At 42.0% G+C, this 134,775-nt stretch overlaps 4 protein-coding genes across 16 annotated transcripts in view; 2 read left to right on the forward strand and 2 right to left on the reverse strand.

The window, feature by feature from the left end:
- Positions 1-7,239, reverse strand: part of SFMBT2 (Scm like with four mbt domains 2) — an 85,288-nt gene extending 78,049 nt beyond the window's left edge. For 3 of the 8 annotated variants that reach the window (XM_042468048.1, XM_042468047.1, XM_042468049.1), the window contains exon 1: positions 7,116-7,224. The gene's annotated coding sequence lies outside the window, so the exon portion shown is untranslated. Of the gene's footprint in view, positions 1-7,115 lie in introns of all 8 variants that reach the window. The other 5 variants (XM_042468044.1, XM_042468042.1, XR_006104047.1 and 2 more) reach the window with 4 other exon arrangements.
- A 9,108-nt stretch (positions 7,240-16,347) lies between these two features.
- Positions 16,348-59,516, forward strand: LOC121931536 (store-operated calcium entry regulator STIMATE-like). The gene is made up of 8 exons (XM_042469405.1): positions 16,348-16,612; positions 31,408-31,456; positions 34,180-34,275; positions 34,572-34,693; positions 48,310-48,422; positions 49,072-49,155; positions 50,319-50,435; positions 58,827-59,516. Exons 1-8 carry the CDS (start codon positions 16,426-16,428, stop codon positions 58,944-58,946), a joined length of 888 nt encoding a protein of 295 aa, XP_042325339.1. The 5' UTR covers positions 16,348-16,425; the 3' UTR covers positions 58,947-59,516.
- Positions 59,517-62,683: 3,167 nt separating this feature from the next.
- On the reverse strand, positions 62,684-117,447 carry ITIH5 (inter-alpha-trypsin inhibitor heavy chain 5). 3 transcript variants are annotated; one of them, XM_042466513.1, is made up of 15 exons: positions 117,326-117,447; positions 114,786-115,015; positions 102,232-102,276; positions 100,196-100,359; positions 99,121-99,222; positions 97,128-97,378; positions 91,452-91,624; positions 89,612-89,728; positions 78,419-78,590; positions 74,928-75,237; positions 72,691-73,244; positions 70,568-70,627; positions 69,577-69,693; positions 65,022-65,399; positions 62,684-63,763 (listed from the first exon to the last, which is right to left on the reverse strand). In XM_042466513.1, the coding sequence occupies exons 2-15, from the start codon at positions 114,906-114,908 to the stop codon at positions 63,462-63,464; spliced, it is 2,868 nt and encodes a 955-aa protein (XP_042322447.1). In that variant the 5' UTR covers positions 114,909-115,015; positions 117,326-117,447; the 3' UTR covers positions 62,684-63,461. The 3 variants fall into 3 exon arrangements, with proteins under 3 accessions (XP_042322447.1, XP_042322448.1, XP_042322446.1); XM_042466514.1 differs by lacking the exon at positions 117,326-117,447 and having other exon boundaries at positions 91,452-91,621; positions 114,786-115,206; XM_042466512.1 differs by lacking the exon at positions 117,326-117,447 and having other exon boundaries at positions 114,786-115,206.
- A 7,952-nt stretch (positions 117,448-125,399) lies between these two features.
- ITIH2 (inter-alpha-trypsin inhibitor heavy chain 2) overlaps positions 125,400-134,775 on the forward strand; it is a 40,709-nt gene continuing 31,333 nt past the window's right edge. For 2 of the 4 annotated variants that reach the window (XM_042468691.1, XM_042468693.1), the window contains exons 1-5: positions 125,400-125,569; positions 128,898-128,972; positions 131,342-131,377; positions 132,299-132,471; positions 134,496-134,600. In XM_042468691.1, the coding sequence (XP_042324625.1) occupies positions 125,480-125,569; positions 128,898-128,972; positions 131,342-131,377; positions 132,299-132,471; positions 134,496-134,600 (479 nt within the window). In that variant the 5' untranslated portion in view covers positions 125,400-125,479. The remainder of the gene's footprint in view (positions 125,570-128,897; positions 128,973-131,341; positions 131,378-132,298; positions 132,472-134,495; positions 134,601-134,775) is intronic. The other 2 variants (XM_042468690.1, XM_042468694.1) reach the window with 1 other exon arrangement.

Genomic DNA, 134,775 nt, shown 5'->3' on the forward strand with positions numbered 1-134,775 from the left:
GAATTAAAAAGACCTCAGTCAGATTTGGACAGAATTGTCTTTGGAGGTTTTTAAGCAGAGGCTGGATGGCCATCTGTTGGGAGTACTTTGACTGTGTATTCCTGCATGGCAAGGGGTTTGGATAGAGCCTAGAAAAGATACTTTTTTGGACAACAACTCCCAGAATCCCCCAGCAAACATGCAGAAATTCTGACTGGGGGTTCTGGAAACTGATAAAATAACTTTTCCAAGCACAGGATTTGAAGAAGAAAAATCCAGTGAAAAGCACCTCCCTGTTTCAGATTAAGTAATCCCAGAGAATTAGGATTGCCCCATCTCTAGCCCTCTCTTCTACTGGTGGGTTTTCTGTTCCCTCACCCCTTGACTCCTTTGCCAATTCCATGGGATCAGACAGATCTTCTACAAGTTACATTTCTCAATGTCATCTTCCCAGAATCCCCCAATGAGGTATTAACATTTTGCGAGCTGGTTCTGAAGCAAATAAAGCCTGAACACTCCTTAGAAGCCAAAATCACCAAACTAAGGCTATCGTACTTTAGATATATCATGAGGCAAGATGAATAGCCTTGGAGAGAAAACTGTAAAAATGGGCATCACAAGATGGAGTCTGGTGGAGTCTCCTTTTTTGGAAAGGCTGGAACTGGAGGCTAGGTGACCATCTGTTGGGAGTGCTTGGATTGTGTCTTTGTGCATGGCAGGGGCTTGAATTGGATGGCCTTTAGTGTCTCTTCCAATTTTATGATTCTACTGTTCTGGGTATCATCTTTGCATAGTTTTATGCAATCTCCAAAGATTTTGTTTTACCGCTTATACTTGACTATAAATCGACCTCATGTATAAGTCGAGGGCAAGTTTTGGGGCCAAAATTATGGATTTTGCTATGACTTGTGGATAGGTCGAGGGCAAAACTTAGGGGCATATAGCAAAGGATCTAAAAGATGAAGCAAAGCAAAACAATGTCAAAGAACTTACAAAATTCCAGCAGACATACCTCTTTGTGCTTACTCTTAAGGCTGGCTGGATGAAAGAATAATAAGGGTCAGTGCTTCCAGGGCAGATTATGCTCTTGCTTTTAACCAGGGGATGGTTTCTTCTTTTAAGTAAAAGTTAAGGTATAGTACTTACATTGACCCATGGACAAGTCAACTCAGATTTTTTGGCCTAAACTTCTAGACTCATACATGATTATATAGAGTGAATTAAAGCAATTATGGAGTCTTTTGGAGGCTGGGGTAGACCTGGGATGCAAAAATTGGTTGAGGCCACTGAGAACTCATGGTGTATTCTTTCCCCAATCTTGCTTTAAACTTCTGGGCCACACTGGCTGGGGAGAATGAGAATTGTAATCCCACACAACTGCAGGGCACTAGGTTAGGGGAGTCGACTTCACAGAGTCCTTCTGCCCACCCTACTAACTCTGGCCTGTCTCTCATGTTTAGTTTAAAGACATGTAAGTGTTAGAGGACCAGGACGATGTATTGGTGAAAGCATTGGGCTAGTGTTGGGAGACAAGAATTCAAATCTCCACTTAGTTATGGAAACCGACTGACATGGGGCATCATCCCACCCTAAGGCCTTGCCATTCAACAACAGAACAATACACAGATTAATATGTAAATCACTCCTCCAACCCTAGAGTTGCACAATACACACACACACACACACCCCTCTCACTTCCATGCCAGCATTCTCTAAAGATGCCAGCCACAGATGTTGGCAAAACATCAAGAATAAACTCTTCTTGAACAAAGTCGCATAACCAAAAAAGCCCACAAAAAAACTATGGAGGCCGACCATGAAAGCCTTCAACTTCACATTGACATTGGGCAGTTCAAACTTTTTCAACCTTAGAGGGAGACCACCACAAATTTCCTCTGAAGAATCTTTCCAAGAAAACCTTATGAGAGGGTTGCCCTACATTTGGGCCTGCTTCAATGTCCATCATAATAAGAAAGTGTGGAAGGCAACCAAATGCATATTTGGCAAAAAGAAAAAAGAAAGAAAGAGAGAGAGAGAGAGAGAGAAAGAAAGAAAGAGTAGGTAGTTTTCCCAAGAAATTGAAAGGCTCCCTGAGAAATCCATTGTCCTCTATCTACAAAGAGGCATGTAGCCTCACAAGAATGGAGACATATTGGATTGCAAGAGAGGCGTCTTTGTTCAGATGCAAATGGACTTTAAATTTCCTGGACTTTGAAAATCTCCCAATTGCCACATGGCCAGAGGAAAGAGGAGAATGCCTGCAAAATATCCTCGGCATACCATCTTAACCAAGGACTGAAGCAACAGAATGCAGGCATCTTACTAACATCTCTCATTTTTCTCCTGTTTGGTTTGTAACATCTTTCCTGGTGAAGAAGCCTGTGGAATTTTGAAAGCTTGCAACAAGTATATTGTGCATTTCAGTTGGCCAATAAAGGTATCACTGTTTGGTGGATTTTTGATGAAAGGGAATAGAACCCCCCTCCCCAAATGACCACTCAGAATTGAACACAGATACACACGGAGAAAACATCAGCACACACAAATGTTCAAACAGCAGTCTTCAAGAACACATCAAAATTCTAAGGAAAACTAAGGACTAAATCCTATTGTTGGTTCTGCTTAGAGTAGACCCATTGGAACAACTGGATTTTTCCAATATTTTACCTCACGGCTCAACAAGGGATTCAATGGTTCTGCTCTAGTTAATATGAACCAATGGGATTCCAGCTGCAAACTGACATCCTAAACTGGTTCTAATCTTAAGACTAGTGGCATAATGTCCACCTAAGAGGTGAGATGCTCCAAGACCTGCCCACTTGCCTGGAAAATCATCATTCTGAGATGATGATGATGGTCATCATCATCGTCATCATCATCTCAGAAACAATTTTGAGGGCCCAGGAAGAGTCCAGACATCAACAGGACAATACTTGGCACCTTTCCTATGACAAGCCAACTTTCCACCTTCCTTGGATCATATCCCCACTTCACCCATCTGCTGAAACAGCCACTATTGTTCCTTTAAATCAGTGATTCCCAATTCTCTGGTCTTCCAGGTGTTTTCGACTTCAATTCCCACAATCCCAGACTACTGGACAAGTTGGCTGAGGTTTGTGGGAGCTGAAGTCCAAAATACCTGGAAGACCAGAGAATTGGGAATCACTGCTTTAAATGGCTGCTCTCTCAGGGGGTCCATCTACACTGCAGAAATAATGCAGTTTGGCCCCACTTTAAGCACTGTAGCTCTATCCTATGGAATCCTGGGATTGGTAGTTTTACAAGGCCTTTCGCCTTCTCTGCCAAAGCATACTAGTACTGAAACAACTACAAATCCCAGGATTCTGTAGGATGAAGCCATGGCTATTCAAGTGGTATCAAACTGCATTCTTTCTACAGTGTAGTGAAGGGATGTCATATTGAGGAGGGAGCAAGCTTGTTTTCTGCTGCTCCAGAGACTAGGACCTGGAGCAATGGATGCAAGCTATAGGAAAAGAGATTCCACCTCAACATTAGGAGGAACTTCCTGACAGTAGGGGCTGTTCGACAGTGGAACACACTCCTTCCTCGGAGTGTAGTGGAGTCTCCTTCCTTGGAGGTCTTTAAAAAGAGGCTGGATGGCCATCTGTCAAGGATGCTTTGATTGAGATTTCCTGCATGGCAGAATGGGGTTGGACTGGATGGCCCTTGTGGTCTCTTCCAACTCTATGATTCTATGATTCTATGTGTAGATGCATCCATGAACATGGTGATGGTTGTGTGCCTTCAAGCCATTTCTGACTTCAGGACAGCCTAAGAGTCTTCTTGGCAGGAGTGGTTCAGAGGAGGTTTGCCGTTGCCTTCCTCTGAGGCTGAGAGAGTGTGACTTGCCCAAGGCCACTCAGTGGGTTGATATGGCTGAGTGGGGATTGAAACCACTTCACCACATTGGCTCTCTATATAACGGGTCTTATTTGGAAGGAAATGAGGGAGGGAGGGAGAAAAGAAAGAAGTAAGCAAGGAAGGAAGGAAGGGAAAAAGGAAGGAAAGGAGAGAGGAACAAAATAAAGAAAGAAAGAGGGAGGGAGGGAGGGAGGGAGGGAGGGAGGGAGGGGGGGAGCAGAAAGAAGGAAGAGAGAGAGAAAAGGGGGAGGGAAGAAGGGAGGGGGAGAGAGAGGAAAGAAAGGAAGAAAGGAAGAAAGGAAGGAGGAGAGGGAGGAGGGGAGGGAGGAAAGAAGGGAGGAAGGAAGGGAGAAAGAGGGGGAGAGAAAGAAAGAAGGAGGGAAGAGGAAGGAAGCGAGGGTAGGACGAAGGAAAGAAATAAGGAAGGAAGGAACAGATTAATAGATGAATCGGATTATCGATCATTTTGGGTGCCTTTATCTTTACTTGGCGCGCAAGTCTCCTCTTCCCTAAACTCAGGGAAACCCAGATGAAGTCTCTCTCTCGGTTTTAACCTCCTTCAGACCAGTCCGTTGCTGGGTTTAGGCCCACCGCTTGCCTCCTCCTCGGGGTGTATCCACACTGCAGCAGTAAAGCAGTTTGAGCCCACTTTAACCGTCAGGGCGCCATCCTTTGCAATCTGGGGATTTGTAGTTTGGTGAGATCTTTAGCCTGGCCTGTCAGAGAGCTCTGGGGCCACAACAAACTACAGTTCCTAGAATCCCACAGCACTGTGCCATGGCAGTGAAAGCGGTGTCAAACCGGGCTGTTTCTGCAGTGTGGATGCAGCCAGAGAAGGCTAAATTTTTCACAGGACGACAGTTCCAACCGTTTCACAGCACTGAGCAATGGCAGTTAAAGCGGTGTCAAGCTGAATCATTGCTGCGGTGCGGATGCATCCCCAGTTAGAGAAAAGGAACTAAAGCCATGAAAAGGAACGAGGAGGGGGAGGGGGGAGGGAACTCGTTCACTTGAAAGTTTGGGAAAGTCAACAGATGAATCAATGAACTTCTCGTTAGAGCTATATTAGAATGTCTTCTGGAATTCATAGAATCATAGAGTTGGAAGAGACTTGCAAGGGCCATCCAGTCCAACCCCATTCTGCCATGCAGGAAATCACAATCAAAGAATCCCCAACAGATGGCCATCCAGCCTCTGTTTAAAGACCTCCAAGGAAGGAGACTCCACTACACTCCGAGGAAGGAGTGTGTTCCACTGTCGAACAGCCCTTACTGTCAGGAAGGTCCTCCTAATGTTCAGGTGGAATCTCTTTTCCTGAAGCTTGCATCCATTGTTCCTGGTCCTGTTCTCTGGAGCAGCAGAAAAAAAGCTTGCTCTCTCCTCAATATGACATCCCTTCAAATATTTAAACAGGGCTATCATATCACCTCTTAACCTTCTCTTCTCCAGGCTAAACATCCCCAGCTCCCTAAGTCGTTCCTCATAGGACATGGCTTCCAGACCCTTCACCATTTTCGTCGCTCTCCTTTAGACACATAGTTCCAGTTTGTCAACATCCTTTTTAAATTGTGGTGCCCAGAACTGGACACAGTATTTCAGGTGGGGGCTGACCAGACCAGAACAGAGTGGGACTAATACTTCCCTTGATGTAGACACTATACTTCTGTTGATGCAGCCTAGAATCGCATTGGCCTTTTTAGCCGCCGCATCGCACTGTTGACTCATGTTCAACTTGTGGTCTACTTGGACTCCCAGATCGCTTTCACATGTTGTCTCATTCAGCCAGGTGTCCCCCATCCTATATCTGTGCAGTTCATTTTTTCCGCCCTAAGTGCAGTACCTTACACTTCTCCCTGTCGAAGTCTTTGTCTCAAAAGACCCAGTTAATTCTTATTCTCATAAGGTCATGGCAGAGGATGGGACCATCATCTCAAAGGGACTGACTCTTTTTTGGAAAAGTAACAGAGAAAACCGTCCGTTTATTGATCTGGCTCGAAAAACCAAGACATGTGAATAGCAGACTCTTGACTCGCGTGTGCCGACTCGGAAAAGAGGGAACTGACGCACCCGTGTCAGCCTGCAACAGCAAAGAGGGGTGCATCTACACTGCAGAAATGATACGGTTTGACCCCACTTTCAGGGCTGTAACGCCGTCCTGTGGCATCCTGGGATCTGTAGTTTTCACAAGGGCTTTAGTCTTCTCTGCCAAAGAGGGCTGGCGCCTCAACCAAACCCCAGACCCCAAGCTCCTGTCGGAGGGAGCCATGGGAGTTCAAGTGGTGTCAAACTGCATTATTTCGACAGTGTAGATGCGATTCTGAGAGACATGCAGTGGATTGCAATCCAAAACTGCCCTGAAAAGCTGAGATCCGAAGGGAAAACTTGCTCCAGAGGAAACGCACACAAAAGCAGGATCAAATGGATCCACACTGAACTACTCCGGTTTGACAGCGCTTTAACTGCCATGGCTCTATGCTCTGGAATTCTGTAGCTGTAGAACTACAGTTCCCAGGATTCCAGAGCATAGAGCCATGGCAATTAAAGCGCTGCAAACCGGATTAGCTCTGCAGTGTGGATGCAGTTGCTGGGCAGAGCCCAGAAAACAAAAACAACCTAAAGCCACTTTGCAACAACTTGCTACAGAGCCTCCTTTTAGCCTGGATTGCAAAGAAATCCTCCAAAAGTGGCTGAGAGAGTGTGACCCCTGGGCTTTCCGAGGCTCCCAGGGAAACACCGTTTGCCCCATGCACCAAAACCATATATATATATATATATATATATATTTACGTATGTAATACATATGTGTGTGTCTGTGTGTATAATAAAATCATTATATATATATATATATATATATATATATATATATATATAATTGTTCCTAGCTGCAGAGAAAACCAGAAAGCCATGCCAGCAGCCTTCAAACTGGGTTCCCAAGTGATCGCACGATACAGAGTTGCAAATGTTTCCAAATCCGGAAATACATCTATACATATGTATCCCCAGCATTTCAGAAAAGAGAATGTCAGCAATTCTCCCGGTTTGGGGGGTGTCTTCTTTCCCCTTCTGTGCAATGGATTCCTTGCAAGAGACCCGGTCAGTTCACTGCCAAACGAAACATTGCACAAAAATCCCCCCAAATCTTGGCAGAGGATGCCTTTTTCCTTTGCCTCCCTCTGCAAGAAAGCACAAAATGGATTTAAAATCCCCGATAAAGGTGCATTTCTGCCCAAAGGGCTGGATGTGGAAGGTCTTACCTGCCTGAAGTTTTCCCCCTCTGCCTCCCTTTGCCACCCTTCTTCTCCTCTTCCGAACCAGAACCGCTTTCGTCCCTCTTCTCCGCTGCCTCCTTTACTCCTCACATTCCAATATGGCATCCGCTCACTGCGCATGCCTCCCACTTTTTAAGTCACTTTTTTGGGTGGCCTCTAGGATGTGTGTGTGTGTGTGTGTGTGTGTGAATTGCCTCTTGCAACCCTTTATTATTACTTTAGTATGTTACTATTTTATTCTTTATTATTATTATTTACTATTTCCTCCCCCCAAAAATTCCTCCTCTGCTTTTGCAAAAATAAAATAAAATTGCAACTCTTCCCAGCAAAGATCTGGATGTTTTTACTTGGAAATCAGCCTCAGGACTGTGATCCAAAACACACTGCAGAAACAATCCAGTTTGAGAACACTTAAACTGGCTCAAGGCTAGGGGATCCTGGGAGCTGTAGTTTTATGGTGGCACCAGAACTCTTTGCACAAAGAAGGCTCAATGTCTCCCAAAACTACAGTTCCTGGGATTCCCTAGTCTTGAGCCAGGGCAGTTAAAAGTGGTCTCAAACTGGATTGTTTCTGCAGTGTAGATTAGACCCTTGAGTGCTCTGGTAACGCAACAGTGGTTTTAAATTAGATATGTAGTTTAATAACTTTTTAAGGGGGGAGGGAAATATATTGTTTTTATGCTGTATGTTATTTTAATGTTGTAAACCACCCGGATTGGTTCGCCACAGGGCGGTATATAAATAAAAATTTATTATTATTATTATTATTATTATTATTATTATTATTATTAACAAACTACACATCCCAGAGTCCCATAGCATGGAGCCATGATAGTCAAAGTGATCTCAAATTGGATTGTTTCTGCAGTGTGCTTTGGACCCAAGAAGCATGAATTTGCATTGAGACATTGAGCCTTCTCTGATAGCTCTGGGGGCACATGAAACTACAATTCCCAGGGGTTTCCTAACACTGGATTATTTCTGCAGTGTGTATTGGGCCAGTGTGTTAAAACTGGGGTTTGTGTGTGTTGTTGTGCCTTCCAGGCCTTTCTGACTTAGGGAAACCCTAAGGCAAACCTATGGCAGGATTCTCTTGGCCAGATTTGTTCAGAGGAGGTTTGCCTCTGAGGCTGAGAGAGTGTGACTTGCCCAAAGTCACCCAGTGGGTTTCCATGGCTGAGCCGGGATTCGAACCCTGCTCTCCAGAGTCCTGGGCTACATCTACAGAAATAATGCACTTTGACGCCACTTTCAGTGCTGTGGTTCAAAGGAATGGACTGGTGGGATTTGTAGTTTTGGGAGATACTGGTCAGAGAGGTCTGGTGCCACAACAAACTACAAATCCCAAGAGCCCATAGGATGGAGCCATGGCAGTTAAAGCAGTGCCAGACTGCATTATTTCTGCAGTGCAGATGCAGCCATAGCCCAGCGCTCAAACCACAGAAAATGGTTTTGGGGCCATGAAAGCTCGGGAGGAGGGTTTCTCCAGAGCTCCCCACTTAGGCTGCATCTGCACTGTAGAAATAATGCAGTTTGACACCGCTTGAACTGCCACAGCTCCATTCTCCAGAATCCTGGGATTTGCAGTTTGGTGAGGGACCACCAGTGTGGCATAGTGGTTTGAGCACCAGACTACGACTCTGGAGACCAGGGTTTGAATCCTTGCTCTGCCATGGAAACCATTGGGTGACCATGGGCAAATCACACTCTCTCAGCCTCAGTGGCAAACCTCCTCTGAACAAATCTGGCCAAGAAAAACACATGAAAGATTTGTCTTAGGGTCACCCAGGGTGACCAAGTGCCCTCTTTTTCCAGGACATGTCCTACATTTCAACCTTCTGTCCAGGGGGATGTTTAGGAGGACAAGGAATTGCAAAATGTTGGACCTGCAAGAAAAATGTAGGGCGTTTTAAAAAGAAAAGCTAAATACACTTGTATAAATGTAAACCCATCATTCTTACTCCTGCTCAGAATGGAGGACATTTTGAGCAGGACTAAGAAGCATGGATTTACATTTATATGAGTGTTTTCAACTTTTATGTCCTACATTTTCTTGAATGTCCTACATTTTGGGGGCCTTGTCTTCTTTTGCAGTTAGGACATCAGGTCACCCTGGGGTTGCCATAAGTCAGAAATGACTTGAAGGCACACAACAACAACAAAAACAAAAACAACAACAGACCTGCTGAGCTAAAATTGGGATTTACTCAATGGCACTGAGTAAATTGCAATTTTGGGGCCATGATGCCTTGGTAGCAGGGTTTCCCTCCATATTCCCCACTGTGCATCTGCACTGCAGAAATAATCCAGTTTGACTGCACTTGAACTGCCGCAGATCCACTTCACAGAACTCTGGGATCTGTAGTTTGATGAAGCACTAGCACTCTTTGGCAGAGATGGCTAAAGCCCTTGTAGGCCTACCAATCCCAAGATTCCATAGGGGATGCCGCTACAACACTTGAAGTGGTGTCAAACTGCTTCATCTCTATAGTGTAGAGGCTGCATCTGCAGGGCAGAATTAATGCGGCTTGACACTGCTTTAACTGCCATGGCTCAATGCTGTGGAATTCTGGGATTCGTGGTTTTGTTTTGTGGCAAGTTCTGGTGCCACTGGAAACCCAAGCATCCATGAAAAGACTACTTGTTTGTCCCCACACAGAGTGAACCTTCCTTTCTCTATTTTCTTTTCTAAATCTTGTCTTTTTCAGATTGTAAGCCCGCAGGCAGGAACAGATTTTTTTCCCTGGTTTTCTATGTACTGTACGCAGGTCCAATGTGTCACTACGAGGCCGGAGGAAAATGCTATAAATAACACGAATCAATATTACACTAAATTGTGTAACATCTGTAAAGCAACAGCCACATTTTTATTCAAAGGGAAGGCTTTACACTCACTGGAAATCCTTCCCAGCCAGTCAGTACACTAAGAGTGAACATAAGGGCCAGAATGGGGTAGTGGTCTGAACGTTGACTTGGACAATGGGAGAACCGGATTCGAATCCTGGCACAACCATGGAAACCTACTAGGTGAGCTTGGGAAAGTCATACTCTCTCAGCCTCAGAGGATGGCTCTGGCAAACCCCCTCTGAAGAAAGCCTACCAAGAAAACTCTATGATACGTTCACCTTAGATTTCCATAAGTTGGAAATGACTTGGACGCACATAGCAACAACAACAGCAAACATATCAAGCACATGTCTCTATGACATTTCTGAGTGTCCATCATGCATGGAGCCTGGGAGAAGCAGAGCTTGGATGATTTACTTTTTGGCTATGCTAGCTAACTTGGTCACAGAAGAAGGAAGAGTAAAAATAGGAGGAAGGAATATTAACAATATTAGATACACAGAGGACACCATAATACTAGCCGAAAACCTCAAAGGACTGGAACACTACTGCTAAGGTGTTTATCACACGAAGGAGATTGAGAATTTATCCCATGAATATCCTAGAAAAATCGCATAATTGCGTGAAACAATTTAACACAACATCGCACAAAGCCCGCCATTAAAGTGGTAACAAAGAAGCATTAACACACATCTTTTTACTTTCGGGATTTCAGCAACAATGCATTTCCGACATCACTTTATTTGCGCAATTGCATGTGATCATCATTTGAGCAATTACTCACCATTTATTTATTTATTTATTTATGTTTGTTTGTTTTATTTGTGGGATGCTTTAAATGTGCTTTAATCTCTCTTTAATGCCGAAATTAGACCCAGTGTGATAAACTCCTAAGATCAAGGAAGAAAATGCAAAGGCAGGCCTACTGTTGAACATAAAGAAAACAAAACTTATGACCATGGAGAACCTACACAAATTCAAGCTAGACTATGAAGGCATTGAAATAGTAGAAGAGTTCTCATGTCTGGGATCAAATATTGATAGAGACAGGGACTGCAACCAGGAAATTAGAAGAAGGTTAAGAATGGGGAGGGCAGCTATAAAAGAGCTAGAAAAAATCCTAAAATGCAAAGATACACAACTCAGGACAAAAGTTAGAATCATACAAGCTATTGGTTTCCCTATTACCACGTTGGACGTGTGAGTTGGACAATTAAGAAAGAAGATAGAAATAAAATCAATTTATTGGAGATATGGTGCTGGAGAAGAGTGCTGAAGATCCCATGGATGGCCAAGAAGACAAACCAAGGGATCCTGGAGCAGATCAAGCTAGAAATCTCTTTGGAAGCCAAGATAACAAAACGTAAACTGGCATACTTTGGACACATCATGAGAAGGTAAGACTCACTGGAAAAACAATGCTAGGAAAGATGGAGGGAAGTAGAAAGGGAGGAGGGCCGCATGCTAGATGGATGGACTATTAGGGAGGTCATGGGTATTAGTTTGCAGGAACTGAGCAGAGCAGTGAAGGACAGGGAGTCTTGGAGATGTCTCATCCACAGGGTCGCCATGGGTCGAGATCAACTCAAGGGCAGTTAACAACAACATCAATTGCAAAGGGGATTCTGCGAACTGTAGTGTAAGAAAATAACTTGCCCATGCTCTGCGTTGCATCCCAGGCATGTGTTCTCTGTTCCTCCTGGGTTCTCTGGCCAGTGGCTAAGAAGCAAGAGCAGCCAGGTGCTTGTTCATTCATGGGAAGAAAATGAGTTGAACTGGTTTTTATTGCTAGGTCTTTTTAACTTTCCAAGAGAGGAATGCCTTGGGAGCTTTTAACCTTTTTTCCACTGGCGCCTTGGACTATGACAGATGATATGGCTGAAATAAACTTGTAAATCTTCTGGAACATTTCCCGAACACCGGCACGTGGTCATTGACCTCCCACAACTCTCTCTCTCTATCACACGCGTGCACACATGCACACGCACATGCACATGCACAGAAAATGAGAGAAAGAGAGATAAAAAGAGAAAGAGCAGATCTTGCTGTTCAGTGTCTCCTAAGGTTGGCAGTGAGAGCCAGCATGGTATAGTGCTATGAGCATTGGACTCTGATTCTGGAGACCAAGGTCTGAATCCAGGCTCTACCACAGAAACCCACTGGGAGACCCTAGGCCAGTCATACTCTCTCAGCCTCAGAGGATGGCCATGGCAAACCCCCTCTGATGAAACATGTCAAGAAAACCCTTTGTTAAGGTTGTCATAAGTCGGAAATAACTTGAAGACATACAACAACAATAACAACAACAAGGGTGGTAGCAGTAGGCAAAGAGTATAGTCGGCATTCCATAAGGATTCACTGTACTTTCAGGTTGTGCCTCATTCCAAATTTCAGCCAGAGCACACCAGTGACATTTCAGAATTTGGTAACAGCTGATTTTTGGACTGTTGGTGGGGGGATTCTGGGAGTTGTAGTGCAAAAGCAACTTTCTCCAAGTTTGCAACTCCTCTCTATTCATTCTGCAAATGCTCAAGCTGTATGATAGTGACAAATGGGATGCACTTTTGATATGTTGACATCACAGCACCACCTGCTGGGCAGAAAGGTCTGCCTTTAAAGCAGAAGAAGTGAGACAAGCAGCACAAGGTTGCTACTGAAGACTGCATCTGCAGTGCAGAATTAATGCCCCTTGACACAGTTTTAACTACCGTGGCCCAATGCTATGGAATCCTCGGATTTGTGGTTTGTTGTGGCACCACATTTAGCCTTCAGGCAGAGAAGGCTAAATATCTCACAAAACTACAAATCGTGGGATTCCATAGCACTGAGCCCTGGCAGTTAAAGCGGTGTCAAAGTGCATTAATTCTGCACTGCAGATGCAGCTATGGGAAGCTCCACTATGCCAGCCAGCCAGCCATGCCCTCCTCCACAATGCTCCATTCCAATTAGGCTCTGAAAGAGTTTTCCATCTCCCGCACATTGGAGTTTATCAGACAAGGAAAATTGGAAGTATAATCCAATGGCAATCTGAACACAATCATGGGGTTTAATGTTATTGCGTGATAACCCACTACACGTAAATGCAGGCAATGGGAAGTCAGTCTGAGCACAATCATGGGGTTTCAGGTTATTGTGTGATAGACTGCCACACGCAAATTCAGGCAATGGCATGCTATTTTTGGGCAATGGGAAGCCAGTTTGAATGCAATGAGCATTAACGTAATTTTGCTAAACTAGCGAATTCACGTGAATTTGTTCTGGCCCCACTTTCTTTTCATTCAAAATTAAGAGAAATTCCTCACGTGTGATTAACTCCATTGTTGAAAAAGAGATATGTATTCTGTAGCCACATATTATATATATATTAAAAAAGAAACGTGGTCCCTTTGATCTCACCCCCTGCATTATCCACTCGGGAGAGTTCTGAAAATGCACTTGAATATAGAATCATCTTCACCAAGTTGTGAAGTTTCAATCTGCTATCCCTATTTCATAAAAGTGGTCTTAGGATCATCGCCCTTTGAGTTATAAATCTGAGCAGAATGGTGGGAAGCCATCTTCCTATTCTTGGCTTGCCCTGCCTCTGAAGCAACTGAATCACGCTGTTGTTTCTAAGCAACCTAAGGCCCATTTTTCATTCATTTGATTTCATATTTAAGTTGCAAATGCAGCTTGTCCCTTTGTATTGTTGTTGTGTGCCTTCAAGTTGTTTCTAACTAAATGGTGATCCTGAAGCAAACCTATCACAGAGTTTCTTGGCAAGTTGCTTCAGAGGGGGTTTGCCATTGTTATCCTCTGAAGCTGAGAGAGTGTGACTTGCCCAAGATCATCCAATGGGTTTACATAGCCGAAATGGGATGTGAACCCAGGTCTCCAAAGCAGGGTTGGTGTCACCCAGTGCGGTCACTCCTGGTGACCCTCCCATTGATCTCTTTCTCCCATTTCCCACCATACAGAATCCTTAGTCACGCTTTTTGCATGAATGTCACTCGTCACTCGTAATCCCCATATACCACTGAATGTCATGCTAACCGTTTGTGACATAAGCAAATAGCACAATTAAAACAATGCCTTCCAATTACGACATCATGTGCAAAAACCTAAATGTATTTACGTGCACGTAGTGAAGATTTGGTTAAAATAAAATGTTTTTAAAGAAAATTTATATAAATATATATATTTTAAAAAATCAATTTTTTAAAAAATTAAATTTCAAATTTTAATTTTAAAAAATTGGGGGGGGGGGGCTCTCCTTTCTTCTCCTACTGAGCTTCACCTCACTCCTACCATCTCTTAAAGCATTTCAAAGAGATACAGGCAAATGCCACAATGCTTCTGCCAAAATACAGGTGTTTGGGCAGCAGTGGTGTCACCCTCCTCTGTCAGTGTCACCAAGTGCGGTCCTCACCCCCCGCACTAATGATGCCACCGCTCCAGAGTCATAGTCCAATGCTCAAACCATGACACCACATTGTCTCTTTAGCAACCTTTAAAACACTATCCAGTTTCACAGGATTTGTGGCCACAGCTGGCCCAGTCCAAGAGATTTTGCCGTCTGAGTCAGAAGGGCATAATAGCACCCTTCCCTTCAGAATCAGTGTTCAAAGCAACCAACCTATTTTGGCATCCAAGGTAGTAAATCCCATAAGTACCCCAACCTATAGTCCTTTGCTTTTTCTTGATATTACAAATCGGCTGCTTGAAGCAGCTGCTTCGCTCTGCCTAATGGTAGGGCAGACCCTCCGACTCTCCCAATGTAATCTGTCTTTGGCTGCATCCACACTGCCAAAATATTCCAAACTGACACCACTTTAATTACCATTGCGCTATGCTATGGAATTCGGCAACTTGTAGTTTGTTGTGGCACCAGAGCTCTCTGACAGAGAAGGCTAAATGTCCCACAAAACTACACTTCCCAGAATTCCTTAGTATTGAGCCAAGGCAGTTAAAGTGACATCAAAGTGGATTATTTCTGTAGTGCAGATGCAGCCTTGGTACTCATTGTGCTGCTTTTGAAATGTCCCCGGTTTCCCTCTCCTCCCTTCTTCCGCCTTAATTCTCAGCTTCATATTTAAAATTGCTGCCAACCCAGACCCAAAACACACCTCATACTACTGTGACATTTTAATAATGTTTTTATCTTGTGAGCCGCCTTGGGTCCCTTTTTAGGAGAAAAGCGGTATAGAAGTGAATTAAAATAAAATAAAATAAATGGTCCCATGTTGGTCACTCAAAACTAACAAGATGTCACCATCTCCATGGGGTGCTTGTTACTTTTTAACACCTTCCCTGGGTGCACCTATACTGGAGAAATCATACTTCAATTCTGCTTTAAGTGCTGTTGCTCCATCCTATATGATCCTGGGATTAGTAGTTTTACAAGGTCCTTTGCCTTCTCTGCCTCTTTGTCCTGCCTTCAAGGCCTTTCCGACTTCTGGCAACCCTAAGGCAAACCGAATCACAGGCCGAAAGTCACCCAGTGGGTTTGCATGGGGATTGTGGTGCCTCACCAAACTACAAATCCCAGGATTCTGTAGGATGGGGTCAGGGTAGTTCAAACAGTGTCCAAGGGCATTGTTTCAATGGTGTAGATGTACCTTTGGCTCCCAAAGAGAGAGCAGCCTGGTGTAGTGGTTTGAGCATTGGACTGTGGCTCTGGAGACCAGGGTTCGAGTCGTGCCTCGGCCATGTAAATTCACTGGGGGGGGGGAGTTAGGTGAGTCACAGTATCTCAGCCTCAGGGGATGTCCAAGGCAAAGAAGATAGGTCTGCCAAGAAAACCTCATGAACCCCCGGAGAGCCAGCATGGAGTAGTGGTTTGAGCACTGGACTACAACTGGTCTGGAGACCAGGGTTCGAATCCTGAGGGGTGGTGAGTGACCTTGGATAAGTTGCACTCTCTCAGCCATAAAGGATGTCCAGGGCACAAAAGATAAAAACTCCTCTGAAGAGACTTGGCCCTGAAAGTTGGTGGCGTTAGGGGCCAACTTGGAAACTGGGGCAGCATCCCCACTGGTGGAATAACCCGTTTTGGCATCGTTTTAACTTGTTGTCTGGCTGGAGGCTATGGAATTCTGGGAACTGGAGTATGTTGTGGGCCTCCGCTCTGGATCCCACAACATACGCCAACTCCCAGAATTCCATAGCCTCCAGCAAGACAACAAGTTAAAACGATGCCAAACCGGGTTATTTCACTTATTCCACCAGTGCGGATGCAACCCGGGAAACGTCCTGAAGGCTCCTAAACCAAGACCAACTGTGGAGACCCCTCCCCAATCCCCCTCCCTCCTGGCAAGGGGGCGTGGCCACCCCAACCTGGCCCCGCCCCTCCGGGGAGCCTATATTAACCCCTTCCTGAGGGGCGCAGACTACTAGGCATTGCTGGCTTCGGTGCCTTTGGTCCAGGAGCGAAGCCGCCAGGCTCTTGGAGGGCGAGGGTCTCGCAGCCATGGCCCTCCTGGCCGCTTCCCCTCCGCTTTGGGACCCCAGCCAGGCCCCCTCCCAGAAGCTCCCGGCCCCGGCTTTGAGCCAAAGGAAGAGCCGCCCTCAGGGCTGCCACAACGGGGCGCTCCTCGACCGCTTCGGGGTCCTGGTCCAGGCCCTGCTGGCCCTGGGGGCCTTCAGCACCCTCATGCGTAAGAAGAGACCCTCTCCCCAGAGCCCCTTCTTCCCCTTCCCCTTTTGGGCTCTCGCTTCCCTCGGCGAACCTGCCTCCGCACTGCCCAAATAAGCCGGGTTGAGACCGCTTTAGCCGCCACGGCTCAAGGCGGGGGGATTCTGGGGAGTGGGGTTTGTGGAGGCACCAGAGGGCTTTCGTGGATGTACCTTCACGTCTCCCGTTGACTTATGGTGACCCCCATGGGTTTCCTCGGCTTTTCTAGGATGGGTCTTCATGTCTCCTCTTGACTTCTGGTGATCCCCGTGAGGTTTAGAGGTTTCCTTGGCTGTGCCTTCAAGTCTCCCGTTGACTTATGGTGACCCCATGAATTATAGGTCCAAAAGAAACTTCAGAAATGATCTAGTCTGAGACCGCTTTATTTGCCCTGGCTCAATGTAGGGAATTCTGGGAACTGTAGTTTTGTGAGACATTGAGCCTTATCTGTCAGAGAGCTACAATTCCCAGGGTTACATAGCACTGAGCAATTACAGCGGCCTCAAACTGGGTTATTTGTGAAGTGTATTTTGGACCTTAAGAGAGTTTTCTTGGCTGTGCCTTCAAGCTGCCTGTGGATTTATGGCATCCCATGCATTTCATAGGGTTTTGTAGTCTGAGTGTCCAGGTCTCCTGTTGACTTGTGGCAACCCCATGAATTTCATAGGTTTTCTTTTATGTCTCTTCAAGCCTCCTGTTGACTTATAGAGACCCCATAAATTGCATAGGGTTTTCCGGAATGTGTCTCCAGGTCACCTGCTGATTTATGGTAGATACACACATCTCATAAGGTTTTCTTTTATGTGCCTTCAGGTTGCCAGTTGACTTATGGAGACCCCATGAATTTTAGAGGGTTTTCTTAGGCAAAGAATACTCAGAGGTGGTTTTTCCAGTTCCTTCCTCTGAAATATAGCCTACAGCACCTGATATTTGTTGATGGTCTCCCATCCAAGTACTAACCAGGGCTGATCATACAGGATCTGGGCCTTTAAGGTATTTAGGCATTGCCTAAATGGTGAGAAAAACTGTTCTCCCCTTTCTCTGTGTTTTGCTGCTCTTGCAGCGCAGTAAGGGATGCTGGAGGCAGGTGCTCTAGGCCATGCCTGTTGTAGGCAAGCACACAGGTGTGACGGAAGTGGCTAGAGCAGAATACCACTCTTTCTCAACTCAAGTTTTATTGCCTTGTTTACTGCAAACACTGTTGCAGTCCAACATTGAAAGTTGGTATTCTTCTTTCCCCATTCCCCAGGGCTGATGCTACTAAAACCTTCCCACTAAGCAAAGGACAAGGAGCAACGGGGAGGTGGTTGAGCATAAAAATGAGCTTTTTGTCCGAGGCTTTGTTAACTGAGGTATGCATGTGTTCTTCTTTCTGTTTATTTTTCTTACAGAAATGCCAAATTGAATGCAAAACTATTTGGCCTCTGTGGTCTTGGCATTGCCTGACTCCCAACCGCTGTATACACAACTTTGTTCAGCAGACTGGAAGGGGCCCCTTTAGATGTAGGAGACTGAGCATAAGGATGGCAGATGGAACAGTCTATTTGACACATGCTTTAAAACAAGAGTGGGCAGAGAGTGGCTTGGCTCCAAACTCCTTTGGAGAGGCCATGTCCCACCAGGATAACCCCAAAGCCCCAGACTCCAACAATACTGGTAAATAATGGAAGAAAAAGTGTCCTCTTGTGGTATCAACCACTGGCAGAACTTGACAGAATCATCCCCTCTGGTTTAAAGTTTGAAAGCACAATGGTTAATGCAAAATTGGAAACAAAAACAACTTTCTGATTGATGCAGATCCTTAATATTTTCTTGAAAGTTCACCCACTATATGGCAATAGAGCCTTTCTATTTCTTAGCAGAGATTTCTAACTCCCAGCCCTTTCCATCTCTCCTCTGATGTCTCATCTCCAATTTCCAATCTCCCACCCTACAAGAAACTCTTTCGTATGCTCTCCTCCCATCTTGATTTTCCCCAGATCCTTAGTTACTAAGGTTAATTGTTTCATATAACTGACTAATACCCTAAACTTTACTCATTAATCAGTTAGACTCTAAATGTTAGAGGAAGCAATTAACAACCTTTACATTCATTAAAAGGGGTCCTTGATTAATCAAGATATTTTATGATTTTAAAAAAAAATATTGTTTTAAATCTGAACTGCAGGAGAGTGTCTGCTTGCAATGTATGATTGTATCATCTGAAAATGATGTACCTCTTTCCCAAAGCAATTGTTTAATATGCACATTTAGTGCTGATTAAATCTGTCAGTGGAATGCTGATTGAGTCAATCAGTATGTTGAGCAATTAACCTCTCTCTGTAATCAACTAGAAAACAGCTCATGATAACAAAGCAAAAACCCAAATCTACAGGTGAACAATAGTTTTATTGAGGCCAGCTGGGATTCCACAATTGTATGCCAGCTTTCAAGTCCTTCAGAACTGTTCATCAAGCTAGTTCGTTGGAAGAAAGAGTGTGAATGGAGGGACAGGAAACACGAGCGTCCAAAAATGTGAATAAATGGTTTAAGAAGTCACGGGGACAGCAATTAGATTGCATTCCTTGTGTTTAAAAAGAGGGAAGAGGGAAGGAAAAAAATTGGTTCTCTTCATCAGGTTACAACATACTGCGATTTGGAGGCTGGCTTCATAAAAGTACAGGCATATCTCATTTGGGAGCCAGTGTGATGTAGTGATCTGAGTGTTGGACTAGGACTCCGGAGACCAGGGTTTGATTCCCAGCTCAGCCATGAAACCCACTGGGTGACTTTGGGCATGTCACACTCTCTCACCCTCAGTGAAGACAATGGCAAACCTTCTCTGAACAAATCTTGCTAAGAAAATCCCAGGATAAGTTTGCTGTATGGTTGTTGTAAGTCAGAAATAACTTGAAGGCACACAACAACAATAACAACAACAACAAATAGCTCAGTTAATAAAGTGGGTGTATTGGTGAACATTAACAGAAATTTTTCTGTTTCTGCTTTTCTTCTGCATTTCATTTTAGTGGACAGACTTATAAATCTATACTTCTTTCATACTTTGGGGACAGCTGCTGTTTACTTTGCCTGTTATAGGTATGCACACACAGCATGAATCAGAGTAAAGTCTTGCTCTTTCCCAGCTCAAGCTTTATTGCATTGTTTACTGCATCCACACTGCTGCAACTCAGTATCAAAAGTCAGTGCTTTTACAGTTGTCCTCCACAATCCTTGAAAGATGCTTAAAAACTTTCATCTGGGCAGAGCAAAAGTAGGCAGTTGGGTTGTTATAAGTCTTGTAAAAGGAAGCTTCTTTGTTAGAGGCTTTGTTAACTGTGATATGGCTGTAATGTTGCTGAATTGCTTGGCTGCTAAGTAGTGTGTGGGGCACATAGGATTACAGCCTTGCAGCACAAGATTAAGTTAGATTGTTTCGATACAGGTTCTGGCAAGTTCTGAGGGACCTCGTCTAAAGAAGGCTGCAGTCTTGTGGTCTGCTTGGTAATACAGTGCTCCCTCGGGTTACGAAATTAATTCGTTCCGCGGCTAATTTCGTAACCCGAAAAACCTTCGTAACCCGAATTGCCATAGGCGCTAATGGGAAAAAAAGCCGCGGCTCTGCCGCGGCTCCATTTAAACAGCGCCAGGGTTTTTTCGTAACCCGAAAAAACCTTCGTAACCCGAAACAATAAATCCCTATGGGATTTATTCGTATCCCGAAAAATTCGTAACCTGGGTAATTCGTATCCCGGGGTACCAATCTTGTGCCCTTTTTCAAGATAATAGCTCTGTGTGCTTTGGAATTCAAAAACAGGAAGAAAAAAAAGAAACTTGTGGCACTTTTAAAACTAAGTTAATTTCATCATAAGATTCTGTGGACTATAGCCTTGCTTTCTTCAGATGAAAGTTGGTTATTGTCCATGAAAATTTATTTGGAAATATTTATTTCTATTTATTTATTGTTTGATTTGTGAGAGTGTATGTCTACTTTGCCTTCCTCTGACATGACTGCTGTGAAGGCAGTATTTTAGTGCTCTTTCACATTAGACAAATTATAGCACCATGGTTCCACTTTATCTGCCATGGCAAAATCCTATGGAATCCTAGGATTTGTAGTTTGATGAAGCAGTGAATGTCAGGATTTCATAGGATGTTGTGGTATTAAAGTGGAATCATAGTTCTGTAACTATACGCAGTCAGCTCTCTGTGTCCATGGATTCTTTATACAAAGATTCAACTGTTCATGGCTTGAAAATATTTAAATATACATATAGAGATAAATTCCAAAAAGCAATCTTTTATGTTGCCATTTAATATGGAACACAATTTTACTATGTCATTGTCTTTAATGGGACTTGAGCATTCAAGGATTTTGGTATCCACAGGATGGTGGTGGTCCTGAAACCAAACCTCAATGGATACCAAGGGCCTATGGTAGTGTCAAAGACCCCTTCTTAGATCAGTGATTCCCAAATTTGTTCCTCCAGGTGTTATGGACTTCAGCTCCCAGAATCCTCAGCCAGCTTGGCCAACAATAAGGAATTCTGGGAGCTGAAGTTCAAAACCTCTGCAGGACCAATGTTTGGCAACCACTGCCTTAGATTAAATCACAGCTTTCCTCTTATCCTAGTGTCTCTTCTTCTAGCAAGGGAGAGGTGACAACCATATTAGTCTGTTGCAAAAAGTTAAAAACAAGATGTCTCTTAACTCTTACAGATTAACTAGCTTTGTTTGGCATAAACCTTCATCTCCCTGAGCTCACTTTTTCTCTTACAGTTTCTCCTTCCCTGTTACCTCACACAGACCCCCATCCAGCACCTCTGCAATTATTCTTCACTCTACTCTTGCCAGGTGTCTCAGCATGGCTTGGGAAGGGGCTGCCCTTTATCTTGGCAAAGCTGTTCCTCTTTGGACTTCGATAACACAGCTGTTCAGTTATCCCCCTCCCATTGTTTCCAAATCAAGCCATCTGGATAAGCAGCGTTGGTGAAGCTAAGAATGAAAGCAGGCACAGACGGGGACTCTGTATGTATATGTGTGTGTGTGTGTTTGTTTTTGGTCATGGGTTGTGCTGGCTGGGGCCTTCCATACAAGCAAAGTCTGTTTTTGGGGATGCCTTAATACTTTCTGTTCCCGATGGATGGTGAAGTTGATTAACACTAGGGATGTAAAGAGTACTTGCACATTTTCTTGTCTTCGGTGATACATTGAGACATCCATTTTTAAAAAGGGCCCAAATGCCAGCATTTCTTTGCTAAGCACACAGTGCTTTTTGTGCAGAATCCATGTTATTTATGCAGAACTTGTTTTTGCATGAAAACATCATTTTTTTGCACATTTTAATACCCACTTGTGAAAAAAATAATTAAAAATTCATTATCACTATGCAGGGAGTTTGTTGTTCTTAACTGCTGTCAAATCAACTTTGACATATGGCTACCCTATGAATGAGACACTTACTAGTCAACCTATCAGCTGCAGCTGCACTACCTTATGAAGCATTATTCTCTTTTCTAGTGAGTCATGTCTTCTCATAATATGGCTAAAATATAGCAGTCTCAGTTTACTGTAGTCCTCTTGGCTTCTAGAGATGGTCCAGGCTTGATTTGCCCTAGGACCCATTTATTTGTCGTTTTAGCAGTCCATGGTATCCGTAGAAATCTTTCCCAGAACCTCATTTCAAATGAGTTGATCCTCTTCCTATCAGCAGGAAGTAAACTTTTGTAATTCTTCATCTTTCTATGTGTGAATGAAATAAGTGAAGATTTACATCAGCGGTAAATGCACAGACTATCTGTTCCTTTTATACTTAAGATAAGAACAACCTTGCTGGATCAGACAAAAGATTTCTCTAGTCCTTTATCTTGTTTCCCACAGTGGCCAACTAGTTCTTTGTAGGAACCCCACTAGAAGGACAGGTGTACAGCTGTGAATTCTACAGTTGGAAGAGACCATGAGGGCCATCCAGCCCAACGCTTTGCCATGCAGGAACACAGAGTCAAAGCACCCCCGACAAATGGCCATCCAGCCTCTGTTTAAAAATCTCCAAAGGAGGAGACTCCACCATACTCCAAGGTAGCATTTTCAGCTGTCAGCATTTTCAGATCCTTTTGTATACTGACTAACACAGCTATGTCTTTGAACACTTCGTTAAAAATGCATCTCCAGACACTCCTTAATCTGCTTATCTGGACTAGAATGTCCTTGCTACCTCCCAACTATTTATTGTTCATTTGTTTTATTTATCTTAACTCCTGTTAAAACAGTTCTGTTAGGTGTTTGTACCTTTTGCATTTTCCCCCTCTTCACACTCCTTTCTTACATCACACTTGTGTCTACATGTCTGCTAGCTGACCCACCACTTTGTGGATTGACTGATTAAGCTTTAGGCCAAATAAAATTTGTTGGTCTTTCAAGTGCCACTGGACTAGTTAGATGCTGCTCATTGTGACTTGCATTGGATGACCTTGGGCCAGCCACTCCCTTTTTCTCAGTCTGATCTACCTTACAGGGTTGTTGTGAGGATAAACTCAGGGAGAGTAAAGCCATGTGCTCTGGCTTGAGTTCACTGGAGGAAAGGTGGAATAGAAATCTAACATAATAGGTTATCAAGGGTTTAAAGGCAGAAAGTAATACCAGGGGTAATGAGTCCCTTTCAATAATCTTCTTCCTTTTTTTTTTTTTTTTTTTTTTTGCATTGAGCAAAGGTGGGGATCAAATGCACTATTCAGCATTTTGCTAGCAAACATGTGCAGAGGTTTGACAGGGGAAAATGAGATTTTTACATTGAGTGTAGGTTTTATCTTGTTTACTTCAATTTTGTAAAGCATATAATAGAATTATTGTTCCTGTTTTTCTTCCTCCTTTTTTTCTTGACATGTAAGTTTATTTCATGTCAACTTTCTCCAATGAACAACTTGCCATTGCTGTATCATGGCGGCTGATAAATTTCTGGCTTTGCCAGCTGCTAAGTCACTAAACAAAGGCTTTCTTATTAGTGAGTGAAAATGCCACTCCGTCCTTTGATCCCTTTCTTCTTCCTTAGCAGGCTAGAGACAGATTTTTCTCACAAGAGAGGCTTCCCTTTCTCTTCAAAAGTCATTTTAACCCCCAAAGAACCTCTCTGTAGAAAAATCTTTAGATAGATCTGGTGTTTTGAATAATTGACATCCATTTTTTTGGTTCATTATGGTTGCTCTGAGGTTTCCTCAGTCCAGAGGGTTTTTTGGACCCACAAGGACAAATAATCAGAGCTGACGACTAGACCTGATTTAAGGCTGCTCCTGATAGTCCTGCGAGAAGGTAGCATTGAAAGGTAAAACTGAAATCTGCCTCCTTTATTTTAAAATTATTGGCTTTTTTGCTTTCAGTGGAAGGGGTGAACTTCTCCCTTTTTGTTGCAGCTATTTTTTGTCAGAGCAAAAGTAGGCAGTTGGGTTGAACTTCACATTCTGGCAACCCTCAGTCATCTACAGCCCTCCTCAGATCTTACAAACTCAGGGCTGTGGCTTCCATGATGGACTCAGTTCACCTGTAGTACGATCTTCCTCTTTTCCTACTGCCCTCCACTTTGTTGCTGTTGTGTGCCTTCAAGTCATTTTTGACTTATGGCAACCCTGAGGATAACCTGTCATGGGGTTTTCTTGGGAAGTTTCTTCAGAGAAGGTTTGCCATTGCCATCTCCTGAGACCTCCAGTGGGTTTACATGGCCAAACTTGGATTCGAACTCTGGTCTCCATAGTCATAGTCCAATGCTCAGATCACTACACCACGCTGGCTCTATCTGGCCCTCCACTTTACCAAACATTATTTTCTTTTTCTGGTGAGTCACACTGGAAATTCACAGACTGAATGGAAAAGGCACAAGTCTGGCAATTTGTGAGAGCTGAGGCTTGATTTGCATTAAGACCTTTTTATTTGCCATTATTAGGAGTCCGTGGTATCCTTCAAATTAGTTGTTCTCTTTATGTCAGCTTTCACACCCATATTCTCCGATTTATTTGAAAACAGCTGGTAACATCTATATACAAGGTTGTTATGTTGGCCATATAGCAAAATAAAACAAAATACAAAAACCACAGAAGAGTTTCGTAAAAAAAAAGGCATAAATGTTGTTGCTGTTGTTGTTGTTCCGAAATGCACAAAACACATTGTGCGAGCTTTAGAAGCTCCACTAGTTTCTTCATCAGGCAAAAAATGTTTTTAAAAAATCATAAAAGGAGAGAAAGTAAAAGTGACAGTGTTGCAGTCATTGGGCTTCATTTTGTGTCAGATGTTGTTTCTGCTGTTGTTCAGTTGGCTTGCAGGAATCTCAGTTCAGGCAATGGTCATGTGGGGACTTTAGACATAAGACCATAACATTTAAACTCCATTAGCAGCAGTAACTCTCTTGGGATCCAAGGTGTCTCTGGTTTTTTGTGAAGGAACAGGCCCTTTCCTTTTGGAGGCAGAGAATATTGAATTTCTCAAGACGTCTCTGTACTGCTACATCTGGAAAAGCTTTTAGGTGGTTTATAGGTAAAATTCAGCCAGTTATAGTCCAAAAGAAAATGTATTATTATTATTATTAACCTTTATTTATAAATCGCTGTAAGTTTACACAGCGCTGTACATAAATTTATTTATTTTTTAGTCAGACGGTTCCCTGCCCTCAGGCTTACAATCTAAAAGACACAACACAAAAGGAGAAGGGAGTGGTGGTGGGGAATAGGATCAGGTCCAGCAGATCTTTTCCACCTCCGAGGCCTGGACCAAGGCAGATGGACTGGAGGAAGGGCTTGGCTTCTTGATGGATGATTAGAAGGAGGCTTCCTGGGTTGGAGAGGGGCTCACCTCTGGGAATGCTTCTCTAAACAATATAGTCTTTAATTCAGTTTTGAAACTGGGCAGAGAAGTGATGAGGTGTGCATGTGGGGGAAGAAGGTTCCAGGAGTAAGGGGCAGCAAGCGAGAAGGGACAAATTCGGGAGGGGGCAGTGGTAGTCCTACATTGTGATAGGAGACCCTGACTACCAGAGCGGAGGGTGCGAGTAGGAATGTAAGGAGAAAGAAGGTCAGATAAGTAAGGAGGGGCCAACCCATGGAGGGCTTTGAAAGTCAGTAACAAAAGCTTGTACCGGATGCGAAAGGGGAAGGGGAGCCAATGAAGGGAGGATAAAAGAGGAGAAACATGGTCAAAGCGGCGAGCGGATGTGACAATACGGGCAGCTGAATACAGAACAGATATTAAAGGATGGAGGTGTGAAAGAGGAAGCCCTGTTAGAAGGAGGTTACAATAATCTAGTCGCGAAACCACTAGGGCATGGACTAGAGTCTTGGCAGTAGAGATTGAGAGGAATGGACGGATCTTGGCAATGTTGTGGAGAAAGAATCTACAGGTCTTGGCGGTGGCCTGGATCTGGGGAATAAATGACAGAGAAGAGTCAAAAATGAAGCCAAGACTGCGGGCTTGATGAACCGGTTGAATAGAAGTGTTGTCGACAGAAACAGAAAAGGAATAATGAAGGGTGGGTTTAGGTGGAAAGACGAGAAGCTCAGTCTTAGACATGTTGAGCTTCAAGCGCCGAAGCCGCATCCACTGAGAGATGGCAGTCAGACAAGAAGAAACTTGCTGTTCAAGCCCTGTCGAAAGGTCAGGGGTGGAGAGATACAGCTGAGTGTCGTCGGCATACAAATGATAGGAGATTATTATTATTATTATTATTATTATTATTATTATTATTATTAAATGTATTACCTTTGTTGGAGGCAGAAATCTTGAAAAATTTAGGGAGTTCCTTTTAGGGAGAGCAAGGTTTAATTGACATTCTATTGAAGTGCATTTGTGTCCATTTTGTAAGGTCCAGTTAAGAGGGTACAGTTAAAAAGTATTATGAAATAATACGGTATAAAAATGCATGACAGACCATCCCCCAACCACTACTTGGTCCTTTTAACTGGAGATGCTGGGGATTGAATACTGGAGCCTCCTGCAGGCCAAGCAAGTTTTTGTTGCTGAGCTGTGCCCATCCGCTAAAACAGTAGTTATGTTAGTCTGCAGTTTGTGCCAACACTGTTCATCGCAAAATTAAAAACAAACAAACAAAAAATCCACATCTTTAATAGTTGTTATTTGCTATTGTCTTTGACTTATGCCTTAATGCTTTGTGCTACTATTTTACTACAGTAAATTTAATATTACCAATTAATATACATTTACCATTTATGAAGAAATCAGTCAGACAGCTGAAGTTGAAGGTTTTGTGTACTAATGCTGCTGCCCAGCTGGCAAATGAATGAAAGTCTACTTGTTGTATTATAGATTTTGGCTATCTAACAGCTCAGTTTTAGTATAATTAATGTTATGATTGTATTTAAGTTGGGGGGCAAACAGCAGAACCATGTTTCTGCAGCGTTCAGAGCCTTTCAGTGATATTAGGTTCAACATCAGCTATCGGTAATTTGCTTCCTCTTTTGCATGTTTCTGTGATGGCAGCTTCCACCATTAGCAATTTTATTCATTCATTAAAATGTTTAGATCCTTCTTTGTATCCAGAGATCTCAAGGTGTGCTACAGAAAACAAAACAGCATTAAACAGTCTTAAGACAATAAAAAAAAACTTAACAAAAGAAGACCAGAGGAGTGGACAACCCAGTAGGTGAGAGTCATTCTGTGCTGACTAGTCAGAAATTGTGCATTGTGTGCTTATACATTGGAAAGTTGCTTGCCAGTTGACTGCAACTTGCATCAAACCAGTTTGTTACGTCCTTTAAATTAATTAAGTGAAGTGTACAATTTGACATGGGGCAAAACAGACCCTTGTTGTTGTTAACTGTCTTCAAGTCAATCCCAGCTCATGGCGATCCTGTGGATGAGACATAGCTTGTCTCCCTTATGCCCCACTGTTCTACTGAGATTCTGCAAATTCAGGCCCGTTAACTCCCTGATTGAGTCTAGCCATCTGGCATGTTGTCTTCCTCTTTTTCTACTAACTTCCATCTTCCCTAGCATTATTGTCTTTTATAATGAATGAGTCATGCCTTCTTGTGATGTGGCCAAAATACAACAGCCTCAGTTTTGTTGACTTGGCTTCCAGGGAGAATTCAGCCTTAATCTAGGGTCCATATGTTTGTCTTTTTGGCCATCCAGCATTCTTCTTCAGCTGCCAGCAACACTTCACAAACAAGTTAATTTTCTTTTTGTCTGCTTTCTTCACTGTCCAGTTCTCACATTCATACATGGTGATGGGGAATATAATGGCTTGAATGATCATAACTTTGGTGCTCAGTTGTATATCTTTACACTTTAGGATCTTGTCTAGTTCTTTCATAGCTGCCCTTTCTATTCCCTAGTCTTCAGATTTCTTGACTGCAATCTCCATTCTTATCAATATTTGATCCAAGGTATGGGAAATCTTTATTTTGATTTCCTCGTTATCTAGGTTGAATTTGTATCTTCCATGTTCATTATTTTTGTTTCCTTTGTGTTCAGTGATGGGCCGGCCTTTGCACCTGCTTTCACAGACACTTATAAACCCCTTACTATTGAAACATGACAAGACTCAAGATTTTTGCAACAGACTTGATGCCAGGGGAGGCTTCCATGGAAATGGTGCAATGCAATATGTTCTGGATTTATTCCAGACTTTAAAGGACCTATGTTAAGTGCTAAAGCAGTCTCAGCAACCCTAGAGACTGGATTTAAAGCCTTAGTAGATTTACCACACGAAAGACTTGGAAACCATCAGCATGCCAGCAAGATAGACAGCAGTTATTCCTGTAATTGCCACTCCTTTTACAGTCTTCCATAGAACTAAAGCAGAATCACTCACTCTTACCAGAGAGCCTGAATGGACTGTCCAACGTTTTGCTAAGAAAATCAAGGGGGTTTATGAGTTTGGAAGAGTGGAACCTGATGCTTAGTTTAGCTGGAGATCTGAGGATATCCCCCCTCCCCCAAACTTCACTTTAATCAGAAATGACACACTGTGGAACCAGAACTGCCAAAGCTCAAAACACAGTTGTTGAGTATGATAAGAATGACAACTTATAAAGGAAGCGAGTTAATGATGTGATGCCTTGTTGAGCAGGTCTTGTCAAGCCTCATTAGATTTAAGAGAGTTATCAGAGACAGTGTAATTATCACAGGCACTAAAATGGCTGTATTAAAAGATAAAAGTGAGCATGATAGAAAAATAATTAAATGCTTAATAGGGCATTAATTCAGAGATGGCTCTTGCATTGGTGAGCTTCAGCCAGGATTACGGGGGCTTAAAACAACCATGGGATCCATTTCAATTGGGGTGACCCAAAAAGTGGAATTAGGGGACGTTAGATTCACATCAAAGGGAATTGTGAGTGTAGAATCAGCATCCTACAGTAATAAGGGCACTGTGAGGACACTGCACACATTGGTTTGAAATTTGAGAAATTTGAGCATTCTAAAATTTGAGCTGGTTTCAGTTTTTTCCAACCAGAAGATTCATTCTGCCAATAAGATATGAGCTATGCAGGCCAGAATAATAGTATTTTTTCCAGACTCTGCATAATATTTGATGTGAAGAGAGATTGGAGTTACAGTAACTAGGAGGAACTGCTTAATTTCAGAACCAGCAATAGTTTGGGCTTACTTTATGGACATATTTGAAGAAGGGTGACTTACAGAATTGCTTTGCTAGCAAGTGGACTCTTCTGGAGGCAATTAGAAATAGTCTGTGTTCATCCCCATAGAAATAGACTGAGTGATGCATCATTGCTATACTTGTATTGGCACGTTTGTTTAAAACTGAGCTTGGTATTCCACTTTCAACTTCCAAAATCAAATATACAGAGTCTTTAAAATAGCATAGCTAGTAGGGAGAGATCATGGGTCTATGACTTCCATGATTCTTTCCCATTGACTAGGGCTGATAGGAAATGAAGTCCAGCATCATCTGGAGGGCCATACATTCCCCATTCCTGGTCTGTAGCCATAGAGAATCATGAACAATGGTCATGACCATTCCAGTAACCAAATCAATTTTTATTACTATTTTATGCTGGGATATTTTGACTTCAATAATTCACAGAATCAGAGTTGGAAGGTGTCTTAGAGATAATTTAGTTGAACCCAACTGCTCAGTTCATGTGATGTGGAATGTAGGATGGAACAAGAGAATCCCTAATTGATGCTTGGTTTTTGCTTGTGCTTCATTGGTTGATTAGAGGGAGGCTTATTGGGTCATAGGGTTGATTATAATGGGTGAAATGGGGAAGAAGTTGTAGTTCAGTGGTGGAGGATATATGGTTTGTATGCATAAGGTTCTAAGATCAATTCCTAACACCTCTAGGGTACTTAGGGAAGTCCTGGAGCAGGGACGTAGCCGGTGGGGGTGTCCGTGGGTCCGGACCCCCCTTCCGTTAGATACAATGAATGGTGTGTGCTGCTGCACCACCACACCCAGGGCCAATTATAATGGTGGCACTTAGGCTGGAGCCCCCCTTCCCAAAATCCTGGCTACGTCCCTGCCTGGAGACTTTTGCACACTCCTGCGAGCCACTGGCAACACCGCATATGTTTTTGTCCTACCATAATTTAGTAATGGGCTATGTAGTAGTGATAGTATGTTTTAAGAATATCTTAGAGCTGTGCTATAGAACTATGAACTCCATCCAGTTGCTGAGATAAGCTTGGAAAGGAGGCAAACATACCCAAGGAACATGCCCATGGTCATTTGATAGAAAGAGTGTCTGGCTAAAACAATAGAGGAAGAGGCAGTGTGGGAAACAGCAGGAGAAATGACTTGAAGATGCACAACAACAATAATCCTGGTTTTACTTTGAGATTCTTCAGTAGTATCAGGAGCTGAATCCCTCACCTTGCCTGTCATGGTTAAGAGAGATGGATTTGTTCATCATAGCTTGGCTATACAGTGGTGCCTCGGGTTACGAAAATAATTCGTTCCGCGGCCGCTTTCGTAACCTGAAAACCCATAGGCGCTAATGGGGAAAAAAGCCGCGGCTCTGCCGCGGCTCCATTTAAAATAGCGCCGGAGTTTTTTCGTAACCCGAAAAAACTTTCGTAACCCGAAACAATAAATCCCTATGGGATTTTTTCGTATCCTGAAAAATTCGTAACCTGGGTATTTCGTATCCCGAGGTACCACTGTACTCTATACTACAATGTAGTATAGAGTACTGCTGCTAAATGATGGGACATGTAGTTGGGTGTTAATTGGTAAGACACATTCCTCTGTAGTTAATGAGGCGGTGGGAAGGGAAGCTGTGCCTGGAGATCCATGGTCATTTTCATAAGAAGAAATGGTGTAAGAGTAGAAGGAGGAGTGTCTATGAGAAAAGGGGGGAAAGGAGGGTGTTTTGGTTTAGTGACAAAGAGTGTATCCTGCTAAAAATTAAATTTGTGTGTTTTAACTGTGTGGGCCAACTTGGTGTAGTGGTTTAAGCATTGGACTATGACTCTGGATACCAGGGTTCAAATCCTAACTCTGCCATGGAACCACATTGGGTGACCTTGGGCAAATCACACTCTCTCAGCCTGAGGATGGCAATAGCAAACTCTCTCTGAAGAAACTTATCAAGCAAACCCTGTGAAAAAGTCATCTTAGGGTCACCATAAGGAGCAACTTTAAGGCACACAACAACAAAATGCTTTAATTATGCATTGCTAAACTGGCTCTTTAGACCTGCCAACATATGTCTGTGGTGGATTTTTATAGTTCTAAATAAAGCTTTTCTGTTTTATTGCTGAAAGCTTGGACTACAGGATCCCTGTACATGACAAGCAGCCTTTCTATAACAGTCTTTTCTTGTCTTTTTACAGTAAAAAGATTTAAGGAACCTAAAGAAGAAAGACGACCCTGGAGGATATGGTAAGATATTTGAATTTCTTTTCTTTTTTGAAATCATGACTGAAACAAATCTATCTGTGCTTCATAGATTTTGATTTCATACTGTGAAACAAATTACTCATCTTCTTGAGGCTGAAGTTGCACAAGCTACAGGATGAGAAGGAAGAGTTATGAGATGATGGAGAAGACCATGCCTTTTTAGACTGTACTATTTTACTGCAGGCTGGAATTACCACTTCTCCATGCTTCTCATAGGAATAATGTCCTGCAAATAAATGCAGGTTGAGAGGACTAGCAAACTAAAGCAGATTAAATCCTAGCCTTCTTTTGTCTGCCTGGCTAGTTGCCTATTTGCTGGGAGAGTTTAATGTGGGAAAGAAATGTAAAGAATAATATCACTACCAGCCTGAAGTGATGCAGTCCAATCTGTTGCCTAATGCTGTTGCACAAGTGCTTCATATCTAGATCTGGAGGATTGCACAGTCATTTCCATATCATATGGTACCAACATCTGGAGGGCTGCACAATCATTTTCCATATCATGATTGCAAAAGCTAGATGGCTGCACAGTCATTTCCATATCCATCCATCTTTTTTTCCATGGGTTAAAAACTATTATTTATTTATTTATTTATTTATTTATTTATTTATTTATTTATTTCGTTTGCACGCCACCTTTCTCCCAGAAGGGACCCAAAGCAGCTCACAGGTTACAATAATTTGAAACAATAAGTTGAGCATGTCTGGGGTCTTCCTCACCATCAAGAACATTGAACGGTTCACTGTCCCAATCATACAAATAGGTGATGTGAGGATGCTACATTTTTGTTATTTGGCTTCCATAATTTCTCAGCCATCATGGTTACTGGGGGATTTTGGGAGTTTTATTTATTAATTTATCCCAGGGGTCGGCAACCTACGGCCCGTGGGCTGGATCCAGCCCGGCGAGGCCTTGGGACCGGCCCCAGCCCGGTCCTGCTGCCGATTGCTGCCCCCGCCGCAGCTTCCGCGCCGTTCCAGGCACCATTTTGAGTTCGGCCCCCCAGTTGTCTGAGGGATAGCAACCTGGCCCCCGGCTCAAAAAGGTTGTCTACCCCTGATTTATCCCGTCTTTCTCCCCGAATAGGACCCAAGGTGGCTCACAAATAAAAATTCTAGAAACACATTACAATAAACAATTAAAAATATCATCTAAAACAATTTAAAATTACAGTAATTAAAACCACACTAAAACCATGATACCCATTCTATATAACAAACATCCAAGCCACCTCATTTCATTTCATTTCCTAAACTCTGGTGTTAGTTTGCATTAGACTCATTGAATGAGTGAGATTTACCAGTCAACAGTTAGGCTAACCATTCATCACTTGATTCAATTGATCTACTCTAGTTGGGACTAAGCAACAGGATTCTAGCTTTTATGTGTAAAGGCTCTTTTGGGATATCCCACTGAATGTATGGATGTTAGAGATATGGGGCTCTAGAAGGCACAATCCTGATCACTCTCTGCACATGTTCAGTTTACACATGAAGGGACAAATCTGAAATAGACAGTTTCATAAGAGGTGCCACAGCAGGTACTTGAGCATCAATGAGTGGGGAAAGCAGTACATAAATTATAATATAAGAAAGTGAAAACAATGACAGGAAGGTCATGGGGAAGCAGGTGCATTGGGGAGGCAGCATAGCTTGTCTCAGGGCTGTGCAATTTGTTCCTGGCAGAGATTCTTATCTCTCTGTCAAGCGGTACTGTTCCCCCTGCCCTTGTCTTGTTTAGTAAGAAAAAGAATGCTGAGAATTTAAATTGGGCTTGTTGTTGTGTGTCTTCAAGTCATTTCTGACTTTTGACAACTCTAAGGTGATGGTTCTACAGGGTTTTCCTGGTAAGAGCTGTTTAGGGAGGGTTGCCTTTGCCTTCCTCTGAGGCTGAGAGAGTGTGACTTACCCAAGGTCACTCAGTGGCTTTTTATGGCGGAGCTGGGATTTGAACCCTGTTCTCCAGAGTTGTGGTCCAGCGCTCAAAGCACTATACCCGTGATGGCGAACCTATGGCAGACATGCCAGAGATGACTGAAGTTGCACAAGCTACAGGATGAGAAGAGCCAGTGAGGACACGTGAGGACATTTCCCCTGGCACACGGTGGAGAGGAGGAGGAAGAGGTGTACCTGTTCCTCCTCTTTCCCGGCCCTCCCTGACCTCAGATGGCGCGGGGGAGGAGGAGGAACAGGTGTGCCATGGACTGGACAAGGACTGGAGCGCAGCTTTGATGCGGCTTCTGGCCTCTTAAGATGTGTGTGTCATTTAAACAGCATACCTCCAAAGTGGCTTGAAGCAGCTTTATTTTGGCCTATCTGTTCAGGCCCTTCCTTCCTTCCTTCCTTCCTTCCTTCCTTCCTATCCACTAATAAAAGAAACCATATTTTCAGCATCTTGAGACATGTCCCCAGTTTTCACTGTGGGAAATAAACCTTTATAACAGTGGTCTGCAAACTGTGTCCTTTAAGAGATTTTGGACTTCAGCACCCAAAATCCCAGACTATTGGCCAACATGGCTGAGGCTTCTGGGAGCTGAAGTCCAAAATCTCTTTAAGGGCACAGTTTGGGGACCACTGCTTTATAACAACTTGGGAAAGGCAGAAGTCCAAATCAGTAATGTTTTCACAAGCTCTACCTGTGATTATTTGATCCAGTTCTTGGTCCTGTTGATTTTTCTGAATTACTCATGTCAAACTCTTTCAAGGTTTTATGATACTTCAAAGCAAGCCATAGGAGCACTGTTCATCCACTTTGCCAATGTCTTCCTGTCAGACCTTACGGAAGAAGATCCCTGCTCTCTGTGAGTTTGGTTTTGCATGGGAATTTGTGGGTGTGGTTGGGCACAATTTATGGGGTAGCGTCCACTGAACTAGGGAGTTGGTGTTGAATGGTGAGCTGTGAACATGACAACTGTAATAAACTCTCAGCTCAAGGCATGAACTCATTGTGCATTACCCTGGGGAGCCTGGTGGATCAAAAGGTAATAAATAAATGCCAGAAGGCAGTCAGCCATTTAGCATAAGATGTCTTTCAGCCCAAGAACCAACATCAGCATTCTAGGCTGTTAGTGTAAATTTGTATTCTTATTTGCCATAGCTACCTAATGAATTTCATTTTGGATGCCACTTTGGGAATGCTGCTGATCTGGCTTGGCGTGAAGGTGGTGTCCTGGATTGTGGAGTGGGGAAACTACACACATCTTGTTTTTGGAGAGTATGGTAAGTCGAGACCAGTTCTCTTGTTGCATGTTAGCCCTGAAAAGTAGGTTCCTAGAGCCACCTCCACTCAATAATACAGGATACATTCACTTAAAAAAGTATAAATGACCTGGCAACTGTGCTGAGACCAAACCCTCTGATAAGAATAATAGGATGCTGCCCCATGGTACATTCAGTTCAGTCTTGTCAAAGCTGAGTAGCAGGATTCAGACAGGATCCTTCTCTCACCCTACTTGGAAATCCCTAGTTCTTCTAGGTGATTTCCCATCCAAGAACTAGCTGGAATAGACCCTGCCTAGCCAAAGCAGACAAGATTGGGTGTATTCCATCTGGTAAAAATCCTCTGCATTGAGCAAACTGGCATTATTATGACTTAGTTCTGCAGCTTCGAAGAGGTTGACTTATACCAGGCCAAGCATGCTTCATCTAGTCTAGCACTGGTCCATCTAGTTAAATTTTGTCTCTTCTGAGTAGCTGGATGGAGCTGATCCACCTAGTCCAGTATTGTCATAGAATCATAGAACTGTAGTTAGAAGGTACACCAAGACTTATTATCCACCACCAGTACAGGGATCCACAGCTAAAGTGTCCCTGACATATGCCATTGAACCTGAGTTTAAAAATAATTTTCTTCAAGCAGGTCCAGATGCAGATATTGGGTTGTACCTAGAGCCAAAGACGTGCCAAAAATATAAAACCTCATTTCAGTTCAGAGGAGGAAGGTTCTGCATTGAGTTTGTAGACTACACAATCATTTGCACTACAGTTGGTGACTTTAAATTTTCCAGGTGCCTGGTTTTGGACTTCAGTGCCCAGAAGGCCTAGCCAGCATGGCCAGTGCTCAGGGATTCTGGGAGTTGGAGAACATCTAAACAGCCAATGGTTGATAACCACAGCTCCAGAGGGAGTAGAATTCAGAAGCAAAGGTGTATTAGTCAGGAATATCAGTATGCAAAGGGATCTTATAGCATCGTTGAGAGTAACTGTGTGAAATAAGTTGTAGCATAAACTTCATAGACCCTGGTGGCGCAGTGGTTAAATGCCTGTACTGCAGCCATTCACTCAAGACCACAAGGTTGCGAGTTCAAGACCAGCAAAAGGGCCCAAGCTCGACATCCTTCCGAGCTATGATCTTTGGAATAGCGGTATATAAATAAAACAAATTATTATTATTATTATTATTATCTGAGGAAGCATACCAAGTCTACGAAAGCTTATGCCTCAACTTTTTGTCAGTTATTCTCAAAGGTGCTACAAGATCCCTTTACACCTCCAGATATTCTTGCATTATAAAGAACTAGGACTAGCTAACATAGCTGATGGTAATGGATGATGGGATTTGTTGTTCAAAACCAAGTGGAGGTCACAGTGTCCTTATTGTCACTATACTCTAACTACTTGGCGTGCTTTTTCAGTGACTTGTCCAAAGAATGACTTTATTGCATCACCTGCTCCCTGACTTTATTTTAAAGTGAAAACGCAAGGACTTGAACATGAGGCTTTCTGCACACAAAGCAGGGGGTCCACCACTGGTCTGTGGATTTTTACATCATAAATTTGTTCTATTCTTTCTAGTTGTAGAGAAAGACAACAAGTTATAATGCGTCCTGAAGCCCTTTTTAACTTGTGTTAACTTGTTCAGCTGCTTTAACATGCTTTTAGTCTGTTCAAATGATTTTATTGTTTTAAATATTGCAGTGTTTTAAACTGTTTTAAATGGTTTTGTGTATGTGCCACTCAGGTCTCATGAGCTAGGGCAGGGTGTAAAAAATTTAATAAAATAAATAAATAATCTGAAACTATAAAGAAATACTTCATTTTAAGTTCACACAGAAAGCTAGCTCTGAATAGTTCCAATAAATAATTTAAAACTAACAAAATAATTCAGTATAGACTAATATGGAAAGCTACCTCCAAATACTTCCAATATTTAACAGATTTTATTAGACAACTAAGAGGATAACTTGCATCTGTTTTCCCTTTTCAGATGTATTTTCAGTGTCTTTTCTCCATTTGTTCCACTGGGTGGCAGTGGTTGCCATAAAATGTGAACTTGCATTTTCCTGACACTAAGATCCAATCTGCACCGAGTCATACAATTATCATCACTTTAACTGCCATGGCTCCATGCTATTTAATTCATAGAGTTGTGGTTTTCTGAGATATTTGGCCTTCTCTTGTCAGAGAGCTCTGGTGCCCCAACAATCTACAAACCCAAGAGTTCTGTAGCATTGAGCCATAGCAGTTAAAGCAGTGTCAAACTTCATCTTTTCTGCAGTGCAAATTAGACCTGTGTTTTTCTGTATGTTTAATCACTAATGATTCCAAAGACGTAGTGATAAGGACGGGTAACAAAAGCACCAAAGTGAGCTCATGTACACTATAGAAATAATGCAGTTTTACATTACTTTTAAGTGCAACAACTACTTCCTATGGAATCCTGGAATTAATAGTTTTACAGGGTCTTTAGTCTTCTCTGCCAAAGTGTGCTGGTGCCTCACAAAACTACAAACCCTGGGATTCTGTAGGATGGAGCCATGGCAGTTAAAGTGGTGTCAAACTGCTTTATTTCTAAAGTATAGATGCACCCAGAATAAGGCATGTTTGCTCGGGATCTTTCTTGTCTGAGCAGCATTTGGAGATATTGTCCCAAATATCCAAAGACAGTTGCAGCCATAATTATACTTTGTATGTGGGAACAGGAATTGTTTGAGAATGCAGGTTAGTAGGGTTTGACATCCAGAAAGTCTTGGAATGTGTTATAAACAATGCCTTGAAAAGGAAATTTGAAGACTGCAAAGGGAGGCGTAATTGGAAATGTTCAGATACTGCATAATAAAACTGCAGAGGGATGAGAAGCTTAAGGATGGGGAGGAAAACTGGGTCTTTTGGCTCTTTCCCTGTCTGCTGTTCAGTCCATGCCAAGGAGAGTCAAAAGAGAATTCTCAAAATCTTTTCATAGTACAGGGATGCCTCAATTAATAAAGTAGAGGTGTTCCTGAGCATTACTACCTCAACAGAAGGTTTGGTATCAGAGGCAAAAATGACATGGAAAGTATAGGGAGCAGTTCATATTTCATCAAACGTTTTATCCAAAGCTAACAATATGCATGTGTGAAATGAAACAACCAGGTCAGGTAAATCTCACATTACGAAGAAAAATTGCACCTTCTAGTGACCACTGGAAAAAGCTTCTTACAAATGCATCCAGGAATAATTTCCATATTGATGACTAAACTTGCAGATATATATATATATATTTAAAAAAAAAAACCTAAGCAAATCAAGCCTGAACTCTCCTTAAAAAACAAGATGGCTAAATTGTTGTACTTCAGCCACATCATGAGAATGCAAGACTCATTAAGAAAGACAATAATGCTTGGCAAGGTAGAAGACAGCAGGAAAGAGGAAGACCACATTAAAGGTGAAAGAGTCAATCAAGGAAGCCATGGCTCTGAGTCTGCAAGATCTGAGCAGGGCTGTTGAGGAAAGGGTGACTTGGAGGTCTCTCATTCATGGGGTCACCAAAAATCAATGTCATTTTGACGGCAGTTAACAACAACAACATGGAATTTGAGACAAGCTAATCTGCTCTTCTCTTTCCCCTTTTGTTTTACTGTTCATATATGCTCAGTTAAGGGTTGAGCTGTTTATCTTGTCTGTTGTAGGCAGAGACACACAGTTGGGATTGGACTGATTAAAGTAGAATCCTATTCTTTCTCAGCTCAAGCATTATTACATTGCTCACACTGTTGCACACTGTTTTATTCCAGCCCTCTTTCACTACTCTTCCAGTGATAATGCTGCTAAAAAGCTTTCAGCTAGACAGAGGATGAGAAGGAAAAGGGCTGGATGGGTGTAAAAAAGAGCTTTTTTGTCAGAGGCTTTGATAACTGAGATATGATTGTATTGGCTTCTTTCACATAATGTATGCAAAATTTGGCTTTTCTGGGTACAGAATTTGGATTGCTCTGTAGTGAAAGCATGCATTTTAACTACAGCACTGTCTTACTATAATATTTGGTTGGGATGGGGCTAGAGAAGGGATGGGGAAAGTGGCCCATTGGCTGCATGCAGTCCCAACACTTTTTGCGGTCCTTCAAGTTTCATACTTGAGCAGGGCTTGAATCTAGATCTCTCCATACAACACTCTCACTACTTCACCACACTGACTTTCACAATCTTGTGTGTGTGTGTGTGTGTGTGTGTGTCAGAACTGTATTCTGCCTACTTGCCATTGTAGGTATTTATGGACAGTGATGATAGTAATAAAGTTAAATAAAGAAGCATACAGGTTGAGTCTTCCTTATCCAGAATTCCAAAATATTCCCAAAACCAAACCTTTTTTTCATGGATGGCTGAGAGAGTGACACCTTTGCTTTCTGACAGTTCAGTGTACACACACACTTTGTTTCATTCACATTTAAAAATAATACTGTACAAAATGGCCTTCAAGCTATGTGTATAAGGTGTACGTGGAGCATAAAATGAATTTGGTTTTAGGCTTTGGTCTCCTCTCCAAGATATCTCATTATGTACCTATATGTGAATACAGGTATTTTAAAAAACCCAAAATTCCCAAATCCAAAACACTTCTGGTCCCAAGCATTTCAGATAAGGAAGACTCAACCTGTATTTGTATGGAAAATTAAGTAATTATAAAAAGGAGCTATTGAAGCCCCCCCTAAAAGCAACTGCCAGCTGGGTGTGGGGGGTCCCAGTGCTGGTGATAAGTCCCTCCAGCTGAGCCAGAACTAAGCAAGACTTTGAGAATGTTCTGTTACTTTCCCTGCATGTGGGCAGTTGAAACGTAGTTGTGGGAAACATGAGCTCTTTGTTTTAGTTGCTGAAATTTTAAGCAAGAACCCTTGTGTGGGCTGGTTCTGGGCTGTTGTCATGGTGCTGATAAAACATTTCCATTACAGTTCCTTCCAGTTTCTCAGAGTAGCCAGCCAAATGAACTCCCACTTTTATTTTGTTTTGAAGATAAGTAATTATCCCTATCCCACCTTCCTTTTCAATGCAAACTTTTTGGAGCATGAACAGATTTGATAAGGAAGTGCCTGCCTTTCTTCAAAATCCGACAGGCCTTCCCTGAGTAACTCACCTGGTCACCCAGTGATTTGGTCTGTCTCTCCCAGGATGCCCATCTCTCTATCGTTTGATTGCTGTTTTAATTAATTTAGATGCTATTTTAGTATTGTTTTTGTAAATTATAGGTTATGGTTGGAGGAAGGGATAACGGGTTTTGTATTGCTGCATTTATGGTATTTTATTTCATTGTTGTAGTTTAATGTTTATTGTCTATTTTACTGTGTTGTAAGCCGCCTTGATCCGGCAGGAGAGGTGGGGTAAAAATAAAATTTCTATTCTAGTCTAAAATAATAATAGTAATAGTAGTGACAATAACAATACTAGTAAATCAGGCTAGATTACATATGAATTGTACCTTGGAGTTTGGTCCAGCTTTGTGAGTTTGCTAGGTTAGGAAGTGTTCCAATTTTAAATCCTGGTAAGATTCTGGGTGAATCCACACTACATAGTCATAATAGTTTTATACTGCTTCAGTGGTTAAGAATCCACTTTGTGGAATCCTGGAGTTTGTATTTTGTCAAAGTGTTCCGAATTCTCTGCAAGAGAAAGATCTAGGCCACTCTCCTGAACTATAGCAGAGAAGTCTAAGGGCCACATGAAACACCAATATCCTGTAGGATGAAGCCATGACAATATAAGTGGTGTGGAAGCACTTCACACTTCATCCCCAGAAAGCCAAGATTAGAATAAATTCTGTGGGATTTAGCAACAATCAGGGAGGTCGCACATGAAGGTGGGACCGAATCTACTTTAATACTTGTAAGTAAGTGTTTTGTTTAAAAAAAATAATTATCTAGTTGCTTTTGGGAAACAGATTAGTACAAAAACAACAACCCAAAACCTATGACTAAATAGCACTTCAATCTGGGTGCTTGGTGCTACAATTGTAGCTAATTACTTTTTTTAAAAGTAACTTCCCAGGCTCTGGGTGCTGCCTTGTTTGATGTTTCTCCCCCATCATTTTTCCTCAGATGAAATCACGCACTTCTCCTGGGAGACCCTGGAATCTGACTTCCTTGTAAGGGAGTGCTGCTATTGCTCCAAACTTTTCTCGTGTGCACTGGGATTATTTTTAATCCATGTTGATTCCAAGGCACGGAGAAGACTGCAACTCTCATACATTGCTGTCCACATTATTCAGTCTTTGTGGAACTATCTGCATGCATATACAGGAGGCTGGGAAGCCTGGAGAATGCCACTTTCCCTACGGCACTGCTGAAATCATAAATGCCAGGCTAAAAGTTTATTTCCATTTAAAGAGAAATTTTAGTCCCAAAGTGAAGGGGGGATTAGGAATAAATCATGTCCTTCCCTCAGAACGCAAACAGGCTCATGCATTAGACCAACTCTAGAGCCCTTTTTAGCCCTCCCAAGGCTATTTTTTAGACATGCCACCCTTCCAGATTCCCCAAATCAGCCTGTTTCTGTCCAAACAAAAGCCGAATTGTTGCTTGCGGGGTGTAACCACAGTAGAGACTTATAGCACTTTGGTACCACTTAATTGTCATGGCTTCAACACATACAGTCCTGAGATTTGTCATTTTTGAGGGACTTAGGGAGCCATTGTGGTAAAGTGGTTTGAGTGCTGTACTAGAACTCTGGAAGACCAGGGTTGAAATCCCTGTGCAGCCTTCGAAATCCAATGAGTGACCATAACCAAGTCACATACTCTCAGACTCAATGGAAGTTAATGACAAATTGAACAAATCTTGCCAAGATAAGGTGGGAACACCAATCAGATGTTCCCCAATCGACAGGGGAACAGACCCCACCACATTAATCACTACTGCCTAGAAAATTGCCATTGAGGGGTCAGGACAGGAATCACTGTGTAGTTACATAACTACAATAGTTATGCATTCATAAAAGGATTCCAGCCTTGCAGTCCAGAACACAAGTCTAGAAAACCATTTTTTCGTCCCCTGGGATCTACCACAAACCATACCAGCTTATGAGTTTACTGATTTTCCTAAGGGTTTTTTTTTTTTTTTTTTTTTTTTACAAAATCAAAATAGCCTTTTCATAAACCACTTCAGGCTCTATGTCAGGAAGAAGGTGGGATATAAATGAAAACTGCAGGCAAGTATGCACCTTGTTTCAAAGGACACTTGCGCTTCCTGGAGCCTCAACTTAAAATTGTAGTAGTATTGCTTCCCGATGTTTGGGGCTACAAAACACAGGTGGCTTCATGCAAGCAAGTGTATCCCAGGGCGCTAACATAGAACATAGGGGCCTTGACTTTTTGAGCCCTTTCTGTATCAGGCCTGATCCAAACTGGGTTTCATGGAGGCATGGGACCACCATTTCATATCGGCACCATAGCAAAGGGCCTAAATACTCTGAAGGTAGCAGATCCCAGCTGATCTTGCTGAAGCTAAGCAAGGTCAACCCTGGTTAGTATTTGAGAGTCCAACAATGAATACCAGGTATTGTAGGCTGTATTTTAGAGGAAAGAACTGGCAAAACCATCTCTGAGTATTCCTTGCCTATGAAAACCATTTGAAATTCATTGGATCACAGTAAGATGACAGGCAACATGAAGGCATATATACACACTACTGATAGTATCTGTGATCAGTTGTATCCTGTGCTTGCTCCAGAGTAAGAAAAAAGAGGAAGGTCTACAAAGAAGATTATTCAAGGTATTTTTTAGCACTTCTCTTACAAATGCAATTGGACTTCACTTCTTTGTCCTTGGTTGCGCAGCCTTGATTTCCTATTAGGGGCTGAATGTAAGCAAGCTCTTTTGTCTGTCTCTGGCCCATAACCTTCTCAGTCACCACACGTGCAGCCATTGGGGAGAGATGAACTTTTCTGGCTTGCTTAGGCTGTTGAATGTGAAAAACATGTTTTATTTCAGCTTCCTTTTCAGCCTTGGCCAGATACTGTCAAGTCTGCTTCCTCTCAGCATAACAGAATGAAAAGGAAGGGGTTGCATTCTGACACTTTCAAGAGGCATTTGGCACCAAAATAACCACATGTATAATATACATAATACGCAAGCGGCCTTGCTAAAATCCTTGAAATGTTTCGCTGAATCAAATCCATTTTTCCTAATTGCAGGACTGGCTGAAGAACTGCTTAGAGGAAAAATGGCTTCAACATTTCTTGATTTATACATGAGTATATACAGTAATTAATAAACCTCACTAGTGTCAGGTATTCTGGAGTTGTGTGTCCCCCCCCCCCCCCCCAAGAGCTTGGAAGAATGACCATTTTGGATTGCAGTTCCCAGAATCTCTCAACCAGGATGGCCAGTGACTAGGGAATTCTGACAGTTGTCCAAAAAAGGTGACTTTTCCAAGCTGCTGTTTTTGCATGGAGTGTACACCTAACCCTAATTTTCTCCAAGATGGTCTAGGCTCAAATTATACATGTCGTTAGAGGCAGTTTTTGTTTTCCTCCAGAGGAATGTGAAGGGTCAACGTGATTCATGTCCTGTACACTTTAAGCTCCCTTTTAAGGCAGATCCCAAGATACTTACACCCATGGGGATTTTCTGTGCTTGCAATAGATTCCTCTGTCAAACCACAGGCTGTTTAGAGGAACCCCACAGATCAAAATATTGCTGGTATTGAAGTTGGAGGTTGCTTCTGAGAAAATGCAAGCCAAAAGCCTCCTGAGCACATGGACATATTTGTTTATTTATTGATTTTAAAGTTCATAGTTGCTTAGTTGTTTTGGATGTTGTCCTCTGTCTTGCCCTATAAACATTGCCTTTGTAACACTTCTCCCTTGCAAGCCAGAAAGATCTTTTCAAGATGTCTTAGCTAGTGCCTCTAATCTGTCTGTTCCTTGCTGTCTTGTTTAGATCCTCAGAGCCATCTGCTCTTTACACTGAAGCTATAATTAATTCTTGCCTCCTAAGTTCTTGGCTTCTTTTTGTGGGGTGCAAAGCAACCATTTTGTTTGTGTTTGATACAGTTATAGACAGTGAGAGAGAACTTGGCTGTGTGTGCAGTGTCTGTCCATATCCTAGCAGTGCTCAGAAATTAGAGAATAGATTGGCAGTAGCAAGTGGGTGGTTACAGTTTTTAAAGCAGCATATCATTTACATCCAGACTTGGGGCTACATCTGGAAATACTTATTGGAGTTTGAGCAGCTGGGGACCTTTAAAGGCTGTTGTGGTTCTGTTGTGGGCTTTTTATTCTCCCTGTTTGCTAACCTCCCCCCCCCCTCGCTTCAGGGGTCATTGCACACCAGCTGAGAGTAGATTATGAGCACAAGAGGAAAGCAAAGTTCAAGTGCAGAGAGGAAACAATCCATTTGTTCCATCTCCCTGCCTCATGTAGAGATGGTAGACAGTCTTTTCCGCAAAAGCCTAAAAATGCCGTAGAGATGCTTGCTCTAATTTTTTTGAGTTTGTGATTTTTAATGGCCTGATTGGAAACATTTAGCATAAGATCTCTGGCTCATTTAGAATTACCGTATATACTCGACTATAAGTCGACCTCATGTATAAGTCGAGGGCAGGTTTTGGGGCCCAGATTATGAGTTTTGATATGACCTGTGGATAAATTGAGGGTAAAACTTAGAGGCATGCAACAGAGGCTCTAAAGTAAAACAAATTATTATTATTAAAGAAGGACGCAAAGGAAAACTATGCTAAAGAACTTATGAAATTCCAGCACATAACTGTTTATGCTCAGACTAAAGGCTGGATGGATGAGCAAACAGAAGGAGATCAGTGCTTCCAAGACAGATGGCACTCTTGCCTTTCACCAGGGGATAGTTCCTGTTTTTTAAATAAGAGTTCAAGTACAATATTTACATTGACCCATAGATAAGTTGAGTCAGGTTTTTTAGGTCAATTTTTTGACTTAAATTTCTAAACATATACATGAGTATATACAGTAAGCTGTGACCTCCAGGTTTCATCATCATCATCATCCTCTTCTTTTCCCAAAACTGGGACCCAGAGCTGCTCACAATATTAAAAGAGCAGTACAATTAAAAACATAGAAAAGTGGTACATTAAAATTATTACAATATTAAAATAGACTGCTTGTTAAAATAATAAAATACAGTTTTAAAAAAGATAAAACTGTTTTAAACACCTTAAAACAATACAGCATTCAAGCATTCTTTATCCCTCTGCTCCTGGCTATATCCTTCTGTTGTTGTCAACACTGAATGATGGGCTTGGAAAGGTGCTGGTGTCCAGAGGCTTTTGAAGAAACCATCATGAACCCATCACTGATTGCGTCCCGCTTGTACCAGAGCATAGAAACTGTTGGGATATAGAGTCCTGAGAAAATGCACAATGTGGTATTAAATAGTGACTGGACAACAAAGGGTCACTGTCAGCCATGATGACAAGGCATTTCCACCAGTGCTGAGTCATGGGAAGTGACATTAGAGATGTTGGTCACCAAGTGCAGTAGTAAAGTGCTGCAAAAGCGCAAAGTCACCCTGGACAGGAGACAGAGATCATTGTGACACAGGAGGAAGAGGCAGGGCCAAAAAGGCCACATGGAGCCTTGGCTATAAAAAGGGTGTGCCTGAAGTCATAGCGTGGGTCGTTGTGGTTGTTGTGATGGTGGATGGTGGACGATGTTGGAGGTATATGATAGCATTGTATATAGTGGAACTTCTGAAGAATAAAAGCCTCTTAGTGAGATGTCTACAGTATCTCTTCACTGACACTGAAGGGGAGAGGTGTTTCTGCAGCTTGCAAGCAGCTGCCTGCATCGCAGAAGATGGAGACTCTGGTGCCAGATGCTGACGTGGTATCTCATGGACTGCACAAACCACGCTAACAGAAACCTCCAACCAACATGATCAATGAACATAAGACCAATGAACAGCCAATGAACAAAAGAAGGTCCATGTTGGATAAGACCAAAGGCATTCTGGTCAGGCATTCTCTTGCAATTGCCTCAAAGCCCACACGCAGCATATAAATGCAACTACTGTATACCTTTCATCCCACACTTCCTAATAACTGATGCAATGAGGCCTACTGCCTTTTATATTGAAGATGGCATATAGACACCCTAAATAAACCTGACTTTAAAGTTTCTGTCTGTCTATCAATTTATTTATACTCCCCTTTTTCACCAGCCTGGGACTCAGAGCAACACAAGTTGGCAGCCATAGCTACCTTTTGTCGTAATGAGTTCCACAGTTTAACTATTTTCAGTGTGGAGGAAGAGGAGAAGGAGAGGGAAAAGATGATAATGGATGATTATGATGGCTGATGAGGGGAATTTTAGTCCCCGCAAGATGATAATGGATGATTATGATGGATGATGAGGGGGATTGTAGACCTCGCAAACAGAATATTTTCATTCTGGAACTATGCTTTTCCATGGGGATTGCCTGCAGGAATCTTTAGGGGGCAACCTATAACTACTGATTTCATATAAAGTATTTTTGAAAAGTTCTCAGACACAGTTGAATGGAGGGAGGAAGGTCTGCTGATGGAATTTTAGAACCCCACAAACACCTAAAATGATTTTCAACCCAGGCCTCCCAAGTACATCTGTACTACCCCTGCCCAGATATTCTTCCGAATTTTCTCCTTGGCCAAGAGGCTGGTCCAAATGGGCTGCTGAGATACTTCTAAATCTGCTTATGTAATTTTTGGAAGTGTAGTAACCATTGTTGTATGACCCAGGAGAGAACATCTGGATGTTGATGAGTTTTTTAAATACATGACTGATGCTGAAAGTTCTGTTGAAAAGATGAGTTCAGACTCTATTGTCAACCAATATAATAAATAATGCTTTCTTACTAATTGCTCTCTTGCTAGTCATGCATTCTGTTTCATATTTAATGGTGCAATGGTGTTTCAGCTCTGGTTACACAGCAGCATGGAATAACAGCCCTGCTATCACGCTTCTAGCGTTTCATATCCTCAGACATGTGGCGCTCTTCAGCTACTTAACAGATATTGAATAGGTTTATAGAGAGGAAGATGACATCTACCTTTAGTGCAAGCCAGTGGTCATATGTCCTTGGATGACTGCATTCAGCAGCCTAGTATAACTGTCCTGAATCTTCCCTTGAGGTTGGTAAAGGTCATTGCTGTCAAAGCTGGAATTGGTCTGTCTTAGAACTAATCTACACTTAAGTGTACTATGCAAATTGGTGCACATTTTCACATGTTTGCATTGATGGTTAATTTTCTTCACTTTCTTGTGAAAATTTGCATCTACTCACATTTGTTCACCCCTCGTCTGCCAAAAATCCTCAGCCATTTGAATATATGCAAAGCAGATGGATTCTTAGTTTTTTGTGGGTTTTTCGGGCTATGTGGACATGTTCTAGAAGAGTTTCTTCCTGACATTTCGCCAGCATCTCTGGCTGGCATCTTCAGAGAAATGCCAGGAAAAAACTCTTCTAGAACATGGCCACATAGCCCAAAAACCCCACAAACACTATGGATGCCGGCCATGAAAGCCTTCGACTTCACAGATGGATTCTACTTCAGTGGATACTCTGGTAAAAACTATGAAGCCTTTTGCTGCAAAGTTTAAAGAGGGAGGGAAGCACAAAAAGCCCAAACTCCTGCGAATTGCCGGATCACATTCTATTTGAATGGCAAGTCAGCTTGGGTTGCAGTCTAGCACATCTGGAGGGTGTTAGGTTATAGGATCTTGGTTTAGATAGTTGTTAGCTCTTATTTCCAAAAAAGTTCCAGGTTTCTTGGAACATTTTATGTGTTTATGAGGAACTTATTTTATTTTATTTTGAGTATTTATACCCCATTCTCTAAAAAGACATGACACAAAAGGAGAAGGGAATGTCATTGGGGAAGGGGATCAAGTCCTGAAGATAATGCCAGTTCTTCTCTCCCTCCAAGGCCAGGGTGCTAGCAGTTAAGATGGAAGGAGGGCCTTTCAACTTCTTCTGGGACTAGCATGGTGAAGTTGTGTCTGCCTCTTTTTCTAATGCAAATTCTAAGGCTAATTCTAATGCAAGAAATAGTTGGAGGCAATTTGTATGGTTTTGTCCTGTTCTGGTTTTTCTTGTTTTATTTTGTATTTTTGATACAGTGGCATCCAAGTGCCTCCTCCTTGCTAGCTTTCACTCACTCTTTTAAAAATACACCAGAACTTGAAACATTATTTCTAAAAAAATAATTTGTTAGTGCTAAAGGCCTTCTTTTTTAAAAGCAGCATTATTTTCCAAGTAATGTGTAACTTTTTTGTGTCTTTCAACAATTCCTTTAAAAAAAGACACTTTAGGAACAGAGAAATGGTTCCAATCCTTCAATTGAACCACTTTAAAACCAGTTGCTCGGCGATCGTGAGTAAATATTACTTGCTACACTAACATAATATTATGATGCCTTTACTGTCACCTAAAATATTGTGTTGCAGGTAATGCCATTCTTTCCACATTTTGCAATAGACCCATAAATGCTGGGTTTACTTCTATTGTTTATTTACTTATTTTACAGTATTTATAGTCTGCTGTTCTGCCAAAAGTGCTCATAGAGTGTCTCACAAATCATTAATTTGATAGTTCCCTCCACTCAGGTTTACAACCTAAATAAATCCTTGTTTTCTTCCAGGTGATCCTCCACAGGCAGCTGCTTGGATCGGCCAGTGCATTATCTATCTGCTAATAATGGTATTTGAGAAGACTACAGTTGGCCTTGTCCTGCTCATTCCTGGTTGGACAAAGGTAAGGATGATGCAAGTAAATATACCATTTTCTCATCTAGGAGTTTGCTGTGAATTCCAAATAAGAGAGACTCCTTGAAACTTGGCATTCAGTTATGGATGTTTTTTAATCCACTGTGTTTGTGGAAAAAGTGTCAGGGAGAAGGCCATGCTAGAAACATTATATGTGGCCAGCTTCTGTTCACAAAGATGAGAATGAAGACTAGCAAATCTTAAGTGGGTTTCATACTTCTTGTTCAGTGGCACAGAACAGAAAACGTATTTGGACATTGTCAGAAATTGAAAAAAATAGTGAGATGCAACAGTGATTCAGAGGTTATACCAACAATGTGAACTCTGGCATCCCTTTGCAGAGAAAGTCACCAGTGCTAAAGTTAAATACTCCTCCCACCGTCTCCCAGCAGAGACAGCATACACCTTCCACTATGCAGCCTATTTTAAAGAGATGTTGCATTAGGTGACAAGGGAGAAATGGGCCTGCCTACTTGGCCTTATTCAGAATTAAACATTTCCTTGCTTATGTCTCAAGCCAGAAGATGTCCAACCCAGTGCAACAGTAGCAACTTGATATGCATTTGGTGAGGATTCCTCTAGTTTTTGTCTGATGGATTTGTTCTTTGTAAAATAGGTATGGGTTTTGCTTTTTTTAGCTTCAAGAAATCCTTCTGGACTACATCCCTGACCCTCAGCTGGAGCTGGTGTTGGTGATGCTTGTGGTACCTTTTGTTGTCAATGTGAGTAAACACCTTGGAAGGAAGTGAACGTTCTGACCATTTTATTCTGGAATTGAGAAGGGTTTCTAAGAACTTATAGGCTTTCCACTCAATAAACAACCATTGTTGAGGAAGTGATCATCTCTTAGTTATTTGGTGACAGAGAAGTCTGAGGAAGGAGCAGAGCTTGGGAAAAGTTCTGTTTTGGACTGCAGTTCTTTTACCTATACTTTTACATAGACTGAACAAGATGCCGCAAATAAAATCCTGTATTTTGGAATGTGGGCTCCTCATAAAGGCAGAAATGTGTCTGTTGTGTAATTTATGTGGAGATTGGGTTAATTTTACAGAGAAATGCATGGTAAGTTAACTGAAATCATTACCTTCATCTGGCTACTTCCTAGTTAGCAACTCTGCAAGTTTGGAATTTTGACTGCCCCTTTTTGCTACTTGAAAATCTGGCAGCACTATGTAACTGTTAAATAATATCTTCTGAAGCATCTGAGATTTGTGCCTCCTCTATGGCTTTCTTTTAAAAGATGGAAAGAGTGCCACAGGAAAAAGCTCTATAAAATATAGATCTTAGTAGTGCCTTCTGAATCTTTGCCAGAGCAAGGATAGCAACCTACCTTCTCTTCTGTATTAAGACTTGGAGGGGATGGGGACACAGTCTAGTTGAAAGGCCACAAAATGTTCAAACATCAAGTAGTTCTTAGCAAGGATGCAAGAGAATTTGAGAACTGTCCCTTGATTTTTTTTTACAGCCCAATGATATGTTTCTCATGTCACAAGTCCCCAGGCAGTACATTTATGTTTACATGCTTACCAGGAAACACAGCATGTCTTTGTTTCTGATGAAGTAGTCTTAAACTTTATTGAAGATGCACTCATTGAGGAGTTGCCAGGAAAGCAAAAATAAAATCTCTTCCCATCCCCCATCCTGGCTTTTGCATAACAGTTCTGGGTTGGTCTCTTTTACTTATGTGGGAAAGAATTTGAATGAAAAGAATTTTACTGAGCTCTGAGATACTCCAGATTATCTGATTAATGTTGTGTGAATCAATATCTACCAGGCCTTTTGCTTAGAGTCTTGCCTTAAAGGTAAATAGCAAAAGTCTGTTCATCTTGCTTTAAGGATGGGTATCTCTTTCTCCCCTCTCACCCACTTTTCTTTACCTTTTCAGGCTGTTATGTTCTGGGTGGTGGACAACTTGATCATGAAAAAATACAAGCAGAAGGAAATCCTTGAAGTCAGTGGCATAATGGAAAACCCTCAAATAATGAAGGATGAGGATTACCAGGTAGGAGCCGAAAGATTTCTGATGTTACTATGATAGGTAGCCAGTGTAAGTAGTCAGTTTTAAAAATTGATGGAAATACATTTTTTGTGTGCCAGAGACAAGGCTTGTTAAAGGAGGTTTGGCATTGCCTTTTTGTGAGGCTGAAAACATGTGACATCCGCAAGGTCACTAAAGGGTTTCATGGCCAAGCCAGGAATGGAACCCTGGTCTCCAGAGTCGTCGTCCAACACTCAAACCACCACAGCACAGTGGCTCTCAATAGATGGATAGGTATTTTTTATTTTTGCATCCCTGTACTATGTAACCAATTCATCGCTTCCTGTATGTTAATGTTACTATTACAAGCAGAGATGTAGCAGGTGGGTGGAAATAAAATGAGGGCATTATCCTCCTTCCTGCATAGGAATTCTGCTCCCCAGTTAGATTTTCTCTCAAACCCCTACTTTCTAGAATTGCAGAGTGTGAGACACTGAAAATCCTGTTCACCTAGCACTCCTGTATTCGCTTTGTTCACATTCCATAGGTAACTTTGCTGTCCCCTTTTCTTTGGACTAAATTTCTAAGTACTGAATTTCTAAGTTTAACTCTCTGCAATGCTAGACATTTGGAGACTGAAGCAGAATGTAGCTGGGGTGAGGATTCTTATTGGGGTGACAATGTCCCCATCCCCCCTGCCCCCCCCCCGCATATACCCCTTGTCAGCAACTCAATTTTTAACAGGCCTGTATACTGACTTAAAGAAAAGGTGGGAAACTTAGTAGTCGATGGGCCACGGGGGGCTCTTAGAGGGCCCTGTGGATTTGTATCAACACCCTCATACATACCCCACCTGAAATCCTAAGTTAATTGTTGTTGTTTTTAAAGGCTCCAGAATGCTGTTTTAAGCTGAAAAATTATTCCAGGCTGTGAATTTTGGGTGGGATACCAAGAATTAAAAAGGTCCCTAAATTCCTCAGAAGTGTCATCTGTTTTCTGGAACATCACTTCTGGGTTTGTTTGTTTTTTTTTTTTTTTTTGTGGTAAGGATGGCAGTATGTCCTTCCAAGGGTGAAAAGAGTTTAAAATGGTCCTTCAGCTGTGCCCACTCCAGATTGAAAACTAATGCTAAGCTAAAATTTACACACACACAGCAAACAATTCAAAGTAGTGACAGGGCTATTGATTTAATACAGGGATGGGATTAGAACAACTCAGAAGATTCACATAGCTCCTGGACTCCACCAGTCTCCCAAAGCCAGACCCCCATTTTAAAATTTTAGGGGAATTCTGAGCACTTTTTATTCCAAAATCACACACAAAGCTTCCCAAATGTTTGGATGCATACCCATCACCACAGTCACTCAATAATCCTATACTACTCCCCAAATACCTCCAATTCGCTTTGCATACCTTCTCCAAATGAGCAGAGAAAGTTACTTCTTAATATCATTTTGAGAGGAACTGCAGAGGAAAATGGGGGAATAGACCACTAGAATTCTGAAAGTTTTGACTTCTTTGTCATCTTTAGTAGAAACTGTGGTCCTGCCTTTTTGTTTGTCATATGGATGTCCCTGGAACAATGCTCTCATAATGTAGCATCATTCTGTCTTCAGTTTTGGATAGAAATGGAAACTGTCTGTCAGAGACTGTTTTTTTCTCTCCTCCTGAAGCCCCTCAAAATTATCTTGCTGTAATACCAGGTTATTCCAGGGCAGTTTTGAAAGTAAAGAAATGGCAGCTAGAGCCTCCAGCAGCTGAGAACAACTTCCCTTTTAATTTCATTTACTGCCTTATATTTAATTAATTTTACCAATTGCATTAACATCACAGGGTTTTATTTCCATAAGCTTAATGTAGTTAACATTGAAATACAGTGTAGTTGATTTGTGCCACCAGGGCAGAGTTCCCAAAGCACATATAATGCAGTTTTGAATGATATTGCCGCAAAATCTGAAGGTTTCCTTGAAAATTAATTTCGCATTGTTTGCATTTCAGGAGAAAAGAAAGATTTTGCAAACTGTTTAATTTTAGTTAGCCCAAAGTGCTGTGCACTGTGTATGAGTGTATTTAGGCACCAAAATATGCTTGAACTTTGTTCTTCCCCTGCAATAAACCCCTGGAAACCGTTAATTGCACATTTGAAAGTGTCTAATATGATCAAGTTTGTCTCTATTGGTTACATTACTTATTGTGTCTGTGAAACAATTCATTTTAAGAAATGGGAAGATTTCTACATCAGTCCACTTCATTCCAGGCAATGGCAAATAACCAGGAAAGCCTGAAGCCCATCAAAATAAAATCTTGCTCCCTTTGCCAGAAGTTCACTGGGAGATGGCTCCTTTCAGCTCAGGACATCCTCTCGGCATCTTCCATAACTTACATTGAAAGTTCAGAGGAAAAGGTCCATAATACTGTTTCCCGACATATCTTTGTTCTTGGCTAACAAAGTAGGCCTCCAGGGTTTGTGTGTCCAACGTCCCACATGTCTATTTGCAGATGTATTTCGGTCAAAGGGCAGAACCAGGGTGGCAGATACTTCTGTCATTTCCTTTCACTCCCTCCTGTTGCTTTTGTATATTTTCAGTTACATTTTTAGAATTAGAACTCTTGTGCAAAAATAGTACCATTCTCAAGCTCTCCTTATAATCATGTCTTGTGTAACAGAATTCAGGGTTGACCTGAGAAGCATGTGAAGGATTTCATTCCAAGTGTTTTTGAAAAAGTGTCCCATGCCAATCAAACCTGAAAGTCCCCTCAGCTCAAACTGTCAGTCATTTTTACCTCCTGTGTGTAAAAGTCAGTCTATCTCTTTCTCAGTCATCTGGTTTTATATTTGCTGCTACCCTTTGGGATGTGGTTTTCTGCTTTGTGTGAGGGCATTTCTGTTTTCATCTTGGCAGGGAAATGCCTTGAGATATGGGCAGGGTGTCAAACATTCACAGGGGAAGTCAGATAGCCTTAAAATTTACGCACTGAAGTGTTATCTTCCAGCTTCCATTCAGGAAGCTATTATTACAGGAGTGCTTGAAAATGTGCCATTTTTGGCAGTGGAAGTTATTTCCTCTTTCAGCAGCACTTGAAACAGTGCAAAAAAAATGTTTCATGGATCTTATTAGATCGACTTTGTAGAAAGGTGGGCAATGTAACCATTACTAGAAAGTTCTTTCAGATGGTTCCCTGTTGAGCCATATGGCTGGCCCCAGGGTTTCGTTCACATGATTCTTTCAGAGGTGGTTTGCCAGTGCCTCCTTTTGAGGCTGAGAGAGTGTGACTTGGTCAAGGTCACCCAGTAGGTTCCCATGACTGAGTGGGGATTTGAACCCTAGCCTACAGAGTCCAACACTCAGACTACAGCACCTCTGGCTGTAGTTTAAACATTAAACTGTAACAATTAAAAAGAAATGATTAAAAAATCTGTGCAAAATTAGGCAAAGGCATTAGACTTCAATGACCTAAATAAGCAAAGTGTGGCACACTAGGCACCTGTGGCCCCCAGGGGGGCAATTTCTTTTGCCAAACATTACTGTTCCAAAATGCTCTTCTACACTATCTATGGTGTGGTGGGGATTTTTGGCATAGTTTTGGACCCTCCTAGGGCCAGGAGTAGCCATTTCTTAAAACAAGCAGTGATTTCTGGTCATCTCCTCTTGTTAAAAAGGTCTCTCCTGGCCCTGGCCCAGGGGACCACTAAACCTAGCAAAAAATGCACCCCACACATCCAGTGGGCATGGGGGCAATTGGGGGCAAAAATGTATTATGTTTTGCAGAGGTATGTGGTGAGGGTGTTCAGATTCCAAGATCTCCTGAAGAGCTAAAGTGCTTCCTTAGCTTCTCACAGTTGCTCATCCAAGGACCAAGGAGTAGCACACCCAACTCCCCATATGTTGGGGTCCTTCATAAGAACTATGGTAAAGCTGTGAGCTGTTTCACTATATCAAAACCGAGAAAAGGTTTTGAAGTGAGCAACAAGAAGTGAAACTGTTTAGGAGAGTAATATGTGTATTGCTTGTTGGTGAGGAGGGCTTCTTGGGAGTGTCCCAAAATATTTTTGGCCTCGGGCAAAGAGAAGTCTCACTTAGGGTGCTGCTTGAAGAGACAGTCTGAATTTCATCCTTTTAGGACCACTGCCCTTCCCCAACATTTGGTGTCTGAGGCAGGTGCATCACTGCCTGATCATAGAGGGCCAGAGATCGTGTTCTCCATCACTTCCTGAGATATCTCTAAAAAAAAACAGTTGTTTTTGTTTTTGTATGCAATTTATGACTCGAACCTGTCATGGGGCTTTCTTGGCAAGGTTTGCTCAGAGGGGGTTTGCCATTGCCATTTTCTGAGGCTGAGAGAGTGTGACTTGCACAAGGGCACCCAACAGGTTTGCATAGTGCAGTGGGGATTTGAACCCTGGTCTCAAATCATAACATCTAAATTGGCTAAAAGGACCAAGTGCCTCAAAAATGTAATGAAATTCCCTCTCTGTGCTCTGAAACAACAACAACAACAACATTTATTTATTTATATTCCGCTTTGTTACAAAAACCACCTGATTTAAACTGTGACAAACTAGAAAACAATGTTTGGTTTTTTTAATAGCTGGATTTTTACATGCCTAGTGAGAGGCAGCTTAGACGTATTGGAACCATTGTGGTGCCTCTTAAACATATTTCCCCTCTTTGTTCAGTCAGCTGAAATTATTTAGCAAGCGTTTCCTCTTAGTTTCTCCTCCTGTCCATCAAGAGATATGGAGACTTTTTTTTGCTTAATTCTTTTCTCCTGGGATCACTTGTGGTCAAGTACCTCAGGAGTTTATCAGTGTTGATCAGGTCTGTCTAGAATTAGGCGCCAACAGCTATCTGTCCTGCTTGAATTTCAGGCCTGTCTCAGAAATAAAGCCCTCTATTCTTTTCAGCCCCAGAGTAAAGTCGAGTCGGAGGGGAGAATGTAATTCTGAAAGGCTGTGTGTGCTGAATTGGCACGTCCCAAATGCTTGTGCCACCTCACATGACTGCTGCAAACACTGTCCTTTTTTAATTAAAAAGGCAATTGAGACAAATATATGATTTCAGTTAACCTCAGCAATGAAATTGAAACAGGGAAATCAGAGCTGGCAGTGCTGGCTGGGGGATTTTGGGATTTGTAATCCAAAAAGGTACTCAATGAAATAAATGCCAGGGAAGTCACTAATTCTAAAAGAAGCAATGCCTAGAACATGTAATTTTAGGAAATATGTTTTTCATACTGGTTAAGAAAATGTGCTATGAGGCAAGGTGTCTTTGGCTCATATAGCTCAACTCGAGGTTTATTAAACAGTCCGTAATGTTGTTTGGATTTAGGAGAGGGGGCAGTTTTAAATCCAGAGTTAGGAATAGTTACTTTTGGGCAACAGCTCTCAGAATCTCTAGACATCCTGACCAAGATTCTGGGAATTATGATCCAAAAAAGTAACACTTTTTGAGTTTTGTTTAAATCTCCGCACAGCTATGGGGTGTCCCAACAGCCATTTAACTCAACAAGCTGCCACTCACAGGTTTGTTGTTGTGAGAATAAAATGAAAAGACATGTAGACATCTTCCCTTTGCTTTTTGAAGGACAGGGTGGGATATACATAATTCACTAACCTGCAGTATTGATTTACCTTACACATAATCACCTGCTGTATCACAAATCCATACAACTTTATCTTGCACTTAGTTATTGTGGTGAAAGAATGTGTTTGAAATGATCTGAATGCCTGAAGAAGATACAGAGCCTTCTGTAACCTGGTGGGCCACGACATCCATCAGACCTAAGTGATGATGGATGTGAATGATAGATGTGTAATTGCAACAGATCTGAAGGGTCATGTAGGGCTGGAACAGACTGGCATAAAAGGCTGGCTTCCAGCCAACTTGGGTGTGGAGCACACACAATGCCCCCAAGATGCCCAGAAGCCAACTTCACACCACCTGGCTACCCACACGTGGGATAGATTCTGGGTGCTCCAGCAGCACGGCGTTTGGATGCCGCATGCCACTGGGGCACTTAAAGCCAGCTTCCAGGGCCAAAAAGCCAGCATTTTGCTGGCACAAAAAGGAGTGGCTATTTGCTGCTTCTTTTTTGGCCAGCAAAAGGCAGATTGGGGCCACGGTCCCAGTCCAGGTTTGTCAGGGGTAGTCTGTTTCGCCCAATAGTGGGAAAGTTGATTAAAATATGTCTATCCAGAAATTGGTCCCCACCCACAGTGTATAGGAGATAATACAGCGCTATATAAATAAAGGTTAATAATAATAATAATAATAATAATAATAATAATAATAATAATAATAATAATACAAGTGAGCAGGCAGACTGCATATCCTCAGAACTTATGTGATTGGGATTGTCTATTGAGCACCAGTTCATTTTAAGCTTATTTTGCCCTTATATTTAGAACAGATACAAAACTTCTTATCATGAAGTTGGTTGTGGGTTTGTTCCTCCTTTCAAAGGAAGGATGTTGGCTGTGTTTGAATTTCCTGTTTAGCTTTCTGTTCACCATGGGGATAGTTACACACACAGAGAGAGGCTTACACACAGACACAGGCCTGGACAATAACCAATACAAGAGCAGGTTCTATTGTTCCATTTTTTTACATCGAGACGTGCAAGTTTGGGAGTGGAGAAGGAAAGAACAGCCGGTGGTGTTGGGGCCAGAAAATGGAGAAACTGTTGACATATTATTAACAGTCGGATTTTTGAGAAGTAGACTTTTAAGGCAGTCCTACTGAATATGACCTACGTGCACTTCCTCTCCATTCTGCATTTAATGTATGTGTGCCTTCTCTTCTTGGAGAAAAACTGCAACCAGCAGACTACATAGCTGGTATGCAGATACTTTATTAAAGGCCATGCTGCTTGTGTTCAGTTCAGGGTAGCCCCTTCAGGTTCACCAAAAGTGGGGAAATACATCACAGAAAAAGAGTATACAGATTTGCAAAACAATCTGTAATTTCTGTCTATAGGTGCACATTGAGAAAGACTTTCACTAATGTCAATTCAAATGTGCATTTCACCATAGTAGGAAAGACTGTGGCCAAGTGATCTGTGTGCCTTTCCAGTCTGCCGTCCTCCTGGACTTGGAGCAGATAGCCATTCAAACTAGAATTGCCAGGTTTTCTGGAGGTCAGTGTGAGATGCATGAGGCAGGTTTATATAAGGCTGCTTCAGGTCTTGTTAAAGGACACTCATGCAAGATTTCTGAACTTCCAGGAAATTTCAGAGCTCATGGGAACCCAAAAATGCTGCATATATGAGAGTTGGTCTGGTATAGAGCAAGTATCAACTGGTGTGCATTCTCAAATACAGGATTTGGGGCATAGGATGAAACTTTAGCCTAGGATGATATCTATGCAAGTGATAGTGGTTAATGGGGGAGAATCACATGTGGTTTGAATTCCTTGGTGGTAAGGTAGGATTAAAAAATATTAGTAAAATGAGACTGTGCCTAGTCAAGGATCCCTTTGAAAGGTATGGCAGGCATCTTTGCCAGTTGCTCCTTTCTAGACCACAACTGTGAAAATTAGGTCTGGAAACCATGCCCTATGAGCAGCAATTTAGGGAGATGGGTATGTTTAGCCTGGATAAGAAGGTTAAGGGTGACATGATAGCCATGTTCAAGTATTTGAAAGGGAATCCTATTAAGGATGGAGCAAGCTTGATTTCTGCTGCTCCACAGACTAAGCAACAGAGCAGTGGATTCAAGCTACAGGAAAAGAGATTCCACCTAAAGATTAGGAAGGTCCCCTCCTTATGGTAAGAGCTGTTCAACAGTGGAACACACTACCTCAGGATATGGTGGAGTTTCCTTTGGGGGGGTTTTAAACAGAGGATGCATGACCATCTGGCAGGGATGCTTTGATTGTGTATTCTTGCATGGCAGAAGAGATTGGGCTGAATGGTCCTCAGAGCCTGTTCCATTCCAACTCTGTGATTCTACTTTTGGGGGTTGTGGTTTCTACCAGCTAGTGGTGGGCCACAACAGTCCTCCCCCGTACCATCTAGGATTGCAGCCAAAGGGGCTTGGTAAACAAGCAGGCACTGAATCCCTCCTTCTGCACCAAAGCATGTATGCTGGTGTAGACTATTATGCTAGATTATGCCACCAACAGTATTCTAGGTTGGTTGTCTCATCAAAGATATGAATTGAAAAATCTGTATTTTAACAAAAAAATAAGATTAGACATAAAAGTATGCATGCTGAATGTACCTGTATTTACCTAATTTAAATTCCAAAATTCAAATTCTTAATCCAGTTTTCTTGTAAAGTGGCTGGAGATACTGGGAATTGTGGTCTCAAGACCTGACATTTTCTCTCTGTGTTCTAGGTTGGAGAGTGGTATAAAAATGTAGGATAATTTTGAAAAAGAATTGCTAGTGTAAATTCTCCACTTTATTTTGCAGGTACTGCTTTCACCTGCCTTGGATTTTGACCAGTCCGGAAGCAACCCAGACCTGTCAGGATCTCTCTTCCAAGGGAGGAGTCCAGAGCTGAGACCGCCGGGCCATTGGGTGGCAGTTTAATGAGGATTTACAGTCAGAGACAAAAAGAGAAGAACATGCCAGTTGAGAGAATGGCTGGAAGGACATTTCTTGGATTCTTCTTACAGAATTGTGGCTTGTCTTTGGAGTTCCAAGTGAGAAGTACATGCGAGTGAAGGAAGTTGAGACAACAACACGATGAAGGATCACTAGGTGGCACCAAACTACAAAAATGTTTCCACAAGTCTATGTTGTTTGTCTGTATTCTTTGGAGTAAGGTCTGTAGATTTTGATGGACAGAACGTTGCATTTGGGGATTGTAATTTGTTCTGCTGAACTCATTCACACAGATGTTGGAATCAGGCTAAATAATATATTCTCTCTGGTTAGCCGGTTATGGCTTTCTTTGGGTCTCTGGACTCCAACATGATTAAAAATCCTACATCTTTTTTTATATGAATTGAGATGGATTGATCTGCAAACTTGTCTAAAATTTATATAAATGCACAGATTGCTCATAAACAAGATTACAAAAATGTATTTAAAAAGCTAACCTAATGTCTCACTTTTTTACTCCTTTTTATAAGAAGTATAATAAATATTTGATATTTAAACATGTTTGCAGACTTCTGGTCTGAATAAGAATCTGGAAAGGATCTGTTCTGAGCTTTGATTTCTGTTGTATAGCTTCTGTATCTGGGAGGGGAAACTATTCAGTAGTATGGTGTCAGGGCTTTTCAGCCCCTGCTCCCTATTGCTGATGTTTGTTTACAAGGCTCCCAAACTTTGGTCCTCCAGGTGTTTTGGACTTCATCTCTCAGAATTCTTGGCTTTTGACCACAGTAACTGGGGCTTCTGGGGGTTGAAGACCAAAGTTTGGGAACCACTGGTTTAGAGCTTTATACCCTGCCCTTAGCCAAAATGCCACCAAAGGAGATTAGATTGTTAATTTGATAGTTCCCTGCCCTCAGGTTTACAATCTAAATAAGTCAAGTAATGTAAGGAAACGAGGAGGGCAGTGTGGCAAGGGATTAAATCCAGAAGATGCTGGCTATTCTTCTCTCCCTCATTGACCAGAGCAATGGTAGCTGGGATAAATGGAGGGCCTCTTACCAGCTCCTGGGACCAAAACATGATGGAGCTGAGCCTGTCTGCTTTTCTCTTCTTCAGAGGCCACAGCAACATCAGGTGAACACCAGCTTCCTCAATCCTGCTGGTATTATGAAGAAAAACCTTTTTATCAGTATTTTTACACTGTGTGTGTGTATCATCCAAATTTCCATCAGCAAGGATACTTCATTTTTCTGGAACAGATTATAGCAGCACCTCATTCTATATACCTAGGCCAAGATCCTTTATAATCACTGGCAAAGTGTAAATCTCCATCAGTGCTCTTCTGTCATCTGCCACCAGCTGCAGCTGAAGTGCTGAGGTGCATTACCATGGCCGGTTAGGATGGAGGAATCCTGATCACCCAACTATCAGGGTTTTGCCACTGGGAAAAAGAAAGAGCTATCAACCTCCAGTGAATACCTAGGAAATCTAGGAAGGTAATGGCAGTGAATTCCACAGATGAACTACACTCTCTCTGCAGAAGTACATTACATGTTTTAACTCGCACTTTTCACCTTCAGCTCATGACCCCAGGTTCAAGAATTATGAGACAGGGAGAGCCACTTCTCCCTATGTATTTTCTGCACACCATATATCATTTAATGCACTTCAGTTATGTCTCCCTTCCTTGCCCTTTCCCCTCCTTGCTAAGTTAAACAGCCATTTCTCCTAGTTACTTCAGCACCTGGATTATTTCAACTGCCATTTTGTGCTCCAAGGTGAGATGAACAGGCTAACCTGCTACAAAACTCAAGTTCTGTGTCTCTTCTTAAATCCAACTACATTAAATGGAAAAGGAATATGTAAGCTACTATATATACTCATGTGAAAGTCTAGAAATTTTAGTTAAAATGACACAAAAAGTTAAATTGGATTATTTCTGCAGTCTGGATGCAGCCATAATCCAACAACCTCTGTGGAGGGCCAGAGAAGTTCACTCCTGCCACAGAACAGAGTGAAGTCAGAATCTGAGTCCTGCTCAGGAGCAGTGAATTATCAATAATATTATCTTTTTACATGGCAGGTGGAGCAGAGAAAATTATCATGGCTTTGGGCACCTGGAATTCTAGGAAGGAACTCCTAACTGAGAAAATCATAAAACTTCCCCCACTGCTTTGCTATTTATAAATTGTGCTTTCCTTTGCAGAAATTTGTGTTTGTGATTTATAAGGCGTAAATCTTGTCTCCAAGGAAGGGAGAAGGAATAGCATATTACATGGATGGGGAAACACCCCAACATTGGGCTTATGGCTGGAAGATGCCTGATAATCAAATGCCCCTCTAATTTGTCCTATATATATCCAAACCAATGAGTGCAATTAAAATGTTAGCAGATTATTCAGGTGTGCCTTTTCCTTCCAGGGCAATGAGCCAGTTATATGTACTTGGCAGAGCTCTAGCCAGTTCTGTTAAAGCATTTTATGGCTGCCTCTTTAATGACTAAATTCAGGGAGGTGGACAGGTTTGAGGCTTAAGAAAAGCAGGGGCTGACCATCCAAAGTAGATAACATTATCAGATAACTGTTTTCCATACATTAATAGGATCAATATGGTTTAATGACTAGACTAGAGGATTTAATTGGGACAATTTTTAATTGGGACTGGATGCATCTACACTGTTGAAATAGTGCAGTTTAACACCACTTGAACTGCCATGGCTCCATCCTACAGAATCTTGGGATTTTTAGTATTGTTAGGTTCCAGCACTCTTTGGCAGAGAAAGCCAAAGACCTTGTAAAACTACAAATCCCAGGATTCTATAGGATGGAGCCAAGGCAGTTAAAGTGGTATCAAACTGCATTATTTTAACAGTGTATATGCACCTAGCTCAAATTAAAAAAAAGTCCCAATTAAATCCTCTAGTCATTAACAGTGTAGATGCACCTGTAGACGTGTGTTCTTTATATAAAAAAAATAAAAGAAACAAAAGGGACAATGACAAGGGTCTAGCAACATTTTTAAAGCTAACCAACAAGTGTTAATGGCTGAAAATCTACTTCTTCAGAGATGTTGATGGAGGGCAACGTTCTGCTTCCAATGTAAATGTAGTTTATACTACTGCATTCATTTCTGAGGCTGAAGAGGGTACTCCATCTGTATTTGTACCTAAGGTGGAATAATGTACTCCATCAGGGGTTGGACTGGATGGTTGGACTGGATGGCCCTTGTGGTCTCTTGCAACTCTAGATTCTGATTCTACAATCAGTGCATCTGAGAAAATGGATTTTCTTCCACAGATGCTCATGCAAAACCGAATAAGCCAGTGGGTCTTATTGGTGCTATTTAGAACTTGCCACCTCCTTGCTTTTTTTATTTTTTCTTGATCTGTTTTATAAGTAGCACTTGTGTTGCTTTCAAGCATGGTGGAGGCACTGTGCATGTTTCTCTGTTTACATGCATATCCCTCCCCAGAGAAAGAGCATGTCTGTTAGTAGTTGTGAAAGGGGCTTGATTCAACCAAAGTGAAGTACATTTAAATCCCATTGATGCTAAGGCAGATTTTAAAGAATACCTTAACAATCCCCCATTGAGACCTGTGGGATTTACTAAAAGTCCTTCACTTTGGTTGTGTGTGAGTGTGTGTGGCCCTTTTGTTTTCAAATAGCACCCCTGTTTGCCATGACTTTTACACACACGTACGCACACACAGAACACCAAAACCCACATGGGGCAGCAACAGGTATCTTTTCCATCTCTTATTCCAAGAGCATGTTCCAATACCCAACTATCCTATATTATTAACATCATGAATCACATTCACAAGTAACAGGTTTTTTTAAAAGAGAGAACCATGTTTATCTGTCTCAGTATTTTAAAAAAGAAAAGGGGGTGGAATGTAGTGACACCTTCAAGAGTAACTGATTTATGTTTGGATGTGCTTTTGGGGACATCAATCCACTCCTTCAAATGCAGTGGTGGAGTAAAGAATTAATGCCACAAGTATTTAAGCAGTTATATAGTTGAGGAGGTAAGATGAGAGTGTACATGTTACAAGAAAGATGCAAATTGTCAACATAGATCTGTACACTTTCCACAATTCTTTGAAGGTTTATGATCAGCACTGCAATTTGCATCTTTTTGTATCCCGTTACAGTCTGATCCCACCTCCATATGTGTAACTGTGGCTTTGTGCTCCATGCACACATCTGAAGAACTGGACTGAAACCCATGAAAGCTCATGCTACAATAAACCAGTTATTAACAGATGTGTGTGTCTGTGCCCATGTGTTTTAACCCATCAGTAGACAGATGTTATTGGAGTCACTTGCAAAACTGTCCATTACTAGCACCCACAGAACAGATGGATGTCTTCTGAATTCTGTTTTTGTTTTTTAAAAAAAGAAAGAATCTTGGTTTCTTTGGTGTTAAAAGTCCAAGCGCAAGAGTCTTTCTGAGAGTGGCTGGTTTTGTATGTGTTAAAAACCAGTGGGACATTCTCTCTCCTCAGAGTCTGCTATCCATCAAGTTGCTAGTCCCTGTGTCAAAAGGGTGAGAGGCCAAGTAATCCCTATAAGGTCCATCAATCAGTTTCTCGGCATTGTTCTTGGCAAACCAGCAGTCCACTTCTTGTTCACCATTGTAGATCTTCCTCTGTTTCCATACAACAGGAACCAAACGCCCTTTCAGCTTTAATAATACATTCCCAGAGTTCACATCTATCCCTTTGGTTTGGTTCCAGCTGCCCATGGGATGACTCTGTCTCAATGGCTCTTGGATAAGTTTAACATCTTGGTGTAAGAACTGACCTGTATAGGAGGAAAAACAGAAAACTTATTGGTTGGAGATTGAAGTACAGTTGGCCTTCCGTTTTTGCTGGGGATCTGTTCCGGACCCCCTGTGAAAATGGAGACTCGCCAATATTCAAGCCCCATAGGTGTGTGCCTGGGAACGTGTGTAGGGCATGCACCGTGGGGGCTCAAGACTATGAAACGCAAGTCTGCGAGAACAGAGGGGCAACTGTATAGCTAAAATTTCAACAGGTACAAAGACAGAAATTAGTGGATAACCTTATCTTTTTAAAAGGATGTTGTGCAGGTGAGAGGGAATGTAGATCAGCCTACAACCAATGTGGTGCCCTCCAGATTTTATGGATTATAAATCCTATCAGCCACAGGCTGCATGAACTTTAGGTCCAGAAAATTAAGAAGACACCAAGTTGGTGAGGCCATTGTCCATAAAGTAGGGCAGACTGTGACTCATTAATAGTTACTTCAATCGGTTCACTCTAGTTCGGTTCACTCTAGTTCCAACTAACCAAGTGGATTTTGGCCACTGTATTTGTTAGAAGATTTTTTTGCATCCTCTCTTCCCCTCCTTAGATAGATTTTCCTGCATGCCAATCCTGCTATCTCTCCCTCTTTCAAACACCTCTTTTGCGCCTATTGAACCACATGGCAATAACTTTGAAAATTGGTAAACAAACCATGTGATTCAGGTCACTCCTCCTTTTGGAAAGTATTCACACGCAAAGAGTTTTCTCTTTTTTCTTGTTGGGTTTTCCATCTTCGTCCTCTCTCAACCTTTCTTTGAAAAGATGGTGAGATAAAGATTTCTTCTTCACCTGAACTATTAATTAGCTAGGTTAGTATATAGCCTCTATGAATAAGTCAATTAAAGCCATTAGTAAATTTTGGTTTAAACTGGAAGCTACTTGTGTTGTTTTTGAGTCAGTCTCGGTTCTTAGAGAAGCATAGTTAGACAAGGACATGTTTGCTGCTACTCTGCTGATTTAAAGCTAGACCCTGACAGGCTTGGCTTTGATGTTTTTGATATTTAAATATTTTTGTTTTCTTACCAAGGCTGAAGCCTTAGGAAACTTAAATTGCCTTGCACCAGCACTCTGTGCAGATAATGCTAGAGATCATGTAAAACTACAAATTCCAAGATTTCATAGGATGGAGCTACAGCACTTAAAGTACTGTCAAACTGCATTATTTCTACAGCGTAGAAGCACCCTAAAGCTCCTTCACACATTCCTAGAAACCAAAAGCATCTCCTCCTTACCTAGTAGGCCGTGAGAATGTGCAGAAAGGCCTTTGCTGTTGGAGATGTAGAATCCCAAATGATCCTTCTGGTATGGAGCGGGGTTCTTGTAATGGTGGATCAGAATGACAAAGCCAATAGTGCCCCGGAGGACCACAGTGACATTGGAACGGGCAAATATGGAGACCTCTAGGTTCTTGCTTGCCAACATAGCAGTGCGGTCACAAGGCAAGATAAGTCTCTTTCCATCGTCCAAAATAACCTTTGTGGGTGTAACCTCCAGATATGATCTCTCTGGTTTGTTACTGAGAATAGTGATGCTTCTAAAGTAGGTCCTCTGTTTCTTATGGCCGTGGCGTGGAGCAGGAGCACCTATTAGCTGGCCATTCACAGTCACCCCTTAAAGGGAAAGGAAGAATAAGCAAGAAATGAAACGTTTAGGTTTAGATCTTGTGCTGAGAAGTACCTTGCATGATATTTGTTTGATAAATTTTGCATGGAATCTAGGATAAAGTTTTGGGATAAAGAGAATCACATTATTTTATTTTAAGAGACAATAGTTAGTCCCCATGACTGTGGAGCCAAAACCTGAAGAATATTCACCACGATGCCCAGAGTTCATGGGCAGAGCTTCTGACATGGTTTGCTAACATGCTTTGCTACTAGAATTCTGAGTATTACATGATTATTGTCTCTCTGGAAAAAACATGGCTGGGGTTTTATAAATACATAAACTCAACTTGCTTGGTAGTCCCAACCTAGTGTTCTTTTATTATGCATATTACCACTTCTCATCCGCCAGTACCTCAGTTTGTTTCCCATCAGTCCCAGCAAGCACGATCAATGGTAATCTATTATGGTAACTGTAGTCTAAAACATCTAGAATGCCAAAGGTTGCTCAGTCCTGCTTCAAAACAATCTTGTCAGGTAGATCAGACTCAAGTATCTCCATATTACAACTGAAGGAGGGAGCAAGGGTCTGGAACTACCAGAGCTGTGGAGGACAAAAGCATCTGGAAATCTTGGCTGTATGAAAGGTACAGGGAAAGCAGTGGCAGGCAGGTGTAAAGGTTTACGTTTCCTTTTTCTTAACTTCTATGCATCCTCTTTATATCTTGGCTTCCAAGGCTCCTTTTGCATTCCCTAATTTGCTTTGCTGCCAAAAGGTTTTATTTACTTCTGAAAGAGAGCAGTACATTAAGGCCATAAGGATACTAGAACTTGGGAATATTACATTTTTGACTCCTATTTCCAGAATCCTCAATCAACGGGGGAATATTAACTCCCAAAAGTATATTTTCCAAGTTACATTCCAGTCAGACCTATGCGGAAATAATGCAGTTTGACACCACTTTAATTGCCATGACTCCATCCTATGAAATCCTGGAATTTGTCATTTTGTGAGGCACCAGCAGTCTTTGGCAGAGAAGGCTGAAGACTTTGTAAAGCTACAGCTCCCAGGATTCCATAGGATGGAATCTACAGTGTTTCTACAGTGCAGATGCACCCCTAGTGCTATCAGTTGAAAGGCACTGGGCAGCATTTTCTCTCCTGGCTCTAAAAAAATCTTTAAATTATATGGGAATGTGTAAGCTGCCAGTGGCATCTATTATTATTGCTTTTGCTATTTACCATCACGTTGACACTGATTTTTGGCCACCCTATGAATAAGAGACCTCCAAGATCCCAAGATCAACTGCCCTCCCCAGGTCTTACAAACTCAGGGCTATAAGTGGTGTTCCTATTTTTCCACTACCTTCCACTTTTCACAGGGATATACATTTTCCCCAGCATTATTACACCCAGACTCCTTTTAAAATTCTGTGAATGAAGCAAAGCTGTTGTACAATATGAGCATCATTAGAAACAGTTCTAAATCAATATATTTTGGAGGTAAAATATAAACTCAGCACTTCCAGACTCCACAGGTATGTCTCTTTACCTCTGCACCCATTCTTGTTGTGTGAATTTGCATTATTTTTTAATATTTCATATAAACGATTCTTAAAACCAGAAAATGCCAGTCAAAAGCGGGTTGCAGTTTAAAAGTAGCAATGTTGGCTACGTGCCCAAAGGCCTATTAGAAACATCTAAAACTGGAATTACACATTTTTATTACACACCCTGTCAGCAATCTTTTTCTAGAGATAAAGCATCAGAAGGCTGTGTGGATAATTTCAGCTGGACTGGAGCCAGTCCCAAAGGAGGTGGAGAAAAGCCAAGAAAAACCAATTTCTTTTGCATATAGTTTGGCTTTTACTGAGCCTTGAACTGTGGACTTTAAAACACCAGCCTGCTATCCTGCCACAATCTCACTAGTTTAAGAATGGAAGAACTGATGGCAAAGTGTATGCTTCCATTCTTAAACTAGTGCGATTGTAGCAGGACAGCAGGCGGTCACTGCGAGGGAGAACAGATCTGAATCATGCCTAATCACACTTTTCTCTTTCAGGTCCCAGCTAAAAACTTATTTTTACAAGCTTTCAGATTAACCTAGTGTTGGTTTGTCTTTCACTGCATCTTGTTTGCATTAGTTGTATCGCATTTTAGCAAACATACATAATGCATTTAGTTGTTTGTAATTTGGGGTTTTAACTATGTGGTTTTATGCGGCTCAGAGGTGGGGATCATGTAGCTCTTCAGAAGTAATGGAATTCCCAGCATTTTTCACCTTGGGGTATACTGGCTAGCACTGCTGGGGGTTGCAATCCAACAACATCTAAAGAACCCTGAAACAAATTTTTAACTTCCCTGGGTATAAATAATACTAATACATACTACTTATTTGTACAATGGGTATAAACTGAAGTAAGAACAAGAAAAGTAGAAGAGAAATAATAATAGAGCAGAAACACTAGAAGAGGTCCATATTATATAATACTCTCTTTAACAAATATGTTTTCCTTCTTCTTTACAAAACTATTGCATAGTCTTGATGCTTTCCATGGTTTTTCTCTTCCCAGTCAGTTGGGAGCTTTACTGTCTCAGGAGTAATCTTCTTACAAATCACAGCTGCTTAGGAATTCCAGGAGAGATCAGAAAGTCTAGAAACCCCTACCCACGAGGATGGAAACTTTTTTAATCCAATACCTCCCGTGATCCATTTAATTTAATTTGATTCTGGAGGCAAACTATACCATGTCAGATATTACTAGGTTTATAAGTGGAACTTCTCATCATTTTCATCTGCAAAAAGCAACTGCTGGGGGGGGGGGACTGGGTCAGGACCGTGCCATTCAGTGTGTGTGTGTGTGTGTGTCCCTTCAAATCCCCTGTTGACTTATGGCAGTCCCATGCATTTCATAGGGTTTTCTTGAGCAAGGATGCTTGGAGGTGGTTTTGCCAGTGCCTTTCTCTGAAATATAGTCTACAGTACCTGGAATTTGCTGGCAGTCTCCCATCCAAGTACTAACCAGAGGTAACCCTACTTATCTTGCAAGATCAGATGGGATCTGGTGCCTTTAGAGTATTTAGGCCCTTTGCAGAAGCCCTATCAAAATGACAGCCTCTCCAATGGACCTATAGATAGTATAGTGGGGATTTAGAAGCATCAATTCATGCCCAAATATCTTCTCTTCCATGGTTAATGGTAAATGGGAATGGGGTAGAAGCTGAAGAGGCTGGTGTTTGGCTGTTTGCACAGGGGACAAATCCGCTTCTCTTGTTTTGCTTCAGCCCTTTGCTTCAAATCCTTTTGAGAGTCATCATCTGTGTGGCTGTTGTACCATCAGGTTGACTCCATCTCATGGTGACCCTATCGTGGGGTTTTCTTGGCCAGATTTCTTCAAAGGAGGTTTGCTCTGAGGCTGAGGGAGTGTAACTTTCCCCTGATCACCCAGTGATTTTCTGTGGCTGGGAGGGGATTTGAACCCTGGTCTCCTGGAGCCTTCGTCCAACACTCAAATGACTATGTACCATGCTACCATACTCTAAGATAGCTTCACATTTACCTTCCATAGAATAATAGAATCATAGAGTTGGAAGAGACCCCCAGTGCTTCTGGTCTTTTTTGGAGGGGCAAACTCAGAAGGGCCAGTTATAGGGAACATGTAACTCCCTTGTTGAAATGGCATCACTGGCTACTGGTTCATTTCCACAATTCAACTTAGGTCCAGACTATCTGAAAGACCGTATCTCCCTATATGAACCAGCAAGAACCCACCACCATCACAGCCCCACTTGGCGGGGACATGAGAGACAGGACCTTCTCAGTGGCTGCTCCCAACCTTTGGAACTCCCCTCTGCAGGAGACTAGGCTGGCACCCTCCCTACTTTCCTTTCAACAGAAAGCAAAAACCTTTTCATTTCAGTAGGCTTTTAATTTCAGGGCAGCTTCTTATTGGGATGCTTTCTTTTTCTTTTCTTAAAACCTTTCTTTGTTTTTAAAATGATTTTATATTGTTTTATGTGGTGATTTTAATTGTTATTAACATTTTATTGGGAAGGTTTTTTAAATTGATTCTTTCTGGGAGCCAGCTTGGGTCTCAACCTGAAAGAAAGGCAGCATAAAGATGAAATAAATAAATACATATAAATAAACGAACAAACACCCCCAACCCACAGTTCCTCATCATACCAGAGTTCTTATGATCAGAAACCAGTCTGAGGATATCGCCTGGCTCCCCATCAATGTTGAAGCAGACCGTCAGCTTGCTCAAGGGGAAGTCAACAACAAAATGGGGATCGCCATCCGCTGAAGAGACATTTGAAAAAAGAATGAGAAAAATATTAATGCTGCCACAGCTTAACAGACATAATATTAGCCACTCAATCAATCTATAGAGATTCTTCTCAGGCTCCCTCCTCCATCAAAAACTTTTTAAAAATCAATTCTTGAGGTTAGATTTCCTGGAATGCAAAACAGCAATAATAAGATAGGTGAAAACTTTAACAAAATTTTGCAGTGCACAGCACTTCCATTCAACGTTCCTGCAATCTACAATACTGCTAATCTTTTCTAAGATAGTCTATCCCATCATCATCCCCAATTTTATAACCACCTTGAGCCTTGAGGAGAAGCGGGAAAGAAATTATTATTATTATTATTATTATTATTATTATTATTATTAGCAGGGTAGGAAGTGATGAATCACTGTGTGAGAGGAGAAAAGGCAGGCATGGGTTATATGTCTAATTTACCACATTATACTGTACAGTACAGTTTATTCGTGACAACCATATATGGGTTATAACTATCAAATTACAGTTTTACAGAAATTATTAAAACCTTTTAAAACTTTTAGAATCACAGTTGGCTCTATAATATATAAAACAATAAATGTTTAAACAAAAATTTCAAAAATATTTAATATTAAACACACCACAATGGAACTGACTAACAAGACACCAGCCAAAGTCTTTAAGCCACCTCTAGGCAGGTTTTCTGTTTCTCTTTTTAAGTTTAAAAACCCTCAGCAACCCTTTCCCTCCACTAATGGGATCCTGTTTGACCATCTTAAGTTTGTGTTTTGGAGGGAAAAGCTAAAAGTGGACCATTTTAATCTCAGAACACTAGGAAGAAAACCCAGCAGCTACTGCTGCTGTTTGTGGTGGTGTAGATCACTTACCTGATGTTTTTGTGACTTTAGTTCTTTGTTTCTCTGGCCTTCCAGGAACAGAATCTAATACTAGGAAAAACAGGAAGGGGAAAATAAGATGCTACATATAAGCGACATCATAGTTATTTAATCCCACCATCTTATTGTTTTGCCTTTCCTAAACAACTGCAGTCACTCATGTACTGTTGAAGTAGTAGCTTTCCTACACATGACATTGCATTTCAGTTAAGGGTTCATCTTTTTCCAACTACTAAGTAACACTATCAGTTTGGCTTCCATTGTGTTTCCCCATCAACTAGTCAAACAGCTGAATTTAATCTCCAGCTTTGTTGATGTCAGTTGTGGGGTGGGAGTCATGTGGCCCTCAAGAAATAGTTATCAGACTGCAAGTTTCATAACCACTGGCTATGCGGTTGGGATATGCAGACCAACATCTGGAAGCCTGCATGATTTTGGCTCCTGTTATAAGGATTGCCATTTAACTCTGAGCTTCTGCTTTAAGACAATTCAAAGGTCAGATTTATGCAGAGGAGGTTTGCCATTGCCCCCCTCTCAGGTGGAAAGGGTGTGACTTGTCCAACATTAACCAAGACTGAGTGATGATTTGAACCCTAGACAGAGTCCTATTCCAACACTCAAACCACTACATCATTCTGGCTCTCCCCAACTCCTCTGTCCTAATTAGAATCAATGGCCTATGTGTATTCCCTTCAGAAATGGAGTCAATGGGTTTAGCCTGGTTGAGACTAACCGATAAAATCAAGGGTGGTTTTTTTTTTGCTTGTTTATATACAAATATTGGCTTAAATCGGGGTGGTAATTGTGTTATTGGGCTGCAACTCCTAGCAATGTTCACTTGCATAGCCAAGTGTAAGGGATGCTGGGAGCTGTAGTTCAACAACATCTAGTGGGCCACATGATTCCCACTCATGGCCTAAGTTAGTGGTTCCCACCCTTTGGTCCTCCAGATGTTTTGGACTTCAGCTCCCATCATTCCCGACTGTTGGTCAAGTTAACTGGGACTTCTGGGTTCTGAAGTCCAAAACAAATGGAGGACCAAAAGTTGGGAACCACTGGCCGAAATACAACTGCTATTTCCAGCTAGAGCAGACATACGGATGTCCTTGCTGAATGATGTGTCAGCTCTTGAAAAAAATACCATTGGTACAATGGATTCACTTTGGGTGAGAGTAGCAACTGGATTTAGGCCAGAGGTGGGCATAGTGCAGCTCATAGGCCACACATGGCCCACAGATTCCCTATGTGACCCCTGTATACCCCTCTTCCCCCAAAGCCCCACATTTAAAAAAGAATAGTGTAAAATATATTATATAGGCATACAGAACAAAGTAGAAGCAAGTATGGAAATGTAATTGAAGTGGAGATAGGAATATTTGTAGTATTGGGAAAGCAGAAGATAAACATAAAACAAATGAGAATATTAAGGAGATTAAGGAGGTAACTATAGACACTCTCTCCAAACTAATAACAATGATGTATGAGAAATCTGATAATGACAAAATATAGTGCAGGAAGGAGGAATAAATGAGATAGCTGAAAAAGCATACTGTAGAATGTTTAATGACATATAGAAAGCCGATATGCGAGGTATAGTGGGGGGGGGGAGTTAAAGAGTAAGAATATGGTTATTATTTGTCTTTTGTAGTTAATATACATATAAGGGTAATAATGAAATATGTATGAATCATGTATGCAGAATGTATGTTTTTAATACCTTAATAAATTTATATTAAAAATAAAATAAAAAAGAATAGTGTGATTCTCAGACAAGACCTGTCCCAAACACACACAGAAAGCTCCTCAAAATGCATAGAATCACTCCAAATATTCCTATTTCACCCTCTACAAGAACTTTAGAACCCCACACCAGCCCCAGATGTCTTCATTTCCTTTCACAGCATCACTTCTGTTGTCATTTTGGGAAGGACCACATAGGAAAACAAGACATTTGGGGTTGCTGGGAGGAATGCAGCCCATGGGAGGTGTCTGGAGGGAGAATCGGCCCCCAGCCTGCACAAAATTGTCCACCCTGATTTAGGGCAATGCGTTCACATAGCATTGCCAGGATATCTGTTAACAACATCATCTTTGGAAAGATGAATTGTCCTTACCAGGTGGTGCTCGGTGACCTTGCAGCCCCTGTACAATCTCCCCAACATCTTCCATCAATGGGCCAACATAGATCTCCTTCGGGAGCTCTGCCTGAAGGGCAAGCTCCTTCATTTTCAACATTGTGAAGGGGGTGACAAAGTGGTACATGAGGGCCAGTTCCTTGGCTTTCTCTCTCAGAGACTCCTTCTCCTCACTGTTATCACTCTTTAGCCAGGAAGTCAACAGCTCCTTGATGGTGAGGTAGCTCCAAGCCCGTTCCACATAGTTCTGACCATTGGTGGAGCCTCCAACATTCGAAGCCCCACCAATATGATTCTTGCCAGAGAGATTGATGGCCACATCAGTTTTCAGGAGGACATATTTGTCGTTGTTGCTGGCTGTCACTTCCACATGTAAGCTGTTGGCGGTCTTGTTGAAGAGTTTTCCAGCAATGACGATTTCAGATCCATTGAAGTAGTTGGGGAAGAGGTTCTGGGTAACCTGATCCACGCTGCTGGTTGGATAATCAACCCGGATGTCGGAAAGAAGAGGTGTGCCAATCTCATCATAGAATCTGTGTATGAAAATTTTGTTACTTGTCTCACTTTCCCAAACAGTGCTAAGCTCCAGTAGAAATATACAAGCAGAGCATAGTGGAAGCAAACAGAAAGTCCTACAGTACACAACAAATTGGCTAATGACCAAGAGCCTACATTGTCCAACTGAGAACAAGAGTTCCACAGGTGAAAGTCTGCTCTGGCTCCCTGCTTAACACCCCTAGGACTCATCATTTTGCTGTGATAACCCCACTGGCCGTTCCATAGTTAGTACAGAGTAGATTAGATAGGCTTTTATAGATAGGTGCTACAGTTGGCCCTCCACATTTGCGGCTTTGACTTTTGGTGATTTGATTATCTGCAGTTTTGATTAACATCTTCTCTGTAGGAATCTCTAGGCCCTCCAGCACAACTCTGCCAGAGGTTGACCATAGAGTTGTGTTGGAGAACCTAGCAGTTCCTAAAGGAAATAGCCAGACAGTTTGCTGATCTCCTGCATTCTCCACCAGTAACAGAATGGCAATTCAGAATGATTATCTCAGCAAAACTGTATGCCCTGGGAGTGGGGCATCAGTGCAGAGGGTGGAACACCAACTTCTGCGACAAATGAAAAAAACATACACAAACTTAAGTTGGACTTGTTGATTTGTTTCCAATATATGGCAATCCCAAAGTGACCCTATCACAGGTTTTCCAACACTCAAACTGCTCCATCATGATGGCTCATAGGGTGGACTTACGCTTGTGTATGTCACAAACAGGATGAAGATCAATGTTTCCAACACATGTTCTATTCATCCCCATTATCTCAACAATTGTTATTGAATCCACATATTCTAAGATAACATCTAGCCCACTAGATCTTGGCTAGGTTTCAATTGGAGTAATAATGTGTATTGTTGTTGTCGTGTGCCTTCAATTTGTTTCTGACTTATGGTTTTCTTGGAAAGAACTTATTCAGAGTGGGTTTGCCATTGCCCTCCCCTGAGGTTAGGTGAGTATGGCTTGTCCAAGGTAACCCAGTGGGTTTCGATGGTCAAATGGGTTTTGAACCTTGGTCTCCAGAGTCCTGGTCTAGCACTCAAACTGCCATGCCATACTGGTTCTCCTCAGTATAGTTGTTTTGTTTTGATTTTATCATTGTGGAATGCATGTATATCAATAACCCTTACCAATGTGTTGACTTACCATCTAACAATTGGTTCAGTGAGCCTACTGTAAGTTCGACTAACAGGATCCCTGCCATGCAACTGCACATGGATTCTTGGATGGTGCATAAATATTGGCAGTGCCTTCGATGTACCACTTTATCCACTGGGATTGGAGAAGCAGTCACTGTGCTTTCCCTCTGCACAAAAGGTGCACTGGCAGATACACAATCAGTTGCACAATGTCATTATTCAGAGGGGAAGAATGGTACAGCATAACTACTGTGTAGCAACTTGAGTGTAGATTACTATGTAATCACTATCCAGGATGCCAGCCAACAAATCAGATAATGCCACCAACACCTTTTCCATCCCATCATGGCTCTTGAACCCACATTTTCTAGGTTACCATCCAGCGCACCCCCAAAATAATCACTCTCTCATTGCATCTATACTCCAAAAACATTCCCACAGAATTCAGTGGTTGAATTTAGCAAGAAGACTAGCAACATGATAAAGAATGAAAAGCAGATTGCATCCTTCCCTACCAACCCTTTGAGCTGTGCTGCAGCATCCTCATCTTCCCGTACACGCCGCATCATACCGCAGTTCTCAAGTGCCAATCTCTCCAGCAATTTGTAGTCAACGTCATTGCCAATGCCAATTGTGAAGAGGCAGAACTTGTTACGGATGGCCTCCTTGGTGTTATTGATGATCCTGGCAGCCTCTGTTTCCCCAGCTGTGGGCCGTCCATCCGTCAGGAAGATAATCAAGGAGACACTTTGTGGTTCAATGTCATTCTGGGCAATGTAGTCACTGAGTATTTTTGTGCTGATTTGAAGGGCCCCGTTAATATTTGTGCCTAGAGAGAGAACCACAGAAGGACCCTCTTGTTAATAACCATAGAATTAGCCTCTTGTTTGGAGGAAAAGACAAGTGATTCAAAATGTCAAAATGTTCAATTTTTACTTGAACTACTAGATCCTTGGGTGGGAACAAGCTTGGAAAAGTTCCCTTTGGGGACTACAATTCACAGAATCCCAACAGGGGCACAGGCTTCAGGAACATACATAGATGGGTAGAACCAGAACAGATGTTTGCAGATTAGCAGCAAAGGCTAACAGACACGGAATCAGGTAATAAAGGTAATCAATCCTAGTGCTGAGACATTTTAGGCAGTAAGCAGATGCTCTCTCTCTCTCTCTCTCTCTCTCCCCTACTCTTAGTCTCTCTCTGTCTTTCTCACATAACACACACACAGGTCAGACACACAGAGGGAAGGACCAGAAGAGGGAGCAAAGCCAAGTTCTACCCACAGCTTCAGTTGATATCATGGGTGTGACCATGCCATCTGACCCACAAAGGAATCGGGGGGGGGATCCATTTTCCCACCCCACACCCAAATGGTTTCCCACCATTTGTGTATGTTTTCTCATTCTCTCCATTTTGTTGTAGGGAGCATGGAATCACGAGATATAAGTTGCCATGTTGTTTTCTCACATGGATGGGAGACCTGACATCCTCCATTGACACCCTCCATTTCCCATCAGACCCATCCAGCATGGTTGATGGGAGTTGTAGTCTAGCCACACCTGAAGGGGCAAGGGTCCCCACCTACAGAAGTGGAAACGAGGGCCTGCCTGCCTACCTGCCTCTCTCCCCTACTCTCTCCCAGCCCATTTTTTTCACTTGTTACTGGAGAAAAGTGCCAGAAATTGTGCATCTCTTTAGTCACTTAGAGTTTAGTTAGACCTCTGATACTGCTCCCCTCTAAATATTGTGACATTAAACACAGCAATGATGAAATATCCAAGAACATCAGAATTGCTTATTTCAATGGAATTAAAATCGAGCAACCCACAATTCTCCAGAGATGCCTGAAAACATGACAGATACTAATCTTCTAGTGTGCATTTGTCAATATTCAATCCCATTCCACCGTTGCTCTTCCCTCTGGCTCTGAAGTTGGCCAAATTATTCCCTCTTCTTGCAAGCCAATTTGCACAGGCTCCAGGCTCCCATCAAAGACCTGAAATTCTCTCCTTACATTCCTGGAAAAAGGCCATTTCAAACTTCTCTTTCATTTTTATGTTTTTGAGCTGGGAACATCCATGAAAGAGATGTTAGACAAACACTCCAGCTGCCAGAAATCCTCATAATAGTTATATGCAACTTCCATACTCATACATGGAAGTTGGACATAGCTATCATGAGGACTAGTCACTACAGATAGAGTTGTCCTCTCCGTGTTTTTCTTACATCTTGCAAACAATGAGCCTCCAGTATCAGTTGCCTGGGAATAACTGCAGAATATAGGTACTGCCTTCATGTCTGTATTGTGTGTTTCCCAGAGGTGTTTGTTTCACTACTATAAGAAATGAGATGCTCTAATAGATGAACGAGAGTGGGCACCAGCACCCAAGGGCAACAGCTGGAGTCCTAGCAGAAAAGCCCACTGGTGGTGACATCTTTCTTGACTGGATGTCTGGATGCTGCCATTTTTTTTATTTCCCAAAATGTTATAACATAAAAACACACTGGGACATTGTGGGGAAATAATGCGGTAGAAGCCAACTGCCTGCCAGGGGCATCACTAGGTGGGTATGGGAGATACAGACTGCATCAGATGACATCCTAAGGAGGGTGACACCACTGGTCCCCAAACATCTGCCTTTTGGGAGAAATAGGTTGTGGTGTTTGCATGTGTCCCTTTAAAATGCTGAAGAGATGGTGTGAGTGGGGTGAGGTTCAGTGGGAGAAGAAAGGAGAGGCCCCAGGTTTTTAACATTTTAAAAATTTATTTTTTTAATTGAAAGAAGTTTAAAGTTAATTTAAAAAATATATATTCAAAATTAGGCAGATCCTCCTGACTGTAAGAGCTCTTTGACAGTGGAACACACTCCCTTGGGGTCTGGCGGAGTCTCTTTCTTTGGAGGTTTTTAAACAGAGGTTAGATGAACATCTGTTGGAAGTGCTTTGCTTGTGAATTTCTGCATGTGGACTGGATGGCCCTTGTGATCTCTTCCAACTCTATGAGTCTATGATTCTATGATTCTTTTTAAATTTTCTTTAAAAACATCACATCATACCAAATTTTCACTTTAACCACATGAAGCTATGTACACATAAATACATTTAGGTTGTGTGTGATATTGTAATTTAAAGATGTAATTTTAGTTTTCCTAGTTGTTTATATCAAAACTATTGCCTTGACATTCAGTGATATATGGGAATTAAGATTTACAAGTAGCATTGGTTTTAAAAAACCATTACTGAGGTGTAATATAGGAGGAAATCAACGGGAGAGGGTGTCACCATGCATTACCACACTAGGTGATATCAATCCCAGTGACACCACTGCTGCCTGCTGGTGTTGTCATTGCTACCAGGTAATCCCATGGCAGGAGTCAATTAGAAGACACTTTGCTGAGGGCTCCTCAAAGCTTTTGACTCTGAGACGGGCCTTTATTCCGACCCAGTAGAGCTGTCCTCACACTGACAGAAGCTGAATTCAGAAGGAAGGAAAGAATGCTCCTGTTCCTTTCGCAGACCTCAGAAAAGCTACTTTTTAAAATTTCAGTTCCCATTATCCCTGGGGAGATGCAGTCCAAAAAGTACCTTTTCCAAGGTCTGCCCTCTTAGGCCTTGTCTGCACTGGCTAGGATATTCCAGAGGCAACCTGGAGAATCCTAGCTCTGTAGCTGTCCAATTTCCCCCTTTTTACCTTACATTTCCACATCACAGTAGCTGTCTGCACAGGTGTCCAACTGGGCCACCCAGCGTGTCCACTGCTGCCGTGTGTCACTTGCTTCTGAGATCAGAATGAGGTGCCCAGTGAGAGTCACATGCTGGGCACCTCATTTTGACCTCAGAATGGGTGACTCACAGTGGGAACAAATGCACCGGGCAGCCGAGCAGGACACCTGTACAGGCAGCTGCTGCATTGTCGAAACAGAAGATTCCAAGATTCTGCGGGTTTTAGGTGAGCAGAAAAAAACAGAGAACCTTATCCACCCCCCACCCCAACTTTGAACCAAGATTACCTCCAGTAGGTGACAAGTTGTGGATGTAGATTTTTGCATCTCTTATATTGTTGGGAGTCACTGGCATCAGCTGGTCATGTTGCCAAATCTTGATCCGATTGGAAAAGCCAATAATGTTGAAGTGATCTTCAGATCTGAGATCCTGGAGAATGGTAAACAGGGCCTCTTTGGTCTGAAATGAGACGACAAAGAGGAAGGTCATCTAAGGGATGAATACATGTATTTTGGATAATGAGCTCTATGACAGCAACACCAAGAGACAAATCCCATCTGTGAATGGGTAACCCTTGTGAATTACTAGTTTGGCAGAATATGTGTGAAACCACCAAGGAAGAAACTGCACCAACTAGGTGAGTTCCAAAAGAGAGGGAAAGCTGGAATGGACAGATTTAACAGTAGGTCATTCTGACCTTGAATAAAGTTCAGATTCAGTCTCCCTTATCCAAAATGCTTGGGACCAGAAGTATTTTGGATTTCAGATTTTTTTGGACTTTGGAATATTTCCATATATCTTGGAGAGGGGACCCAACTCTAAACACAAAATTCATTTATGCTTCACATATACCTTTACACATAGTCTGAAGGTAATTTTATACAGTGTACCCTTGGTATTCCCTGGGGTTTGGTTTTAGGACCCTATGAGGATAACAAAAATCTGTCCCTCATATACCATGGCATAGGAAAAAGGCAAAATCTGAAATATTTTATATAAGATGGCAAAATCAAGGTTTGCTTTTGGGGATTTTTTAAAAAAAAAATTTATAGATGTGGATAGTTGAATCCGTGGATGCAGAATCAGTGGATACGGAGGGCCAACTATGCATAGTATTTTAATAATTTTGTGTGTGAAAGAATATTTGTGCATGCTGAACCATCAGAAAGCAAAGGTGTCACTATCTCAGTCACCCATGTGGACAATTGTACCCTGGTGCATACCTAAGGTTGCCTCATAAGTGGCCTGGAACTTTGATACTTGAAGGAGTGTCTCTCTCCCTATAGGAGTGTCACTTTCTCCTGCCTGAGGCCTGCTAAAAGAGCCTCCTCTGTGTCCCTCCAAAGGGAGGCACACATTTTTGTGAGAATGTGGAAGAGGGCCTTCTGTGCTGTGTCACCCCAGTTTTGGAATGGTCGCTCTTTAGAGACCTGATTAGCACCACCAGTGGCTTAAACTCTGGCACAGTTCAAACATGGCTTTTTATTCATTTCTGTATAGGTGCATGGTTTTAATTTAATCGTTACATTGTTTAATGCTTTTAGATGGCTTAGGCTATTCCTTGACTTGGAAATTATAATTCTGTTAATGAAGGTTAAAATATTATTTGCCTTCCTTGCTGCAGCATCAGCTACTGGGTCATGTTTAATTTATGATCAACAATAATCCCAATGTCTATATTCACATGTTCTAGTGCTAAGATAAGTATCCCCTAGTCCAATTCATCTGGAGGGCATTAGATCACAGAAGACTTTGGTAAAGAACTTTTTCTTCTTAAAAAAATTGTCTTGTTTATTTTCTTGTTTCATTTTCTTGTCAAGTCAACAACATTTTATATCATTGCTTTCCAAAGAAGTGGTGCCAGGTCCCGATTCCCTTCCCTTTCAATCCTGCAAACACTGAAGCTTTCTTGGTTCCAGATGTAAGGATCAGTTTGGAAAGAGGATCTGCAAAGGTCTCGGTAGTCTCTATTCAGTTTCCCTTGTGATCTCGCCTGGAAGCTGATGCTGTCATGGTGAAACATATTACACATTGCAATGGAATCTGGATATATATCCCAGCTGGTGGCCTTCTGGTCAAATCCAAGGGATATCAAGGACAAAGGATTTTTCCTCTCCTAATTTTCCTTCCAGCACTCATTTGATACAGTAGACAGCAAGTCAGGCAAAGAAACACTGGGACTAATTCATTAGTGCCAAATACATGTATAGGTTCCATACACATATGGTTGTACTTTTTTGGCCATTGTACAACACGGATATCTATTTCTTGTTTGTGTAAGTGGAATTCCTTTTCACATGGACCCAGCTCCTGTTAGTTCTGAAAGTAGAGCCAATGAACCAGAGCTTATCCACTGATCCTCTAATATAAAGGGCAGCAGTCATTCCAAACCCATAAGTCATCATTATTGGCTATGCTGATGCAGTCTGATGCAAGCAGAAGTCTAATATCTGATTGGCCATGGACAACTATTGAACTAGAAAACTGTGCTTGGCAAAACACACAAACCCTGCTTTACACTTTCTGTAGTTCAGTGATGAATGGCAAGTTTTGCTTGCAGGAGGTCTCAGGTTCAGTACCTACCATCTCTAGATTGAACTATGAAGGACTCCTGTTAGTAGTCTGGGAATTATAAACTGCTACAGATTGAGTATCACCTATCTGGAATTCCAAAATCCAAAATACTGGGGTGGCTGAGATAGTGACACCTTTGCTTTTTGATGGTTCAGTGTACACAAACTTTATTTCATACACAATATTATTTAAAATAGTATGCATAAAATTACCTTGAGGTTATGTATGTAAGGTGTATACAAAACATAAATGAATTTCATGTTTAGACTTAGGTCTCATCTCCAAGATATCTCATTATGCATATGCAAATATTCTAAAATGTGAAAACATCCAAAATCCAAACACTTCTAGCTCCAAGTATTTTGTATAAGGAAAACACAACCTGTATCAGCAATTAAGTTCCTGCTTGAAATTAACTTGGATAACAGTAAGCTCCATATACCACATGAGTCAGGTAATCTAGTTTAATAAAAAGCATCTTCGTATATTCCTAATCCCCCATCAATTTAATCTGTATTAAAGAATTTAATTCAAATTACAAGAACAGAGATTACACTTAAAGTTGTTTAGCAGTGGAATAGACTGCCTCATAGCGCTGTACTTTCTTTTGTTGTCATTTAACAGAGGTTGAATGGGCATCTTTTAGGGGTGCTTTAGTTGTATACATATGCATGGCAAGAAGTTGGACTAGATACCCCTTCTGGCTTCTTCCAAAACTGATTCAATGGTTCTACTCTACTTAGGACCAACCAATGAGACTCCAGCCATGCAGTTGTGTGTCTTTGGATAGTGCATCACTGTTTGCCAGTGCTTTCAGTGCAGCACTTGATTCCCTGGGACTGCAGAACTAGCTGCTGTACGTTGCCTACTGGACAATCAGATGATAGCTAGGCATACTGGGAGACAGACAAGTGAGTCCTCAACAGAGGGATGGAATAGCACAGCCACTATGTAACTACATGAGTGAATCTTGCATGCCTTTCACCGGTTGGTCTTTTTTAGAGGCTATTAGCAGAAATTTCTGCAGTTGCAGTCTGCACTCCCAATCAAAAAGGACCATCTGAGTATTAGAGTATCAGAAAGTTCACTTTGATGGAGAGTGCAGACTGCTTTTTAAGAAATAAAAGTTTTGGGACCATCACATAGTCCACATGGGCTTTGGTCTCCTTTCATTCTTCTACTGTGAATATATGCTTTCCAGTTTTTTTTGTTATGTTCCTCCCTTTGATAGACCTGCTTGGGTTGCTCATATTGAAATGGCTTCAAATGTGAAAGACTAAAAACAATCAGGTGAACTCTAAGGGAGCAAGTTCCAGCTGCTCCCTTAGACCACACTGATGTGGTCCTTCCCAGAGGCTGACATGATGACCTTCAGCCAGCCAAGATCTCTGCAGACGGGAACTGTGTCTTTGGTGACATTTCTCTCACACAATCTCTCACTTGTTGTGCAGCGTGGGCCAGGGGTGAGACCCAAGGATGCCATGCCTATGAAAGCCAAGCCAGTTGAAAGAGACACAAGAACTCAGCTGTTCAAGCTTTCCTAGTTCTTCCACATACATAACAACTTCCTGTGAAGTCACAGGCCAGCCACAATGGCTCCATTCTTGTGTCCTTCTTACGTCCATTAATTCATAATTTCCATTCAGATCAGAGTGACCACTTTCTTTTGAGTACTGGGTAACTATTATCACAACCATTCTCTGAGAAGAGCCAAACCCCATAGCCCTTTGCTCACAAATATCACTGTCAAAGTTTGGACAAGTTTATTTTTTGTAAAAAAAGTTGGTATTTACAGTAAAATAGTAGAATACAGTGGGCTAATACTATGAGCTTAATGCTATAAAACAGGACTAGAAACTCTGAATGCTTGCAGTAATATAAAAAAGAAAAAAATACAGGAAATTTATTATGGATAGTGCAAAAACTCTAAGCATGGTTACAGAAGCCCCCAAAATTGGGAGGGATCACCCTGATTAATCCTCTATTGTCCCATTTTAAAGTAAAATTTAAAATGTCCCATTTTCTCTCTCCTCCTTCCATTTCCCCCCTCTGTCCTCAGTTTATTTAATTGTTGCAAACTGAATTCAGTGTGCAAACAGACTTTGCACTCAATTAATTCAGCAGAAGGAAGAGCAGGTAGAGTCTTGCCTTCCGAAATAGGCTCAGGCAAAAGCAAACCACTACAGCCTGCCCTACCTTGTCTGTTCTTCCTCTTTGCTATTTTGACCACAAGCTGATGTTGCTTGGTCACAGAAGTCCTGGTTTTCACCTGTAAAATGTTGGAGGGTATATCTCTGGAGGAGGGGCCGTGGCTTTGGGGACTGTCATTATGAACGTCTGCATGCAAAAATTTGCCACTAGACCTTGAATAAGCAACAACATAGATTCACTGAGAAGGGGTGGCCAACAGTAGGCAGCTTGACCAAAGGGCCCCTCAGTCCTGGATCTGATGCTCTTCATGAATTCAACCAAAGCTCTAAGCAGCATTTAGACATACATGTGAATGCATGAGTTTGTGGTTGGGGCCAACAGATGAACTCTCAGTCCTTCTACCAGTGGCAGCTACTGCCTGCCATGCCAGTGGGGTGGTGAATCTGCCCTGGGTTTAATTTGAACTTCAAATGCTTATTAAATACTCTCACTGACAGAGAAGTCATTGGCCATCAGTGTTCTCTAACACCAACCCCATTTATGGCTTTAATATGGACCACCTCTGAAATGAACTGAAACCAGGGATGAACTGAAATGAACTGAAACTCAAACAAGGGAACATTCTCACTCAAATTCTTACTTGGAGAGAAAATTGCTCATTTGGGTGCTAAAAAGTCACATTTTCCCACGGACAGCTGAAGGTTCCTGCAAGCTCTCCATTTTGTGCCTGCAATGGTGGTCTAAGTTCTTCTGAATGATTTTGTTGGTTTCTTTTTGCTGCAAATTGTTGGCGAGTTTGCACAAAGGGAGTTGGTATTCAGATGTCAAATATCAATAACTCTCCTATTAATAACACCAAAGAATCTAAAGTGGTCCATTATGAGGCATGCCCTCTGCCCATTTAAAAACCTGAAGTCTGCATTTCTCACCCTGTATCACATTCCTCAACCTTTCCTTGAACTCCTGCAATCCAGATAATCACACTTTTTCCTTCAACAGAGCATGTAAAATGTAAGCAAACGCAGCTCTTTTATGCCCTCCAATAATAAGGCTTTGTTCTGGCTTCCCATATCAACGATGCCTGGAAAGTAATAGAAACTGGATCTACCTATTCTGTAAAACACAGAAACTTCCCATAGAGATAAGCCTATACATTACCTTTGCTTTCTGCCCTTAAAATACTTCTTAAAGGTTCTCCTAATAAACATGACAAAATTTCTGACAGCAAAAACAAAATACGGCATCCAGCAGTTACTGCAGTTAACATGTCTTGTGTGTAAATAGCAGCTGGGGGAAATCAGGACCATTGCAAATTTGCTGGGGAGGAGATCAACCCTTTCCCTTGCCACAATCCAAGTAAAAATAATCTCTTCTCTCTGCCCCTAAGTGTTATTTCCCCAAGGTAGAAAAGTTTCCATTGGTACAAAAAGAAGGTTCCTCTTCAGTTCTTCCACAGCAGGAGGAAGGATGATTTTTATGACAGAGGAAAAAGATAATTACCACTCTCTACATTCGCAATCCTGACTTTTCTTCCCACCAAGGGTTGTAATTTAAAAGGATAAAATTAGCTGTGTGAGTGGCAATTGCACCATGAAAGCAACATCACTTGGATCCTGATATGTATTAGGAAAATAAGATGCAACCTTAATCCGAATCATCTCAGACCAAAGGTCCGCTAATCCAATATCATCAACTCAGATGCATCTCATGAAGTAGACCCTATGAAAGCTTATGCTACCAACTTCTTTCTCTCAGTTAGTTTCAAAGGGGCTACAAGATCCTTTTGCATATGACTGGGCAATCCTTGCCTCCTTCTCCTCTAACAGCAGAACCTGGTGGCCTGTATTGAAACAGGTTGGTAAGAGAAAGGGGATAAATAAAGAGGAGGACTTAAATACATAATGAAACTGTGGAATTTGCTACCACAAGATACAGTGGTTGCTGCCAACTCATACAGTTTTAAAAAGGGATTAAGTAAACTCACAGAAGACAACGTTGTCTACAGTTGTTTGTCATCTCTGGTTTTACAGCCAGCATGCCTCTCAATAACAGTATCTATGGAACGTGAACATGAGTCTGCTGTTACAGTCATGTTCTGCTATTGTGTCCCAAAAGGCAACTAGTTGGCCCTTTTGTGTAGATTAGACTAATCTTCCTTATCCAATAGACAGAGGACCCTGCCTGTGGGTAGGGCAGGATCCACCACCCCTGCACTTGGAAATCAAAGAACCAAGAAAAACCTGGGAGCAGGTCACCATAATGTTTGTGGGGTTTTCAGGCTATGTGGCCATGTTCTAGAAGAGTTTATTCCTGACGTTTTGCCGGCATCTGTGGCTGGCATCTTCAGAGAATGCTGACCTGGAAGAGAGTGGGTATGCAGTGTGCGTGTGTGTATATACTCCCATGTTAATCTGTGTATTGTTCTGTTGTTGATGGCCTCCTCAGGGTAGGAGGATATGCAAAAGAGGATTAGTGTCTGCTAATTGGTGATCATCCTCTGTTGGGAAAGCCTCTGACCCTGAGTGGTTTCTCATTTGCATTTGCTGAGTCCTGGTTTTGGTGTTCTTCAGGACTGGTAGCCAAACTTTATTTACTTTAAGGGTTTCTTCTTTCCTGTTGAAGTTGTCGAAGTGTTTATGGCTTTCAATGGCTAGAAGAAACGTCAGGACTAAACTCTTCTAGAATATGGCCACATAGCCCAAAAAACCCACAAAAAACTATGGATGCCGTCCATGAAAGCCTTCGAGGTCACCATAAGTTGGAATTGAGTTGAAGATCCATATCAACAGTTCCAAACTCTCCTCTGTCTGCTTTTCAAGTAAAGAAGATGTCATGAAGCAGAAGCAGAATCTAGCATGCTCTCACTGGAGAAAGTAGCAGGAAAAAGACATGGAAAATGAGAGGGTAGGAGAAGTGCCCTGGCACCTCCACAAGCTGGCATGGTATACACAGCATCCTTGCCCCAAAATTAATGCTGATCCACTGGGATGTTTAATAACAACAACAACAACAACAACAACAACATTCTGCTTAATCTCAAGGGAATCCAAGCGGACTACAGCAGTAAAATAACATACAATTAAATGAGAAATGCATTAAAAATTCCAAAATCCCCAACCCTCACCCCTAACATAAAAACACCATCGAGTCCTAAAAAGAGATTAAACCAGAAAAGAAGAATTAAAAACATTAATATACAAATACACTAAAATGAGATAAATATTTTTCAGGTGGAGGGTAAAAGATAAAAGATGGAGGATGAAGTGAGAGAGAGGGGGTGGGGAGGCAGGTCAGCAAGTGTGTTCTAGTCTGGAAAGGATGTTTGAACATGGACCTCCATGTCACATTCTTTTTTCTGCCCTTCTGAGTAGAAACAATTGCAAGGAAATTGTCCTCCTCTCCTCACCCCACCACAAACAGAACATGCTCACTGTCCTCTTTTATTCAGCCTAAGTAAACATCGAGAAGCCCCTGCTGGGTTTTGGCATCACTGGATGGGCCACTGCTACAGAATTATTCCCGCACATTCCACGCTTAAAAAGTGTGACTTATTAAGCCAGAACAAAGAAGTACTGAATATTTTGCTCGTGGCATTGTGGCCCAGGAGTTGTCTTTAATGGCAGAAATATTTAAGCCCTTGGCTGACACCAATATGGATATGGCACTGTAGCATCATCACCAAGGCAGGCTCAAGATGTTTTTCCTACCTGCCTACTTCAAGTTTCCATGCTTTTTTACATGTACAAGAATGGACCATTTAGAAAGCATCTCATTTTGGGATGTGTCATGGTTATAAAGGCTGGTGGATTCTGGGAGCGCTTATCTGGGGAAGTAACTTTTCCCAGCTCTGAGGTGTAAGACCCTATATTTGAGTATATCTGCCCTATGCTATTATAGTAGGGACTGTTGGGTGGCAGTAGCAGCCCACCTTGCCATGGCAGAGGTCTCTTGGCTGGAGGAGGAAGGGGGTTGGTGTGTGTACCAGGCAGCCTGAAGGTGACAGCATGAGTTACCACACTGGAGTGACATCAACCATAGTGATGCCACTGGCCTTAGGGTCACCATAAGTAGGAAATGACTTGAAGGTGCACAAGAACAACATTAAATAATACATAATACATTGTCATGCAAATGCCCTCTCAGTATTTTGTTTGAATGAGAGAGAAGGTAAAGTGGCAACCCAAGCAATCCAGCAATGTTGTATCTGTCTTCTTCACCCTTCAAACCCCACAGCCTCATCCCAGTTTCATATACTTAAGCCCCATTGAATCAAATGAGAGCTAAATGTAGTCCTGAAATTGTTATGCAGGTTTCCAAGAGTTAACTGTGAAGCCTAGAGCTGAGGGTGAGCCAAAAATGCTAATGCTTTATAATCCTGGCCTCATCAGGAGGAACTAAAACCCCTTGCAGAGGTTAATCCATGACCCATAGAGCTGGCCTGTTCACACCAAATCCTGGCAGGAAAGAGTCATAATCTTCCTTTCCCAGCATGATGTTGCCCTACCCAAGAAACTAGACTCTTGGAAGCTTTGGCTTATGGAGAGAAGTTGGATTCAATTTATACTGCTGATCCTAGGAATGAGAGACCCTCAAGTCATCTTGTTATAAATGGTCCTGCTCAGGTCTTACAAACTCAGGGCAGCCATGCCTTCCTTGGCTGAATCTTTCCACTTATAATGTGGTATAACTCTTTTCCTACTTCCTTCCAGCTTATCAAGGGCCATAGTCTTTTCTAATGAATCCTGTCTTCTCTGCTACATCTCTCCTCATTATTAATGGTATCACATTTCTTCTTAGATTTTTATTTCCAGAGCAAAACACTGTGTGATTGTTGGATAGTTCATGATCACCTTTAGTAGGTTTCCAAATGCATCCAGAGATTGTATCCTGGAAATCTCCTCCTCCACACACACACACATACATTATTTTAATTTAATATACTTAATTGCTTGTAAACCTACTCCCTAGGGTTTCTCCTCTTGACTTGAGTTGTTGTTGTTGTGTGCCTTTAAGTCATTTCCAGTTTATGGCAACCCTAAGGCAAATCTGTCATGGGGTTTTCTAGGCAAGATTTGCTCAAAGTGGGTTTGCTTTTGCCTTCATCTGAGGCTCCATCTCAAAGTCACCCAGTCTGTTTCCATGGCAGAGCAGGGATTCAATCCCTACTCTCCAGTGTCATAGTTCCATGTTCAAATCACTACACCACATTGGTTCTCTGTCTAATTATCTGACTGGAAATGTCCCCTTCCTATCCACTTTAGCTCACTCACCTCAAATATTGCAACAGTTATACTAATAATAATAATATTTATACATTCACTTTCTTGTTTTACAATGTCTAAATTCCCCCAATTCATGCTTCCAACATTCCATGTTGGTATTACATGCATTGGGCAGCTTTGGACTTTTCTTTCACCTTTGAGCATGTCATCAGCTAAACGTGCTTTCAGCTTGAGTCCAACTGTGTCATTAGACACATTGTCCTCTGCTCTTCTTCAGTAGCTGGTTGAATACCTTCCAATCTGAAAGTCTCATCTTCTGGCAATATTTCTTCTTTCATTTTGGATTGTCTTATCACTGAGTCTACTTGGTATAAGACATTCAGAAGTGCTTTGCTGGTACCTCCTTCTGTTCAGTACTAACAAGCACTAGCTATGGTGCCACTGCACTGTCTTGAAGGAATCTTCTGCCAGTATCACCCTCCTGCCACTACTGCTTCTGCCCAGTAGCTGTTTGGCCCATTTATATCTTGCTCCTCAGCAAAAGCCTAGGTGCAAGGAGAAACCCTACCAGCAGCATGCTCTCTAGCCTTACAGGAAAACGTAATTCCACCACCATCACAGAAGGATAGTGCCATGGTGGGCCCATCGCTTTGGGTGTCTACAAATTAGACCCAAACAGCACCATTCATAGAGTCATGGAGTCATAGAATAGAAGAGTTGGGAGGGGTCTCAAGGGCCACTGCAGGATCTCCATCCAAAGCATCCCTGGCAGGTATCTGTCCAGCCTCTTTTTGAAGACTTCCAGAGGAGGAGACCCCACCACCTCTCTAGGCAATTGGTTCCATTGCCAAATTGCTCTCACTGTTAAGAAGTTCCTTTTAAAGTTCAATCGAAATCTGTCCTCTTGCGATTTCAAACCCTTAGAGCTAATTCTATCCTTTGGGGCAACAGAGAATAGGCCTGCCCTCTCCTCTCTCTGATGCTCTTGAAGTATTCAAAGGGTGCTATCATGCCACCTCTAAGTCTTCTCTTCACCAAGCTCAACAAGTCCAACTCCTTCAACCTTCCCTTATATGTTTTATTCTCCATGTCTCTTATTATCTTCATTGCTCTTCTCTGAACTCTCTCAAACTTGTCTATAGATTTCTTTAAATGAGGTGCCCAGAACTGAACACACTGCTACAGATTGCATGGAAGACACACCACAGGCTGTATTACTGTCATCTAAGATTCCTATATCTATAAATAAAAGTATATTTCACAAAACAGAACACAGCACTTTGATCCCACTTTAGCAGCCATGGCTGAATCCTATGAAATCCTGGGATTTGTCATTTGGCAAAACACTAGACTTCTTTGTTAGAGAATATAAATACCTTACAATGTGAGTTGTAAGCTGTTAAAACAAGCTCTTAGCCCCAAATCCACAGCTGGCTAATACTATTATGACAATCAACACATACACGCCCCATGTTATCATGTTTGCTTTCTTTTCCAAGGGGGACTGATTTGGGAGGAGGAGACCTGCCTTACCTGCCTCAACTTCAATCCCACCATGGAGGCGCTGGTGTCGAGCACAAACACAACATTCTTGGGTAGCGGAGGGAGGTCTTTGGGAGCAAAACAGTGCACAAAGTATCCGTTCAACACCTGGTGGGACAAGAAGGAAAAGTTCAGACTCATGTCATGTCTGTCAGGTCACTGTAGCTTCGGAGCCTATGATGAGCATCCTCTAAGTGACATAAAGAGGTGTAACTGAAGCTTACACCTGTGTGCATACATACATATGTAACTTTTTGGCCATGCCAGATGGAAGAATTTAGCACCTGGATTACCCCAACCCACTTCTTTGTTTTCTGGCCATGTGTCTCCCCCACAACCATTCAATGGTCAGAGGAGGATGAGAAAAAGATGGACGGACAGACAGACAGCTGGCTCTGTTCCTGCAGCCACCCTCATGAAGAAAGAGGCATCTTCCTAGACTTCATAGGAATCTTCCAGAGGTCCAGGAGCAAGACATCATAGAATCGTAGAGACCACAAGCACCATCCATTCCAACCTCCTGCTACGCAGGAACACACAATCAAAGTACCCCCGACAGATGGACATCCAGTCTCTGTTTGAAACCCTCCAAATAAGGAGACTCCACCACAACCCAAATGAGTGTGTTCCGCTGTTGAACATCTCTTACTGTCAGGAAGTTCTTCCTAAGGTTGAGGAGGGATCTCTTTTCCCCAGTTTGAATCCATTATTCCAGGTCCTAGTCTCTGGAACTGCAGAAAACAGAGCCAGAATAGAGCCAGCTGGCTGCCCCTCATCCTTCCCCTGTTCTCCACTGGTCACTGAATGGCTGCTGTGGGGAGAGATGTCCAGGAAGGGAAAAACATATGTCAAGTGTGCAGGGAAGGTGTGATGAGTTGGAATTGCACCTGGGAAAATTTTACTATTCTTTAGTGCGATGCAGAATCTCAGCAAGCATGTCCTGAAACTAGAGCCTATTCACACTACATAATTATAGTGCTATGATTCCACTTTCACTGCCCATGGGATTTTATCACACAACCCCCGTTCTCGCCATGATTGCATTAATGAAGGGAGGTGCATACATAGCTGATTGGGAATATGCACTATTGCATTTGTGTGTGTCTGGGTTTTTTTAAGTGCAATTATGGTTTTTAATAAAAATGCTGTTAAAAAATAAAAAGGAAAGAATATATAAGAAAGTTTAAAAAATACAAAAATGGCTGTTCTGGAATAGTGAAGAGGGAGGAGAGGAGGCAACACTGACACCATGTGACCATGCAATCCCAGAACTGCCATATATATTGCACTTGTGGACTAGTGTTATACCAGCATGATTGGAAGCTTATTGATGGGTTTTCCCCATTAATGGCAAAGTGCAGGCTAACCACAATCAGAAGACAAGACAGTGATGAGAGAACGATGGTGTTGTATGACAGGTATCACCAAAAGCACTATTACCCAACTATTATGGCAGTTTAAAAGCTGTGTGTGATAAAGTCCATGGTTCCATCTTACAGAACCTTGGGCTCTGCAGTATAGAGAGTGGCATTTAACATTCTCAGCCGGAGAACTCAAGTGCCTCCTGAGACTACAAACCCCAAGATTCCATAGGAAGGAACCACAATTTCACATGATCTTATCCAATAAGCAAGAAGGGGGCAACAACTGCCCCTCCAGATGTTTAGGTGCTTCATTTCCCATAATCCTTTACAATTAGCCATGTTGAATAGGGCTAATGGGAGTTGCAGTCAAGCAACATCTGGAATACCAGAACTTGTCCACCCCCAAAATCTGTTTCACAGACTGCACCATTAGTAATATGATGAACAGCAGGCAGTGAACACCATACCTGGACATCCCCAACACTCAGCTCCCGGTTGACATCATATCTGATGATAAAATCTCCCAGAATTCCATTCCTTGCAATCTTAGCTTGCTGGACAACAGTTGGACTGAAGGTTACTTTAGCTAAAGTTTTGGTCTGTCCAACTACAGTTGAAGGTGGTGGAGAGGCATCATCTGCTGAAGAAGCAAATGATTGACTAAAGTCAGGATCCACAAAACTCACAACTGTCAAATTTGTATCTAAAGGGCAGACTCCTGACTATGCTGTGTGGTGTTCAAGACAGGCTTAAGATGATCTGCAAAGAATAAATGGTGACTCCCTACCATCCCATGTGAGAATGTTGACTGTAGTGGCAACTTAATCTTTCTTCAACACTGAGGGGAAGATAATAATAACAAGTTACATTACCCAGATTACCATAGTCATCCACGTGATATTGTAGGGTAGACTCTGCTTAAACCCATTCCCTAATTCCCCCAAATCCCTATGTTCTACCTCACCAGTTCCGAGTTTGGTGTTTTGCAGTGCTGAACTGGAAGAAATGTAATGGAAATGAGGCAGTGGGTTACAGTGGAGAGGGACCAGCCAAACAGCTGGTGAGTAGCCTTGGGTTCAGGCCTCATCTGGTCCACAGGCTGGAGGTTCCCCACCTCTGCTCAATAAGTGCTGTCTATGAATCCACCAGTGGGTGACCAATCTATGAATCTATTGGTGGACATCTGAGTATTCCTTTTCTAAGAAAATCCTATGAAATTCATGGGGTCATTATAAGTAAACAGGCAACTTGAAGGCACATACACACACACACCTGTTGAACACTTTAACCCATTCTTCCACCCCAGTCACCTGCAGATAAATGCATGCAGAAAATGATCACTTTCACTCTTGTTTTTCTCTCTGGCATATAAGCCCAAGTATGTAAAGGCTGGGGTTTAAATACCCAAAAGAAACCAGATCCTCTTGGACAATTATGAAGGCATAACCTTGAGTTACACACTTGTGACAGTTTCGTGTTTGCAATCCATATGTAGTACCTAGTTTAAAAAATAGTCTGTGATCTACTGAGGTCTGTTCCCCATTGATCAAGAAGTAAATGGTTGATGGTCCAGTCCACCCTCTTGCACAAGCAGTGTTTGGTATGAAGGGGAAGCAGGAGCCCTGTTTCTACTTGCCACCCCAGAGATCACACATGGGAGAGAGTGGTACTATCAGTTAGGTGCTTCCTGATCAACAAGGGAACAGTCACCCATCTATTGCTGTGGCTGCTGCCCAGGAAATGGGGATTTGGAGCAATTGGGATGGGAATCATTATACAGCCCTGTAACTACAATGATTTCACATTCATAACTTCCCAGCAGAATTCTAACCACTACTTGACTTTTAGAGTAACAGGAACCTGCTGGTTTGATAAGGAGCAAATGAACATTACTTGCTGCTGTATAATCTTGAGGACTATCTACCTCTATGAGTCATTTTTTAAACCATAGCTATAATGAAGGTCATGATCCGGGATAGTGTAGTGGTCTGAGTATTGGACCACCACTATGGAGACCAGGGTTTGAATTCCTGCTTAGCCCTGAAAACCCATTGGGTGACCTTGGGCAAGTCACAGTCTCATACCCCACAGAGGGTGGCAAAAGCAAACCTTTTTGAACAGATCTTGCCAAGAAAATTCCTAAATAGTTTCATCTTAAGGTCACCATAACTCAGAAGTAACTTGACGGCACACATCAGTGTTAATACCAGTGTGGTGTAGTGGTTTGAGAGTTTGCTAGGACTCTGGAAACTAGAGTTTGAATCCCTGCTCAACCATAGAAATTTATTTGGTGACTAAACACTCTCTGAGTCTGTGGGTAAGGCAATGAAAAAAACCCTCTAAACAAATCTTGTCAAGAAAACGCTGTGACAGATTTACCTTGGGGGTCTCCATAAGTTGGAAGTGACGTCAAGGAACATGTGAAAAATTTGTACACTTGATGCAAGCTTGTTGTATTTTGATTTGTCCTGTTCAAGTTCATGAATAAAGAACTTGGTGCAGAATCCAAGCAAGTCTGTATATGAAACAATTTTACCAGGGCCTTGTTACACCATGCCTAGTTATGCTCTGATGTTATTAGAACTGACTATTGTATGTGTGATTCATATTACATATTATATGATATATTCTATGCAACATATGTTGAGTTGGCTTCTGTTAGTGGTATATTTATGTTATTATGTGTTACTTGGGATTACATGTTATTTTATATCTTGGGATAGGTCCAAAAATGTCACCTTGTCCTTGCTGAGTCTTACTGCTAACAGCCCAGATAATCTCCGTCTGCTCTGCAACATTTTGTTGTGGATGCTGCTTGCAAGTGCCATTGACACTTGACTCATTATAGTGTTCATTATAGCTCTGTCACAAATGTAGTTCAGGAAAAAAGCACACATAGGCTGAGGAAAAGAACAAAATAGAATGGAAACAGATATCCCAGTGAGGAAGGAGAGGGGAATTATGGGGTTTGATGTCATTTGGAGAGATGCCTGACCACAAAGTCATCCAAAAGAGCAAAACTTCCTCTAGTTTCCTGCTCACCGTTTTGTTGGTGGGAGCCAAAATAATAATATTAGTAATTATTATGTTATCTCTTTTTTAAAACAAAAAAAATAACAACACCTGCCTGGCTCAGAAAATGATTTTCCAAAATGCAATTGCTTGCTAATTTCCTGCTGGGGGAAAACAAACAGCTGAGATTGCATGCATACAGATCTACTTATGTGACTCAATAAAAAGGAAACTGTCCCTTTTAAAGCTAGGTATTCCATCATCCATTTCCCCAGTCCCTGTTCATAGCCAGATATTAATGCATACTGTATGCATGCCCACATGTATGTCTTAAGAAAGGGATCCCTGGAGTCAATTGCTTACATTCAGAAATATATATAAAGCCAAGGATAATGGAGTCTAGAAAGACAACATTTTGTAAGAAGAGCCATAATGGATCTACATATCCACCAACATTTCACAGATGAAAAACCAGGACATGTGTGGCCAAGTAACATTGGACTGTGGACAAGTTAGAAAAAGTAATGAATGGAAAAACAAACAAACCCACAGACGCTACAAGAGTATGTAGCCATCTGCTTAGCCTATTGGGAAGGGCAAGATTCCTCCTCCCCTCTCCTTTGTTTAGTTAAGTCCTGAGCTTTCTTCAAAATGAATTCAAAGTGCAAAAGTAGTTTGCACTCATTTAATTCAGCAAAGGGAACAAGAGAAGCCAAGGGACAGAATTTTGCCCTTCCCAACAGGCTCAGACAAAAGCAAGCTGCTGCAGCCTCTCCTCGCCTGTGTGTTTTTCCTCACTAACAACTTTCGCCATCTTGACCACACATTCATGTTGCTTGGCCAGATGTGTTCCACTAACTTTGAAATATGTAGATGGTATTCTGTCTTGGTTTATTTAAATGCCGCAACCCTTTAATACAGTTCCTCATGCTGTGGTGACCCCCAACCAAAGAGGAGCAATGTCTCGGTTCCTAAGACCATTGGAAATATGTGTTTTCCAATAGTCTTAGGCGGCCCCTGTCGTTCGACCCCCAAATGGGTTGTGACCCACAGGATGGGAACTGCTGCTATATGCAATGGCTACAATCCCAGAGAGAGCCAGTGTGGTGTAGTCGTTTAAGTGTTGGACTATGAATCTGGAGACCAAGGTTTGAATCCCTGCAAGGCCATGGAAAGCCACTGGGTGGTCTTGGGCAAGTCACTCTCTCGCAGACTCAGAAAAAGGCAAGGACAAACCCCTTCTGAACACATTTTGTCAAGAAAACCCTGTGACAGAGTGGTCTTAGGGTCACCATACATTGGAAACATCCTAAAGGCACACAACAAACAATTCCAGAATCAAGACTTTGAATTTAATTTAATATAGCTAAATTAATTATGACAGCCTTCTAATGTTGCTACAGTCTCCGGGATCATCAAATCTGAACTCTGGCTCAAATCTCACTCCACACTGGAGTCATTTAATGAAATGATGTTGCTAACGGACGGTGTTTTCCAGGCAAATGGACAATAGCTTCACATCCTGTCTTTCAGGGCTGCCAACTTAAAAGTGATAATTAAAACATAAAACAAAGCAAATGTGTACAGGAAAACCAAAGGAGTGATAGACTGCCTGACCCGCTGGCTACTGCTTTTGGCAAAGTCTCCTTCTTTCTTTTCTTTTCTCTTTTCTCTTTGTTTTTGGCAACATGGGTTTTTCCAGCATTGTCAAGCAACAAGACTTCCTATGTGTTTGGCACGGCTGGATGGGAAAAAAAATGCTTAAAATAAAAGGCAGTCCCAAGGGGAGATTTCAAGACGATGGTTCTCAGATGCCAAAATGTATTTTATTTCTATATTTACTTTTTGAAAGAACATCTCGCCTCACTCCACATCCAAATCTCTCAGCCCATAAGTGAGCTGAATCTTGCTAATTGTTGTGCTGGACTGCATCCACGCTGCAGAAATAATCTGGTTTGACACCACTTTAACTGACACAGCTCAATACTATGGAATTCTGGGAAAGGTAGTTTGTTACAGAACCAGGGTGTAGTACATTTCCCAGAATTCCATAGCATTGAGTCATGGCAGGTAAAGTAGTGTCAAACTTGATTATTTCTGTACTGCGGATGCTGCCCTTGTGAGTGTGTGTGTGTTGGTTTAATGATGTATGCTTTAAACTGATTTTAATATTTTCATTGTTTTATTTTATTTTAACTTTTGTATCTTGTAAATTTTAAACAATGTAGTTGTGTGTTTTTTTTTAATTTGTTGTAAGCTGTCTTGAGTCCCAAACTGGGGGAAAGTGTGTAAAATAAATAAATAAATAAATAAATAAATAAAATGCTAGTAATGGAAAGTGGTTATGTAAAATCAGCCCCCAAATGTTACAGTTAAATGTAAGCAGGGGTGTAGCTTAAATGTAGGCCCAGGTACAGTTACAGTGGGGACAAAATGAGGGTGTTGCCCTCACATCAGAATTGTCCTCCCCAATCTTATTTTTTTCCCCAGCCCCAAATGTCTAGCATTACAGTAATGCAAAACTTCAATTGTTCGTTTAGAAATATAGTTTGGGCACCTGAAGAAAAAGGGCAGGCAAAGTTACTTTATCATACCGCCCTGCAATCTCACCACAATAGTGCTAGTTTAAGGATGGAAGCATACTGATTTGGCATAATTTCTTATCACACTTTCCCCCATGATTGCTTTGGTGATCCATGGTTGCGTGATATGTTTTCTGCACTGCAAAATGCTGCTTTCCAGGAGGAAGGTGGGGAAAGAATGATTGCTTCAGAGCCAACTGCTTCCTAAAGCCTGCTGCTGTGTGAATGTAGAAACAGCAGGCAGCTTTGGGAAGATGTTGGTGACTGCAATCACTGCAAGGGAGATGGGGAGGGGGGAGAAGAGCAGGATCATCCGCACCCTTTTCATTGACAGGGAAAAACTGTCAATAAAAACATACTCTCCACTAATGATTGAAATTGACCCCTGCACAACTCTCTGCTTTGGATCTCACTGAAATCTACGCCCACTCAATGCTGTCATTCTCAGAATCCTCCAGCCACCATGGCTCCTCAACCAGGATAACACTACAAAATAAATAAATAAATAAATAAATAAATACTGTATTGCTAAAATCTGGTTTTGCTTACCCTCATTCTCCCCCGTGACGTTGCTCTTGCTCTTTCGGAGTGGGGGCACTTCCAGAGAATTGATTCCCGAGTTTTCCAAGATGTTCACCTCCACACGTAACTTCCCCACCAATTGCTGAGGACGGATGCTGATAGTGTACTGATATTTCCCCAACCTTCTCTGTAAGAGCTCCTCATAGTGCAGGAGGAAGATGGCTTCTGCTTTCCGAGGAATCACTCCAGAGGCTTGGAACATCTCGACTCCATTTTCCCTGTCAGGAGAATTCACAGGAGTGGTCAGCAAAGCAAGGCCTTCCAGAGTCCCTGCTGTCCACCACATCAGCAGCAAGTGTCATCTGGAGCAACCACTTTGTTTGCCATGATAATCCAAGCCCCTGAGTCAATGGGGAAGGTTTTCAACTGCAACTCCCAGAATCCCCCTTCAGTGTGGCTGGTAGCAGCCCATCAAAATAATATTTCTTAGTTGCATCTCAAAGTAGAGTTCCCAGATTTCAAGGCCTGGATTTTTTTGTCCATGGATTCAACCATCCATGGCTTGAAAATATTTTTAAAAAAATATAAATTCCAATAAGCAAGCCTTGATTTTGGCATTTTATATAGGGGACACCATTTTACTATGGCAATGTATGTAAGGGGACTTGAGCATCCACAGATTTTGGTATCCACAGGGGGTCCTGGAACCAAACCCCAGCAGATACCAAGGACCCATTGTAGTCACAAGCCACAATTCCCGTGCATCTGAGAAAGAAGACTTTAGTCTAAGAAAACTTCCATCACCTCCGTCTTTCTTTTCTCAGTCTCAAAGGTGCTACCTTCTAAAGTTGTAAAGGATCTCTTTACAATTCCTAGAATTCTTTGACTTGTTTCAACAAGCTTTAAATGCGTTTCATGGATGTGTCACTATTGCCTTGAATCTGCATATCCTCAAACTTCTTTTTTTTACTTCTTCACTTCAGTAAAAGTTTATTTAACTTTTGTCCTTTCCCTGAATCCTGCCCAATGAAGAAGGTCCCAGGTTTTATGCCAGACATTTTCCACAGAAGACTCATAGAGTTGGATGCACCCATAGAGATCATCTATCTCATTCCTCTGCTCAATGCAGGCAATGGCATCACTAGGCTTGGTGTCACCCCAGTGCTGTAACTCATGTTGTCACCCCCAGGTGTCCACTCCCTTCCGAGGTGTTATCTAGTGTGGTCTGCATTCCCTTCACCCCTTAGCAACATCACTGAACACAGGAAATATAGAACTAGGTAATCCCTCATTAAATGGAAAGAATGCTTCTCTAGCCTCTGCTGTGAGACCCGTGGTGACACTGTCTGTGTGCCCCTGCTCCAAGTAATGGCTTCCATTCTCACATTGTTCTTCATGTCAAGATGGTTCTCCTAGTGTTCAACCTAAATCTACCTTTCTGGTTGCCATCTGGCCATTAGCTCCTTGGAGTGTTCATCAAAAACAAAAGATCTTTTCTAAAACTTTGGGATTTTTTTTAACCCAAGATGGTCTCAGTAGAAGCCAGATTCTTGTGCACCTAACATGAAGGACCTGGTGTGTCAACACTATTATCATTGTGAGATTTTCAGGTTTCACAGGAGGCACCAACAGTCTTGAGTCCATGTCAATACAGGCCTCAGATGAGGGACCTACAGAAAACATTCCATGGATTCAAGAGGAGAGGTCAGTGGGAAAGTGAATTTGGTCTGTGTCTTAGTTCAAACTTCAAAGGAATTGTCAAAATTGCTAAACTCTAGTCCCAGGATTGAGGACCTTGGACAGACCCTTTAAATTTTGAGTTAAAACTCAGAATGGATTGACTGCTCTCCATTGACATTTGAGCCACCAGTGTCCACAAGAAGAGATGATACCATGTAGGTCAATTACTACTCAGCACACTCCAGAGCAGGTCTGAACAGAATGCAAGGCTCTCAAGAGTGACACAGAAATGATGGTTCATTACAATTAGCTTCTCTGCTTGGGATGATGCAATACCTACCCTTCTTCTGTGGGTCTTGAATACCTGTTCTTCCTTCCAGCATTGAGAGGTTTCCGTTCTTTCCCAACAACATCCCCATGGTAAACCCTATCGCCAATAACCCTGGAGCAAATAGAAAGAAGAGGAAGGTTCAGGGATGAGAGCCAAAGGCTACCTTTGTAGAATATTGTCACAGAAATCAAGTAAAACCTGGGAAAAGAAAAACCAACTTATGTCATGTTCGGCAACCTTTGGCCCTCCATAGAATGGAGCTACAGCACTTGAAGTGATGTCAAACTGCTTTATCTCTACAGTGTAGATGCTCCCTTAGGCTGCATCTATAGGGTAGAATTAATGTAGTTTGACACCACTTTAATTGCCATGGCCCAATGCTATGGAATTCCAGGATTTGTAGTTTTGTGGGCTCAATGCTGTGGAATTTTGGGATTTGTAGTTTTGTTAGATATTTAGCTTATCTGACCAAGAGTCTGTGCCACAACAAACTACAAATCCTAGGATTCTATAGGATGGAGCCATGGCAGTTGAAGTAGTATCAAATTGCATTAATTCTGCAGTGTGGCAGCATTATTGTCTCTTTTCTACATTTTATTCATTGGGTGTTACTAGTGTTCTTCCTTTTCTCTCAACTGAGACTCATCATCAGGAGTTGTCCCTTGGGTATAATCCGCACTGCAGAAATAATGCAATTTGACACCTTTTTAACTGGGATGGTGCAGTGATATGAAATTCTGGGATTTGTAATTTGGTGAGCTATTTTGCCTTTTTAGTCAGAGAGCATTGGTGACACAGAAAACTATCCCATGATTTCATAGCACTGAGCCATGGCAGTTAAAGTGGTGTCAAACTGCATTATTTCTGCAGTGCAGATTAGACCTGAGTCTCAGGTTTTGGGTTAGAAAGCTTGGGCTCTGGGACAATCTTGAGTTGGCAACCCCATTAAAGGATCCAGAAGGCCTCTTGGAGAAGGCAAGGAGGAATGGAAAATCAGAAATGAGAAGGATACTGGTATCGAGCAGGTACATCCCTGCTCATCCCTCTCCCATCCTTTTCCAGTGCAGCACAACCTCTCACCTACATGGTAAAATTGGAGATGAAAGCTGTGGCAGGTATCTGCATCTCAAAGACACCTTCCCGGGCCTCCGAGCCACTGTTCACCAAAGTGCAGGAGACAGTGGTAAAAGCGTAGCGAGAAATGATGGTGGCTCTCACTGAGAATTCCGACATCCGGGGCCTGGTCTCCTGTTGGAAGAGAGCAGCCATTCCTGAGTGGCAGGACATGTTAATACACCACCAGCTATCCATTATCACAGCTGGCTTCACTTTTCCCTCAACCCTAAATAGATGAAACTTTTCCCCCTTTTGTTGCCAAGCAATCACCTGCATGACAAGCCCACGGGCAAAGGAGTGCTAAAGCCTCCACTTAAACAAACAGTTAAACCATTTGTCAAAGGTAGGGTTCTGCTTGCAGCCAATTTCTGATCACTCCTCATAGGTGAAATCAGGACAAGCCCTATTCCTTAAGAGCATGATGAGATCAGAGAAATCAATGGTCTGCTAGGTGTTGTTGGACTGCAACACCCATCACTCTGACCACTGGATATACTGGCTGGGGCTGATGGGAGATGGAGTTCCCTAGCATCTGGAAAGCTACAGGTTCCCCAGTCATGTGCTAGACCATTAAGACAAATGCTTTATGCTTTGTTTTTTAAAGGACTTGCAAGCAAAACCAATCATCATCATTATCATCATAATTTATATCCCTCTTTCACCCCAGGATTGCGTCTTAAAGTGGTGTGCCTATTAAATTGATTACAATATAATTAAAAATGCATACATTTTAAAATTAATTAAAAAAGAATTAAGCTATTAACAAGAGCCAGCATGGCTGAGATGTCATCCGGTTTGATCCGTATCCTAAAGTGATATCTCTGGTGGTTCTTAACCTTTGATCCTCCAGATCGATCGATCGATTGATTAATTTAATATCCCTTCTTTCTCCCAGCACAGGATTCAAGGTGACTTAAATGTAATTAAAAAAGGTACAGTTTTTTGTTTGTTTGTTTGTTTTAAAAAAAGGAGCCCATGTTGTATTCTGGTTCGAGCATTGGATTATGACTCTGGAGACCAGGGTTTGAATCTCTGCTCAGCCACTGAAACCCACTGGGTGACTTTGGGCAAGTCACACTCTCTCAGCCTCAGAGGAAGGCAAACACCAACCCTCTTTCAACAAATCTTTCCAGGAAAACTCTGTCATAGGGTCATATTAGGTTGCCATAAGTTGGAAATGACTTGAAGGCACATGACAAATGGCCATGCTAAGCACTGCTTGTGAGGTGAACTTTGGTGAGCTGGTATTAGAAGATTTACAGAGATATAACTACATGATACACACATACAAGGTGTTGGTTATTACCTATAAAGCCCTAAATGGCTTGGGCCCAGGATATCTCGAGGACCACCTCTCCCCATACAATCCGCCCCACACTCTCAGAACATCTGGGCAGCAGCTATTGAGGGTCCCAGGGGCCAGACTAACCTCTACTTCTAAGAGGACTTTTACCATCTCGGCCCCTACCCTCTGGAATTCTCTGCCCATTGAGCTCCGCTCGGCCACCTCCCTGGCCCAGTTTAGAAAGAGGCTGAAGACCTTTTTATTTCAGCAAGCATTCCCTGATGCAAGCCCTGATTAATCTCTCCCCCCCCCCACGTCAGCAGTGGCAGCTGGCTGGAATGTTTTAATGGACTGTGTTTTTATTTATATGGTATATGTGTTTTATGTAAATGTATATGATATGCCATGTATTTTATATATGTTGTACACCACCTTGGTTCATAGAAGGGCAGTATAAAAATAAAATTATTATTATTATTATTATTATTATTATTATTATTATTATTCATTATTTCCTGGAGTCCTGCAGTGGTACATTCATTTAATAGGATCTCATTTTGTATATTTATTCTTAAAATATTAAGATTGTTCCTTCCCATTTGTGTGTAAGAATGCAGAGGGGCACGGAAGGGAAAGCATCTGCAGCTCTTTCTTATAAACATTTCCCGAGCAACTTTTTCAGAGCAATAAAATGAAGGCACACTCAGAACACTACATACCAATCTCTGCAGAACCCGGCTGTGTCTTGGGACTCTGCGTGCAACCTATAATGGAAAGAACACTGTTATGCAGCTGTTTGGGTTTGGGTCTTTGTGTGGAGAGGATACATTATAAAACAGCAGGACAAGTTTATTGCGTTGATTTAGCAAATCTTTCACCTTTTATACCAAAGCTTGGGAATATGATTACATGCAACTTTTAAAAATGAAAATATTACAAAGTCTCAAAACTAATGTAACAGATGGGAACAACCATAGTTTTTTTTAATGCAATGAGTAGTATTTTCTAGTTATTTTCTCTTGATACTATTAAAGAACATTGTAGGCATTACAACTTTCCCTTCTCATTTTGTGTCGTGTCTTTTTTAGATAGTAAGCCTTAGGGTAGGGAACCGTCCAATTAAAAAGATTGTATGTACAGCGCTGTGTAAATTTACAGCACTTTATAAATAAAGGATTATTATTATTATTATTATTATTATTATTATTATTATTAAGAGAATTTTTAAACTGCCTGTAAAAGCAACATAAAAGTACAATAAGAACAAACAAACAATAAAAACAGAAATACCAATTTCAGCATTAAAAACTGAGTGGCAGAAAGTAAAACAGCATAGAGGAATGCAACATATAATTAAAACTGTATCATTAAAAGCCACGGTTGCCTGAATTATGTTAAGGCCATATGCACATGTATGGTGGTTGTTGCTTTTTTACTATCTGGAAGCCCCTTTTGGGGCATTGCAGGGTTTAGAATTCCCTTCTGCTATTCACAGCACCTAAAGACCCACCTTTTAAAGTAAAGCCTTGTTGGGGTGTGAGTATAATAGCAAAAAATGACAGCAGAGGTTTGAGGAAATTAACAAAACTTTACTTAACAGAAGTCTCAAAAAATTGAAGCAAAAACAATATGAATGGCATAGTACAAAGTCCTGATAGCAGCATGCATACATTACCATGAGGGCAGCATGGAGAGCAGGATTCAATGAATGCTCCCAAGACCCAGTAGATCCACCAGGCAATTATACCTTTCTAATTAATTAATGCAATCACCTGGTCTACTTAGCTCATTACCATGGTCTACACCTGTCTGCTCACTAGATTCTCATCCAGTCACAACTTAGTACCTGGACAAGCCTCTGAAACCACCACAAATGGCCATTCTGTGCTTTGTAGCAAGTTGTCAAAATTGGAGAACTGTCTGGCTACATCCCCATTTGTGTGTGTGTGTGTGTGCGCGCGCGCACATGCACGTGCACGTACTTTAAAGTTGCCTGTTGACTTACAGTGGCCCCATTAATTTCATATGGTTTTCTTAGGCAAGGAATATTCAGAAATGGTTTTACCATTTCCTTCCTCTAATATACAGCCTACAATGCCTAGTATTGTTGGCAGTCTGCCATGCAAGTACTAACCAAAGCTGACATTATTTAGTTTCTGAGATCAGAATGAATCTGATGTATTTAGGGTATATTTGTGTGTGTGTGTGTGAATGAGTGTGGGTGTGTATGTGCCTTTAAGCCACTTGTCGACTTATGATGACCCCATGAATTTCATTTTTTTTCCTTAGGGGAAAAGGCACATATTTTTTAGGGAAGGGATACTCAGAAGTGGTTTTGCCAGTTCTTTCCTTTGAAATACCACCTACGGCACCTGGCATTCATTGGTGATCTCCCATCATACTTACGAGGACAGACCCTGCTTAGCTTTCAAGACTCATAGCCAGATACAAAACAATGACATCAGCACCTATGTGTGCTGGGCCCCCCAGTGCTGGGACCCTTTCTGATAGACCATTTGGACACAATTTTTAACAGTTTTCTCTAAGGTTGGAACACGATGAGTAGTTGTCACTATGCTTCTGCATGTAAACATCCCTGCATACCCCACCACCCCTGTTCTGGAGCCCATGTTGATGGCCTTTTGGCATCTGATTTTTAAAAATCTTGTTATGCAGAGCTTTTGGTCTATCAGGCAGTTGCCCTCTCTATAATATTGAGTCCATGTTACTTTAAAAAATATTTCTGTTTTACATTGTTTAATTTTGATGATCCATTATTGTTTGCATAGGAATGTCATTTGCTGCCTTGAACAGTTCCCTAAATGGAACTAAAAATGTGAGCTGTAAATGTTTTAAAAATAAATAAATGGTGTACGGGTTTCAGTATTAACTAGGATTCTGAGAGACAAAGGTTTGAGTTCCCATTCAGCTGCAGAAATCCACTGGCTGACCATAGGCAAGTCACACACTCTCAGGATTTTATCACACCAGCCAGCTGCCTTGTCACAATCACTCTAGTTTAAGAATGGAAGCATACTCATTTTGGCATAAGTCGACAAGTGGCTTGAAGTCACATCATAAGAAATAAGATAATTTCTTATCACACTTTTCCCCAAGATAGTGCTTTGGCTTGGTTGTATGGTGTTTTCCACACTGCCAAATGCTGCATATCTGAATGTGCTGCTCCTCTCCACTCCCAAAGTGTAAGGCTGCTGTGCAACCATCACACAGCAGCCATGCATTTTGGGAAGAAGCAAGCTGAGGAAATAAGTGACCCTGGCTGCCAACTGCTTCCCGAAGCCGGCTGCTGTGTGAATGTGTACACAGCAGCCAGTGTCAGGAAGGTACTGGCAGCTGTGATCACTGCAAGGGGGAGGAGCAGAATCCCATCCACTTGCACCACTTGACTGCCTGAGAAATGGAACTGCAGCAGGAGGGACCTATCACACAAAGGCAATCATGGAATAGCGGCAAGATTGAGAGCCTATTGATGGGTATTGCCTGTCAATGAAAAGGTGCACAACAGTAATGAATGGAATGCAGGGTAGCAGTAGGAAGACACGATGCTGTGTGATAAGTACCAGCCAAAGACACTTTTATCCTGTTAAAATTCTGCTTTTATAGCCTCCTGTGGTAAGGTTCTCAGAGTTAGAGGAAGGCATAAATAAGGAAGGAATAAATCTTGCCAAGACAACCCTATAATAATGTCACCATGAGCTGGATTCGACGTGAAGGCACACAACAACAAAAACAGGTGCACGTGCACTTGAAGACAAACATTCACAGATCAAAGCAGCAGAGTGGAATTTCCATTGTATTGCCAAGGTATCCCTGGGTTGTGTGCTGGTTTGAACACCAGCCGAACAGCGGTCAAGTGAAAGAATGCAAGTCCCTTGACTCAGAGCCAAAGTGTCCTTGGGAAGCAGAGTGTGCAGGGAGGGAGCCACCTGGGAAAAGACTCTCCATCTGTAAATCCTATAACAGCCTTTGCTACTGTGACTCATGCACCTGTAACTTCTATATTAGACTATTGTAGAAATATTCATTATGCTCTGAAGAAGATGAACATGCTCTAGCTCTTGGATGGGACTTATACAGCACTCCTTCCACCTGTCTCAGTTTCAACCAGGAGCCATACCTGATTTCCCCCATTGTTCACAGGGACTGCTATTGTTTCTCCTCAGCACCATTGTTTGATCCAGAGCTTGACAATAATCCTTTACAATTTACAAATACCATAGCTTCCAACTGTCCTGATTTGGCAGCAACAGTCATTAATCCTCAGTTGTCCCACTATTTTTCAGTTGCTTTTAAATGATTTAGTTTTTCATTCCTCCTCCCACTTTCCTTCTTTGTCTTCAGCTTGCATTCAGTGCCTGCAAACTGAATTCAAAGTGCAAAAATAGTTTGCGCTCAAGCAAGAGGGAGAGGAGATGAGGGGGCAGAATTCTGCCCTTCCCAATAGGCTCTGGCAAAAGCAAACTCCTGCAGCCTATCCTAGCTTGGGTATTCTTTCTCATTAATAACTTTTTCCATTTTGACCACACTTTAATATTGCTTAGGGTCTGTCTGTACCAGCATGGGCAACCCAAGGTATTCTGGGTACAGAGCTGCCCCAAACCTCCCCCCACTGCAAAACCCACTGTTTTGACACTGGATGGCTAACTGCACATGCATGCCCCTGATGCATGACCAGCCTGTCTGCCATTACCACAGGTCACTTCACTCTGAGGTCAGAACAAGGAGCCTAGTGATGGTCATATGGCACCTTGTTTTGACCTCAAAGTACGAGACTGGCAGCAGTGATGGACAAACTGTAGCACTCATCAGGACACATTTCAAACAGATACCCAGTGTCAGGATGGTGGGCTCTGGATCTTCTTGAAAGACCTGGAGCAAACAAGGACTTTTCAAAATCTGGAGTAAGAGGGGTAAAACCTGGTTCTGGTGCTATACAGGCTGTCCATTATCTGGTCTGCTTGCACCAGAATTGGACTTTGAGCCATGCATTGTTTGGTCTCCCCACTGAGGCAATTCAAGAGTAGTCTTTGACAATGCTGGCTCTTTGGCTTTGTAACGGAGATGAGCACCACCCCTACAGTTGGACACAACTTGACAGCCTTGTCAAAGGGGAAACTTCTGCCTTTACTTTAAGCAACAGATTTGTTTTAAAGAATGATATTCCAGGCTCTGGCTGGCGTGCTTGCCAGTATGTGGACAAGTGGTATACTTTACATAGGGCAGTCCTTTCTTTGATGGACTGGGAGCTGTAACCCCCAAAGTCCCTTTTCCAAGTTCCTGTTAAAGACAGCAGTTTGGATCACACTTCTGAAAGGACTGGCAGCCACTAAAGGCATTTAAGAGCTGGTGAAACATTTTACATTTCACAAATCCCCATCATTTGGCTTGCTGCAGTTATTTTGGAGCAGCTGAAGCAGCAACAGGAATTGTGTAGCCTTTCAGATATTGCTGAACTGCAACTCCCAGCATCCTTCACCCTTACCTATGTTGGTTAGGGCTGTTGGGAATTGCAGCCCCAAAACATCTGGAGCATACCGTCCATTTAACAGATGTAAAATAAAGGAGAGGGAAGCTGGGACATTTTAAAAGCTGCTGAGAAAGTGGGACAGCAGAGGATTAATGGGGCCTGTCTCTATGAAACTGAGATAGCTGGAAGATCTGACACACCTAACTCTCTTTTGTTCTTCCAAGAAATATAATCATAATTAAGATTCATTTTGTGAAGTTTGTGGCAGACCGTCTCGACATAATTTTTTACAGTTTTCTCTAAGTTTGGAGCGTGATAAGAAGTAGTTAGTGTCCTTCTATTTATAAACAGCCCTGTACATTCAGCCTTGGAACATATGAAGCAAACATGAGAAAATGGCTCTGATGACATGCAATGTTAATTTCTCTGCATCTTCCTCCAGGGAACAGTGACCAGTCTATAAATATGGATTTAGGATCCAAGTCAGAGAAGATCATATTTGGATCAGAGAATCTTCCTCTATGAAGTAAATACTGGACTCATTCACTATCTGCAGAAGTGGTTCCATCTCTGCTATTCCCAAGAAGGCTCAATTTTAACTCCAAATATAAAGGTTTTCTGAATACAGAGGTTTTCACATTAACATCCTAATAAAACTGAGAAATAAGCCCCTTCCCTTCCACAACAAGAACTTCTGGAATTTAATGTAGCAAGAAAATGTCAGGGTATCTTTCACTCCCTATCGTATTTGCTGTTAATTTTATACAAGCTGAAATAACTGATTTGTCTGCCAGAGAGGCGATTTTATGAGTGTTTATATGAAACCATGAATGCCAAGACACTGGAGCAAAGTTAAGCATTCCCGAATGTCAAAACATATGCGGCCTCTTGCACCCCTTCCCACTGCTTGTCTTGCTGACAAAAATAGAGTACAGGCAGCAATGGTAAGAAATAGTGTGGTGTAGTAGTTTGAGCGTTGGACTATGACTCTGGAGACCAAGGTTTGAACTGTTGCTTCAACATAAAAACTCACTATGTGAACTTGGGCAAGTCACACTTTCTCAGTCTCAGAGGATGGCAATGCCAAACCCCCTCAAAAGAAACCTACCAAGAAAACCCAATGATAGGCTCACCTTATGGTCACCATCAGTAAAAAATGACTTGGAGGCACACAACAACAATAAAGAGGCAGCAACACAGAATTTAAATTGGAAGTGAACAACCTAGCCATCCCCAGAGATTTTTCAACTGCAACATCCATCAGCCTTAGCCAACACAACCAGTAGTGAGGAATGAAAGGAGATGCAATATGAGAACCTCTGAGGGGTGATAAGTTCTCTGCTTTGATTTGAATTAAAAGACACTGTTCTGGATCATGTGGAAGCCTAATTATAAGCAAATATATCTAAGTTAGTCTTACTTCACCAGAAACAGATTATTTGAAGCTGCAGTCCAGAAAAATAATTTTACATGCTCTGACTCATGATGATTTAAGGTCTAGAGACAGTGTGGTGTAGTGGTTTGAGTGTTGGACTAGGTTGGACTCCAGGAAGCTAGGGTTCAAATGGCTTAGCTATAGAAACTCACTATTTCTCAAGTCCTTCTTTAACCACTACATCTTGGTATATAGGAATTTGCACACAATGCCATGCAGTGTTGCAAATATCAGACTAGTGGCTTGTCTACATGGACAAATTATCCCAAATTCCCCCTGGTCTCACTGCATCCTGTTTATGTATTGCAGGGCTAAAACCCTGAATCAGGTAAGGACTATATTCATGATGCCTGCACCTGATACACACATTTAAATAACTCACAATTTTCTGGGGGTTTCCAGCTGTCTTTGCAGTGACAGCAGCTACCTTTTCCCTCATGGTGCCTTGTGAACCACCTGGCACCACTGCTGTGGGCACAACAAGTTGCTCTGAGGTCAAAACAAAGTGCCCAACATCGATAGCATAGCTAGGTGCTTTGTTCTGAGCAGTGGTACCAGGTAGTGAATGGGGACGACTTGTGAAGGCAGCTGCCCATTCATTGCAAAAGGCAAAAACTCACAGCAAAAGAGAGCAGATAAGGGGGGAATTCAGGAGAAGTGAAGACAAGTCCCAAGAGGTCTGAATTCCCACTCAGTCATGGAAATCCATCATGTGATCTTGGGCAAACCACATTCTCTCAGCCTAAGAGGCACTGAGGAAGTCTTCTGACCGAGACAAAGGATGCACCTCAGCACTGATTGGGAACAGCATGGTGCCGGCGACGGAATGGGGCCATTTTGAGGACACTTTGGGGTGCGGTAAAATGCATTTTTTCTCAGACTTGCACAATCCCGAGCAGCCCCTTCCCATGCCCATAATCTGGAAAAAATGTGTCCAATAAAGTCCTTAGCCAAAAGCAAACTGCTGCACCCACACTTGGTTCATTTGTTCTTCCTCATTAATAACTTTTGCCATCTTGACCACACTTATAGTGTTGCTTGCCCACAAATGTTCTAGTTGTTATCTGTGAAATATCAGAGGATATGAAATGGCATCCCCCTTCCAGAACAGTTTCTGCCTATTTCCTTGGTCATTGTTTTAACAAGCTACCAAAAAATCACCAGTTGATCTTTACAACAGGGAAATGCTTTTGCCAAATCTATGAAGTAAGCTATTAGATGCTGGAAGCTCTTTGTGAGGAAGAGCTTGATAAAAAAAATGTGAGTGAGTTCCTTGAAGACTACAGCTAAGTGCATCTCAGACAACTCATGCAAATAGAACATTGATTCACAGTAATCTTAAACAATTCAGGAATCACTGGTTTGGAAGAGAGCCTGAGAGGTTTTCTAGCCCAGTGTCCAATCTCTTTCCAACCCAATTATTTTGGGCTGAATTTTCATTCCATGCTCTGGAATTTTAATGCCACAATCACTATCAATCACTTTCTTCATACCATTCAACTGTTCCAATTTGGTAGCACAGTCCCAATTAATCCAATATCTTTGCACATTCTCAGCTGCTTTTTAAATGTCCCAGTATCTTTTTCCTCCTCCTCCTTTTCCCCTTCAGCCTCAGTTTACTTCCATTTCTGCAAATTGAGTTCAAAGTGCAAAAGTAGCTGATACTCAATTAACTTAGTAGGAGGAAAGGAGGAAGAGGAAAGGAAGGGATGGAGTCTTGCCCTTCCCAGTATTATTAGGCAAAAGCAAACTGCTGCAGCATCTCCTAGCTTGCGTTATGTCTTCTTCTTCATTAATGACTTAATGAGGCATGTTTCTTCCTTTGTATCTTAACATAATCTAAAAATCAAAACAGAATTGATAGTATCTAAATGTTGTTTGATGTTGTGTGCCTTCAAGTCATTTCAAAACTATGGCGACCCTAAGGCCATATCATGGGGTTTTCTTGGCAAGATTTGTTCAGAAGAGGTTTCCCGTTGCCATCCCCTGAAGCTGAGAGCTCAACGGGGATTTGAATCCTGGATTCCAATTTTGTAGTCCAACACTCAAACCACTACATTAGGCCAGAAGGCAATATCTAAATACAGTGTCTAAAAATGGATGTTTGCCAAGCAATAATAATAACCAATATTTTAATCTATAAATATAAAGCATCAAGTTACAAAAATAGACAATAACTGAGGGCAGAGACCCTTGAAATTCATCTTATTGTAGCTGTATGGTAAAGTCAGTCTTTTAACAGCTCTGTTGAACAGTCAGTTTCCCTTGACTGAGAGAAATCAAGGTGGTGAAACTTTTTACAAAAATGTCTGCTAACAAACATGTTAAAGACAGCAAACATGTCAGGGTTGTATCTGAACTGACCTGCCTGGGCCATTTTTCACAGATTGCACTGATGTCTTTCCAAAGCAAAATTCCACTGTAAGACTGTGTAAGCAATAGAGCTGGCCAGAGCAGCAATTCCATCTTTTTGTTGTTGTTGAAAATATGATGTTAACCAGTCCAGCTGCGAAGTCCCTTAGCAACAAGTGTGGGCATCTGTTTATCACAGCCTCAGGGGGGAAAGTGAATCACTTTAATGTTTGCACAGCCAACACGTTCTGTAACAATGTCTCCAACCCAAGTGCAATCTGGCCCATCAATCTAGTTTATCTAAAATTTGGCGCTAGACTCTGGAGGAAACGTGGATTTGCAAATGCTTCTCTGAACTACAGATATGGCCCCACCAGTTAAAGATAGGTGTGTGTGTGTGGAGGGGGGGGGGTATTGTGATAAAGATGATCAGATTACACAGGTGGGCATCCAATTAGATGGCCACACTGGCCTCTCATGAGATCTTGGGGGGCATCCACCCACCCCTGCTACACTTCAAATTTTTAAAGCTTTTCAAATAATTATTAAAAAGCACCACTGAGGGTCATGGGGGCAATTTCACCATGGTTTGGGCTCCTACTTGGCAGCTTTAGACCCAAGAAATGTCTTTTTCAACAAGGCAATAAAGTGGAAATCAACTCCAGTTTACTTCTTGCTTGAAAGAACCCTTACATTGGGCCTTTCCACACTGCAAGGTTATAGCACTTTGATACCATTTTAAAAACTGTGGCTGCATCGTATGGAACCCTGGAGTGTGTTGTTTTGTTTGGCATTAGGAAACACAGAGAATTTTGATAACCCTTCCAAGGATGTGTATATGCCAATTACACCGGTTTCTTCTTCCCCTCACCACAACCTGTCTAAATGACATAAAGCCAAATCGCTGATTTGAGTATGGGAAGACTATACTTTTCACAAGGGAGGGCTAGTTCCACACTGAATCTACTCTATGCTTGCTTGGATTGGTTTTTAAAAAATCACCTTTTGCTCCAGAACAGTGATGCCATTTGGCTGTTTATACATGCATCCTTCTGTGCTGCCCAGAACTGCTGCTGGTGGTGAGAATTTCTCCCTCTGAGCTCACAAGGAGCCATATGGTCAGTGCTGGGCACCCCGATTCGGACCTCAGAAAGAGTAACTTGTGACCTGGGCAGTACAGTGGGACACATATGTAGACAACCTCTGTTTCCCTACAGAGTAATGGGAGGAATCTGGGGCAGCTCCAGGACAAGAATAGTCCAGGAGTAACCCAGAGTATTCTGCTTGGTATAGTCAATCCCCTAAACCACCAAATCTCAGGATTCCAGACTTGGTCAATTAATTTGTTGGTTTTGTTGTTGTTATTGTTGTGTACCTTCACGTTGTTTCCTACATATGGCAACCCTAAGGTGAAGCTATCATGGGGTTTTCTTGGCAAGTTTCTTCAGAGGGGCTTTGCCACTGCCATCCTCTGAATCTAAGAGAATGTGACTCGCCCAATTTTCCATGGCAGAGGTGGGACTCAATTATTGTTAGTGTCTTGCTCTTTGCAATGCTATACATTCAGCAACTGAAGGAACATTTCATTGTGGGACACAATTCTTATGGGTTGGTAATGTCCTCATTGTGCCCTTCCTGCATAGCTGTAACACTGCAGAGCTCTCTACTGTATCAGCAAATTACATACTTGAGACTCCATAGAATGCACTATAGCAGTTCAAGGCCACATCTACACTGCAGAATTAATGCCACTTGAAATCAGTTTAACTGCTCAATGCTATGGAATTTAAGAATTTCTAGTTTTGTAAGCTACTTCACCTTCTCTGTCAGAGAACCCTGGTGCCACAACAGACTACAAATTCCAGAATTCTATAGGATGGAGCCATGGCAGTTAATGTGGTGATAAGCTGCATTATTTCTACCGTGTAAATGCACAATGAAAGGGGCAACAATAGCCATCTTTAAACATCTGGATGTCATGTAGATGATGGAATAAGCTTGACTTCAGCTCCTCCTCAGGCTACAATGTGAACCAAGGGACTCTGAACTGCTGTTTTCGAGGTGTAGGGAGGCTCAATGCTTGCAGGCAGGTTGTTATTACTTTTGACTATTTGCAGATATGTTTCTCACAAAACAATGAAAACACAGACTGTGTTGCATTATAGCCATCATTTTCATCTTCATCCTATTTATTTATTTCCCTGCCTTTCCCCCAGTACAGGACCCACTGAAGCTGGTCACAATCTGAGTACAGTACTGTGAAGGCAGCATCAAAATAATGATCACTTTTTGAACATACTTCTGACTGGTCATTGCTGAAGGGACTCAACTATATGGGAGTCTTGGGGGTGGAATTTTGCCTGACCATTTCAATGGCTGAATTCAAAGATATAGCCGTGTTAGTCTATGGAATCATACCTGAGAAAGTAGAATTAAGTCTACGAAAGCTTATGCTTCCAATTTCTTTCTTTCAGTTAGTCTCAAAGGTGCTGCAAGATTTCTCTACATACCCATTTCAGAGGTTGTTCATCCTTTCCCTCCAGCTTAGTCTTAAGGGAGGGTTTAAGACCCCACACCTCACTCTCACATCTTAGGATCTGAGGCAATGGATTCAATTAGCAAAAAGAAAAAAGAGAGTGAGAGATTCCACTTAAATGTTTAAGAAGACCTTTCTAAGAGTAAGAGCAGTGTGATAGACTACCTCAAAAGGTGGTAAACTCTCCTATGGAGGTCTTCAAGCAGACATCTCTCAGGATTGTTTTTGTTGTGTGTTTCCCAATAACAGGAGGTGGGACTATATGGCTTTTGTAGTCCCTTGCACCTCTCTATGGGTGCATCTACATTGGAGAAATAATGCTGTTTGACACCACTTTAAGTGCTGTAGCTCCATCCTATGGATTCCTGAGATCTGTAGTTTTACAAGCTCTTTAGTCTTCTCTGCCAAATAGTTGCTGGTACCTCAGAAATCTATAAATCCCAGGATTCATGTCAGACTGCATTATTTCTACCATGTAGATGCACCTCATGAATTGTAACCCTTAAAAAAAAAACCTGCAGAGGATAGACAGTAGTTCTCCAAAGAGTTAATTCCAAACCCTGCTCCAAATTATTCCATCATGAAGTTCTTTTTGGTTTGTTTGTTTTGTTAGGGTAAATAATTGGCTGTTGGGTTTTTGTTGTGCGTGTTTCTGTGCAGAGTATCAATCCACCCAGAACGTCCTATTGAATAATTCCATGGGTTTATTTATTTAGGTGCTCTTGAGGTTAAGAAAGGCACACTTCTGGCCTTGTACAAGATTTTGTATAAAGCACAGGGGATGTACAAAGGGGCAAAGATGAGAAGTCAGGAAAGCGCCAGACAAAATTCCAAAGATGTTACTGTGAAATTGCACAAAAAGGTGTGCATCTCTGTGTGTGTTGCAACTCCAAAAGAAATGAAGAAATGTTCAAGTATTCGATAATCTGTTGCTTAGAAAGCTGAGAGTCTTTAACTACCAGGGCAGAAAATGCTAAATTATTGTATAATGGACTCCAGTTAAAATAATGGGCTCATACTCCCATACCTCCCTCCCTTCTCAATTATGTTATTATCCTGTCTTTGCACTGTTTTAAAATATGTAAATCTTATTCATCCTTTTAAACTGTTGCACATTTTAATTATGTTTTACCTGATGTTGTTAATTGTTGATTTGTCGTTGTTCCCTGCCTTGATCCATGGCGAGAGGCAGGGAAGAAATAAATCATCATCATCATCATCATCATCATCTGAGCCACAAATCTGGAGTCATTCCATAGCAACACATTTCAGAGATTGCAAAAATTCCCCCTGGGGACTGCAATTCTCAGAATCCCTAACCAGAATGGCCACACTGCTATCTGGGGATTCTGGGCATTATAGTCCCCAGAAGGAACTTTCCCAAGTTCTGATAAGAAGAAGCGTAAGAGGAGGAAGAAGGAAGTAATGATGCAAAGCTATATATATATTTTTAAAAACTCACATTGTCAATGAGGGTGTAATCCGTAATCTCAGCCTCCTCCAGTTCCTTGGCTAGAAATTCAGGATCTTGCTGTCCAGAAATGACAGAGAGTCCACAGCATAAGAACCAGACTAGCCGGATCATAGTGGGGAAAAAGATGCCCAGAGCAACTTCCACATTCAGAGGGAACCAGTAGAAAAGTTGGAAGGGGGAAAATGTTCCTGATTATTGGAGCCACTGCCTGCAGCTTGCTGGAAAAAATCATTTGACATGGGATTGCTTGGCTGCTGGCCTCACCCTTCCCTCCTCCTCCTTGCCTGGAGCAGCCCTTTCACCAGAGTTCATAGCCAAGGTTGGGGTTTCCTTGCTTGAGATTTAATTTACCAGAAAAAAGGGAGGGGAAACACAGCTTCTGCTGGATTTCCTGATAAGTCTCACACTCAGGAGTTGTGCAGCACCTCAGACAAAACTCGGGCTGTGTATGTCTTCCAGATTCAGATCAATCCCCCAGACAGCCCTTACAAAATCCAGCCGAAAGCCCTCCCTGGTTTGAGGAAAGCAAAGGTGCCTCTGAGCATGTGAAGAGGGCTGGTGATATTATTATTTTGCCTCAACTCTGACTTAAACTACAACTGGTCACCATATATCTGAGATCAAGGACCACGGATAAATGGTCATATTTATATGAAGCCACATAAAATCAGCAAAACAGAGCCTGTGGCACACCTCTCCTTCAACATGCTAATCTTATACAGACACATATACACATAAAATTGATATTTTTGTATGTGTTTAACATGTATTGGTTCGAGTAATTTGAAAGCCACCTTGACTCTCATTGCTGAGTAAAAGGTGGGGTATAAATGATGATGGTAATGGTGATGGCTGGAATATTGTATTGTTGTTTAAAATATGTAATGTCTAATTACAGATCCATAATTGCTCTGTATTCACTAACACAACATAGTCATCATAGTGACACTATTGTCATGATCTCAGATGCCCTCCCAAGCCTACTTTACCAGGCAGCAGCTGCACCAAGAGATGGAGATCCATTCTGCTGCCAATCAAGGTTTAGGGGGGTGACATTTCCACCCATCTCTCGCCAGCAAGCAATGCTGTGACAATCAGAAGCAGGACCTCTGTCACAATTCTTTGTTACAGCCTCATTCACTGGTGGGAGAGCAGGTAGAAATGTCATCCTCTTGTATCTCAGCCACCAGTGGAACGGATCTCCATATCTGAGTGCAGCTGCTGCTTGATAAGCTATGTGGCGGGGGGGGGGGAGAGTTGGGCTGGAAGGCATTACTTAGTTACTAAGCAGATAATATAGAATACAGTGGTACCTCGGGATACGAAATACCCAGGTTACGAAATTTCCGGGATACGAAAAAATCCCATAGGAAATAATTGTTCCGGGTTACGAATGTTTTTTCGGGTTACGAAAAAACTTTTGGTGCTTTTTTCGGCTTTTTCGCACGAAATCGCGGCTTTTCCCCATTAGCGCCTATGGCATTTCGGCTTACGAAGGCTTTTCGGGTTACGAAAGCGGCCGCGGAACGAATTACTTTCGTAACCCGAGGGAGCACTGTATGGGCAAAGGGGGAGGGGGAGGGGAAGGAGGTAGAAGTAGATGAAGAATAAGAGGAGGAATTGCAATAGCACATACATTTCTATACCATTTATCAGTGAATTCCCTAAGTGGCTTACAATCTGTAAGCCAATTGCCCCCACAAGAGGAGTACTCATTTTATCAACCTGAGTGGACCTTGGAACCCTCCAGGATTGAACTTACAATGTTGTGCCTGCGGTACCACCATTTAACCACTGCACCACCAGGGCTCCTTACAGGAAGAGGAAGAAGAAGAGGAACAAGAGGGAGAAAGAAGATGAGGAGCAAGAAGAAGAGGAGGAAGAGGGAGGAAGAAGATGAAGAAGAGGAGGAGGAGGAGGTAGTGGGAGGAAGAAGAGGAAGAGAAAGAAGAAGAGGAGGGAGGAAGAAGATGAAGATGAAGATGAAAAAGAAAAGGAGGAGGAAGAAGAAGATAACAAAAAAGATGAAGAAGAAGAAGAAGAAGAAGAAGAAGAAGAAGAAGAAGAAGAAGAAGAAGAAGAAGAAGAAGAAGAAGAAGAAGCAGCAAGGAGCAGCAGCAGTGGTGTTCATATTAGTCATGTCAGAGGTGTAGCTGCTAGGAAGGGGGCAAAATGATAGCATTGACCCCTAACAAAAATTCTGTGCCCCGAAATGAAAATTTCCTGCAGTTCCAATAATTCTAGCAATACAAACATGGAGACACTAAAAATTGTTCCTGCCTAGAACTTTCAAAGATCCATCAACGGTGATGACCGGAATCTCCAAAGTAACTCCAGCACCTTGGATAGCTGCTTTCAAGATCAGGCTAAAACCCAGTAGAGTCCCCACCTACAGAAGTGGAAATGAGGGTCTGCCTGCCTGCCTCTCTCCCCTACTCCTACCACCCTCTCCTATGTACATAAGGAATACTCTTAAAATGTGGTTTCCCAGGGCACTGCCCATTACATGATGGGAAAATGTGGCTAACCGTTTCCTCCTGGTCTTTGGCTCTTTTGGAGCAGAGCAAAGCCAAAATCAACCGGTGTGTTTTCTCTGAGTGAGGACATGTTCCATAGCATGGCACATTTGCAAGGCCAGCCAAAAGAGGCATGTCTTGTGGAGGCACACAGCTGTTTTAATAAAACCTCTTTTCCACATTTTGGAGACATTCCTTTTGTTTTAAGACTATAACTCCTTAAATCTTCTTCCTCCTTCTTCACTTCCATCTTCTTCCTCCCTCTGTGATGGCTGGGGGATTTGGGGAGTTGGGATCCTAAAAAAAAGAAAGAAAGAAAGGAACATTCCCAAGCACTCTATGTTTTCATGCCCAGACGTGGATTTGGGATGTTCCACCAACATCTGTCTTTCTATGTTAGCAGTTGGCAGTCAGTTACTCCTAAAGCACATGCGACCAACAGGAGGGTTGCCAGCTGGCTCACAGGTCAGATACAAAAACACTGATTTTTCCGGATGGTTGTAGAACCAGCTGCTGTTATAGATTCAGAACCAGCTTCATACCAACAGTGGGGAGCAATGGTAGGAAACAGATTGGGAATCCCCTTGTTTGATCCCAGTCTTCCTCTGGCCTGGATGAAGGCTGCATCTACACTGTAGAAATCATGGCATTTGACACCAGTTTAATTGCTTTGGCTTCATGCTACAGAATCGTGGGATATGTAGTTTGGTGCAGCTCCAGCATTCTTTGGCAGAGAAGGCTAAAGACATTGTAGAACTACCAATGCCAGGATTCCATTGGATAGAGCTACAGAACTTAAAATGGTGTCAAACTGCATCATTTCTACACCATAGATACACCCTTTATTGCAAGTGGCATTGCCACTTGATTAGACTAACTCTACACACCCAAGTTATTCATTTATTTGAATAAATATTTATAAGCATTTATATTAATAAATTTTATAGCCCTCCTTTCGACCAAACAGGACCCAAGGCAGCTTAAACATGAGTTAAGGAGTGGTACACAAATTCAAAATTAGTAGTAAAAAGGTTGGGAGCTATCATTCATGTTGTGATTTGAGCTTTGGACTACAACTTTGGAGACCAAAGGTTAAAATCCTCCTTGAGTCCCTATACTGGGAGCTATTTTTTAAAAAAATATAAAATCTCTACTCTGCCATGGAAACCTATTAGATGACATTGGGCAAGACACACACTCTTGGTCTCAAAGGAAGGCAAAGGCAACCCCTCTTTGAATAAATCTTGCCAAGAAAACCCCATAATGGGTTGACTTTAGAGTCACCATAACTTGGAAGTGACTTGTAGACACACAACAACAGTAAAACAGTCAAAGAATCTATTGTATATACTCATGTATAAGTCTAGAAATTTGAATAAAAAAATTGGGCCAAATAACATGTGCCGACTTCCACTGTCAATGTAAGTACTATTCTTTAACTCTTATAAAAAAAAAAGGAACCATCCCCTGGTCAAAGATAAGAGTGTAATCTGTCCTGGAAACACTGAAATGCTACAGCTTCATCAATCCAGCTTTGAGGGTGAGCATAAACAGTTATGCCTGCTGGAATTTTGTAAGTTCTTAGGCATTGTTTTCCTTTGCATCATCCTTTACATCCTTTGTTATGTGCCCCCAAGTTTTCCCCTCAACTTATCCACAAGCCATATCAAAATCCATAATTTTGGCCCCAAAACCTGCCCTCAACTGATACATGGGTTCACTTGTAGTTGAGTATATATGGTAATTACATCACTGCTTTCAAACAATACAAATTCATTTCAAACCATAACAAGAACAAAAGGCAGCACAGACGGTTCCCATTAAAGACCTTTCCACACAGCAACTGAGGCTGCATCTACACAGCAAAATTAATGCAGTTTGACATGGCTCAATGCTATGGAATTCTGAAATTTGTAGTTTCCTAAGATATTTAGCCTTCTCTGTCAGAGAGCTCTGGGGCCACAAAAACTACAAATCCCAAGATTCCATAGGATGGTACCATGACAGTTAAAGCAGTGTCAAATTGCATTAATTCTGCAGTGTGTCAGCAGCTTACATTATCAAATACTTGCCAAAATAAAAAGGTCTTCACTTGTCGGAGGAAGGAGAGCAAGGAAGGAAATCAGACTACTTCCCCATGGTAGAAAGTTTTATAGTTTGGGACTAGCCACCAAGAAGGTTTGGGGGGGGAGATACAAACTGGCATTTTGTGCCAGCCTGTGGGCTGAGTCACGGTGTAGTATCCCCACACTCAATGAAGTGACCCTGCCCCGTGGCGACATTTTGGCACGCACCCATTTACATGGCGTGTGCCATGATGATGCCACTGTGGCACAGCACCCAAATGGTGCAGCATGGAAGGGGCATCATAATAATAAAATAATAAAATTTTATTTATATACCACCTTTCCAGAGATCAAGGCGGTTTCACAACACAACACATATAACAATAAAAACCATTAAAAACATCATAAAAGCAAATCATACAGTAAACAGTCTCACGCTAGCTCAACAATGCTGCTGAGAGGAGAAAGGAAGGGAGTACATCAGGGGTCATCAGGGGTCAGGGTATGCCTGCTGGAATAGCTGTGTTTTTAACCCCCTTTTAAATTGTTCCAGCGAGGCGGCCGAGCAGAGCTCGCCGGGAAGCGAGTTCCAGAGCTTGGGGGCCGAGGTAGAAAAGGCCCTCTGCATGGTGGTGACATATCTAGCCTCTGGAACCCTTAACAATTGCTTCCCGGCAGACCTGAGTGTGCAGGGCGGATTGTATGGAGAAAGGCGGTCCTCCAAGTACCCTGGGACCAAGCCATTTAGGGCTTTATAGGTAATAACCAACACCTTGTATTGCGCCCAGAAGCGAATAGGCAACCAATGAAGGTCTTTAAGGACTGGTGTTATATGACTGGTCCTGGAAGTACCAGTGACCAGTCTTGCCGCCATATTCTGCACCAGTTGCAGCTTCCGGGTATGGTACAAGGGTTGCCCCATGTAGAGCGCATTGCAGAAATCCAATCGAGAGGTTACCAGAGCATGTACTAACATTTCAAGGTCCCCCGGCCCAGGTAGGGGCACAGCTGGCGTATCAACCGAAGCTGATAACAGGTACTCCTGACTGTCGCATCCACCTGAGATGTAAGGTGGAGCGACGAGTCAAGGAGCACTTCCAGACTGTGCACTGAGTCCTTCACGGGAAGCGTGACCCCGTTCAGGACAGGTAGAGACACAACCATTCCTAGGCCTGGAGAACCTATCACGAGCACTTCCGTTTTCTCTGGATTCAGGCTGAGTCTGTTTTCCCATTACCGACTCCAGACAGGCGACGAGAGGAGAGATGCCATCCTTGGTCACTAAATCAGTCGGAGACATAGAGAAGACTATCTGGGTGTCATCAGCGTACTGATAACCCCACGCCCCATGCCTCCGGATGATCTCTCCCAGCGGTTTCATGTATATGTTGAAAAGCATGGGGGACAGAAAGGCTCCTTGAGGGACACCAGATGTAAGGGCCCTCTTGTCGGAGTGCACGTCCCCCAGCTGCACCATCTGGAACCTACCCGAGAGGTAGGATCGGAACCACTGGAGTGCAGTGCCCCCGATTCCCAACTCCCCCAGGCGCTCCAGAAGGATACCATGGTCAATGGTATCGAAAGCTGCTGAGATGTCCAAGAGCACTAACAGGGACATGCTACCCCTGTCCATGCCCAGACAGAGATCATCGACCAAGGAGACCATGGCGGTCTCAACCCCATAGCCCGCCCGAAAGCCGGTTCATCATGGTGTGCCAGCGTGCCTATGATGCCCCTTCTAGGATGCTGAAAAGAAGCTGCTTTTCATGGGTTTCTTTTTGTGTCCTCTGGAGGCCATGGAGTGCAGTTGCCCAATCTAGGGCAAAAAAGGGAGTCTACATGCCACCAGTCTGTATAGCCCCTTAGTCTCCTGTAGGTTTTATTTCTAATGGCAGAGAGTTCCATAGCCTGAGAACAGCCAACCCTCCCTAAGCCTGTATATGTATCTTTAGACATGTAAAACACAGAGATAAAGATGCTTGCTAATTGGGCCACTATTAAATGCACAGGAGTACAGCCAGTTCAAACACTGGCAACCTTCATGGGGATGGGTGGGAAATGCATAGGACGGAATAGCCACTGCTCTATGCCATGGGAGAATGCATACTGGGAAATCAAGTCTGGGGAAATAGCAGCCAAGAGCAGTGTTACTGGAACTAAAATTATATTTTCTGGCTTGAAAATCCAAATTTTACTGTTGTGCATATACTACCTAACAGTAGAGACACACTGGAAAGTAAAGGATCCATTTCATTTTGGAACACACGGGGTTAGAAATAAACCCACTTGGAGAGTGGGAATAAATGTCTTTGGAAGTACCACAACTTCACTGTCAAAGTATCAAGACAAGCAAAATATTATCTAGATATCAGAAATAAAATACGTTTTGTCCAAGAACAAAACCCAACATTTCCTGAGACTTTTGCTTCACCTGGAAAAAAACAGAGTTACAGCTATTGGGTACCACTTCAACACCCATGTCTTCATCCTACAGAATACTGTGATTTGGTGATACTTAGAGGTCTTTACTATAGAGCTCTAGTACACTCTTTTGTGGATAATCCCAGAATTTTGTGGATGACCCCAGAACACTGCTGAATACAGGGCAAAACCTATCCAGGGGCAATTTCAGGACTTGAGTGGATTTTCCAGGTGGGACAGTGAGCAAAGAAGTTTAGAATCACACAATCATCCATGCCAGTGTCCGTGAACAAGTCCATACCTTTCCTGGAGGGAGATACTCTTGAACCTCTGTTTACTTGCAAACACAAATATTGCACATACAATTATTTCCATCCACGCGGGGCATATACGAATTTTGATCACTGGCAGATTCCTCTGGGCTGCTAAGTGCTCCCCTGCTGAGCCTACAGGATTTCCTTACATAGTCCCAAATTTCCTTATGTGGTCAAAACAGCTTCCTCCACATTGGGGTGTGCTACAAGCATTTTGACAGCCCCTTTAATATTAATTTTATAGCAAACAGAGGGACCCTGCAAGGAGGAGTGATCTTTGGGGTAACACCTGACTCTCAGAAAGAACCCCTCGGAGCTTTAGAAAGCATGCTCTTGGAAACAGTGGAGAGATGTTGTCAACAAAGTAGCAGATGGGAAGATGAGCAATTTGCCATCCCCAGAAATCACTCTATTTCCAGAGGCAGGTGCCTCACTCTGCCAAATGGGAGCAGACTGCCCCATTCAGGACTGGATCAGGGCTGCAGCAACTACATGCTGTGGCCCTGATCTGGCCTTTTCACGGTGCAAAAAGGAGCTGCAAAAGGCTGCTCCTTTTGCACTGTGGAAAGGGCTCCTTAGCTGCAGGTGCCATGGCTTTTCAGCGCTCCTTTGTAGCTGCATCATCTGGATGCAGCACTAGAGGAGTGTTGTGATGCTGCCCGCTATGTGGTGGGGTATGTGGCATGGGTATGTGGCATCACGCAGCTATGGGGGCAGAATTGAGGCATGTATCATGTGGACACCATGCCCCCACTCCACCCCAATGCCGGCCTTTATGGCCAGTCTGTCGAGGCTGCAATTCACTATGTTGTGGACCCTCCCTGGGCTGTTTTAGGCCCAGGAAAGGCCTTTAAGGGGGCATGTGAGCAATTTTGGCATATTTGAGGGGGGGCATTCTGGGTCTTCTCAAGCCCAAGAAAGGCCTTTTCTTACAAGAAGTGACCCAGAAATCAGCTTAATTGTGGGCTGCCAAAAATGAGCTGCTGCCTCAGCTTTAATGGAGGACAGGACCTGGTTCCATCCTTGTTATTTAAAAAAGGTTCAGCTGTAAGTCCAGCTGGCTTGTGTCTATGTATGGAGAGCGAATGGCATCCTGTTTTTTTGACTCAGTCATCAAAATGTCTTGGATTAACCCAAACCATGGCTCAATATAGGTATTTGCAAATATATGTATAAAAATACACTTTGAAAACTATGGCTTAACATTTCTCTCCTTTAGGAACATGGGAAACTATAGCTGAGCTCACAATGTCACCTAGTGGTATTCCCAGTAAGTACTGCCAGTGAAGGGGGGGAAATTTCCAGAAATAAGAGAATTGGGAGTATTGATTTATTCTGATAGGAAGCTCTCTTACACTGAATCAGAAGTTGGCCCACTTGGTCCCATATTGCCATATTGTGTTTCAGGCACAATTCTTTCCTAACCCTATCTGGAGATCTTTGATACTCCCTCATGGTCTTCCATTCATGGACTAACCCACCCTGACTCTGCTTGGATTCTGAAATCAGACAGGATCCAGTGTTTTAAAGACCACATGGTGGTAGTACTCTATTTGGACTTTTCGCTCACAGCAGCATTATGTGTGACCCTAACACTATACTGATGTTTTTCTTCTGCTGAGATAATTTGTCTATTGGAGGAAAATTAATCTACATTGTCAATTTCTCAAGCGTCTGCTTATGTTTATCATACTTTAAAGACACAGCCCCAGAACCCACAATTGACTTTGCTGAGCAACCAAGAAGTTACAGGATCCAAGAATTTTGGAGAAGGGGTGTCACTAGAGGGCTGCAAGGTCTGCTGCTTTAGAGAACAGGACCCGGAACAATGGATGCAAGCTACAGGAAAAGAGATTCCACCTAAACATTAGAAGGAACTTCCTGATAGTAAAGACTGTTTGATAGAGGAACGCACTCCCTCAGAGATTGGTTGAGTCTCCTTCTTTGGAAGTTTCTAAAGAGAGGATGGATGGCCATTTTTCAGGGGTGCTTTGATTGTGAGTTCATGCACAGCAGTGAGTTGGACTGAATGGCCCTTGTGGTCTCTTCCAACTCTATGATGCTATGATTCTATGACTACAACAAGAGGGGCTGACACCACTACTTTCCAAAAATCTGCCTTTTGGCAGAAACGTTTGCCTGCATCCCTTTAAATCACCAGAGATGGTGTGAGTGTGGTAAAACTCAGTGGGAGGAGAACAGAGAGGCCCCAGGTTTTTAATTTTTTTCTTTTAAAAATGCATTTCATTTATTTTTATTTTTTCTTTAAAAACTTACCAAAGTTTCACTTTAACCACACGAAACTATGTACATGTGCATGTACATACATTTAGGTATGTGTATAATACTGTAATTTAAAGGTATTGCTGCCTTAAATCCCTGTATTGGGAAGGAGATGGGATATAAATATAATAATAATAATAATAATAATAATAATAATAATAATAATAATAATAATAATAATAATTTTGCTAGTTGTTTATGTCACAACCATTGCCATTACATTCAGTGGCATTATACCAGAATTATAATTTATGAGTAATATTATAAGTGATTTATAATTTATGAGTAGCAAAAAAAAAACCCATTACTAAGGATTCCGTATGGTGTGCTATGGGAGGAGGTGAATGCAGGGGTTAATACCATGAGTTACTACACTGGGCGATGCCTTCCCTAGCATTTACATTAGCAGCAATAGCATTTATATTTCTATACCGCTTCATACTGAACTAAGCAGTCTCTAAGCGGTTTACAATGTGTAAGCCAATTGCCCCCAACAAGCTGGGTACTCAGTGACACTAGTGGAACTGAATCTTTAAATTCAGTAGGATAGATGGCTGATTACAAAAAACTGGATAGCTTTATATTCAATGGAATAGTTTGGTAGTTTAAGATGTTTGCCTCTGCTGGAAGATACAGAGATATGGGTGATGTTGCCAAATGGGCCATACCTACCCTAAGTCATCTCCACTTGAAATGTTTTTCTCCTTTTTTCATGTCAGTTCCCCCCACCCTGCCCCCAACCACTGCTCCACATGGCCTCTTCTGAATGTGATTTGGTCCAAAGGCAGCACAGGACAAAACTACAAAGCAAAAGGGAGAGGAGCCTATCCAGGGCTGAGCCATTATCAGAGGATGCTGGTCCAGCAAAGGCCTTGTTTACACAAACTCTAACCTGTACCCCCACTTGCATTACCAGGCAAATATTTGCCCAAGGCAGGAGGCAGGACAAAGTTAGGATTTCTCAATAACCATCAAAATACTAGAGGGCCTTGCATTGCAAGGGGTGTTTCCTGCTCCTTGAACTTGGTTCGACAGAATAGAGCGATCCATCACCAGCCCATCATCTCAGTGGTCTTTCAAAGATGAAGAAGGTACATCTGGCTTGTTTCACAGTGCTTCTCTTTGCTTCAGAAATATGGAACCTGGAGTTCATTGTTGAAGAAAACCCAGAGGTAAGAGTCTGTTTTTCTCAGGAGACCTGACAAGAGCTCAGTTTTGCTCAGTTTTGTTCTTAATTGCCATCAAGTCAGCTTCAGCTGATGGTGTCCCTATGAATGAGACCTACAAGACCCTCTGTTATTAACAAATCTGTTAAGATCTTGCAAATTCAGGCCCATGGCTATCTCAACTAAGTCTATCCACCTGTAATGTGGTCTTCCTCTTTTCCTAACGTCTTCCACTTTGCCAAGCCTTATCCTCTTTTCAAAATAGTTATGTCAGCTCAGGATATGTCCAAAGGGAAATATGATAGCCTCACAGTTTAATCATCTTGACTTTTGGGAGAGTTCAGACTTGACTTGCTGTTGTTGTTATTGTTGTGTGCCTTCAAGTTGTTTCTGACTTATGACAATACTAAGATGAACCTATTGTGCAGTTTTCTTGGCAAGATTTGTTCAGGGTGGGTTTGCCTTTGTCTTTCTCTGAGACTGAGACAGTATGACTTGCTCAAGGTTAACTAGTGGGTTTCCATGGCCTAGCAGGGATTCAAACCCTGGTCTCCAGATATCTGCAGAACTTTCCTCCAGCACCTTACTTCAAATGAATTGATTCTGTTCTGGTCAGCTTTCTCTCCTGTCCAGGTTTCACAACTATATGTAGAAAATGGTACTATAGCATTTGTATTCAATTACACTTGAAGATCTTATCTAGTTCCTTCATAACTGCCCTCCCAAGTCTTAGAATTCAAAGACATAGCTGTGTTAATCTGGAAAATCAGTATGCAAGGGGATCTTGTAGCACTGATAGACGTTGGTACCAAGAGCTTTCATAGACTTGAGCCTGCTTCCTCAGATACATCCAAGTCTTAGCTTTCTTCTGATTATTTTATTACAACCTTCATTTTGACCAGTGACTCAATTGAGGCATAGAAAATCTTTACCTGGTCTGATGTCTTCATAATCCACTTTAACGTTATATGTATTGTCTGTGGTCATATATTTTTTCTTCATGTTCAACTATAACCTTGCTTTTTTTTACTCTCTTCCTTGTGCTTTCCTCAATAGTTTTTCCAAGTCCTTCTGTTTCTTGCTAGCAATGTGGTGCCATCTGCATACCTTACATTGTTGGTGCTTCTTCCTCCTATTTTCATGCCTCTTTCTGCTCAGTTAAGAACAGATTACTGTTCTTATTTTTCTCCCATCTTTCCCTGGGTTCTTTTCTAGGAAGATTAATCAGTGTAATTGCTTTAATTTAGAATTCAAAGGTTACTCAACTCACAATACATGGCACACAGTGATGGCTGGTGGCTCCCATGTCAGAGGAACAGTGAATGGACTCTGGGTTTAAACTTTATAGGAACTACCTGAACTGCTGAACCTGTTTGGGGAATCATGTTGTACAATATAATAACAATCCAACAAGATGTACAATATAATTTTTGTGAGGTTTTGTGAGCATTATTTCTTTAGTGGAAAATGTGGACCTTATTTTGTCGCCGATCTGGACACAGGTAGCGGACACGTGTGGCCAAGTGAAAATGCATTTTACCGCATGCCATACTATCAAGCCATCCCCATGCCATTGCCCGGCCCTAAGCCATTCCTGATCAGGGCTCAGGCATGTGAATTTTGTGCCCAGATCGGGGACAAAAGTGTGTGCAATAAGGTCCATAGAAATAACGCGGTAAGTATAGTGATAGATTCTAGTGCCACAAAAAAAGATCAGCTGAACACATTTCAAAACAAACAGTATGTATATGTGAAATGAAACATTTTGAATTTTGAAGCCTTCTTCCAAAAACATTCAAGGGTGATCTTTCTTTCTTTCTTTCATCTCCTTTTTTTAAAGTTATTTTCATTTTGGTAGTATAGATCTATGCTTCTTTAACATGATGGGAAGGTAGGTAGTGATGCAGGCTTATTTGCTTTCCTCTTTTCTCTCTGTTCTGCTGTTCATGCATGTTCAGCAAGGGATTCATAGTGGCAGCTGCTATTTACCTTGTCTGTTGTAGGTATGCATGCTCAACTAGAGCAGAATCCCATTCTTCCCCAGCCCAAGGTTTTATTGCATTTTTTAAAGTCCAGACACACTGCTGAACTAGGCAACAAAAGTCTGTTTTTCTCTAGTTCACCGTATTCTCAATGCTGATACTGCCAGAAAAATTGCAGCTTGACAGAAGACAAGGAGGAAAGGGGGAACTAGAGGTATAACAATACTTTGTAAAAAGGAGAATCTTTATCTGTGGCTTTGTTGACTGAGGTATAACTATATGCTGCTTTCCACTAAATGTGGTTGCTTCCTAGATTTAAATAGAGGCATTAGGATAGTGAAGTGCCAAATGTTACCCAAGATCTGGTCCTTGTTTTAGGCATGTAGCTGAGAGGTTGCCCCCAGTGCTGGAAACTAGCTATGCTATATGAGGACATCCATGACCATATAAGCAGATCTGACTAGCTCAGCATGAGGGAAACCCAAGACCACATGGCTAGGATAGATAAATCAAGATCAGAATCTGCATAACCTCTTCATTGATAGGAGTGATGGTGGGTGATACACCTTGTGCTTACAAATGAAGAAAATCCTAAGTATACTGCCCTTTGGAAGCGAAACCCCATCGTCCAGAAACATTTGCACTGATCCTCTGGCCATTTACAAGTTCCTTCTCATTCTTCTTTCCTAGAAATGTAATTTTTAATCCCAAAATCTGCCCTGGGAAATGTTTTGCCCTATAAATACACCTGGCAAGACACACAAAATTTGGTCGTGCTGAGACACTTTGTCAGTATCTTGCTTGACTTCTCAGCACTACAGGCTGCTGCTGAGCCACTTCACTTCACAGAATCTCTCAACTGGGACCTTTGCTTCTGGAACCAGTACAGTATTGCCTTCTGCAGTCATAGAATCACTATCTGCTACCACCTTTTATATCATTAGTTTGTGTGTGTGTGTGTGTGTGTGTTTAAGTGTGCTTTTGTGTGAGTGGCGATTCCCTTTTACAAATAAAACTACATTTGGACCTTGTATTCTGGCGTTCTGTTTCTCAAAACTGGTACATACAGGCTTGATCACTGCTTTGAGTTGCCCAAGCCCTCTCAGCTGCTGTAATTAAGCTAATAATAGTCCCCTATTAAATATTGTTTGTGGGTGCCCTCTTAGGACCCAGGCATTTTTGGTAACATAAAGACTCATTTGTTAGGCATCACACACAAAACAAATTGTTCTCATGTTGCATAGTTCATAGAGTGGGCTTGACCATCTTTCACATCCAAATACACTCATACAATAATTGCCTCTGATGTTCATACCTCGCTTCCCTGATCTCATTGGTGACTCTCCTTGTAGGATCTGGATAAGTTGTTTGACTGGGAGGTGAATGGATTTGTTTCAAGATCCACTCTATGGAAGAACAGATTTCAGGTACAGTTGCTTATTTACTGATCTTTCACTCACTCAGTTAATCAATCAATCACTTCATTTACTCTGAGCTGCTCCTGGAGTATTCTGGCCCCCGAGCTGCCCTGGATTTCCCCCGTTACCTTTGTACTCTGGAGCAACACCGGGCAACTATCTACACACTTGTCCTGTAGTAACAAGGCACCCAGCCTTGATCATATGGCTGGGCACTGTGTTGTGATGTCAGAGGGAGTAACTTGTCCCAGCAGTGCTGGGCAGCACAGTGGGATGGGCATGTAGCCAGCTGCTCTTGTGTCTGAAGCAAAAGGTATGGTTTTAAAATCCAATTTAGGCCAGGATGGGACAGATCCAGTGTGGAACTGACCTTCCCTCGTGAAGATAGTCTGCACTCAAATCCAGCTTTGGCCATGAAATGGCATCACTAGGACGGTGCAGGGGGTGCAGACTGCACTAGGTGACACTCAAAGAGGGAGGTGACATCACTGCTGTTCAAATACCTGTACAGTGCACCCTTTGTTTACGCGGGGGATCTGTTCCAGACTCCCCTGCATAAAACAAATAATGCCTATGCTCGAGCCCCATTTAAATGAATGGAGCTTGTGCACGCGGCGGTGCGGTGGTGCTGCGGCATGCACGTGCCACAAGCACACACTCCATTTGTCCCTATGGGACATGCCGCCCCTTCCTCCCCATGCAACTTTCAGCGTATTTTGTATTTTGGCAGAAACATTGTGGCAATTGCCTGTATCTCTTTAAAATGCTTTAAGAGATGGTGGGAGTGAGATGAAGCTCAGTGGGAGAAGAAAGGAGGGCCCCCAGAATTTTTAAAAATTAACATTTCAAATTTCAAAATTTTAAAATTAATTTTTTTAAAAATTGCATTCTTTTGAAAAAAAATCTTTTTAAAAACATTACATTTTAACCAAATTGCTATGTTTATGTAAATATGTTTAGGTTATATGTATGATAGTGTAATTTGAAAGTATTATTTTAATTTTGATAGTTGCTTATTTCACAGCTATTAGCATTACATTCAGTGGTATATTGAAATTATGATTTATGAGTAACATTAGTGCAAAAAAAAAAGAGGGCATTACTAAGGATTCTGTAGGATGTGAAATGGGAGGAGGTCAATGGGGGGGGGATGACACCATGAGTTCCCACACAAGGTGACACTGACCCTAGGGATGCCACTGTGGCCATGGATCATGTAGACAGGTCATGGTGAGGATGGAGAGTGAGGAACGGTTTAACTGTTCTGTGTAGATATGCCCTGGGGGGACTGAAGGTGGCTTCCAGAGTAAAAGAAATATAAGTAGTGCCTCATGTAGCTAAAATCATAGGAAAACAATAATAAAGATTAAACAGTATTAAACACTCTATAGGGTTAAAGCTATTGAAAACATTAATTTTGGTTTTATGTATGTATGTGTTTTCTTTATATTTGTAGTCAGTTTCATTTTGCTTATATTGTAAGTGTTTTGTCTGACTTTTTTGTAAACTGATTTGTTAATAAAGTTTATTTTAAAATCATTTTTAAAATGAAAAAAAAGAAAAGATTAATTTGAAATCCCACCTTTCCCTCTGCATGGGATTCAAAGTGGTTTACAACCATTTAAAAACACACAGCACAGAATGAAGTTAATATAGCATGCGAGAGCAAAAAGCTTTTTACATGTAAAACAACTGCTAGTCAAACAACTTGCTGGAATAGAAAGGTTTTCAACTTCCGACAAAAAGGCAGCAAGGAGGGAGCCAGTCTTGCTTTTCTGGCTGGGGCTGGTGGGAAATGAAGTCCAGCAACCTTGGGAGGGCCATGTATTCCCCAACCTCATCATCAAAAAATGTGGCACTATTTCCAGAAGTGCTGTTCTGCTTGTATGTGTTCATAAGCAGAAATCTAAGACTGGCATGGAGCCATAGTCCAACATATTGGAACAGCATCAGGTTGGAGGAAGATGGAAGTAGAAAATACTGGGCTAGATGGACCTATATTCTTACCTAGAGCTGCAACTGCACTGCAGAATTAATGCAGTTTTACACCATTTTAAGTGTGCTTTTCTCAATCCTATGGAATTCTGGGATTTGTAGTTTTGTAGTTTTGTGAGCTATTTAGTATTCTCTGCCAAAGAGATCTGGTACCACAACAAATTACAAATCTCAGGATTATATAGCATGGAGCCATGACAGTTGAAGAGGTGCAAAACTGTTTTAATTTTGGAGTGTTTTGGGGCTGTTCAGACAACATTATAAATGGGTTTGCAAACCGGTTTAAAAGGGAACTGACCAGGAACTTCGCGCACTCTTAAAGTTGTTGAACATTTTCATGTTGAGTCTCATTCCTTTTCTCTTTGTGTTTTCCGAAACTCTAGAGAAGCACATCCAATGATGACGACTCAGGAGAATCGGTGAGCTTTCTTGCTGATTATTCCCTTTTCTCATCTAAAAAGCAACTTGTCCCTCCTGCCCCCCAACCAAGTTAACCATTAGCTGGAGATCAATCCTACTGTTTGCTTAGGGATTTTTTTCCTTGCCAGCGCAGTACCAGGATATCAACCAGCTGAATTTTCCTAAACAGTTACCTTCTATTTCACAATATTGTCAAAGACTGCAGAAATGGAAAAACATAATTTATTGGTTTGCTTATCTGACATCTCTCCCACCTTTCTCCCAAAATGGGACTCAAAGTGGTCAGCAGAATTTTAAAAAATTACTTTATACACCATCTTACCAGGCTTTCATAAGCTTTATATATATTCTGTATATTCTATTATTATGAGAGAATCATTTTCACTTTCTCTGGCCACAGGTGTATAACTTTACACAACCATCAAATAGGGCACTCAACATTTTGAATATTCCTTGAGTAGGTGAATAAAAGTGCAGGGAATCAAGCTGCTTGCCTCACTGAAACGTCATAGTTGAAAATGAATTAATATGTGAAGATGTTGGTGTTGCTCTCTACTACACTCTATATTCCATTTTTTAATTTAATTAATTAACTTCTATACCACCTCTCCCAAAAGAAGTCATACGCATGTAGGCAGGAAACCACTCCGGGGCCCTAACCCCATTAATCTGGCATTAATGCTAAAATGTTCTCAAGGGTTTCCAGTTTGGCTGCCAAAATGTACCTCTTCATCCCAGATCCTTCCCCGGATCAATTATTTGGGGAATATGGGTGCCCTCTCTACTAGGTGGTACTTGTTTAACTCCTCACGTTTCTCTGTCCCAGGTAATACAGCATTCCTTGGGGAATGTTCTGGATGCATTCCAGAACTGCCCTTATTCCTTCTTGGGATCTCATGATAATATTTTGATGATTGCAGGTGACCGGTGATGACAACATAATCCTCCACAGCTATAAGGTCCACTCCACCATCACATCTCGTCTGGCCAACACAATGGTGCAGACCAAGGTGGAAAACAGGGCAAGCCATTCCCAGAACCTTGTCTTCGATGTCCAGATCCCTAAAGGGGCCTTCATTCACAACTTTACCATGTAAGTAAGAGCAGAGCCAGCTTGACCACTAGATATACGCCTACATGCTAAACAAGATGCTTATCAAGGGGCAGCAAAGACATCCTTGGTAGGGAGCAAAAGTGGGAAATTATCTGCCTTCCAAGTGTTGTTGGTGTCTGGCTTCATCATGCCTGGCCATTGACCATGGAAGCTTGGAGTTCTACTGATTCCCAACTTCAAGTTAAGAGGAATTCCTGATCTCATAATTTTTCATTCACTTAGTGAAATAAGTTGATGTGGTAGACTTGTTTGGTGTCAAGAACTGTTATTTAAATTTAGACAGAGGAGATTAAAAGAGTGGTGCTGTTGGTGGTAAACTAGTTGGAGAAAAATTAAATAAAACTGGCATGGATATACTACTCACCTCTGCCTGTGTAGGTAAGGCTGGCCCTACTATTAGGGTGCATCTACACTGCAGAAATAATGCAGTTTAACACCACTTCAGGTGCTGTAGCTCCATCCTATGGAATCCTGCCATTAGTTTTACAGGGCCTTTAGTCTTCTTTGCCAAAGAATGCTGGTGCCTCACCAAACTACAAATTCCAGGATTCTGTAGGATGGAGCTGTGGCTGTTGAAGTAGTGTCAAACTGCATTATTTCAACAGTGTAAATGCACCCCTTGATTCTCTGTGTATTCAACCTTGTTTGAAGTGCTGAACTTGTGCTGGCACACACTGGTTTTTTTCCTGAGAGGCTGCTTATCTTTAACACTTACATGACAGTATGCAAAGGGGGTGGTGTCACTAGGAGAGTGTAGGGGGAGTGAAACCCACAGCGGGTGACACCTCAGAGAGGTGTCACCAATTTGGCCCTCTTCCTGCATCCTTCACTGCCACTATGAGTAGGAGGACGCAAAAGCACTGAGGGAGAGAGCCAGGACCCCCCACCTCACTACTGCCTTGTTGTCCTACTCATGAGTAGGAGAATGTGGAGGCAATGAGGGAGAGGGCTGAGCACCTACCCCCATGTGCTTCATCCACCACACCAGTGACACTCAGAGCAGGGATGCCACTGTGCAAAGGGATCTTGTAGCACTTTTGAGACTAACTGGAAAAAAAAAGTTGTAGAAGTTTGAAAGTTAATGAGTGGTTTTCTGCACAGGCCAAAAAGCCTTTGTTCCCACCTGCTTGTGTTGTCCTATTTGGATGATACAGACCAAAACTCCAGGGCCAGGATCAGGCCAGATCCTGGCAGATGGGACACAGATCTGTTGACTCCACCCAAATTTTAGGGTAAATAGCCTTTAACGCAGGTCAATTAGGCCCTGTTTAAATGCCTCACATGCTCCTTGCCTTCTCATGATGTGACCAAAGCAGCCTCACTTTGATTGTCTTGGCTTCCAGGGAGAGTTCAGATTTAATCTGTTCAAGGACCCATTCGTTTGTCTTCTTGGCTGTCCATGGTATCCTCAGCACTTTTCTCCAACACCACATCTCAATTGAGTTTATTTTCTTCCTTTCAGCTTTCTTCACTGTCCAACTCTCAAATCCCTACAGGAGTCAACAGATGGGGAATACTATGGCTTAGATGAGTCTGACTTTAGTGATCAGTTGTATGTCTTTACACTTTAGTTCCTTCATGGCTGCCCTCCACATTCCTAATCTTCTTCTTATTTCTTGACTTCAGTCTCCATTCTGATCAATGTTTGATTCAAGATACAGGAACTCTTTAACTGTTTTAATTACTCATTGTCTAGGTTGAATTTATATAGATCCTCTATGGTCATTATTTATGTTTTATGTTCAGCATTAAATCTGCCTTTCCATTTTCTTCTTTGACCTTCCTTTTTCCAAGTCTGTGATTTTTTTCTGCTACAGAACAATAAACCCTGCATCTTTTAAGTATCTGAGTATAGTCTTAATTCTGACTTACTTACCTCTGACTTACTCAAGCTTCCAAACAGAACAATCCCAAGTTATGATGAACATCCTCTTCTCTTTTTGTAATCATGCTTTTTCTAATGATTAGGTGCCCTGTGTTTTAGCTTGGTTTCTGCCCTACAGGAATGTCAATGGAATCACATTCACTAGTTCGGTGAAGGAAAAATCTGCAGCCAGAAGTCAATATGCACAGGCCAAAGCCAAAGGGAAAGCTGCTGGATTGCTGAGGTAGGTGAATCAGACACATTGTCTAATTCATTCTTTATTTCTGCACCCCAGTAGTATTCTTGTAAGATATATAGGGCACGAAATGAGAATCATATTTATAACTGGAGTTGGTTTGAATTTTTGTTTGTTTGCTTGCTTGCTTATCCCACAGACAACACCTGAAATTCCCACTTAT

The sequence above is a fragment of the Sceloporus undulatus genome, chromosome 5 (assembly GCF_019175285.1).
Source record: "Sceloporus undulatus isolate JIND9_A2432 ecotype Alabama chromosome 5, SceUnd_v1.1, whole genome shotgun sequence".
NCBI classification, from domain to species: Eukaryota; Metazoa; Chordata; class Lepidosauria; order Squamata; family Phrynosomatidae; genus Sceloporus; species Sceloporus undulatus.

What these genes read in the sequence shown, in the direction of transcription:
- LOC121931536 (XM_042469405.1), top strand. Translation starts at nt 16,426, where the DNA reads ATGGCCCTCCTGGCCGCTTCCCCTCCGCTTTGGGACCCCAGCCAGGCC. An exon ending in GAAGAAGATCCCTGCTCTCT is followed by an intron (nt 34,276 to 34,571) that starts GTGAGTTTGGTT and finishes TATTTGCCATAG; the next exon opens with CTACCTAATGAATTTCATTT. An exon ending in TGAAGGATGAGGATTACCAG is followed by an intron (nt 50,436 to 58,826) that starts GTAGGAGCCGAA and finishes TTTATTTTGCAG; the next exon opens with GTACTGCTTTCACCTGCCTT.
- ITIH5 (XM_042466513.1), bottom strand. Translation starts at nt 114,908, where the DNA reads ATGATCCGGCTAGTCTGGTTCTTATGCTGTGGACTCTCTGTCATTTCT. An exon ending in TAAAGTCACAAAAACATCAG is followed by an intron (nt 69,694 to 70,567) that starts GTAAGTGATCTA and finishes ATGTCTCTTCAG; the next exon opens with CGGATGGCGATCCCCATTTT. An exon ending in TTCTGATCATAAGAACTCTG is followed by an intron (nt 65,400 to 69,576) that starts GTATGATGAGGA and finishes TTTCCCTTTAAG; the next exon opens with GGGTGACTGTGAATGGCCAG.